Source organism: Magallana gigas, chromosome 1, assembly GCF_963853765.1.
Source record: "Magallana gigas chromosome 1, xbMagGiga1.1, whole genome shotgun sequence".
Taxonomy (NCBI): Eukaryota; Metazoa; Mollusca; class Bivalvia; order Ostreida; family Ostreidae; genus Magallana; species Magallana gigas.
In genome coordinates this window covers 17292286-17404916 of record NC_088853.1, presented here as the reverse complement: position 1 = coordinate 17404916, position 112631 = coordinate 17292286, and the positions used below count along the sequence as shown (strand labels likewise).

At 32.7% G+C, this 112631-nt stretch overlaps 4 protein-coding genes and 6 long non-coding RNA genes across 12 annotated transcripts; 2 read left to right on the top strand and 8 right to left on the bottom strand.

The window, feature by feature from the left end:
• Positions 1–3611: 3611 nt before the first annotated feature.
• LOC105334449 (uncharacterized) lies at positions 3612–4660 on the bottom strand. The gene is made up of 3 exons (XR_010712220.1): positions 4597–4660; positions 4281–4422; positions 3612–3689 (listed from the first exon to the last, which is right to left on the bottom strand). It is a non-coding gene; the product is annotated as an uncharacterized lncRNA (long non-coding RNA).
• A 9982-nt stretch (positions 4661–14642) lies between these two features.
• On the bottom strand, positions 14643–15433 carry LOC105334450 (uncharacterized). The gene is made up of 3 exons (XR_010711416.1): positions 15309–15433; positions 14894–14962; positions 14643–14733 (listed from the first exon to the last, which is right to left on the bottom strand). It is a non-coding gene; the product is annotated as an uncharacterized lncRNA (long non-coding RNA).
• A 6906-nt stretch (positions 15434–22339) lies between these two features.
• On the bottom strand, positions 22340–26844 carry LOC105329676 (carboxypeptidase inhibitor SmCI). The gene is made up of 6 exons (XM_034464654.2): positions 26749–26844; positions 26201–26345; positions 23741–23818; positions 23430–23546; positions 22851–23027; positions 22340–22463 (listed from the first exon to the last, which is right to left on the bottom strand). The coding sequence occupies exons 1-6, from the start codon at positions 26773–26775 to the stop codon at positions 22459–22461; spliced, it is 549 nt and encodes a 182-aa protein (XP_034320545.2). The 5' UTR covers positions 26776–26844; the 3' UTR covers positions 22340–22458.
• A 2471-nt stretch (positions 26845–29315) lies between these two features.
• On the bottom strand, positions 29316–34866 carry LOC117687686 (uncharacterized). Its single transcript, XM_066077493.1, has 6 exons — positions 34753–34866; positions 33540–33684; positions 31731–31808; positions 30825–30950; positions 29833–30009; positions 29316–29406 (listed from the first exon to the last, which is right to left on the bottom strand). Exons 1-6 carry the CDS (start codon positions 34777–34779, stop codon positions 29402–29404), a joined length of 558 nt encoding a protein of 185 aa, XP_065933565.1. The 5' UTR covers positions 34780–34866; the 3' UTR covers positions 29316–29401.
• Positions 34867–48516: 13650 nt separating this feature from the next.
• Positions 48517–53812, bottom strand: LOC117684309 (uncharacterized). Its single transcript, XR_010713983.1, has 2 exons — positions 52646–53812; positions 48517–48772 (listed from the first exon to the last, which is right to left on the bottom strand). It is a non-coding gene; the product is annotated as an uncharacterized lncRNA (long non-coding RNA).
• Positions 53813–63836: 10024 nt separating this feature from the next.
• On the bottom strand, positions 63837–66848 carry LOC136275424 (uncharacterized). The gene is made up of 2 exons (XR_010713981.1): positions 66390–66848; positions 63837–64133 (listed from the first exon to the last, which is right to left on the bottom strand). It is a non-coding gene; the product is annotated as an uncharacterized lncRNA (long non-coding RNA).
• A 2023-nt stretch (positions 66849–68871) lies between these two features.
• On the top strand, positions 68872–69629 carry LOC136275425 (uncharacterized). Its single transcript, XR_010713982.1, has 3 exons — positions 68872–68955; positions 69288–69379; positions 69552–69629. It is a non-coding gene; the product is annotated as an uncharacterized lncRNA (long non-coding RNA).
• Positions 69630–70631: 1002 nt separating this feature from the next.
• LOC136275423 (uncharacterized) lies at positions 70632–72596 on the bottom strand. The gene is made up of 2 exons (XR_010713980.1): positions 72138–72596; positions 70632–70928 (listed from the first exon to the last, which is right to left on the bottom strand). It is a non-coding gene; the product is annotated as an uncharacterized lncRNA (long non-coding RNA).
• A 2029-nt stretch (positions 72597–74625) lies between these two features.
• Positions 74626–93580, top strand: LOC105321325 (neurogenic locus notch homolog protein 1). Its single transcript, XM_066084540.1, has 29 exons — positions 74626–74703; positions 75036–75127; positions 75294–75371; positions 76549–76632; positions 77099–77204; positions 77856–77976; positions 78307–78379; positions 80986–81180; positions 82904–83024; positions 83253–83378; positions 83998–84092; positions 84427–84548; positions 85017–85162; positions 85740–85856; positions 86000–86094; positions 86447–86579; positions 86863–87047; positions 87434–87506; positions 88151–88267; positions 88765–88872; positions 89041–89148; positions 89536–89643; positions 89876–89983; positions 90290–90397; positions 90642–90742; positions 90933–91059; positions 91667–91839; positions 92226–92316; positions 93391–93580. Exons 5-29 carry the CDS (start codon positions 77117–77119, stop codon positions 93498–93500), a joined length of 2949 nt encoding a protein of 982 aa, XP_065940612.1. The 5' UTR covers positions 74626–74703; positions 75036–75127; positions 75294–75371; positions 76549–76632; positions 77099–77116; the 3' UTR covers positions 93501–93580.
• Positions 93581–95000: 1420 nt separating this feature from the next.
• Positions 95001–111702, bottom strand: LOC105343447 (VWFA and cache domain-containing protein 1). 3 transcript variants are annotated; one of them, XM_066084519.1, is made up of 24 exons: positions 111504–111702; positions 110549–110682; positions 110187–110249; positions 109815–109976; positions 109172–109383; positions 108334–108478; positions 107106–107316; positions 106875–107000; positions 106443–106525; positions 105837–105972; positions 105321–105597; positions 104462–104573; positions 100013–100178; positions 99429–99565; positions 98874–99046; positions 98411–98521; positions 98018–98137; positions 97784–97886; positions 97284–97379; positions 97014–97157; positions 96712–96818; positions 96289–96414; positions 95857–95975; positions 95002–95428 (listed from the first exon to the last, which is right to left on the bottom strand). In XM_066084519.1, the coding sequence occupies exons 1-24, from the start codon at positions 111556–111558 to the stop codon at positions 95064–95066; spliced, it is 3483 nt and encodes a 1160-aa protein (XP_065940591.1). In that variant the 5' UTR covers positions 111559–111702; the 3' UTR covers positions 95002–95063. The 3 variants fall into 3 exon arrangements, with proteins under 3 accessions (XP_065940596.1, XP_065940591.1, XP_065940594.1); XM_066084522.1 differs by lacking the exon at positions 111504–111702 and adding an exon at positions 111280–111487; XM_066084524.1 differs by lacking the exon at positions 98018–98137 and having other exon boundaries at positions 95001–95428.
• Between the last annotated feature and the right edge of the window lie 929 nt (positions 111703–112631).

The following is a 112631-nucleotide window of genomic DNA, read 5'->3' as shown; positions in this document are numbered from 1 at the left end:
ATGAAGGAGCCAAACAGATAGTAATATATGCTAGAAATAAAGTTGATCGTGCAATACACAAAAACCTGCTTGTAACAGTTTCACAAAGTATGCACACGATATCAGAATATAATGATAGGAGGCACAACAAACTTTTGAAATGTTCAACGTAAACTTACGTTCAGCGGATTTCGATAAGCTCATTGAAATCAGATAAAAAGCCAGAGAGATTCCGAGTAAAGACGACTTCCACATACTGACAATGCCAGACTTCACTAAGAAAACTGAGTTTGATGAGTCATTAATATGTACTGCTTTTATGACTTGTAATTTCATGTACGTAAACATTTGGGTTTTTTTAATACATTCAATATAAAACAACGTCAGCCATGTTATGATAATACCTTATACGTGGTACGTAAAAGTTAAGCCATAACTGCAATGTTTTGCATGAATTTATTCCTAATGATGTGATGGTTAATAAAATTTCTTGTCAAGTCGTGCACGACGTCTTGCGTCAGAAATTAGCCGAATATTTTTTTTTTCAAAAATGTTAAACAGATGTATGATAAGACAAAACGTTAATGTAAACATTGATACTCTCCAAAAGCACCCATCAATTGTTACGTAATGTTTTAACTATATTGAATTTAAAATTGATGGTTTGCCTTTGATTTTTATTACCTTGTTTGCAACAACGAGCAATGACTGATATTACCTAGCACACACTATGTAGCACTTTTTGAAATTATCGATATGTAGAAACGAATACATGATGTCATCATATTCAAACACAGTTTATCTTTCTGTCTAGACACTAAGTTGTTTATGTTTTTTTTCATTATGAAAAGGAGTGCATTAAAGTACAGGACAGTAAAGTCACGGATGATTTTTTTTACCATATCAAGATATAACATAAAACGAATAGGTCGTTTTAGCATGCAGCTTTTTTCTTTCTTGATCTTATAACCCCTCCAACATTTTCCAAACCAAAAGATCAATTGTTTAATTAAATCTAAATGCAACTAAATTTGCTATATAAAACAATTTGCTGGTTTTCTTTATCATTAAATCATTTATTTACGTAAAGTAGTTCCCACACCGAATGTGATATGACATATACCATACCCCATACAGATTGCTGCATGAAGAGCATTGCTCATATAAATGCATTTCCTATGCACAAATAAGTGTGAAAGAATGCAAAACCAAAATAAAAAGTGCATATATCGCCTCCCTTGTTTTTGTTTAGACCTGTGCGTTGATGTTTATTTTTCTCCCTTAGAATGTCATCTACGTTATTTAAGCGGTGCACTTCAAGATCCCCCATTCTGTCTGTACTTTTATGTAATAAAAGAATAAACATATGAATTGATCCTCAGATATTGTTTTCATGTGTTTTTGACTGTGATAACAGCACACATGAAGTTCGTACTGTAACTACTCTAATGTACGATATAAAAGTCAAAATATATGAATAGATCCCCAGATGTTGTTTTGATATTTATATTTTTGTGTGTTTTGTCTGTGACAACAGCCCAAATATAATTCGTATTGTATTCTGCATTTTCGTATTCAAGTTATCGTTCGTAACACTACTTAATTGTCTCTATTTGATTATGTATAGCACTTATCTTAGGGGTTAGCAAATGTTTTCAGAGACGGTGTTGTCTAAAAATACGTTGTTAATGTAAATAGCAAATAGAATATGAAAGGATGCTGTGTTACTACAAAAACATTTAATTTAGTGGAATTTGACCATAACGTTTAACACTACTATCTACCTATAATAAATGCAGTTGCTGAAGGTGAAGTGCATGGTTTCAGGAGAGCTTTGATAATAGTTTTCGAGGTGCGTGTTCAAGAAATGGTTTTAATACAGTGTAATAGGATTATTCCAAATGCTGCACAGCAGTGTCATGCGAATATGAAATATTTTAAAAAGGATAAAAAAATCAAATTGAGCTGAATTATAATTGCAAAAGAAAGTTTGTAAAAAACAGTTTAGTTTATGCAAAGTCCGGATTTATTTAGCATTTGCTAATAAATTATTGGATATTCATAAATATCTTAGAATTCAAACATTGTTCATTCAATTCAATGTCAAAATCTTAATATGTCTTCCTTGAAACACCCAATCTAGCTTGTTTTATTTCAAAACACAGCTTATATCATAACATGGCATAGATGAATTTTATATCGCAAATAGCATTTAATTGTGTAAATGATAGCGTTAAAATTTGTTAAAAGTTGTTCTGAGGGACATTCATATTGTAACATTAGTCAACATTTCGCATAATTAACCTCTGACTGCGAAAAGGGTCGCACAATGTGGCAGTCACCTGCCTTAGAACTATTTAGCCAGTGTTAAAAGTGTTGTACCAAACACAGCTTGCGTAGAATGACCTCCAGTAATATGATAATTTAACTCTGCCCATGATTCGACAATCAAGTGTTATAGCTTAATTTATGTATTAATTCAACTTATAACAAGTATGTGTCAAGAAGTTTAGTGTAATTGCTGAATCAATGCTTCTGCTAGTGTTTAGAAGATAAATATAAAGTAAATACATTATAAAGGGAACGAAATTGATGGGCAACTTTTAATCATATTCCATTATCCAGAAAACAAGACATCTGCTAACATGACGCGCAAAAGTCATATAAGTGTAAATTGGATTTTTTTTTTCATTTCGAATCAGATTAAGTGGTATAAGTTTAAACGTTACTTAAAACAAATTATAATTACAATGTTTATTGTTTTATGTAATTTTGACGTCTTCTTAACAGCATGATAATCTGCAAGAACAAAAATGAAGAAATTACTTTAATAAAAAGTTAAAGCAATATGAGTATCAAATTCCAACTTTGATGCATGCACATGTATCATCAGAGTTTTAAACGTATTCTTCAATCATTTTGAACTTATATTATTTAGTTACATGCTACATATATGTTTCGTTAATGTTATGTGAACTGGTCTGGTATTTTTATTTTTTATTCGATTCTTTTAGTACATGTGTATTTTACGAATGAGACCTTAGCTTTTTTTTGTCAAAAGAATATGCCGACCCTTGCTTCCGTTATCTCCTGCATCTCTGTAGGCAAGCAAGTTCCGTTTCGAAGTTGTTCCCATTGCCTAGACAGCCTCCATATAAAAACTGTTGGCATTGGTATGTTTCCCTGTTGTACCACCATCTTACAGTGTAGTCTGAACAAGGACCCACGTCCTGGGGCTCTCTGCAAACGGCTGCTGTGAAACAAAAACATACTCAAAGAAATAAATGATTACAAACAAACAAATGACTGTGACTAAATACACATGAATTTTATGGATAAACATTAGCAATGTTCAGTACTTATCTGGATTTCTTAAACTTATCACATATGTTTGCTAGATGTACATAAAATGTTAACTTACAGCAATCGATGAATGTGCTTCCGACATTATTATTTCCCAGGCATATGCAGGTATTGCAACCGTCAATGCATGGAAATGTCTCTCCTTGGAGGTACCAAGTTCCATAGTAGATACAAACTGTAACCCAAAAGGGAAAATAATGAACTGATCAGCAATACGTTTAGAATATACTAATAACATCATTAATATTATTGATAGTCTTGATTATTACCTGGAAAAGCGCGTGTTTGTAAATTTGGTGTCCGACATACACGACGACATCCACATCTATCAGAACAACACTTCAGACCTGAGAAAAAACAACCAAAATAAAAGATTATGAAATGTAACTATTGAATATAAAAACAGACACTATTACAACGAACTTACAATATGAGAATCATTTTGAAAATGTGTATTAGATAAAATGCATTGATATTAATTTCAAACAACATTACTGTTTATATGGTATATTTTATATGTGTGCTTCATATACGATAATATAGCAAATTCTTTTGTCTAATTTCTATATCAAATCCTTATAACTTAATGATATCTATTAACTGTATTTTCCGAAAGTACTATACAAATACGTATTTACAAATTAACAATAGTTTTCCGCTTCTCACCTTTGGTTCTTAACAAAAAATGATAATAAATTACGTAAAACTAATCAGGATTAAAAATGGAGACGATACATATATGCTTTTAAAGGAAGTAGCTACCCCCCCCCCTCCCCCGGATAAATGCAATGTAACACGTAAATGATATAGAAATAGTTTAACTGATTTTGTACTTCACTATATACGATCTTGGATATGTGTACACAATTACATTCCAATGAAACTGTTTAACATATTATTTTTTTCATGATTGAAAACAAAAATAAAGTTAATCTCACTATATGGACATTCGTTGTCATTTTTGCATCCCTTTAGACCTGGACGACAATAACAGGTGTTGATGACGTCATTTGGGCATGTGCCAGGTTTCTCTCCAAAAGGTTGAATGTACTGTCTTCCAGCTAATGCTATTGTCGAAGCCTTAACATGCATAACATATCAATTATGTATTTTCTACTTTATATAAAACTGACAAATATTGCTGCTGAAAAAAAGGATTATTTTACACTGTAAACATGCGTTTAGGATGATAATAATAATAATAACAATAATAATATATTAATACTGTCAATTAATACAAAACAATAAACTTACAGTCAGAATCAAAAGTAATCCAATAAGTGCCATAGCGATCAATACAATGATAAGTTTACGTTTTTTGACGACTATATACTCTGTATTCAATATGTAAATGATATTTTTATAGCATCAAATGAAACACTATCTGATCAATCATTATTCATTATCGTAAAAAGTTACACATATTCAAATTAAAATGCCATAAACTAAGCTAATGATTGCAATTCTTTCCAAAAATAAATGAAGATTGATAAAAAAAAATTCTACAATCAGAATATGGCATTCAGCGTTTTTGTTTCTTTATTACTTCCTTTAAGAAATAGATTTGACAAAGGTTTGATAAAAGAGATAAAAAATAAAATGGAAGCTTAACAACAAAGCAGTAAAACAAAATGAATAATTATAAAAAAAAAAAAAACAACAACAATTAACGAGGCCGAGTACAGAACGAGTACGCACGCTTTCGCGCAGCGTTTCATTTGTATTGTGACGTCATCTTTTTGCTTAGTTGACGCCATGGCGTGATAGTTTCAACTGTAGATATTCAGCGAAAATTGTTGAAAATATCTCGTTTGATGCGTAAAAATAATGTTATATTGTGGAATAAACATAAATGTCTCGAAGTATAAGCTATTGGTCGAAAATGTGAAGAGGGTTCAGCAAGCCTAGCCCTTTGTCACGCTTTCTTAACCCGCCTAAATATAGCTTAATTCATACATTTCAAGACAGTAATCATGTATTTTATATTAATGACCCTTAATATGTGAAGTTATATATTTTTTTATTACTTAAATATGTCTGAATGTTTTAATAATACTATATAGACCACCTTTTTCGCCTTTGTCATATAAAATATAGCCATTATAGCCCTATGGGATTTTGCTTGAAATGTATCAATTTCGCAAATTTTTTACATTTTTTCAAAACTTCTGCCCTAGGGATTTCTTTTTCTATTCTACATATTAAAGTTATTGCTAAAGGGCATCAAATGGTCAAATAAAAAAAACCTTTTACCTCCTGGTTTGTTCCAGGGGTCTTATCAAAGTTGATTTTTGTATGCCCAATTTCCCAGATTCGTCAGATAATGGCTATTTTTTATATGACAAAGGCGAAAAAGGTGGTCTATATAGTATTATTAAAACATTCAGACATATTTAAGTAATAAAAAAATATATAACTTCACATATTAAGGGTCATTAATATAAAATACATGGTTACTGTCTTGAAATGTATGAATTAAGCTATATTTAGGCGGGTTAAGAAAGCGTGACAAAGGGCTAGGCTTGCTGAACCCTCTTCACATTTTCGACCAGTAGCTTATACTTCGAGACATTTATGTTTATTTCACAATATAACATTATTTTTACGCATCAAACGAGATATTTTCAACAATTTTCGCTGAATATCTACAGTTGAAACTATCACGCCATGGCGTCAACTAAGCAAAAAGATGACGTCACAATACAAATGAAACGCTGCGCGAAAGCGTGCGTACTCGTTCTGTACTCGGCCTCGTTAAAGATGATGGAATTTCATCAGAAAGAAAACTTACAGTATATTTAAAATGTTGGCTTTGACAATTTAAAAATCAAGAATCTATAATACTCTCCCCCTTTGCTTATCCGACCAATTTATTATTCGTTGATGAAAAATACAATTCTCTATCAAAATGTACAACCCAGCTTTTTGATAACGGTTTTATTTTTATCTATATTTTAGATATACCACGTCTAATGATCTATTATCTTTTGATAATTTCCATTGCTAATGTACCTAACTTCCTCAATTATCGTTTGTTTTATTGATACAAATCACTCAAGAGAGAAGAAAGATCTTTTTGTGTGTTAAGATAGATTAATAGGGAAATCATTGACGTTTAGCAGAAATAAGTCAAATATTTCAAAAACAATTACGGTATTGTTAGAATATAAGAAAATAATAACTAAATGTCCTTTACAAAATGAAAATATTTACGGGCATAGTCATTAGGCGTTTTATCTCAGATTAGATGATCTTGATTGTAAAATTATAAATTTTCTGAAAAAAAAATATCAAAATACAAACCTGTTATCAATGACCAAGTAACAAAAGACGAGTGGCATTAAAAAAAAAAACAATATGCTGACAAGAAAAGTAGAATAAATGTTTTATAATAAAACTGACATCAGTATAACTCTATTAAACGAAATAAAAATACATCCTGGTGAAAAAAAAACATGTATGCATAATCTGTTAAGTAGTTGTCAAACCACTAGGTACAAAAGCATTAAACTCGTTATATGGGACATAAATACTATTCACTCTTTTTCAAGTATTATAATGTAATTTAATGTTATTAAATGTTGTTTATATAAAATCATGTAGAGCAGATCGTATTTCATCTGTGTTGGATCGCGTGTTACGCTTAGCCAATCATATTATCGCAGCAGCCTGTTTGTAGCTTGCAGTTGAACAGTAAAAACTCAAAGTATTTCTTGATACTATGTTGCAAGCGGCTTGTTCCACAGCATTCTTTGCCTATCTTCAATGTGGGGAATTTACCATAAACAACGCAAAACAAGACAATATACTGCGTACGGAAGACATGGTTATGGATACTGAAGAAACGGCTTTTACTCTCATTCTGAGAAGATCCAAAACCAACCCTTTTCGAAAAGGAATACAAATCCGTTTATTTCAATCCGGTCAAACCGTGTGTCCAGTGCAGTGTATGAAGAGGTACTTGATGTTCCGACGAAGCTGGTTCAACCGTAATGTGTCCTCGGCATTATTCGTAGATGAGAGTGGAAATCCTTTATCAAGACATTTATTCATATCAAAACTAAAACAGATTCTAAAATCGCTTGGTTTTGATGATGAGAAATTCCAGGGACATTCATTTAGGATTGGAGCAGCTACATCCGCGGCTGCTGGACAGGTAGAGGATCACCTGATCAAAACCTTGGGAAGATGGAGTTCCGATTGCTATACCAGATACATTCGTTCCGATGACCAAACTTTATCGCGTGCTCAACAAGCTATGTGTTGTCTTTAAATTCTAAAACTATGCGAATCTGGTGTATCGATTTTCAATTGATTACTTACTTTGCATATGTATTGGCAATATCTCACGATTGTTGAAATGGACTGATGTTTGTTGTTGTTATGTGTAGCTTAGATAATGACTTTGCATAGGCGTTATCCTTTAACTCCAGTTACTATGTACTTATTTGTTGCAGAATACAATGTTTAATTATTTTGCTAAATTTGTAATGTTTGTCAATTGTAGGAATGTTTCTTATATTAGTTGATGAAGGTGTATTAGTCATGAAGGTGTATTATCAGATCAAGAGTGGTGGTGATCAACCCAATTCCTTTTGGGGCTCTCAGCTATTACAATTAACATTTATAATAACTTCGTTTGGGCATTTCACACATGGTCAATTGGCCATGTGTTATGATACCCCTAAAGAATTGTACAATGTTCACTCATTTTGTCATCAGTACAAACACACGCACACAGGCCATCGGCCTTCCACATCAGCCATCGGCTACTACATATCAGGCCATCGGCCTTCTACATCACATCTCAAGCCATCGGCTACTACATATCCTTTCTAGATATTGCAGGCCTTATTGCCTCATTCAGTTTGTAATATTTTGTTTGCGTGTGTATTTTTTTATATTACTGTTTGTTCTGTTGCATAATAGCTGAGTAGTTCCCAGAAGGCAATTTGAATAAATTTGTAACATCTTTATTTTAGTTGGATTTATTTAAAATGTATTTTAATGTTATTAAATGTTGTTTATATAAAATCATGTAGAGCAGATCGTATTTCATCTGTGTTGGATCACGTGTTACGCTTAGCCAATCATATTATCGCAGCAGCCTGTTTGTAGCTTGCAGTTGAACAGTAAACACTCAAAGTATTTCTTGATACTATGTTGCAAGCGGCTTGTTCCACAGCATTCTTTGCCTATCTTCGATGTGGGGAATTTACCATAAACAACGCAAAACAAGACAATATACTGCGTACGGAAGACATGGTTATGGATACTGAAGAAACGGCTTTTACTCTCATTCTGAGAAGATCCAAAACCAACCCTTTTCGAAAAGGAATACAAATCCGTTTATTTCAATCCGGTCAAACCGTGTGTCCAGTGCAGTGTATGAAAAGGTACTTGATGTTCCGACGAAGCTGGTTCAACCGTAATGTGTCCTCGGCATTATTCGTAGATGAGAGTGGAAATCCTTTATCAAGACATTTATTCATATCAAAACTAAAACAGATTCTAAAATCGCTTGGTTTTGATGATGAGAAATTCCAGGGACATTCATTTAGGATTGGAGCAGCTACATCCGCGGCCGCTGGACAGGTAGAGGATCACCTGATCAAAACCTTGGGAAGATGGAGTTCCGATTGCTATACCAGATACATTCGTTCCGATGACCAAACTTTATCGCGTGCTCAACAAGCTATGTGTTGTCTTTAAATTCTAAAACTATGCGAATCTGGTGTATCGATTTTCAATTGATTACTTACTTTGCATATGTATTGGCAATATCTCACGATTGTTGAAATGGACTGATGTTTGTTGTTGTTATGTGTAGCTTAGATAATGACTTTGCATAGGCGTTATCCTTTAACTCCAGTTACTATGTACTTATTTGTTGCAGAATACAATGTTTAATTATTTTGCTAAATTTGTAATGTTCGTCAATTGTAGGAATGTTTCTTATATTAGTTGATGAAGGTGTATTAGTCATGAAGGTGTATTATCAGATCAAGAGTGGTGGTGATCAACCCAATTCCTTTTGGGGCTCTCAGCTATTACAATTAACATTTATAATAACTTCGTTTGGGCATTTCACACATGGTCAATTGGCCATGTGTTATGATACCCCAAAAGAATTGTACAATGTTCACTCATTTTGTCATCAGTACAAACACACGCACACAGGCCATCGGCCTTCCACATCAGCCATCGGCTACTACATATCAGGCCATCGGCCTTCTACATCACATCTCAAGCCATTGGCTACTACATATCCTTTCTAGATATTGCAGGCCTTATTGCCTCATTCAGTTTGTAATATTTTGTTTGCGTGTGTATTTTTTTTATATTACTGTTTGTTCTGTTACATAATAGCTGAGTAGTTTCCAGAAGGCAATTTGAATAAATTTGTAACATCTTTATTTTAGTTGGTTTTATATAAAATTACTAAATTGCGCTATGATCAAAAATTGTTCACAAATACAAATGTTAAAATATCAAAGTCTTAAGGGTTTTCTTAATTACTACATGTAATTATATAAATTGCTTATAGCTTTTGCACGACGCGGTACAACATAAAACATAATGGCATGTAAACAGAAAAAAAAATCATTTTTCCCCCTTTTTTAATTTTTTTTCAAGGAAAAAGAAGATAATGGTGTGAAGGTTTGACCCATGCCATGAAATCGTACTAAAAAAATCCAATGATACTTTGAATAATACAAAATAGTGTATTTATAAAATAGTGTTTTGTTGTGTATGCATCATGCGTAAAACGAAGTCAGAACTCGTGCACTATTTATCAATCCCTGAGTACTTTTTTGACATAATATGCGTAAAACAACACGTTATATAAATATGCTGACTGTTGTATAATAATGTAATTTATCCCAAAGAAAAAATTCATTTATAAAAAGAACAGGAGACTTGATAATTCTAAACGCAATTGATTCAATTCGTTTTATTCGGCTTTGAATACTTTCACTCGGGTTAGTTAAACTGAAATATAATCATGTTCAGCATTCTTTGCTTTACAATTGGCAAAACAAGCATCAATTGTAAAATCTTGAAGAGGAATTCCACTCAATCCTCAATGATCTAAAGCCATCGAGGAATTCTATTTAGGCTCAGCTGAAGTTCAACTACAGTACGTATTGTTTCAAACATTATTTTTGCGATTTAAGCCACATTTCAGCAAATTCTCCGACAAGTTTAAGCAACAATGCGCATATTCCCACGCGGGTCTTGCATATGCACCATACTGCTCAAGTTTGATCAGAGATTATAAATATAAAACAATGATATTATAGCCTGTCCCGGGTCGTTGCTTCCATTTAAGTCAGCTTTGTATGTCATACAAATTTGTAGTACCATTATAAGATAAAGACCTATAACACTCCTTCCAGGTATCGATCTACCAGGAAACGGACACCTTTACGGAGAACCTCCAATGACCCCATGATCGCAACTTAGACAAATTTGGTCAATCCTACTACTTATAGTAGCCACAGGGCCCACGTCATCTTCAGTGTCACAAGCCAAACCCATTCTGTATTTCCAGTTCCAATTTCTATTTTTCCATTTATAACCCAAGATCATGAGCCACAGCAACGCCATGTGTCTGGTACATCTACATCTCACTTTTTACGTAGCCAATAACCAGTGTTGGTGCATCTCTTGATACGTATGTATATCAGTTAGTTAACGATAAAAGTATCACGAATAATATGTAGATTTGTCAACATTGTTGGGTCAAGCACAAAGAGGCCGGGTTACACAAATGTTCAATTAATGACGGTCAATTGTTCATTGTCCAGAACACACCTAAAACAAAAATCAAACAAAATCACTTCCATGGAGAAATGGTGTTGGGACAGAAGTGCTATGATTCAGTAGACCCGATATGACGTGAGGGGAACAGAATAGTTAAAACACAGTGTACCTCCAAATATGCTAGTTATTCATTGCGGTGGTATCACTTAAGCATTACTCACCTTGTATGAAGTCTGCATTCAAATGTTCCTGAATGGGCGACATAGTTACCCAACACATTGTTAATCTGGTCTGAAATGTTATCACTTACAAACTGGCGCTACATGTTCAGCAATATTGCAGTAAAGGATTCTAGACCCCGCTTAAATAATACCTTTGCAACTTATATATTAAATTGGGAGGGCTTATATTAAGCACAAAGAACTGAATATGCATAAAAAACATATTCTGTTCAGATGGAATTCACTCGTCTGAACTTGGTACCTCAGTTGTTTTCTTGACACATTACTGAGTGGGTTTTTTTTCCCCACTTATTTTCCAAAACTCTTTCATCAGTTTACCCATATCAAATGTATTAAGTCACAAATCAAATATTGGATAAATTCTCTCCTAGCCTTCATCCTCCGCCCCTCCCTACTAGCCATTGTTTATTTTTAAATTTAATCCCTGTTTGTCCCTTTTCGGGGTTTGTAGGTGCAACTCGTCTTGCAAATAAATGCCTATGATATAACTGTTTTGATGGGGAGTTTGCCCATGGCAGGCTTTCTCACATCCTGATGTAAGCAAATGTTCCAAAGGCCTGTTCAAAGCTTGGGATGAGGTGGTCAACTGTTCCTATGATCCGCTTAACATACCCATGAATCATGTACACATAGCATAAATTATTGTTTAAGCATTCGATTACACCGACTTCTTTCAATAAATATGACATTCGATTGCATTCGTTATTGTGAATAATATTTTGCTTGAACATTTGATTGCATTGAGTATCGAGATTGGTTGACATTGGTTGAACATTTGATTTGTTTATTGTACAGTCAGTCATATACCTGCTCACCAAGTGGGTGGCAGATCGGTTGTTTAAAAATTGGTAAATAAAAAATAAGCCATGACCAACATATTATATTAATGTTTTGCTGTTTTATAATGGAATTTATCCCTTAGAAACAGCAGACTTGATTAACTCAAATTATTTACTCGAATTTATTTCGATTTGATCACTTTAAGTTGGAACATCAAATATAATCGGACTCAGCATCCGTGCTATTGTAATTGGCGAAATAACAAGGCACAACCGTAAACTTTTGCCCAAACCTACCCAACCCTCAGACAGTGTATGTAGATGCATTATTTTGATTTCATTATTATTTATCTTCAAATTTCTATCATGTACATATATATGTTTTTGGAACTTTTTTTTTTTTGCTATTTTAAATTCATTAATATTTGTATATTTGTTACAATGGTATTCTAAAATCAAAAGAATTTTATAACAACTGTCTAACGATCATTTGTTTGTGGTTAGAAATTGCAATAATTGAAATGTTAACTTGTAATTTTTGCTAACATTAGGTTTGTTCGTTGTGTAACAAATACTGCTGTTGATAACCATTATATCTTCAGTTTACTTTTAGGTTTTAAAAAATCAACTACGAATGGCACTACAAAGGTTTAATAACTCTTATCCTTTACGTGGGTCGGAGTAGTTCTAGAGATTTCCATCCAAGATTGTTGATGACAAACAATACAAATAAAATCTAATACAGAATATCAATTATCACCCTTGATTTTGAGATTAGGACAATTGCTCACTGGGTTAAGTGCATGGGAAATAACAGTATTTTGAGGTCTTCCTTTTTTCAATTTTATGTATAAGGGTAACAAATCTCTTTAACGATAGCAAAGAGTAAGAGCTCCAAATACAACTCATTTTAAGGTTAGACGACACGTTCCTCAATTTTATATAACTTTTTCCAGGAATTTGTTAATGGTTTACTATTACTTTGACAAGCTTTCTTGCAAAAAATTGGGGTACCTTACCAGGCATTTCTGCAAAATACTAGAGTATGCAATTTCCTTTATAATCTTCTTGAAAATATACTTGAATTGCTGATATAAAAATACATAAATATACAGCACAGTAAAATTCACTATACTGAAACTCTATCTCGGCCGGGGCGGGCTTTGAACTTACGACCTCTAGAACCTATACGCTTATGGCAGTGAGCGTCCACGGTTCTAACCACTCGGCCATCTAGACACATAACCGTTTCCAAGTAAATTTTAATCATTAAAAAAAAAATATATAAAATTAATATTTTTCATTGGAACTCTTTATTACGAGGGGATACAAAAAAGATTCTGGGGGAATGTGTCGTCTGACCTTAAAGAACAGCATTTTTAGTATTTTGTATCAGCTATGTCATGTACTGGAATAAATTTGTAACTTATATGGGAAATTTCGAATTGAACGTTACCCAAATAAGGTAACGCATTCTATGTATCAGCTGGTAAAATACTGAGGATTTCCCAAAGAAGATAAAATCCGCCAGTATGCATTTACACAGTACATTATTTATGAACGTTACAACTTTAAAAGGTATTTTTCATTATCGTCACATATGATTCACTTTAAAAATCAATTATTTGAAGTCTATAGAAACTGTACAACACGATTGTTATATATTTTTGGATACCGGCACCAACATTGAAAAACGAGAAGGTATATTTTCAGAGCAGATGACTTCTCTTCTCAATGGTTTGCATCGGTTTTATCTCATCGACTACAACTGTATATTGAAATTGTTTATGTGATCTCGGCCCAAATTACAATAATATAATCATGTTGTTAAATTATTTGTTAAGATGCTTGAATCTAAATATTATTTCAGAACCAAATAAAGCATTCTCACTATTTGACGAAAATTGAGAAATAAACAGTTTAAAAGTGCATACATGTATTACCGAAACAAATTAAATAATGAAAGTTGATGAATAACATATATTTACTTTCTTTGTCGAAAAATGTATTCATTTTTTTTAAAATATTGGAGTCTTGCACTCTTAATAATCCTCGTAACAACCTCTGAAAATACAGATTTTAGAAGTTTAAGTTAAATGACTGAATTAAAATATGGTGGGTGTTTTTGGAGGAAGGGGGCTGTTTTTTGTTGTTGTTTTTGTTGGGGGGGGGGGGTGGGTTTTTTTTGTTGTTGTTTTTGTTTGGTATTGTGGTTTGGTTTTTTTTGTAACTAATTACACAAAAGTTACTTTAACAGTTGAAAGATGTGAAACTCTTTTCGTCGAAAGACGTGTACATATTCCAAATATGCAAGTATTTGTAGCCGGAGCCCAATTAGTTTTCCAATTGTTCGTCTAATTGCATTGCATTATTCATGCGTAAAGTTCAAACTGTTCACTGTATTGGCATAGTTTCTAGATGTACATTCGTTTGTTGACTAGAAGATGTACATGTAATATTTTTACTGTTTGAAAAATACTTGATCCAATATTTTTTTGCAAAAAAAAAATGATAAAATTTAAATGTGTTTAATCAGTGAAAATAATTTATGACAGAACTTTAAACACTATCTGTGTTTTCTGATCCCAATGTACGTCTTCATCCTATAAAAGACATAAAGTATCTTTAGCATACAATGGCGCATTTCAAAGCATGGGGAATTTTTAAAACATTGTCTTTGGCTCTACCATCGTCATAACAACTTACCTTACAGAGTATCCGTAAAAAACCAGAATGATAATTAAAAAAATTACAGGTACTAACCGATATATCCAAAGACCGGAAATTGACACGAACTTCTGCATCCACACCCAATTGAACAGCATTTCAGGACTTAAAAAGACACAATAAATATCATTTTTTTATAAGCACAATTATATTAGAAAAAGAATAACTCATGCCTAGTTTGGTCGACTGTTGGATTAATTAGTATTATACTACATGCTACTTAATTATTTTTTTTTCATCGTTTAGTGATACACCAAAATAAAACAAAATAGTATGTGTGCCACGTTTATAAATAATATGTTATGAGTTATAGACATTTTGTTTTTCACGTCACAAACGAAGCATGCTATTTACACATAAAAAACAATAAATAAGCGGTATAGCTAATGTAAAATTTAAAATATAACGCATGCACAACACCACTATATAAGGAAATTCGGAGTATATTTACAAAAGGGACAGTGAAAGTCCGTGTAACAAGCCATCTGATTGGTTGGACAGTCACACGTTGTAACAATATCGCTGACTGGGCATTGTCCGGGCTTTTGCCCACCAACAAACTGACCAACAACAGCCTGCAAATCGATTGTAATTAACATTAAAATTATATTTTAACACTATTTTTTGCCAAACTTTTCTCTTTTGTGAATAATCGGTATTTTTCATTGTTTTATTTTAACCTGTACATTAGAAACTAAACAGAACAAGACGCCTATGGGGCCACGTCGCTCACCTGAGCAATAATGGCTTTATATGGGTGTTCAAAGGATAGTGTGCCATATGGCCCCTCGGTAGAAAAACTAAAAAAGAATACCATAAAGTATCCAAATTTTTCACTTATTTTCCCACACTTAATTTTTGACATTGTACCTTTATGAAATACCATTTTTACGAAAAACAATATCTTATGCAAGATATAAAACTAAATTTTTGGTAGTGGTACATTGTTGACTTTCAATTACCTTTATTTTAGTTCTGTCCTCTCACTTTATAAAGCGATCAAATTATATACGAAAGCATGCATATGGGTACATTTTCGTCTTCAACTACTAGCTAGTTATTGTATTTTATTTAAAAGATTCCTATATGTGAATGAAGAACATTGTACCTCAATGTGCTCAAATTAAAAACATTCAAAATTTTAATTGGTCTTCAGCATTATAAACGAATGTTGTTTACAAGACGTGAACTCATGTGACGTTTTATAACCTTACTCACTTGATCGATGAAAACACTCGAATGAAAAATGTTGTCATGTTATACGTTAAAGAGCTGTTATAATCCATGCAAAGGCGTCGGAACCAGGGTGTGCCCCCCCCCTCTTTTTTTTGCAAAGTTAGATATAGCCGTATTCAAAATCCTTTTTTTTTTTTTGCTCCTCAAGATTTTTGATAAGGTATAGCCCCCATCTCAATTATCTTACGACTGGAATGTATTGACAGACACACCACTCTATTTTACTTAATCCCCCTTTTATTTTTATTTTATCTTTATTCCAAATCAACGTTAACAAATGTCTACAAATCAAGATGATTTTCCGCTGTAATATGTTCTTAAGAAAAGCGATAATACATTTATCCCCGTAACAGTAATGTTTTAAACTGGTTTAAAGGTGTAAATTTCATATAATACAATGTATAAGGAGGGGGCCCCAGAAAGTAGTTACAGCATATCGTCCTTTTAATATTCCTGTACAGGTATTTAACGTTTAGCGAGACATTTCTAGTGACCAAGCAAACTTTCAGCGTCAATCGTAGAATTATAAGCAAGATACAGAGCTCACAATTCTGCTAGGCTTGAGTCATTTATTTTGTTCACAAGAGTTTTATTACATTCAACTCAAGATTTTTAAACTTGGTATTTCCTATTCAGCATTTAGAATGTAAATAAACAAAAGCATGGCCTCAGTTCTGTGAGCAAAGCTTTGTATCTTGCTTATTATTTGAAACTTGACACTCAAATATGGTTACTAAAACAATTAAAACAGAAGAAACGTGCACTAAAACAAAGAAAGAGCACAATTTATTTTTCTTAATATATATACCTATATATTTCTATCAGCGAAAACAATTTCCGTTTATACTGAAAATGCCGAACATCTTAACAAAACACGTTGTATTCATCATCCATTACGTAGAGATCGTACCGAATTACCAATAGAATGTTTAGTATTTATAATGATTATGTTGTAAGTACATCAGATTTTGCCCATTTTGCGCAGGTAAACAATCAGCTGTCTGATTTATCGAAGTCTATATTTGATTCGATACGTTAAAACTCCAAAATGCAGGCAATAGTTCCCCTCAAGTTAAAAAGCATAGCTAAAATGAAACAAAAATCAAAACAACCTAAAACCACTGTCACAAGTGAGAATGTCAACGCATTGAAAGATTTAACCTCAATTTACTTCACGAAATCGGCACATATATATTTTGCATGTTTCAAGTATTCCTTCGCACGTAAACTGTTGCACAACAAGCAAATTCATCTTTGTCAGTTTGACCCGTTTGTCATGCGTCAACATTCAAACATGGCTGCTTCAAACAAAGAACTTTCATTCTCGATATGGAATACCGAACCCGAAGTTATACACTGATTGACCGCGATTATTTATTTATTTTCATTTTCGTAAATTACTTAAATTTGAAAAAGAATTCGCCGATAATTTTTTCAATTTACATTTTCCTTTCCATATGGATTATTTATGCCAAATTACGTTAAATTCGACCCAGTAGTTCTTGAGAAGAAATTTCTTTTAAATGTACCCCCCCCCCCCTTTTTCTACAGTTTCGAGGTTTTCTCCATTTTAGATGAAGATCGGTCTTTTATTTCTGCAATTTATAATCATCTTTCCATAGGGATGCTTTGTGCCAAATTGGGTTGAAATTGGCCAAGTGGTTTTAGAGAAGAAGTTTAAAATGTGAGAAGTTTACAGACGGACGGACGGACAGACAGATGGACGGACAGACCGACGACAGACAAACTGTGATCAGAAAAGCTCACTTGAGCTTTCAGCTCAGGTGGGCTAAAAAGTATAGGAATCAACATCGTTTATGTTATGATTATAATTCGATATTCATCACTCGTTGTTTATTGGCCAAAACGGATATCACTGTGATATCAATTCTGCTGTATTCGTGCAATTTTAAATTGTTATGCAATATCACATCGATGATCAATACTTTATACAGTTTTCTAAAAATAAAAAAAAATAACGTAGAAACAAACAAAAATAACACTTCCAGTAGCTAAAGCCTGGCAGTTCATTTTTTTTTAAATTTTAAAACCATGGAATTAACATGACTTACACTAGTTAAATTCTTAATATTAGACGCATTATTGGGCTTTAATGAAATTTGTAAGTATATGAATTATTTATAAAACAATTTGTCATATATTGTCTACAATATTGTCTTTTAAACAATGCATTTTGTTTTCAACAATGTCCGTTTGAATTGAATTCGATAAAGTTTGTTTTAAAAATAAAAAATATATATATATACTTTTCGATATACATTTTTTGATTGATTTAATTTGATTTAGAGTGGTTAATTTCGCTCAATCATTAGGATTCCCCAATCAAGTATATTCTCTTCGTAATTAATGAATACATTAAAAGTAACCATAATATCTTGTAGTTTTTACTAATTATATTTTTGATTTAATCAGTTTATAAAAGATGCACATTCATAGGTTTTTTTTCCTTGATATTTTGAAACAATAGAAAAATGGCTGACAAAAAATACTACATTTCTACTTTACCGTTATATGCTTCAGAAAATTATATCCTTTCATTTAAGAGTACTTACATTTATCGACAGAAATCCAACAATTATCCAAATCATTTTGTTACATGTAGGTTTGGCCCCCGACGTTTTTAACAATACTATGCATATTAAAAACAAAACCACTGTTTTATAGAAGTTGATTCATTTTTGGACAAAAGCCAAACATTACTTGTCCTTCAACTTGTAATCATTTCGCATTGCTTTTTGTCAAAACTGATCATTAGTGTAATTGACCAAGAGTTTTTTTAATAGCAGTTTAAAGGAATAGTGTTTTCTGTTGTGATATTTCTTGCAAACTTAAGCTTGTCGTGAAACAAACAACATGTTGACTGGTTAGAATAAAGTCTATTTTGACTTGTAAATAAATTTTTGTCAAGCATACGATTGTCTAGAAATGTCACTGCAGCTATAAAAAACAAAACTGAAATCAAATGAAATCAATTTTCATATTCTGGAGCGTAAATATTATTAATAGAGATTATAAAAACAAAAGTTAATTTAGTTCTATTGTTTATTCTATTTTTTTACTCTATATACATGGTAATAAGTTAGTCAATTGAACGTTAACTGAAATGTCTGAAACGTTTGTTTAAAGGAAAGGTCATGCCATTAGGTCATATTGTAGTTACCTTACTGTCACCTCTCTGGGAAATATTTATTTTGCAATCAGAAAATGTCATTGTAGTATTAAGGGCACAACCAAAGAAAAGATCTGATAGATGTAAGAAAATACAAGAGGACTGGGAGTTGCCATGCATTGTAATAAAACAAGGAAATTGAGATGACACGAAATACGTCTTATAACTGTTAATCGCCTTGTAAATTGAACCGATACTACAAGACACCGATGTTATCAAAGCAGGTTACTATTTAAGCATTTTAATAGAAGGACACATGAACGAACTTGAACAACTTTACAAAACATTATTCAGATAGACATCAATTCTTTGATCAATTAGGGTTTGATTGTGTTCTGCTGTCATCAAATTTTATGTCAAAACTCTGATTCATATTTCAACCTTCATTCGCTTTGACCGAAAAAGTCCACATTTTGTGTCCTTGGAAATAACAGCGAATTACCATTTAAAACAAAGTAATGAACATCTAAACATTTTAGAAAATGACGCTAAACACTTTTTTGAGACATTCATTCACTCAATTTATACTAGCATACCATGGCAATTTAAATTATAAGAAAAAAGGACCTTAAACATTAGAAACTGCTTTATAAAATAAAAAAGTTCCTTGAATATCCCTTGAATATTGTAGTTTGATTTTATTTCTCCTTTTCACTTAATAAGTTGTACACAAGGTATACTTCTTTTTAAATTAAATTTTGTCTTGCTTGCAATTTATGCTTTCAATGTATGAATTTATCTAAAGTACATTGGCAAAGATACGAGAGAAGTAATTTCATTAACAATGCAAGTTTCACATCAATGTGTTGTATTTATTACGTGATCGAACAATTTTAGTTATATTAGTGTATTCATAGGAAAAAAAGATGCACCATTTACTTTGTTTTATACGTAAGAAAAAATTACAGTTTATAAAAAAAGTCAAGTATTAAAAAAATATATATTTCTGCTGTGATAGGTAAAACAAACAGAATTTCACGCTAATATTTTAATGATAAAATAAAATTACAAGCTAATTAAATATAAAGAAATAAAATTACACTCCAATTATTTATGGTTAGATAAAATAACTAGCTGATTACAAGCTAATTATGCTGAAATAAAACTACAAGCTATTAATTATGGTGAAATAGAATTACAAGCTAATTAACTATGGTAAGATTGATTAACAAGCTAATCTATTATAATGAGATAGAATTGCACGCTTATTTATTATGGTGAGAGAAAGTTATAAGCTGATTAACTATCATAAAATAGAATTTCAAGATGATTAATAACGAAGAGATAGAATTAATTATGTTTAGAACACATCATTTTCAAACAATTTTCAATTTATGTTTACAAAAGTGATCAATTGAATAAAGTATTATGATTTTGCGAGTCTAATATTTATTTAAGTGTTACTATCTATGAAGATTAACATGCTACATGTACAACATTCGCAACTTTGTTAGTTTCTTCGATAATACATGTATTTGTATTTAACTTAAATTTGAGTTAAAATAAATCAAAATGCCTTTTTATCAAATCTCCATGTTTCTATTGAGTATGTGACATCGCAAGAAGAATTTAATTTAGCCAAAAAAATTTCATATTGCAACCTTGAAATATTAAAAAAAAAACAAGATTTTACAATTAGGTTCAAAATAATATTCAGATTCATTATAAGATATTAAGAAGTTGGAAAAGGAAACTAGTTTCTCTAGTAGAGGTATTAAAGTTCATTTAATCCTAGAGACTTTTGTTGTCCTTTTTGGGACTGTTCTTAAAACAGACCGACATCAAAATGTACACATTACAAAATACCAACATAAACAAAAATCATTTACCTCAACTAGGTTATACATATTGATTTTGAGGATTTATTTATAACGCATGTTACGGAAAGGTAGGCGCTTAAGATTTACTTTCATGTCATAATGTGTATTTAACGATGTCGAATGTCGTAATTAATATGAAATGACATACACCACTTGCACTTATAGATAACAAATATAAGGTTGAACTCCCCACATTAGTTAAGGAATTTAAATAAGAAATTTGATTCAGTTGATGCATTCTGCATTCCAGAACATAAATCACAACTTGTCAAAACCTTTTTGTGGCAGTTTTTCCCTTCATTCTCAGATTAGATTTAACATCTGTGTTATGACTTCCAATAATAATCGTTATGAATTTTATATAACAATATAAATTTTATTCGTTATGCAAAAGTAGGCCAAAAATGTGTGTTTTGCATGACACTGTGCATTCACATTAGAAATAGTTCTTGACCAAGCATTTATTCAAAACCTGTTTACCTCCCGGAATGATTTTTTGTACATCTCTGGGCCGAACGTTTAATCAAATCCAGTTATTCTGATTATACGCTTTACTGCACATTAGAAAGAAGCAATACATGATTTAGAAAACCCGGATAAAATCCTAAACCATTTTTCTTTTTTTACAGAATTCATTTTGAAACGGAATCAGGGGTTTTTGTTTCTTTTTCCTTTCGGTAAGCCAAATGTATACAAAGAATTTAACTTTAGAGGGCATATAGTGTGTCTGATGGCTTATCAAACGATAAAATGTCTCAATGGCGCCTTTGTTAGTGTCAAAAAAGGGATAGTTATTGAAACCTGCTCTCTGTATGAGGAGTCAAATTTAAAAGCTGCACGGAATATATTAAGTAAGAAATTATGAAATAAACAATCACCTTGTAAACAATCACCTTGTGTAAACAATACCTTGTAAACAATCACCTTGTAAACAATCACCTTGTAAACAATCACCTTGTAAACAAATGTTCTTTCGGCATATTCTTCCTCAAGTGAATTCTCGTCCAACAGAGGCTGACATTGATGTACAGTTTATATACACATTTTGAGCAATTGCATGATGCTGATGTGTTTAAAGACGTTTGCTTGAAGAGAGAGAGAGAGAGAGAGAGAGAGAGAGAGAGAGAGAGAGAGAGAGAGAGAGAGAACGTGTACCACGTGATGTTTAATTGAATGTCGTTTAATCGTTCTCCCGTGTAGCAGTGCTCTACTGTGTGTAAAATATGAAACATGACGTTCAGAGAACAATTTTATTACACTTTCCAAAACAAATTTCCTAAACAGCAGTAACAGATAAACAACAAATCTGTATAACATTTTGTATAAATGTATTTTCAGAGCAGCATCGTATGTGCTTAATCTGTTTAAAAAAAAAGAAAGAACACAATTATGATTAGATTAAAGATTATCAGAGCAATTCAAACATTCAATAAACGAGGTCTATTTTATAACTTAATGCTATCAATTTATTGTGTTTTCAATTATAAAATATTATTTAACTTTAACTCATTTTCCTTCTCATCCAGAAGGAAGAGGACAACAAGAGCGTTAAGAAAATCAATGATGTTATTTCAAACATGGAGAGAGAGCATGCGACATGCCTCAAACTAGTAGGTAGGTGACCGCAAAATTACTACCAACCAATCGAGAAACCCTTCCTATATTAATAAAGTTATTTATAAATGAATAGAAACATTGGTAGTAGTGAAAACCCGCAGGTGAACACCAAAAGAAAATAAAAACTTACACTTCTTTCTACTGCATCGCTGAAGGCAGGCTTGCCTTGTTTCGAAGTTGTTCTCATTTCCATCACAACCTCCGTATATGAAGGGGATGCATTCATTGGTAGCTCTGTTATACCACCATCTTTGAAAGTAAGCTATGCAATTGCCACCAGGCTTAAGGGGCTGACTACAGACGTCCACTGTTGAACAAAACTCAGATCAAATGTAAGTTGAAGTGTAGGTTGCATCGTTTAAATGCAGAATGGTCTATCAAATTTTTGTATTCATAAGTTTCTATTTCGGTATTTTTAATAATTGAAATCACTCATTTCAGATCAAAATGAAATGACGTAAAATTGTAAAATTATTTTTAAATCAAAATTTGTATCTGAAAAAGAACATTATCAAAGTTTTTCAAATAAAAATCACTAATTTTAGCTGCATGAATAACGTGGTTTCAAAATTACAGATGAGGAAAGAGCACTATCATTAGAGAGATAGGCATGAATGTAAAGAATAATGTCGAGTTCTTTCTATTTTTATATGCTTTGGTTGTGTAACGAAAACACGTATATTTTCAATATCATACAAGAGCCACTTACAGCATCCTATCAATGTACAACCGACTTGTCCATTTCCTGAGCAGAAACAAGTATTACATCCGTCTATGGCAGGGAAACTCTGTCCTTCGGAGTAGTAACGACCATTGTAAAAACAACCTAATAAAACATATAAATTAATCGATTATATATAATTAGTCGAGTGTTTTTTAATATAAGGTACTTTATTTGTCTAATTTTCAAGGACAAAAAAACAGCAGAGTATTGTGTGCGTATTGTTAATAATCATATTGGCATGCACTTGTATATACACCAAATGGTGAATATAGTATATGAATTCTTATTAAGTTTACCATTCTGGGGACCGGTTGAAAAATCTGGGGCCCGGCACTCACGACGACATCCACATCCGTAGGAACAGCATTTAAGATCTAGTATAGAAAAGATATACATGTAATAGATGTCAATGCATTTAAACATTTAATCATTCATGATATAGGAAGAAACGAAGAATAACAGAAAAATCGAATCCACTTCCGTTAGAGCTGATTTTTTTTATCTAAAAAAAAGCCCGTGAAAATATTTTAGTCACGCATGTATTCCATGTTCATTTTTCAAAAACTTCATACCCCTTGCTTTTCAATCGATAAATAAGTTGGATAAAAATTCAAAAAGGTTCAATGCAATTGGTGTTTTACAACATATCGATGATTTTTTTTATTTGAACAAAGAGTTGCATACATTTGTAACCATTTAAAATCGTAATGCGTATTGCAATCAAATAAAACACGCATAGTATGACTGTTGTTGAGTGCCACATCGGCAAAACCAATAATAGACAAAAAAAAAGATTAACAGTGTTTAGTGTCTCACCTACACTATGCTATAAACAATGTATTACTGTAAACAAAATACAAATGTAAACGATGTACAAATGCAAACAGTGTACAACAGTAAACAGTGTACGACTGGGAACATTGTACATGTGTGGACATTTCAAAACTGAAACGTTGTACGACTGTGAATAATGTACAAATGCAAATAATGAAAACCTACAAATAATGTAAAAATATAAACAACGTACACTTATAATGGTTTGTACTATTGTACACAATGTACATTTGTAAAAATGCACACCAATGATGTATTTACCCTAAATAAGTCTTTTAAAAATTAAGATAAACATACTTATGGCTGGCTGCAGAAGAAGTGCATCAATACTACACTGTAATCTATTAGTATTAGTCTAGGAGTACTTAACAAGACAATTTCTAAACTACATTGTTTTTATAAGTCGTAAGGTTAATGAGATACCATGCAAAAACAATGATTTAATTTCCATAATAAGAGTTATTTGATAAGTGTGTTCCTTTTTGAATCAACTTAAGTTTGTTTTATTGAAATGATTCATTGTAGGATCAACTAGCATTTCCGTGTCCCTAAAGTTTATTTAAACATTTTTCATTGCAATTTAATTAACTCAAAAAATCTTTCCCTTTTTATAGCAAGCGCTTATATAAATAATTATATCATTTGATTAATATAAATTTGTCAATGGTTTATATATCACTCTGAACCTAACGTGCATTTACATTAAGTCCATCTTGAAAATCATGAAATGAATTTGGTTATTATACTGATTGTCGTTTGACGTAATTTGTCGCGAGTTCTTGGTTATATGTTTAACTGCTTTTAAATCAGTAGTGTTCATGTTGGCTTGACAGTAGAAAACTGCAGGATCGTATCCGTTACTTGCAAATTATGTTTTCAATCCAATTTCCATGATCAACCTTGTATTATTGATAGCAGAAAAATACTATCTAAATCCAAAAAATACAACTAAAAAAAATGCCGATCAAAACAAAAAAAACCCAAAAATTAGAATACCATTCTCGAAAACATGATTTTGAATATGTCATTTTTTTGGTCTGATCCGTTGCGAATAATAAATTCGACGCCAACTAATATTTTGTAAAATATATCACCCTTCTTATTTAAAAAGAAAGGCTAAAAAGCATTACTTGGCATAATTCATTACATGATAATTTCATGAATTCCATGAAATATGAATTTTAAGCTGCACTATGTGTAACTTATAACCGAAACAAATGCCTCACTTTCTCATTAAACATGGGAAAATTTGTATCAAATTATAATATAATTATGAAGGGCATATGTTTTTCTTTGATCAACAAAATTATTTCTTTAAGGATGCTTTAGCTATTAACAAATTAAAGCTTGGTGTAAAAATACAACTTACTCATTTTAATATCATTTTAAGAACTTAACAGAAACATATATCAATTAAACTGCCTTCGCGATGTGCATTGGTTTATTTGATTGATTGCAATTGCACATTTACAGCATTTTATTGTTTTTCTTCAATTTAGTTAATACAAATTTTTGTCTGTACATCACATTATTTCCTGCTACAGAAACGTGTCAACACGTATAATTTATGATGACATGGTGATTGCTCGAACTGTTTAATTGAACCGATTTCTATCTCTATTTAATTATTTATTTTCGTTTGATATTAAGTGAAGTTGTCCTCATTTTGGGATTTTTCTCGTTGATACAGATTGCAGAAACACTGATTTTTATTCATGATTTTCTTTGATACATGTTAATGAAACATTATAAATTGGAACCAATTTTTGTGAATTCATATATCAAAATCAATAAATGATCATCTGTTTTATTTGTTTTTTTTAAAGTTCCAATTATACATCGTTGTATTGCTTTGGTTATTTTATCATGTACCAACGTTATACTAAAATGGGTGATTAAAAAAACTACCTAAAAAACCTTACTATATGGACAGTCGAAGTCACTATTGCACCCCTGGGGACCAGGAGGACAAAGACAATCCGTGATGACGTCAGACCTAGAGCACCTGCCGGGCTTCTCCCCTGGAATTCCTGTGTGGTACTTTCCCGCCAGAGCTGTCGCCAAAACCTTACGTGGATAAATTAAAAAAAAAACAACAGAATTAATGAAAAATGACAATAATAAACCGTAACCATCTCAAAAATGAAATAATTTGGGTATAAAGCTCACTTTGAATGTCATTTTAAATGAACACTGATTGATAAATGAAATTAGAAATGTAATTGTTTTGACCAATTATTATTATTGAAAATTTAAGCCGATAGTAGATGTGAAGTGTGCATATGTAATAAATTCACCTATTTCTTAAAAAAAGACTTATACGGAAACATAAAAGAAATAAAGACATATTGAACATGAATAAAACCAAATATTTTGCGAAAAAACATCAAATGACTTAAATGTAAATATTATTATAAAACGATGGTAACAGAATTGATAAAGATATTTTTTCACATTAAAATCAACTTACAGTCAGAAACAAAAGTAGCCCAATCATAATGAATGCTGTTCTTATTGTTAATGCACAGTTTAAAATTTTACAACTGATTATATAAGGTAATTTAATACGCTAATGAATTGTGGGGTTTTTTTTAAACCCCAGACAAGCTACACTCATGATTATACCTAACTTTGATAATGATTTTTTTTATAAAAATTACCTTGAAATATGTATAATTATTTCCTTGTGATAATAAAAAAAACCCGCCTAACCTGCAATTTTTCAATTTAATGTAGATTTTGTTTTAATAAGTGCATTTTAAGTGAAATGTGAAATTTCTAAAAATTAAAAAAAAAACACATTAATTGCATCTCTTAACCTTTTTATTTTTTTTAATATTTTAAAATTTCGTTCTCTTATCTATTCATTTTTGTACTACTATTTTCATTAATATATTTCATGGCTGTACAAAAAAAGGATATAATAGTTACTAAATGGGAGAAGAACATGTTGTGAATTTTGAACAGGTCCGTTGAATAAAATTTAATAAAAAGTGTCGTCTTATTATTAAGGATGAATATATAAAAGTATAAAAATGTTTTTAGCTCCTTTTTTTCTAAAGATGTTTATTTATAATGTTAAGATTATTGTAAAGTACTGTGAAAGTTAATGTTGAGCTAATCTCCGCCGTTATTGAAAATTGGACTAATATTATATTGGCTTTTTTTCTGCCTGATTTGAGGGATTTGTAGCATCAAAGAAAAAAAGCCAATGAAAAAAACGAATAAGAAGATAACTGCATGTAAACATATAGAAACAAAATTAAACTTCAAGGTTTGTAATCCTAGCACATGTATGTACAATTTTATGTTCAAAACCTATTTTGGGTAAAAACGGCGCTAACAAATAACTGAAATGACATAATCGGCTGATTTTATTGTCGATATTTTTAATTAGTATGAGCGACCATACATTATATGAATAATTTGCACTTGTAATTAAATTTAGGCTGACATTTTGTCATTTGATAAAATATTCGATTCGGTTCATGGTTCACCTTCAATAAGAATAAATGTCCTGCATGGCTCCAAATCGGAAAGAGTATTTTGACAGTTAACAACTAACATCAAAGATTTTTTGAGCGAGGCAGGCAGAGAGAGAGAGAGAGAGAGAGAGAGAGAGAGAGAGGGAGGGAGAGAGAGAGAGAAAAAGAGAGAGAGAGAGACAGAGAGAGAGAGAGACTTGTATAGTATTTCTAAGTTTAACAATTTTTACAAAATACGTACACTTGCTTCCCTCGAAAAAACCTTGTTTACTTTTTAAATAAAGAGAATTGATAAGTCTGAGAAATGTTATTTGTATTTATTTTGATCAAATGTGTGAACGATAAATACCGCATTATTTTTCTTTTGTACCTTTTTGTTATCTGATTTTTTTTCCTGGTTCTTATATTTTTAATTTGCTGTTTGTTTTGGGGGTTTTTTGGGGGCATTCTAATTACATACATTGTATCCGTGCCCCCCCCCCCCCAGTCCCAGTTTGTAGGTGTGGATTTCCCATATTCCAATTCCATGGTTTGACATTCACAATATCCAATATCTATATAGATTTTTTTAAACTGTTTATTTTTTCTCTGCGTTCTTTTTTATTTTTATAAAATGATCTTTTTTCCTTTGCTTCCTACTTAAACTTATTGTGCTTGCACGCAAAATTAGCTTAACGTTGGAAGGTATTGCAGTTGATATTGAAATTACTAGTACTCGCATTTCAGATGTTTGATCCACTTCTGAACTTATTGCGGGATATCACTCTGACGTCATATGTTAAAATCTATAATCATTTCTTTACGTATCTCAACTCAATACGAAAGAATAGAAGTATGTAAAAATCCTTTGTGTCTCACCAAATCTTGTGCGGTACTCAAAACGAGTCTTCAGACATCAAAGCACCGTGAATAACGACTTAAATGTCAGCCATTTTTGGCATTGCACTAAGGAACAGAACCTTAAAAAGCATTATGGGATGCTGCAAACAAACTTTTTTGATGACTCTGTAGGTAAAGTCCGTTCTTTTTCCCCGCGTGCATAGGTTCTTAGAGCCCGCTTCGCTCAAATAACTGATTCTTTGGCGTATGACCAAATAATTAACTGAGTATATAAAACGGATATTCATTGGAATACCTTCACTTTCTGAAAACAAATGGACACACTTGAACTCTTGTCTTGTCAATAAATTTTTTTTAATGCAATTCGACAATTTGTTCACCTATCAAAAGAAGTAGCGCTTCTAGACTGATACTTGTAAGAATACGTATTTCCTTTTTCAACAAATATTGTAAAGGTGCATAAACCTGTAACATGGCATGTATATTTATTATATAAACTTGTCAATAATTGAAAAAAAAAATTCTCTTTTCCACACACGACGGACAATCTAATTTTGCTTTGGTTTAAAGGACCTGCACAGCACTGCACACTCTATTTGTAACTAGTTCCTTTGATTATTAACTATCTCCTCAAATGCCTTGAAAATTCAAATGTATGAGATGCAGATTTATATTATACCCCTTTCGGTGTAAAAGAAAATAAAAACGAGAAGACAGAGACAATTTGTTGCTGTTTATTGTGATTTTTTTCTTAAATTTATGTTGTTGTAAAACGCCACCTTTGCTCGCCACCTTTGCTTAATCTGAAAAAAAAAATATATTTTCAAGATGTAAATATGAAAGTTCTTTAACAATGGCCTAACGAATGACACGAGTAAGGGACAGTGAGATGAGGAACAGATATATCATATAAAAAACCAACAAAACGTCTGTTAGATCGCAATATTGTTCGAGTTACTTTTTTCTCTCTTTTGTCTACTAAAATAGTGCATTTGACTAAAACGTGAATAATTACTTTAATAGAGGGATTTCTGTTACAGTAAAAACCTTAATTAGAACATATATGAAACCACCAAAAACTTTAATTCATGAAAGTAAATAAGTAGATAATTTCCAAAATTAATCCAAAAAGACATTGGTAGTTACTTGGAACCTTATCACTAGCTAGTTGAAAGAGATTTATATTAACCAAGTTTAGAACATTTATATTCAATATAAAAGAAACCAACATTTCTTCCTACTGCATCGCTGCAAACAGGCTTGTCTTGTTTCAAAGTTGTTCTCGTTGCCTTGGCAACCGCCATATATAAAAAGTTCACAGTCATTGGTTGCTCTGTTATACCACCATCTTGGGAAATATGCATAACAAGGACCAGTGACTTGTGGTTGACTGCAGACGTCTACAGCTAAAACAAAAAAACGTAACACTGTCAGAGTTATGTATTGTATTCTATTATTAAAATTGAAATTAATGCATTCTCATTAAAACAACTGGAATATCGAGTTCGCATTTATATACATTGTGAGATTTTGGAAATGTTCAACTTAGAAAGCGAAGTTCCAATACACATGCATAATATTCAATGGAATTCTGTGTGCGAAATTTACATCTTACTTTTGTTAATTGGGACTATTCATCTTGTAATTCAATTTTTTCTTCTCCGCAAAACCAAATTGTACATCGTTTTAATAGATTTGTTATATTCAAGTTTTTGTTTTTACTATGACTTGTTTCTTCCTTGACTTATGGTGTATCAAGTTATATTGCTTTTAAAAAATCATGAAATTTATGGGTTTTTTGTGTAAGATGCGATTTATCTAAACCATAGTATCCATTAAACAATGACCGATTTTTGTTCAGTTTAACATATACAATATTATTGGAAAATATCCTAATTTGACATGCATCCTTGTTGGCTTTCATTCTCATATTCTCTAGATCATTATCCTTGTAAATATTGCAACTTTAAATATGAGAGAGAGAGAGAGAGAGGGAGAGAGAGAGAGAGAGAGAGAGAGAGAGAGAGAGAGAAGCACAGACGGAGAGAAAGAAAGAGATATAGATTGGAAGAGATAAAGATATAGAGATAGAAAGAGAGCAGTTTTTAGTAGTAACATTATATATGTGTGGCATTCTTATTTTACAGACACTTCTAACAAGCCTTCAATTTTATATATACATATCACATATTTGTGGCATACTCATTTCACGAAAACTTACAACAAGCAATCAATGTACACGCCACATTGTTGTTCCCTTGACAAGAACACCTATTGCATCCATCGCCGGCGGGAAATGACTGTCCTTGGAAATAGTAACGCCCGTTGTAAAAGCAACCAGATAACCCTATAAATGAAATGTAAATGTATAAGTATGATCACACTCAGAACAATGTTGTATATTAATCAGAACCTATACCAAAAAAATCATCAACCATATATCTGAAAAGAAAAATTATTTGTAATTAAAATTAGCGCACGTTTTATTTTGTATTGAAAGCCTTACATTCAAAGTTGCAATGCATGTAACCATTGTATGGGGTTTGTCAAAAACATTTTTGACAATGAACATACTAAGGCTGGTCTTTGACATGTTTCAAATTAAAGCACTGATTTTAAATTGTCAACACTAACACCGCTGCTAAGTCACAGTAAAAAAGCATTCTTTTCAATACAACTTTAATTTATCTTCCGTTACCATAAACATATCTGATATATCACATAATACAAGGATTTTGATATTCCTGGAGAGTGAAAATAACAAATGACTTATTTGATAGGCTGTTATGATTCAATGTATCATAGAAATCACGTTGTGAATGAAAATATGATTGATATTTTACACTCGATATCTATATGGAAGTCCATTTAAGGATTTTTTTTTTTGTTTTACTTAAAACTAATTTACGTAAGCACATGGTTGCATATGGTTCCATTCTTTTACAAGGAAAAGAAACTTGAGCTGAAATTCATATTTCCCTGGTGTAATTTTATCATACTTATTGGTTATTGTAGTTACCAATATCTTTTGTAAAACCGTCAACGACTTACACTTAATTTAGCAGCAAAAAAGCTTATGTATACTTTATGTATATTTTTTTAAGACATGATCATTTTAAAAGTTTACCTGGTTGGGGACCAGTTGAAAAATCTGGTGCCCGGCACTCACGTCGACACCCACATCCGTACGAACAGCACTTCAGATCTGCAAACAAAGATGGACGAAAAAAGATAAAGTTTTTTTTTTTTTATTTACACATTATTATTCAGATCTTAAACAAAACAACACCTTAGTGACACCATATTGAGTGTCATAATCTTGTGACATGCGCTACACTGTTAAAAAAATGTATGCTGATTAAAATACAACTACGCTTCAGTCGACATCATTCTTTTAACATCATTACTGATAAATTCCATAGTAATTGGTTTTGATAGATTGCAGCTTAATCAAAAGATTCATTATAATTATTAATAATATATTCTAAGATACTACTTTGAATACGCTTGCTTTTGTGTCAATAAAGGAAGTTTAAATTCAATAATTATTGCAAATACATGTATAAAAGATGATTAATAAAACAAGTATGCATGCATCTGATATATCGTGATAGTGTAACATGTATGTATATTAGATTTTATATTGATATAATGTAGAAGATCATGAAAAATATCCATTAATTTGTTCATTCCTAAATAACTTGAGGTATCATAACACTTGATTGGCTTAAACAGATGGAGAATCATATATCTGTTTTTATAGCATAACTTTGTAAAAGAACGCACCCCATTTGCAATCTGCAACCGGAATTTTTTTGTAAAACTCACACGTTTACATACATGTACATAGATCTACCGACGTGCAATAGAAAATATATGCACGAGTTCAAGTTTTAGTTTAAAAAAAAATTTTTGCGAAAAAAAAATTGCAAAATATGTTTTGATACCCCCAAAAAACTGATGCAAGTGATCATTTTCTAAGATATCGTTTATTTTTTTAACCAGCAAAAATTTAATCATTAGTTACATGTATGTATTATTAATTCATTATAAGGCATGCGTTTAAATTTCATGCTTAATTAAAAAATTTAAGGGATGGTTTAAGTTTACAAAACGCGATTCGATCATGCAAGTATCGCATTCGAAAACTATGTTCACTCATTAACTGTTTTTTTATTCTGTCTTCTGGGGAAAGAAAAACACATACACAAACTAATAAGTGATAATCGTGATTTGTTAGGTCTTTTAATGAAGTTATTTCTATTATCCAAATATATACTTAAAAAACCCACTGCATTCCCTGTTTTGCATATTTATTTATAATCTTAAAAATAATAAGACATGTTAACGCTATTATTCTGCTTAAAAATCATTGTTTGACATTTTCAATAATTTTTAACTTCAAATATGCAAGGGTCATTTGAATCATGATTTTAACTACAATGCCTAATTGACCTACCTGTGCATATCAAAAATAAGCATGATTCACCTAGGTTGCCCGAAAAAAAAATGTCAAGCACGTTTCTAACACATCTCATCTGACATCTGTATTTGCATCACGCAATTCCTTTTCCTTCAGATAAATGTTATTTGTGTTTATGAACAATGTTACATTTGTTGAAAATTTGTGTTGACTCAAGCTAAAAACAATTATTTACTTCACTTCACATATATAATTTAAAAGCGTTTGTATTTATGAAAATCTGCTTTTTTTCACTCGATTCAAAACATCTTTGAGACAACAATCTATAATCACTCACTTTAAAGCTATACAATGTAGATTTGAATATATTTTGCTTTGTTTACAGAAGGTAGTCTATTTCATGTACTTTTTATAATTGTATACACTTCTTTTTTTTTTAAACTTTCAACACTTATTTGTACATTTTGTTACATAAATGTTACGTATAAACAGAAAAATACACTATATCCTTACTATATGGACAATCGTAGTCACTATTGCACCCCTGGGGACCAGGAGGACAAGAACAATCCGTGAAGACGTCAGACCTCGAGCACCTGCCGGGCTTTTCCCCAGGGAGTCCTGTGTGATATTGACCAGCAAATGCTGTCGTCGACACCTACGATAGCAAAAATGAATTGTTTTAAACAATAGAATGCTTTCTTCGGGATATGAAGGTAGCGACATTATAGAAAAAATACCGTTAGCGGGTTATGTAATTTTTGTTTCTGCAATGATCGCTACCTTCATAACCCGCATAATTCATTAAAGAAAGCATTTTATTGTTAATATTAACATCTTTCTATTATCTAATTAATAAATTGAGCGTAAAAAGTAAGTACAATTCACTAAATTATTGTTAATTGTTAATGTACATAAGTACATTAGCTAAAAAAACCCAGCCAAATCGTCCCCTGTGAGACTGTGTGTTATCATTATGGACATTTCGTGCAATCTGTGATTTTCCTTAGGTAGTTGTACATTTGTAGGTCTCGACCAATCGATAAACTTGGCGTGTCATTTTAAGTCCTGTCACTCTCTTATCAGTTTCAGCTGCTGTAGATTTCGACCAATCGATACACGGGGCGTGTAGATATCAGTCTGGCTGTTTCTATAAGGCTATGAATTAACTATAAATTTCCGTAAGAAATATGTAGAAGGAATAATACTTGGTAGGTGTAAATAAACTGTTTAATTGAATTCCTTTCAGAATCGTTTGAAATTAAAAAAAAAAACTACATTTATTAACTGAATCAGTTATGCTTTGTGTGAAAACCATTGATGAAAATTTAATTGTAAAAAAAACCGTTCATATAATTAGATATTTGAACATATGAGTAGTTTCTAAAACGAGGCAAGCTAATGACAAACACGTTCATAGAATAGTCATATCAATGGTCTTGTTGAAGTAGTCTTTTTTAAGGTTCTATGTAAGATACAACAACCTTGTCAGCAAACACAATCTTACACTGGGTCGCATGCCAACTGACGTTGTTCATACTTATTTTATACATTAATTATTCCCCTACTTGTTAATGGATTTTCTCGATTTTCCCAATTATGACAAAGAGCATACGGCAAAGGTGTATAGTTTTTTGTTAAAACAATTTATATCAGATAGGATAATTCCAAAATGATAATAAGATAAAATCATAAGATATTATTAGATATCTTTAAATTTACTTACCATAAATATTATAAGTAGTCCGATCATGGCAGAGGGAGTTTTTTTAAGTCTTAAATTCTCTTCGTTCACAATGCTTATATATTAAGGACCGAGCTTTTAATATTTTAATGATTTTGATTTTATAACCTCAGGCAAGGTTTCTTAATAAAAAAAAATCGATCATTAAAAATCATTTTTACTTAAAAGTAAAAAAAAAAGAAACACGAAAGCAAAAGAATTGCTTCCTTGTAATTATTTAAATTAGACAATCTAGTCGTTTTTACTAAATTATTCTTTTTGGAAGATTGATATGCATACATAAGGTTAACGTGAGTTGAAATTTAATCATAAAATTAAATGTTTTGCAGAAAATGACGAATTAGTAACTAAAAATACAGGAGAAAAACAATTATTTTATTCAGTCACTAAACTGACGATCCTGGCCAGAAGTTAAAATACCTGAATACGAGACGTATTTAAAATCAAAGTACTGAAGTACGGACAGGAGTTGATTTTATCGATTATTATTTATCTTAAAATCAACGATATGTTATTTTGCTTGGCAAGTAATTTATAATCTCTATTTGATTTACGCACATTTTTATAATATGGATTCTCGAACTTTTCCGACAAGAATTTCGAGAAAACCTCTTATGAATCATGTTGTGTTATAATAAACAATAGAATTGATTTCATCAAACAATGTATCGGTATTAGAAAAATTTCAAAAAGTGTATGGATCCAACCAAAAATGAACTCTAGTCTCGTTCAACCAGATAATAAGAATATTCTCATCAGAGCAGGGAAGGGGGGGGGGTCAACAAACAATTGACTCACAGATATTTTGTTTTTCCCTACAGGACTTATAGCTGGTAAAATCTACAGCGAGAAAGGAAGTGGTGTAAACACACTGTGCTTACCACATGACCCGGACCCCGCACGGTCAGACTTCCCCATATCTACCCACGGTGGTTACTTTTCAAATATATGGGGCGCAGAATACGAATTTAACTACCGCCATATAGCAGAAGACGACGATCCGCCATGCGCTGTGTGTCAAGTTCAAAGGTCAACAACGTTGATGATTCCCGCAAAACGAAACTGTCCTATTGGATGGGTCAAAGAATACACTGGAATGTTGTTAGGGGCTTGGGAAGGGGAGTACGCCTCTGATTATATATGCCTTGATGAAAATCCAGAATTCTTCGAAGGGACAAGAAGCCATGATGATAATGGAAGAACACTGTATCCAGTTCGCGCCAGGTGTGGAAGTCTACCGTGTCCATCTTACGTTAACAACCATTACATTTCATGTGTTGTTTGTCTCAATAAAATATCTAGTATGTTTGGCTAATTAATGGATTGAAGGCAATATAATAACAAGAGGCCCAGGGGCCACATCGCTCACCTGAGCAACAATTGCCTTAATTCTGATCAAATTAGCATTACAGTATCAAAATATATTGACAACTGAGTACAGTAGATCTTGCTAAAAAAAATTGAAAATCTGCCAATTTTTATCAACCTCTTATTTTTTGGTAAATACCAAGCCCCTTTTGTTGTTGTACCTGTAAGAAGATTTTTCTCTATTCCTATATACCCCCCCCCCCCCCCCATTTCATGGCCCCATTTTCTCTAGGGAATCATGGTTTCATCAGACTTAAATCTGCATAACCTTTGCTTTCACACTAAGTACTGAGTTTTGAACTGAACACTTTCCCAGAATAGTTTTAAAGATTTTCTCTTTATATTCCTATGTAAAAATTCAAACCGCCATTACGGTCCCGCCCTACCACTAATGACTGTGATTTTGCAAACTTGAATTTACACTACCCAAGGATGCCTCTACACATGTTTAAACCCTTTCTGGCCAAAAATTCTTTAAAAAGAAGATTTTAAAGATTTTCTCTATATATTCCTAAGTAAAAATTCATCCCCCATTGTGGCCTCACCCTACCCCTGGACTATTATTTAAACAAACTTGAATCTATATGATCTGGGGATGCTTCCACTCAAATATGGCCTTTCCAGGCCTAATAGTTTTAAGGAGAAGACTTTTAAAGATTTTCTCTATCTATAAAAATTCATCCCCCATTGTGACCCGCCCTACCCCCAGGGACCATGATTTGAACAAACTTGAATCTACACTTCCTAAGGATGGTTACATGCCAATTTGAGATTTCTTGGCCAAATATTTTTGAGAAGAAGATTTTTAAAAGATTTCCTCTATATATTCCTATATAAAACTTGATCCCCCAATTGTGGCCCCACCCTATCCCCGGGGACCATGATTTGAACAACCTTGAATCTATACTTTCTGAGGATGCTTCCACTCAAATTTGAGCTTTTCTGGCCTAATAGTTTTTGAGAAGAAGATTTTTAAAGATTTTCTCAATATATTCCTATGTAAAACTTGATCCCCCAATTGTGGCCCCACCCTACCCATGGGAACTATGATTTGACAAACTTGAATCTACACTACCTGAGGATGCTTCCATTTTAATTTGAGCTTTCCTGGCCTAATAGTTTTTGAGAAGAAGATTTTAAAAGATGTTCTCTATATATTCTTATGTAAAACATGATCCCCCTTTTGTGGCCCCACCCTACCCCAGGTGACCATGATTTGAACAAACTTGAATCTACACTTTCTGAGGATGCTTCCACTCAAATTTGAGCTTTCCTGGCCTAATAGTTTTTGAGAAGAAGACTGGCTCAGGTGAGCTAAAAAGGTTAAGTTTACAATACAATAAGTTTCTGGAAGAAGAGACTTTGAAAATTTTCTTAATAAATATTGACAATTTTTTTTACTTTTTTAATCTTTAGTTTTTAAGATCTGTGTACAAACATAGAATTGTGAGCAAATCTCTGTATCTTGCTTATAATTCGAAGCTTAACACTCAAATATGGTTAGTAAATAGAAATTGTACACAATTCATGCGCGGATCCAGAAAATTTTTCCAGGGGGGGTCCGAAGGATAATTGTGTTTGCCAGGGGGGGTCCGAGGCATATTTTCGCGATAATTTTACTATGTAAATTTAATAAATTTTCATTTTTCCAGGGGGGGTCGGGACCCCCCCGACCCCCCCTCTAGATCCGCGCATGCAATTAAAACACAAGAAACATGCACTATAACAAATAAAGAACACAATTTATTTTTTCGAAATGAATCATATATATACATGTACATGTATATACCTACATATTTCCGACAGCGATATCAAACTCTATTTAAACTGAATAAACTCGAGAAAAAGCCGAGCATCTCAACAAAACCTATTGCATTAATCTACCATTACGCAAAATATAATGCCGAATTACCGATAGAATGAATTGTATTTCAGTACTTTTTTAATACATCAGATTTTGCTTAATTTGCGCAGGTAAACAGTTAACTGTTTGATTTACCGAAGTCTCTGTTTGATTTGATACGTAAAAATCACGAAATACAGACGATAGTTCCCAGGTTACAAAGCATAAATAATGAAAACGAAACGAAAATCAGAACAAGCTAACACCAACGTCATGTGTGAAAACTTTCAACGCGTTGAAATATTTAGCCTCAATTTACTACACAAAATCGGCACCAATATATTTTGCATGTTTCAAAAATTTCCCATCATTCGCGAACTGTTGCACAACAAGCAAATTCATCATAGTCAGATCGACCCTTTTTCGTATAATGTCATGGCTGCTTTAAACAAAGAACCTCGTTTTAGATGTATGGAATACGAGACTTGGTAAAATGGGTACGCAAACCCGGGCCGTGGCAAAATAAAAGCCGGGGCAGATCGACAATCGTCAATTCCAAATACGCATTATTTTGCAGCAATATTTACAGCAAATACAAATATACTGGTCCATCATATATCCTGAAATTTTAATGAGATTGGCAGATTAATAACTGCCAATCTTTTGTTTTGCCCAGGCCAAGTCTTGTCTACCCATTTTACCGGATGCCGAATCCGAAGCTATTAAACTGATTGAAACACGCCTTTCCTTTATTATTATTTTCGTAATAACTCAGATTTGAAACAGAATTAGACCTTAATTTTTGCAATTTATATTTTCCTTCCCATAAGGATAATTTATGCTAAACTACGTTGAATTGGAATCAGTAGTTCTTGAGAAGAAGATTTTTTAAAATGCACCCCCCTTTTTCTACAGTTTCAAGGTTTTCTCAGCTTTGAATACAGATCGGACTTTTATTTCTGCAATTTATATTCGCCCTCCCATAAGGATGCTTTGTGCCAAATTTGGTTGAAATTGGATAAGCGGTTTTAGAGAAGAAGTTCAAAATGTAAAAAGTTTACAGACGGACAGACAGACGGACAGACGGACGGACGGACAGACGGACGGACGGACGGACGACGGACAAAAAGTGATCAGAATAGCTCACTTGAGCTTTCAGCTCAGGTGAGCTAAAAAGGAGTTACATAAGTTGAGCTGATGTAAAAGCAGTTCCCCTAAAATAGCTTGATTGTGCATGATACATTTGAATTCTGTCTTTTATGTCAAACTCTCGATTGCTGCACTTTATATATTAAAACCAAGCTGGGAACACTTGATCTTGATGAATTCAAATATCATATTTTGAGAAATAAACAATATAAAAAATAAGCGAACTGACCAATCATTTGCCGGGGATGAACTAATATTATGGGTTTGGTATGACACGGTGTGGACATGGCTCGGTGGTTATGGGCGTTAGGCCAGTTACCTAAAGGTCTATGGTTCACACCCCGCCGTGGTTACTTGATGTTGTGTGTTGTGCACTTAGACAATGCACTTTATCTGCATTTTCTCAGTCCACCCAGCTGAAATTAGGTACCGGCTTCTGCTGGGGGTTAACCTGCGATGGACTTGTGTCCCATACAGAGGTAGTCAAAGACTAGCATCTGCTTAGCACCACGGAAACCGGAGATAAGCAACGGTCCTATGCGCCTTCATGGCGCAGATAAGGATTAACAGTGGCCCACTACACCGTAAAATATTTTCTCAAATTAGCAGAAAATTACTTGATTTTGATAGGTATCATAATTGATAAGAAGTATTTAAGTCTAATAGGCAAAAAAGTGTGCAATTTCGGATGAAAGAGTACATTTTAAAAAATTTAATTCAGTTTAAGGGACAGTCACATTTTTGGTAAAAAAAATATTTTTTTTCGATTTTAACGTTTACAATACTTCAGTAAGGCATTTTTAACAGGCAACCAAAATTTGAGCGTCATTTGTTGAGTTATAAGCGAGTTACTGAGCTTGAAACTCTTAGCTATGTAAACAATGCGTTTGTTTACATTTTGAATGTTGAAGTGAAAATTCCAGTTTTACACTTCAAATGCATGCGTTAATCGTTAGGAACTGTTTATTTATGCTTAAAATGAGTAAGAAGATAGACAAATCAGCTTGAAAAAGATTTTTACTGGTATAGTGAACCTATGTAACTAAAAAAGGGCACGAACCTTGTTTACATGACGAAGAATTGTGAGCCCTGTATCTTGCTTAAAACTCATCGACTGGCACCCAAATTTCATTTGATCATTAAAAATACATTCCTAAAGCATTGTAAATAATAAAAACAGAAAAATAAAACTTGACCAAAATTGTGACCATGCCCCTTTACGTGAACAAAAGCCCAGGCGGATTCGAACTCATGATTTGCGGTTCAGAAGCCCAATACTTTAATTACTGAGCTACGACGATATACAACCAAAACGAACGATATAAACAATTTAACTAGAGCAGAGCTCGTGGCAAAACCACGAGTAGGTCTTCCGTTGTTGCTGCGAGTTGAAAATGTATGTGATATGGTGTCAATAAATTATAATGACTAAACTTTCAGTTCTGCTTTTGTTATAAAAATGTGTTGTGATTGAAAGCCTGTATATAAAACGTGTTTTGAAAAAGAAAGAAAGAAAATGTTTAAGGAAAACTATCTGTCGAACACAGTTTATGTAATCGTTTCAAACATTTTTTTAAAAATGAGATGTTTAATGGGGAGTTAAATTTTCAGAGGGTAGCAAGCATTGTTACATGTACTCATGATTCATGTCAGGAATTGTGTTTTTGGGGAGTTGATTTTAATCATCTCTCCTGTGCAGTTACTCTAGCAAACCGAAACTGAAACTGTGTTTGCACCTAAGCACAAATCATCGCCGCTGACAAGACTTCGTTCTTGAAAATAATCGATAAATTCGATGTTATATACGCTGAAGCATTTTTTAAAGGAAACTTATTTATAAATACCTTGGAAATAGTCAGATTTTTAATGGTACGAACAATTAGAAGTTTTTTGTAGTCGTGTGTATTCCTACGCCAGAGTTCAATATATAGTTTCGTTCAACCATCGGCTGTCTCCTTACATCTCCGGCAAGTAGAGAGTCAGTCTATATTTAGAGGTCGCATCATCAAGCTATCACGTGACCTGGTATCTCTTACTTGTCGGAGATTAACGGAGACAGCCGAAGATCTGGTTGAACGAGACTAGAGTTCATTATTGGTTGGATCCATACAATTTTTGAAATATTTGGAATACCAAAACACAGTTTGATGAAATCAATTCTATTTCAAAATATAACACAACATGATTCATTAGAGGTTTTCTCGAAATTCTTGTCGGAAAAGTCAGAGAAATCATATTATAAAAATGTGCATAATTTAAATGCAGATTACAAACTACTTGCCAAGCAAACTAGCATATCGTTGATTTTAAAATAAATAATATTCGATAAAATCAACTCCCGTCAGTACATCAGTACTTTGATTTAAAAACCGAACCCGCCTACAAAACACGTAACCTTTTCTGTAAGATAACTTCTTTATTTAAAAATATTTCTAAATTTTTTAAAACTATGTGCAAGTTTAGAATTGTTGCGTGATGACAAAATTTACAGACCCTGAAACGTACTACTACACCAAAAACGTGCGACTTACGTGCGAGAAACGTTTCGTGTAGACCGTTTAGCGTTTCGTGTGATTGTGAAGCGTTTCGTGTAAACCGTTTACTGTTTCGGGCAAAGCGTGTAAATCGTTTCGGGCAAAGCGTGCTAGAACCGCGTGAAACATTCATCAGATTTCATTTGGAACTCTCTGACAATTTAATTGTTTCAAAATGGCGCCCGTGTTTTACATTACTTTAAACTGTTTGTGATTGGCAAAACTCTTTTGTACATGTAGATATTTTAATGAAAAAAATTCTACAAGAAATGATGAAGCTTTTAATAGGCATTTCCTCCAGAAATGTTGTTACGTAGTGTTTTGACTGACTTTTGTCCATTCAGATTGTAGAAGGCGGAGTTGAGACAATACTGGTCGTGACTTAATTTGAGAGAGAGAGAGAGAGAGAGAGAGAGAGAGAGAGAGAGAGAGAGAGAGAGAGAGTTAACTGGTTAATGGAGTAAATTATAGATGACGCAGATGAGTGAACTATCTATCAACAATAGTTATCGTATAAAGTGACAAATCACGGTCTATAGTATGTCCCAAGTTATTGTTTCCATCAATTTTTGATGATTTGTAATAAAAATACACATACCTGTGAAAGAAACACAACTGAAATTGATGAAAGGGAACATATCAAGATATCTTTATTGAACAATTTTCACTCATAAAATTTCACAGGAACGAAAACAATTTTCTTACGGATATTTATAATGGGAAATGTTTACATCTTTTCTTCATTCGGAAGTAATCGGGATACCTCGCGCAATTTTTTAACGTTATCATCCGGGCTTATCAATGGCTGATGCAATGCAAAATCCCCTTAGACTTTCAATATTGGGATGTGTATTGAAACCTGAAGCGGTAGAGGGGGCGTTTCAACACATAATCTGGACATTTTTCATATACATGTAAGTGGATGAACGTAGTTTGAGCAATAAGGTATTTACTATTATTGAATCATATATTGAATATATCAAGCAAAAAGTGGTGGAAGAAAAAACTCGGGACATAGTATAGTATATCTTATAAATTTATGAAACTTTGAAGTGTTTTGAAATTCTTTAACCAGGGAACAACGATATCTAGATATAGATCAGTAATAGGATAAGGTAATGTCAAACATCGAAGACTGTACGAATATTTAAGAAACTGTTTTTATTACAAGTGTTACCGTTAATAATCAAATCAAAGTTTGACGAATCTTTCTGGAATTAAACATAGGTTGTAAATTTACTTTGTATAAAAACTTTCTTCATGGTTACTCAGTGTGAAACATTCTTTACCTTAGACGTTTTACTTTTCCACTAAGCATCCGCCTTCGTTGCCTTTCCTTTACACTACATCTAAATTCATCATGTTCATAAGTGATCATTCGTTCGCATTTCAAAATATTTAATGTCCGTATTCTCGGACTCCATGCTCGGAAATCTAGTTGGATATAAGCTACGTCATTCTTATCCATGTGCATGTTGTCGACGGCGTGCGGCCGAAGAAATTTTCACAATCGTTTTTAAAACGCTTTAAAGTTATACAATATAGGATATACATGTAATTTTTATATACAGACTTTAATTAATTTGTTTGCAAGTTTATAACTAATGATTATTCCTTTATCGGCACCACTTATAATCTCTCTCTCTCTCTCTTTTCTTTCTCTCATTCAAGTCACGAGCGGCAATGTCTTAACTCCGCCCAGCTACGATCTGATTGGACAAAGGTCAGTCAAAACATTAGGTATAAACTTTTCTGGAGTAAACCCCTAAAAACGCTTCAATGTACTTCGCTGTAACTTAAACGATCATGTTTTTATAAGCATATATATTTTTTTTATTTATTTACATCGATAACTCTTACTGAGACCATTTGACTGTGTACAAGCAGGACACATAACCTCGGACATCGGGTGTCTTCTGCACCTGGCTGAACCTGTCAATCAAACTATGTGTATTTGTTTTCATTGGATTGTCAAGCGTCTCTTTTTTTTTTTGTCAATAGCCAATGGAAAATTAATGACTTCTAGGTAATCGGAATCAGTATTTGATGAAGCATACAATTTAAATTACAAAAAATTTATTAATTATCTGAAAATTATTTAAACCACTGTTAACGGAAAACAAAGAGTCTTAGAAGTAATTAACACACAGGGATTTGCCTACAATGTACACAGTCATGCAATTACTAGTAATTATTATGGGAATCTTTACGCATGGTATTTAATTCGAACAGATTATAATAATCTATACACTGTACGCCGTTACACATGTACGAAGCGCCGGTAATATATACGAATATTGAGTCAAAAAATTAAATCATTTTTATTTCTTGTTCTTTTCAATACAATGTGAAATTACTTTCAGAAAAAAATTCCGAAATACTAATTACAACTTTGTTTTTTGTGTAATCATTTGATTTTTTTCTGAGGTACATGTATATATATGTCAAAACATACTTATTTACGAATGATACGACATAGGAAAAAAAATAATCGGTTGTTCGTAGAACATTTTTATCTTACGAATGTGACTAATTTAATTTTAAATATTTTTCAACATTATCAATGTAAATAATATCAGGTGTATTTACTGTTTGTGTTTTTACATCGTAATCTCTGAAACCAATAAAAATACTAATGTTAGCAGAAAAATCAAATCCCGCCGAATACTGAAAAACCGATTTCAGTTTGCAATCATACGGATTTTATTTTTGGTATTGACTATTGAGTTACGGTAACTTTTTTTCTGGATGATTTTATTATTTATTATTTTATGTAAAAGCACAATGTCAACTGTTACTCAATTATATAACAATTGATGACCTGGGGCTATATATGTTCAGAGCTGTGTGCGCTGAAGCGACACAAGATTCTCGGTCGCACGTGGCGATTGAATTTACACAGACTGACCGAATAAACAAACGGGTAGGAAAGTGAAACAAAATGTTACACATGAAAAGAAGCCACCAAAAATGATTTTCGATAGATCTTGACAATTAAAAAAATCCAGCGCGAACTCCTGTCAGCGGGACGGGAGGGGGGGGGGGGGGGGGGCAGCAATGAGTTCGCTTCTACAAAGAAACGAACGACCATGTAGAAAAACTACAGAAGTGATTAATATGTGACCGATAGAATCTAATCTAAAGTTGTTTAAAATTCATGTGAAAATTTTTAAAAAAAAAATCATCGAATGCCTTAATTCAGGACATTTTTTTTTATCGTGCTAGCACCTACCGCAAACATGTTACATGGAACTTTGATTATAATTTGATTTTTAAACTACCTTGTACGCTATCTATAAATCAATGCTTAATCAACTGTACAAGTTTAATGAATTTATCTTTTCATCTTTCTTTTCATCCTAAACGAATATACTAGTTGAAAACATAATAAAATGTAGTTGTGTCCGTGCAAAATATGAAACATGAACGCGTGATAAGGTACATGTAGAAGAACACGAACCGACCGCGGATTACTTGTCCACTCGCGCCGGTTCTCCTCAGCCATGTGCGAGGGACGATCACCATTTAAAGCTTTACTATTTGTGTGTGTGTGTGGGGGGGGGGGGGGGTGATTTAAAACATTATTTGTACACTGTTTAAAATATTTTACATTAAAAAATTTAACTAACCATTAATTTATGTCTTACGATGTGTACGATTTGGAGTAATATCGCTCATTAATATTCATTTACACTCAAATGTTCAATTGAATAAATACAAGATGGAGTTCCCGTTTTTACGGCTATATTAACTCAAACACGTTCATATGCATGTAAGTGTGCGTCGCGGTGTGAGAATCTTGTCTATTAAATAACCGCGTAATTACCGCTAGGTAGTGCAGCCGTGGCTGATCTCATCGGCGGTGGGCGAAGGATATATTACGTAAAGGTACATGTACAACGCACAGACAGGCACAGCTCAGAACCCAGGAAGATTTGAAAAGTTTGCAGTATAATGAACATACTCTATCAAATAGAAGTTATTTATTTTAAACTTAAAACCCACAATTGATCTGTGTCTATTATTGCTTTAGATTGAGAATGACATTGCCTTTATTAATTAACTGAACGATTTCTTAATTGACACCCAATCGTTTAATCCATAAAAAATTATGTGTAATCAAGACGAAACCAATTCTTGAGTTCGCGGCTAAATAAACTCATACATGTATATGAGAGACACAGCTCTCGTGTATTAGATAACTGCTGACCGCTAGGTAGTCCAGCCGCGAGCATGGTGACCGATATTCTCGGCCGCGGGCGAGGGAGAACTTACGTAATGGTACACATACACACAGCTCTGATTCAAGGTAGATTTTAAATGCATGGAGTTCATAAATAAAATGTAATGCATAGAGTTTTTTAATTCCATATTTTGTGGTTTACTAGAAAAGAAAAAGAATGTTTTGTTTTCCAATTGCCGTTTTTAATGATTGTGCACTATAAGAACTTAGCAACAATGACTTAAACTCCTAAAAAAAAGGCATGTACTCCAACAACAACAAAATATTCTAATAAATTATTGCCTCCTGTATAAACCAGCATACTTTCTGCGGCAACTTTATGCCAGTTGTACGCACAAAGACTTTCGTTAACTTGTCAAATGAAAACAGGTACATGTCAACATGTAAAGCTTTTTACACTCATACTACACAAATCATTTACAAAATAATATTGTTACGACCTTTATGAGATCCCAACAAACAACTTCTCTAGCGACAACCATATCAAAATCCTAACCGTTTTTGAGTTATAAAGCAAACACTTTTAGGGGCTATTGGCCCTTAATTTAAGGGTCCAGCCCTTTTTTATTGGTGTCAAATAAAAGCCCTTGGTATTCTGCACAACTTTTATTCTACATGTTTTAACAAATTATTTTTCGTTTAAAAGATATAAAGGAAAATATGTCTAAATTTTTGCAATTTTTTGAATCCTGTTTTTTTGACCCCCTACCTTTTTCTAAATAAGGAAAGTAATCGAAAAACAAAAACCGATGTGCACCACTACAATGTCTCTGCTATTCAAATTCGTTGGATTCCCATTCCCTGCTATCATAGTCTCGGAGCCTTTGTCTGGAAACAAAAGGCCCTAACAAATTTTAAAAGGGGAATAACTCTTTAACGAATAGGGAATTCTAAATTTTATGAATTGCTTAAGATAGTGTTTTGTAAAGTACATTAGCCCTGCAAATTTGAGCAAAAACCGTTCAGAAATGAGCAAGATATGAAGCCTCAAAGTTCGCGTCTAGGAAACAAAAAAAACAAAAAAAACTAGAGCAAAGCTCGTTGCAAAGCAACGAGTGGGTCTTCCGTTAATGTCAAGAGTAAAGCTTGATGTTCCTGCAAGAAGCAGAGTGTTTAAATCAATAACGAGGAACTTAAAGTAAAAGATAAAAATAAATACGAATGATACTATGTACGAATTAACAAAATCCTTAACGATTCTAAGAACGACTTAACAAAAAAATAATTCCGAAGGTGTCAAAGTTCTTAACAAACTTCGAATAATTTTTGGTACGAGTTTGAACTTCACGCTATTTTTGAAACCAACAACGCAGAATCAAAATTTCTGAAAAATCAATTTTTAAACCCCGATATCTGTTATGCATCGTCCGATTTAAAAACGGATTTAAGTTTTGTACTCATCATGAAAATTACCGTAGGTTACATATGTTTAATTTTTAATATTGAAAAACAATGAAAAACTAAAACAAGAGGCAAATTGGCCACATCGCTCACCTGAGGAACAATAGGTATGATAAAATCAGCTTAATGGAGTCACAATGCAAACTACCTGGACAATGTACATTAATACATGTAGATCCTGTATAAATAAAACCCATTTCCCCCCCTAAATATTCTTGTTTATAATCATTAGTTCCTTTTCTAAAAGGATGATTTTATATTGATTTTATAGTTATATCGCATGTTGAGTATTGCAGTTCTCAAAAAAAGATCCTTAACAATAGTTTATACATGGGATATAAACCTACATCAAACTCTGAACCTTCTTGTGAGGCCAAAGAACTGTCCTGGGGCCAAAGTCTTAACAATTATAAATAATCATCTGGCTGATTAGTTTCTGAGAAGAAGATTTTTAAATTGTTAAAGATTGTTAAACTTTGACCACCCCCCCCCCCCCCCCCCCCACCCATTGTGGCCCAAACCTATCCCCGGGGTCATGATTTTCACAACTTTGTATCTACAGTACCTGAGGATGCTTCCACATAAGTTTCAGCTTTCCTGGCTTATTAGTTTCTGAGAAAAAGATTTTTAAAGATTTTCTCTATATATTCCTATGTAAAAATCAATTCCCCCATTGTGACCCAAATACCACCTAGGACTATGATTTTAACAAACTTGAATCTACACTACCTGAGGATGCTTCCACTTTAATTTGTGCTTTTCTGGCCTAATAGTTTTTGAGAAGAAGATTTTTAAAGATTTTCTCTATATATTCCTATGTAAAACTTGATCCCCCTCTTATGGCCCCTCCCTACCCCCGGGAACATGATTTGAACAAACTTGAATCTACACTACCTGAGGATGCCTCCACACAAGTTAAAGCTTTTCAGGCCGAATAGTTTTTGAGAAGAAGATTTTTGAAAAATACCATCAAATTTTCAATAATTCTCAATTATCTCCCCTTTAAAGAGGGCGTGGCCCTTCATTTGAACAAACTTGAATCCCCTTCACCTAGTGGTGGTGCTTAGTGCCAAATTTGGTTGAAATCTGCCCAGTGGTTCTTGAAAAGAAGATGAAAATATGAAAAGTTTACAACAACGACAAATTGTGATCAGAAAAGCTCACTTGAGCCTTTGGCTCAGGTGAGCTAAAAACAAAATAAAAGAAACATAATTGCATACTTTTATTGAAAAACAAATTTTCACAGCTAACAATTGTAAATTACTTTAAACAGCCATAATTTTGTTTGTTATAATTTCTTATCAAACACAAACCACAACAAGGCATGATGCTTTCTTAAAGTTCCATTACAGTAACTGTTCATGAATTATCCGATTTAATTTTTACTGGTAAATGACAGAGATGACAGGTTAACCTCAAGAGCTGAAAAGAATCAACAGGTAAAAACCATGTGGCCACCAATAGCTGAAATTAAAAAAATCAATAAGCTGTGTTAATACATGTACCGGTACTAATAATAGCTGTGTTTACATTAACATATGCATAGTATTTCTGAAAAAAAATACACTGACCATGAAATGTAATTAGTATGACATATCCCGATACGTGACATTAGATGGCACAGGACAGTTTTTGTGATACGTTTCATTGTAGCCTGGGGACGTGTGTCTTCGGAACCCTGTAACTAGAATTTCCTCAGTTCCCATTCAGCACAAATACCTTTAATTCACTTTTTATAAGGCCAAACACCAATTTCTGAAGAAAATTACTAGTCAAAACCTGTAAAATTTTCTACATACTGGTTTTTATGAGATTTTGACCCTTCCATATTTTGCTAATTTTTCATGATTTTTCAGCTTTTTAGACCTCCCCCAGCCAATTCCCTGCAAAGGGTTGACCTTCCGTACCATGTGCATGTTGCACCATCACATGTCAGAAACTTACCGGTGTATAGTTTATAATGCCCCATCCACCTACTTTTCGTGTTATTTACCCTCCCGTCTGTAACTTGCATGTTCACTGTCTAAAGTCAACACAACAGTCATATTAGCCGCAGGTTTCACATTTTATTTCTGAATCTCATGTACCTAACATATGGGGCCTACATATTGAATATCAATTTCAACAAGAGACATCCCTCTAAGTAATGATAATCATTAAAAACCATTTCATGAATTTTAGCTACACTCATAAGCCTTTAAGTACAGCAACTCTCAATTTTACAAAAATATTGACGGGTACTTTATCCGAAACTGTCCCTTGCTACCTTTAACTTACACTAACATTCTCTGAAAAGTCATCTTGTCTTAAACTTACAAAGCTTATGCTATTCTGAGAAAAAGTATACCTCATTTTGCCAATTCCAATAAGGATTAAGAAAAATATGGCAATTTAAGTGAACCCAGCATTTCCACTTTCCTCTATTTAACACAGATTCATAGGGCTCTCCATAAATAAAGCATCTTTACATCATCTTATAGAGGTCAACTATTTTTAACCTCCCTAAATAAGAAACCTTATTCAAAACTACATACATATACATGATATTATCATGACAAAAGCATCACATCACTTAGAAATACCCTTACATGTATACCCTGCCCCTATTTTTTGATTTTCCTAAGAAGCATTAGTTTGAACACTTTAACCTTAATATTATGAAATTTGTGGCAATTCCCTTAAGTCATTTCTCACACATATTTAAAAACAACCATCACTGATATTGAAAATTGATATTTTCTTGGTAAATGGATGTAATGTAACATTTTTTTTCACAAAAAGACATGCCGCCATACATGTGATTTCTTGTTTTCATGAAACAGTAAGCTTATAATCATATTTAGTGAATATTTTATTTATTCTTGTTTCTAGTCTCCTTTTAACCTTGCTAAAATAGTAAGACCTACCAGTGTGATGTCTGCTCTTAATTAAAATGAAATTCAAACACAACCGGGTACCTGGGAACGGATGAGAATTCCATGATAAATGTTCAAATTTTACATGTTTTCCTACATTTTTGATGCATATATACAATAAAAGGGTAAACATTTGTTGCTTCTTGATCATTTCGAGAGTAATTATCATAGCAGATGTTATTTCAAGGTCAAATGTACATTTACATATCCAACATGTAATGGTAATGGAGACAATTGGAAAGAGGGGGGCCATGGCTTTTTGAATTTTGTAAATATATCTAAAATATCACTTTTGGATAGGAAGGAGGAAAAACTTGAGTTTTTTGACATATTGTATACTTTGATAACTGCATTTGTCTACATGTGAATTTTATTTGAAAGAAAAATATGCTGTTTTAAAAAAATTAAATTATATAAGTCAGGTTGCTTAATGTTATTTCATGAAATCAGACAGCAAAATTGCTGCAAATTTATAATTTAAATAATTCAATTGATCAAAACTCTTTTACTGTGCAGTATTAATTCTTATCTCATTAATTAACTTAAGCCTTTTAATTGTCATAAGGATAGGAAATACCTACTTTCTAAGCCAATTTACTCTAGTGGTGGTCATTCTACACATTTAAAAGGCATTTACTTCCCTTGTATATTATAGCTAATAAATCATGTAATGACATATACATGTACAATGTATAACCAACAAAATCATCCATTTTCCCAAAATAGACTACTTTTGGTAAAAATCCACTCAAAATTACAGTTAAATGAGAAATCTGAAAATACCATGTAGTCTTGAAACTTACACTAACATTCTCTGAAAAGTCATCTTGTCTTAAACTTACAAAGCTAATTATGCTATTCTGAGAAAAAGTATACCTCATTTTGCCAAATCCATTAAGGATTAAGAAAAATATGGCAATTTAAGTGAACCCAGCATTTCCACTTTCTTCTATTTAACACAGATTTATAGGGCTCTCCATAAATAAAGCATCTTTACCTAATCTTTTAGAGGTCAACTGTTGTTCAACCTCCCTAAATAAGAAACCTTATTCAAAACTACATACATATACATGATATTATCATGACAAAAGCATCACATCACTTAGAAATACCCTTACATGTATACCATCCCCCTATTTTTTGATTTTCCTAAGAAGCATAAGTTTGAACACTTTAACCAAATATTATGACATTTAAATGCTTCTATTCTGATCAATTGAATTTTTAAGCAGCGTGAAATTAAAACCATCGCAATTGATACTTTAGTAAAAATCATGAAAATTTAACACGGTGGAATTAAAACGACTTACAGTATTTCATCCAAACAGCCTCAAAGTATAATTTTCTGCTATACCATTTTTTTTAAATGAATTCTACTGGGGGTTTTTTTGCAAATAAATTTAGCGTTTTTATTTTTACTAAATTTTAGTTGCACAATGAAAAAATGAGGGATTGCACGATAATACATGCTCATTTTGAAATTTAAAGCATTGTTGATTTCTTTTCCTAGATAGAGATATGCACAAAATGATGTTGCTCTGTGATGCTTTGCCAAGATTAAAAGCATGAGAGAGAGAGAGAGAGAGAGAGAGAGAGAGAGAGAGAGAGAGAGAGATCTGAGGCACATGTAGTAAAAATTATTACATACATTTGTCTTACTGTAAAAACTGTTTACCATGTAGATGTGTTCTGCATGTAAAGTTTACCTAAAATGAATCAATAAAATTCAATATATATAAAAGATAAACTAATCTCAAAGAATTTACAATGTTCTGTGAAATAATCAAATCTTGAGAAGAATGTTTTATAGATATCAGGGAACATTAACCTAAAATCTGAACTTAAAGTTCTTTTCATCTTGCACTCTGATTTACATGCTCTTTCACAGGCGATAATCATATATAACGACGAGCCAGACAAAAGTTCTAATTTTAATTAGACTGAATATTTACCATGTCAAATATATTTATTTAATTAAGCACAAGCCTGTCTGAGTTCTTTAATTCATTAATTAAGTGGAGGTGATATGGTAAAGATCTGCTATTTTCAAATATTTAGGGTAAAGTTATCATCATGCAAACATGCACTCTAATTACAACATTCTACTCTTGTGTGCCTTTGGACCCCCACCCCTTTTAATTGCACTGTTTTACAGTGCGTGGTGTGTTGTTCAATACAAAATAAGACATACATATACATAATAATAAATAGAAATTCAAACGAATAGTGTGCAAAACATAAACGTGAAAATACATTGGACAGATAATATCCCGAGATTTCTCTGACTCAAATGCCCGCTTTTATATTGTTACGCACGTCAAAAGCGAAGGTTAGAGTCAGAGGAATGTCGGATTAGATTGAAAAGTGCACAAACACTTTGAAAAGAAAAAGTCAATACGACATATCCTGTATTGAAACATACCTTTATAATCTGTCATACGTTAGTTGAGCTGAAATTTCCACTATCGCCGTCTTGCAGGCCATTCTTCTGACACACCGCTATCAGCTGTTGTTCGCAGTCAAAACATGGCGAGTTGACATGGTGAATCGTACGATAATTATTTCGATTAAAACTAATCAGACTAATAAAAACTAACAACGTAATTATCGACCGAATTAACGAAATTGTTTCAATAAACACTCTGATTAACTATATAAAAAAGGAGTTCGGTTTTATGACCTGTACGAAATCTTTTCAGCAGGAGTTACTTTTAGTGTGAATTTTGCACTATTTTTTAAACCAATAACGAGGAATCAACATTTCCGGAAAAATCAATATTTAAACCCCGATAACTCCGCAATGCAGTATCCGATTTTAAAACGAATTGAAGTTTTGTATTTATCTTTACAAACTATACAATATGCATATAATTTTATGTTTTTTATAAAGTTTTATGATCAGTACGAATTGTTACAGTAGAAGTTACTTTCAGTGTGAATTTTGCACTATTTTTGAAACCAAGAACGCGGCATCAAAATTTCCGAGAAAATCAGTTTTTAAACCCCGATATCTCTGTTATGCATCCTCCGAATTTTAAACGGTTTTCAGCATTAGACTCAGCTTAAAAAGCTCTACAAAATACGTTTACGCTTTTTGTTTGATCAAAAAATTCATTTTTTCAAAAAATTTGATTCGCTTCCAGTTTCGACCGCAAGTGACAGATTTTTATTATATAGCTTCATTACAGAGGTAAATTGACCAAATCATAACAATTGAAAATTTCAAGCCTATATCTTAAAGCGTTTTTGAGAAAAGTCCCGGACAAAATGACTTTTTTTAAATTTTAAAAATGACGTCACGCCAAAACGGAAGTGATGTTGTCTTTAAAACTTTAATATCTTTGAGGGACGATAACTTGCTAAAATCTCTGGAAGTTTCATTGAAATCGGTTGAAAACTTTTTGAGTTATGAAGCAAAAAAGGAGTCAGAAAAAAAAGAAAAAGTATAATAACTAGAGCAAAGCTCGTTGCAAAGCAACGAGTGGGTCTTCCGTTAATGTCAAGAGTAAAGCTTGATGTTCCTGCAAGAAGCAGAGTGTTTAAATCAATAACAAGAGCAACTTAAAGTAAAACATAAAAAAAAATACGAATGATACTATGTACGAATTAACAAAAACCTTTACGATTCTAAGAACGACTTAACAAACAAATAATTCCGAAGGTGTCAAAGTACTTAAATAAAATCGAATTATTTTTGGTACGTGTTTGAACTTTACGCTATTTTTGAAACAAAAATGCAGAATCAAAATTTCCGAAAAATCAATTTTTAAACCCCGATATCTGTTATGCATCGTCCGTTTAAAAACGGATTTTAGTTTTGTACTCATCATGAAATATACCGTAGGTTACATATGTTTAATTTTTAATATTGAAAAACAATGAAAAACTAAAACAAGAGGCAAATGGGCCACGTCGCTCACATGAGGAACAATAGGTATGATAAAATCAGCTTAATGGAGTCACAATGCAAACTATCTGGACAATGTACAATAATACATGTAGATCCGGTATAAATAAAATCCATCCCCCCCCCCTAAATATTCTTATGTTTATAATCATTAGTTCCTTTTCTAACCTACATCAAACTCTGAACCTTCGTGTGAGGCCAAAGAACTGTCCTGGGGCCAAAGTCTTAACAATTATAAAGAATCATCTGCCTGATTAGTTTCTTAGAAGAAGATTTTAAAATATTTACTCTATATATTCCTATGTTAAACCCCCCACCCATTGTGGCCCAAACCTATCCCTGGGGTCATGATTTTCACAACTTTGTATCTACACTACCTGAGGATGCTTCCACATAAGTTTCAGCTTTTCTGGCTGATTAGTTTCTGAGAAAAAGATTTTTAAAGATTTTCTCTATATATTTCTATGTAAAAATCCATTCCCCCATTGTGGCCCCACCATACCACCTGGGACTATGATTTGAACAAACTTGAATCTACACTACCTGAGGATGCTTCCACTTTAATATGAGCTTTTCTGGTCTAATAGTTTTTGAAAAGAAGATTTTCAAAGATTTTCTCTATATATTCCTATGTAAAACTTGATCCCCCTCTTGTGGCCCCTCCCTACCCCCGGGGACCATGATTTGAACAAACTTGAATCTACACCACATGAGGATGCCTCCACACAAGTTTAATCTTTTCAGGCCGAATAGTTTTTGAGAAAAAAGATTTTTGAAAAATACCAACAAATTTTCAATAATCCTTTAAAGAGGGCGTGGCCCTTCATTTGAACAAACTTGAATCCCCTTCACCTAGTGGTGCTTAGTGCCAAATGTGGTTGAAATCTGCCCTGTGGCTCTTGAGAAGAAGATGAAAATATGAAAAGTTTACAACAACGACAACGACAAATTGTGATCAGAAAAGCTCACTTGAGCCTTGGCTCAGGTGAGCTAAAAACAAAATAAAGGAAACAGAATTGCATACTTTTATTGAAAAACAAATTTTCACAGCTAACAATTGTAAATTACTTTAAACAGCCATAATTTTGTTTGTTATAATTTCTTATCAAACACAAACCACAACAAGGCATGATGCTTTCTTAAAGTTCCATTACAGTAACTGTTCATGAATTATCCGATTTAATTTGAATTACTGGTAAATAGTCTGTAGAACACATTAAGGAATATGCATGTGGGTAGAGGTGACAGGTTAACCTCAAGAGCTGAAAAGAATCAACAGGTAAAAACCATGTGGCCACCAATATCTGAAATTAAAAAAATAAATAAGCTGTGTTAATACATGTACCAGTACTAATAATAGCTGTGTTTACATTAACATATGCATAGTATTTCTGAAAAAAAATACACTGACCATGCAGTGTAATTAGTATGACATATCCCGATACGTGACATTAGATGGCACAGGACAGTTTTTTTGATACATTTCATTGTAGCGTGGGGACGTGTGTCTTCGGAACCCTGTAACTAGAATTTCCTCAGTTCCCATTCAGCACAAATACCTTTAATTCACTCTTTATAAGGCCAATGACCAATTTCTGAAGAAAATTAATAGTCAAAACCTGTAAAATTTTCTACATACTGGTTTTTATGAGATTTTGACCCTATCATATTTTGCTAATTTTTCAGCTTTTAAGACCTCCCCCAGCCAATTCCCTGCAAAGGGTTGACCTTCTGTACGATGTGCATGTTGCACCATCACATGTCAGAAACTTACCGGTGTATAGTTTATAATGTCCCATCCACCTACTTTTCATGTTATTTACCCTTCCGTCTGTAACTTTCATTTTCAATGTCTAAAGTCAACACAACAGTCATAGCCGCAGGTTTCGCATTTTACCTCTGAATCTCATGTACCTAACATATGGGGCCTACATATTGCATATCAATTTCAACAATACACATCCCTCTAACTAATTCTAAATCATTAAAATTCATTTCATGAATTTTAGCAACATGCACTCATAAGCCTTCAAGTACAGCAACTCTCAATTTTAAAAAAATATTGACGGGAACTTTATCCGAAACTGTCCCTTGCTACCTTTAACTTACACTAACATTCTCTGAAAAGTCATCTTGTCTTAAACTTACAAAGCTTATGCTATTCTGAGAAAAAGTATACCTCAGTTTGCCAATTCCATTAAGGATTAAGAAAAATATGGCCATTTAAGTGAACCCAGCATTTCCACTTTCCTCTATTTAACACAGATTCATAGGGCTCTCCATAAATAAAGCATCTTTAGAGGTCAACTGTTGTTCAACCTCCCTAAATAAGAAACCTTATTCAAAACTACATACATATACATGATATTATCATGACAAAAGCATCACATCACTTAGAAATACCCTTACATGTATACCCTCCCCCTATTTTTTGATTTTCCTAAGAAGCATTAGTTTGAACACCTTAACCTAATATTATGAAACTTGTGGCAATTCTCTTGAGTCATTTCTCACACATATTTGAAAACAACCATCACTGATATTGAAAATTGATCTTTTCTTGATAAATGGATGAAATGTAACATTTTTTTGCACAAAAAGACATGCCGCCATACATGTGATTTCTTGTTTTCATGAAACAGTAAGCTTATAGTCATATTTAGTGAATATCTTATTTATTCTGGTTTCTAGTCTCCTTTTAACTTTGCTAAAATAGTGAGACCTACAAGTGTGATGTCTGCTCTTAATTAAAATGAAACTCAAACACAACCGGGTACCTGGGGAAGGATAAGAATTCCATGATAAATGTTCAAATTTTACATGTTTTCCTATATTTTTGATGCATATATACAATAAAAGGGTGAAAATATTTTGTTTCTTGATCATTTCGAGAGTAATTATTATAGCAGATGTTATTTCAAGGTCAAATGTACATTTACATATCCAACATGTAATGGTTATGGAGACAATTGGAAAGAGGGGGTGGCTTTTTGAATTCTGTAATTATATCTAAAATATCACTTTTGGATAGGAAGGAGCAGAAACTTGAGTTTTTTTACTCAAGTTGATAACTGCATTTGTCTACATGTGAATTCTATTTGAAAGAAAAATATGCTGTTTTAAAAAAATTGAGTTATATAAGTCAGGTTGCTTAATGTTATTTCATGAAATCAGACAGCAAAATTGCTGCAAATTTATGATTAAATAATTCAATTGATCAAAACTCTTTTACAGTATTAATTCTTATCTCGGTAATTAACTTAAGCCTATTAATTGTCATCATGATAGGAAATACCTATACTTTCTAAGCCAATTTACTCTAGTGGTGGTCATTCTACACATTGATTTACCGGTACTTCCCTTGTATATTATAGCTAATAAATCATGTAATGACATATATAACTAACAAAATCATCCATTTTCCCAAAATAGACAACTTTTGGTACAAAATCCACTCAAAATTACAGTTAAATGAGAAATCTGAAATACCATGTAGTCTTGAAACTTACACTAACATTCTCTGAAAAGTCATCTTGTCTTAAACTTACAAAGCTTATGCTATTCTGAGAAAAAGTATACCTCATTTTGCCAATTCCATTAAGGATTAAGAAAAATATGGCCATTTAAGTGAACCCAGCATTTCCACTTTCCTCTATTTAACACAGATTCATACGGCTCTCCATAAATAAAGCATCGTTACCTAATCTTTTAGAGGTCAACTGTTGTTCAACCTCCCTAAATAAGAAACCTTATTCAAAACTACATACATATACATGATATTATCATGACAAAAGCATCACATCACTTAGAAATACCCTTACATGTATACCCTCCGCCTATTTTTTGATTTTCCTAAGAAGCATTTAAGTTTGAACACTTTAACCAAATATTATGAAATTTAAATGCTTCTATTCTGATCAATTGAATTTTTAAGCAGCGTGAAATTAAAACCATAGCAACTGATACTTTAGTAAAAATCATGAAATTTTAACACGGTGGAATTAAAACGACCTACAGTATTTCATCCGAACAGCCTCAACATATAATTTTCTGCTATACCATTTTTTATTAAATGAATTCTACTAAGTTTTTTTTGGCAAATAAATTTAGCGAGGATTTTTTTCTCTTTCCTTATTAATGACAGGTTTTAAAAACAATATTATGTTTAGTATGTATAAAATTCTATAAACAATTTAACAAAGCTTTGGATTTTAGTTGCACAATGAAAAAATGAGGGATTGCACGATAATACATGCTCATTTTGAAATTTAAAGCATTGTTGATTTCTTTTACTATAGAGATATGCACAAAATGATGTTGCTCTGTGATGCTTTGCCAAGATTAAAAGCATGAGAGAGAGAGAGGGAGAGAGAGAGAGATCTGAGGCACATGTAGTAAAAATTATTACATACATTTGTCTTACTGTAAAAATTGTTTACAATGTAGATGTGTTCTGCATGTAAAGTTTACCTAATATGAATCAATAAAATTCAATATATATAAAAGATAAACTAATCTCAAAGAATTTACAATGGTTCTGTGAAATAATCAAATCTTGAGAAGAATGTTTTATAGATATCAGGGAACATTAACCTAAAATCTGAACTTAAAGCTCTTTTCATCTTGCACTCTGTTTTACATGCTCTTACGCAGGCGATAATCATATATAACGGCGAGCCAGACAAAAGTTCTAATTTTAATTAGACTGAATATTTACCATGTCAAATATATTTATTTAATTACGCACAAGCCTGTCCGAGTTCTTTAATTCATTGATTAAGTGGAGGTGATATGGTAAAGATCTGCTATATTCAAATATTTAGGGTAAAGTTATCATCATGCAAACATGCACTCTAATTACAACATTCTACTCTTGTGTGCCTTTGGACCCCCACCCCTTTTAATTGCACTGTTTTACAGTGTGTGGTGTGTTGTTCAATACAAAATAAGACATACATATACATAATTATAAATAGAAATTCAAAAGAGTAGTGTGCAAAACAAACACGTGAAAATACATTGGACAGATAATATCCCGAGATTTCTGTGACTCAAATGCCCGCTTTTATATTGTTACGCACGTCAAAAGCGGAGGTTAGAGTCAGAGGAATGTCGGATTAGATTGAAAAGTGCACAAACACTTTGAAAAGAAAAAGTCAATACGACATATCCTGTATTGAAACATACCTTTATAATCTGTCATACGTTAGTTGAGCTGAAATTTCCACTATCGCCGTCTTGCAGGCCATTCTTCTGACACACCGCTATCAGCTGCTGTTCGCAGTCAAAACATGGCGAGTTGACATGGTGAATCGTACGATAATTATTTCGATTAAAACTAATAAGACTAATAAAAACTAACAACGTAATTATCGACGGAATTAACGAAATTGTTTCAATAAACACTCTGATTAACTATATAAAAAAGGAGTTCGGTTTAATGACCTGTACGAAATCTTTTCAGCAGGAGTTACTTTAAGTGTGAATTTTGCACTATTTTTTAAACCAATAACGAGGAATCAACATTTCCGGAAAAATCAATATTTAGACCCCGATATCTCTGCTATGCAGTATCCGATTTTAAAACGAATTTAAGTTTTGTATTTAGCTTTGCAAACTATAAAATATGCGTATAATTTTATGATTTTTATAAAGTTTTATGATCAGTACGAATTGTTACAGTAGAAATTACTTTCAGTGTGAATTTTGCACTATTTTTGAAACCAAGAACGCGGCATCAAAATTTCCGGAAAAATCAATTTTTAAACCCCGATATCTCTGTAATGCATCCGACGAATTTTAAACGGTTTTCAGCATTAGATTCAGCCTAAAAAGCTCTACAAAATACGTATACGTTTTTTGTTTGAGCAAAAAATTCAATTTTTTGAAAAATTTGATTTGCTTCCGGTTTCGACCGGAAGTGACGGATTTTTATTATATAGCCTCATTACAGAGGTAAATCGACCAAATCATAACCATTGAAAATTGCAAGCCTCTATCTTAAAGCGTTTTTGAGAAAAATCCCGGACAAAATGACTTTTTTAAAATTTTAAAAATGACGTAACGTCAAAACGGAAGTGACGTTGTCTTTAAAACTTTAACATTTTTGAGGGACGATAACTTGCTAAAATCTCTGGAAGTTTCATTGTAATCGGTTGAAAACTTTTTGAGTTATGAAGCAAAAAAGGAGTCAGAAAAAAAAGAAAAAGTATAATAACTAGAGCAAAGCTCGTTGCAAAGCAACGAGTGGGTTTTCCGCTAATGTCGAAAGCAACGCTAGAAGTACGTCTAATAAGCAGAGTTCTTAATCTAGTAACAAAGAAACCTAAGTACAAAAAGATAAAAAAAAAATCGAATGATTCTTGGTACAACTTAACATGATCCGAATGTTTTTAAGTACGATTTAACCAAAAACCCTTAACCATTTCAAGAACGACTTAACAAAATACAATGTGTTTAAGTACGACTTAACAAATTTGACTTCATTTTAGGTACATGTTTACTTTACCTTAAACTAACATCTTTTTCTTAACCCAGAATGCAAAATTAAAATTTATGTAAAAAATCAATTTTGTTTCAAACATAATTCTGAGCAACTTTTCCTCTTCACTGCTTTTCAAAAGGTTGACCTTTCGTACTGTGTGCTCGTTGCGTCATTAACTGTCAGAAAGTTATCGATGTAAAGTTTACTTTACTGTACTTCTGTGAATATTTTCTATGTAAAATTACTATGAACCAGACAACATTGAAATGGTGAACATTTCAAAGGGCCCCGCTTATGTTATTTCAGAGAATTCTGCTTTGACCTTGACCTATAACTTGAAATTTTTCCAGCTGGCATAGAACTTTTAATTCAATTTCATTCCCCCTAACATACATGCATTTTTGTTCAATCTGACCAAGATTAAGCATATTTGGAAAATAATCTACTGTCTAAAACTAATTTTTAAAAGATCTGCTATGACCTTCACATTGACACACTTGGTTCAAGGTCACTGCACGCCATTAACCAATAAACTCTGTAAAGGTAAAATATTAGCCAAATACGGGCTAAAAGGAGAGTATATCTATGCTCTTAAAATATGGATTTTTGTGTGATCTGATATGACCTTGACTCTTCATCTACAAATATCATTCGAGGTCATTGCATATATTTTGAACAAAGGCATCATGTGGGTGAAGTATGAGGCTGAATGGAGCAAAGGGAGAGAAGATATACTCCGGACAAGGATTTTTAAAAATATAGTTTCTTTTCACTGAAAATAGGTTCAAGGTCACTACACACCCTTTCACCCTTTACTCAAAAGCTCTGCTTATGTGAAGTCTGAGCCAAATAGGGGTTAGTAGAAATTATATATGCTCTCAAAAAAGAATTTTTGCATGATCCGATATGATCTTCACCCGTTACCTAGAAATTTCATGCAAGGTCACTGCACATCGTTTAACCATAGAGACACTCTGTGAGTATTAGCCAGATTGGACCAAAGGGAAAAAAGATATGCCCCAGACAAGGATTTTATATATATAATTCTGCTATGACCTTAACCTTATACCTAAAAACATGGTTCAAGGTCACTGCACATCCTTCAACCAAAGGAACCCTGTGGATGAGGTATGAGCCAGATTGGGCCAAGGGGAGAGAAGCTATGCTCCTGTCAAGCCATCTCGGATGGACAGACGGACAAATTAATCACTAGAAGGCGCCCGCATAAACATGCCTTTTTATCTAATTTAAAATAGTATCCATGCTATCTGCCCATGGTGAATAGTCATCAAAACCATTCATCAGCAGAATTTGATTTCCCTCCTTTTTAAGGTGGTATGGGACATCTGTCGATATTAATGTGGATTAAAGTACTATATAATTGAAAACTTTTCACCGGTTTAGAATTTTCAAATTTTACAATATTTAACCAAAAAATAGCTTTTAAAAATATTTGAAAAGGTAAAAATTGTAAAAACCCCAGCGGGATTCGAACTCATGACTTACAGGTTCCTAGTAAACCCTCTAACCTACTGTGCTAAGGAGTTAGGTGACCATTTTTGAAAAGAAACTACATGTACTTATATAATTACACTTTATTTTATTGTTTATTTCGATAAACAATACGTCACAACATGGAAGTGTCCCATATCACCTTAAACTCGGAACACCTCTGACCTAATAAGATCGCCGCATTAAATACAAAGTTTGATTTAACTCTAATTTGTTTATCATCAAGAAATTCTGCATCGCTGACAAATAAAGTTTTCTTCTGCATAATGAAATACCAATTAACTGACTATTCGGACAATAGCAAGTTTATTGTCCCATTCCACAGCAACTATTTCCCTTGGCTTTGCCTCATTAAATAGTTGCTGTCTTGGGGGACAATAAACTTGCTATTGTCCTCATACCCAGTAAATACTAAATACTTAATAGGCATATAATATCCCATCCACCTACATTTCATGTTATATAACCTCCCGTTTGTAACCTTCAATTTCACTGTAAAGTCAACATATCTGTCATAGCCGCAAGTTTCACAATTTATTTCTGCTTCTCATGTACTTAAAATTAGGGGCCTTAATATTGCTTACCAATTCCAACAAGAGACATCCCTCTAACTATTGATAATCATTAAAATTCATTTCATGAATCTACGCAACAATGATAAACCTTCAAGTACAGTCACTCTCAATTTTACAAAAATATTGACGGTACTTTATCCGAAACTGTTCCTTGTATCTTTAACTTAGTACACTAACATTTTTATGAAAAGACGGTTTGTCTTAGAATAAGACAGCTAATGCAATTCTGAGAAAAAGAATACCACATATTGCCAATTCCATTGAGGTTTAATAAAAATATGGCCATTTAAGTGAACCCACCATTTCCAATTTCCTTTAGTAAACACAGATTTACAGGGTTCTCCATAGTAAAACATCTTTACCTGACCTTTTAGAGGTCAACTTTTGTTCAACCACCTTTAAAAAGAAACCTTATTCAATACAACATATGCCTACATGATATAATCATGATAAAAGCTTCACATCACTTAGAAATACCCTTACATGTATACCCCCCCCCCCCCCCCCAATCTTTTGATTTTCATAAAAAGTCATGGTTTGAAATGTTTTACCTAATTTTATGAAACGTGTGGCAATTTCCTTGAGTCATTTCTCACACATATTTGAAAACAATAATCAATGATTCTAAAATTTGATCTTTATTTGTTTATTGTATGATTTGTACCATTTTAATTAACAAATAGACAGCTGTCCTGCTTGTGATTTCTTGTTTCCATGAAAAAAGTAAGCTAACAATCATATTTAGTGAATATCTAATCTATTCTGATTTCTAGTCTTCCTCTAACCATGCTAAAACAGTAAGTTACAACCTACAAGTTAGACATCTGCCTTAAATTAGAATTAAATTCAAACACACCCAGGTAGCTGGAGACAGAGTTGATTTCAATGAAAAATGTTCAAATTTGACATGTTTTTCTACTTTTTTATGCATATATACCTTAGAAAGGTAGAAATAGGTTGTTTCTTGTTCATTTCAAAAGTAATTATCATAGCAGATGTTATTTCAAAGTCAAATGTACATTTACATATCCTACATGTAATCTTAATGCAGACAATTAAATAGGGGGGGGGGGGGGGGGTTTCAATTATGTAAACACATCTAAATATCTTTATGAAATAAAAAATAAAGGAAACATAATTGTATACTTTTATTGAAAAACAAATTTTCACAGCAATTATGAATTTCTTTAAACAGCCTTAATTTTGTTTTCATAATTTCTTATCAAACACAAACCACAACATGGCATGATGCTTTCTTCAAGTTCCATTATTGTTCATGCATTATCAGATTTAATTTGAATTACCGGTAAATAGTCTGTAGAACACAAGGAATATGCATGCGGATAGAGGTGACAGGTTAATCTCAGGAGCTGACCCACAAGAATCAACAGGTACCGGTAAAAGCCATGTGGTAACAAGAGTCTGTTTTGAGCTGAAATAAATAAAAAAAATAATTAGCTGTGTTTACATACATGTACTAGTAATAGCTGTGTTTACATTAACATATGCATAGTATTTCTGTAAAAAATACACTGACCATGCAGTGTAATAAGTATGACATATCCCAATACATGACATAACATTTAGGCAGTACAAGATCAAAAATTTGCATATCAAGTCATAATATAATATTAAAAAATTTTCATAGGTATAAACACTTATCAAATTGAGAAAGAGAGAGAGTTTGAGAGAGAGAGAGAGTTTATTACCGTACTTGTAGTGCAACAGTCAATATTTCAATTCGTAAATTACAAACGAATATTACCCACCGAACAGCGTCAAAGTACATGTACTGGTATTAGCTTCTGGTATACCATTTTTTATCAATTCTACTGTGTTTTTTTTTTTTGCAAATAAATTTAGCGAGGGTTTTTGTTTATTTTCTTATAAATTACATGTTTTAAAAACAATACTACGTGTAATAAGCATAAAACATGTATGAGTAAACTTAATGAAGAATTTGTAATAGATTATTTTTCACAGAATGTGGTACATTACGTGTATGTCAATCTTTATAAAACTAGCGTATATTTCGTGCGCCATAAATTGCAAGTTTTTTGTAAATATCATTTACTTGCATGATAGGTATATATGGTCTAACCAAAATTTTCTTCATAAAGCTACAGCTGTATGTACCACATATATGTTTTGTCACAAGTATACATTTAAAAAAAAATTACCCAAATTCCAACAGTTTAAATAAACTCAACTCATTCTCTGATAAGTTCATTGTGTTTTGTGCGTGCATATCTTATTTGTCTGCTGCAACAGCAGCCAATCAGCGGGTAGCTGAATCCACAGAAAGAAAGTTTGTGTTTTAGGAGCGGGTAAATTGTTTATGCGACACTGTCAAGAAAACCACACCAAATAATAACAAGAAACATAAATATTCACTTAAATGTATTCTGTTGTAAAGTAAAGGTTTTTAACACTTATTGCATCTTGCAAAACATGTGAAACCTTAATCATCTGTCATATATCTGATATACATGTACATGTAAAAGATGGGAGAAATAACGACGGAACAAAGTGGGATTCAAACCTGGCCCTCAGAATCTCTAGTCAAGTGCTCTACCAACTGAGCTACATGTATCTGGCACCGGTATTCAAACCAGTCTGACCGTCACATTCCTCCCCCTTAAATGATCTTCACCCACGAAGATCATCCCTGGCAGGATCGAGTTTAAACCTGTTAGTTCCAGGGGTTGGTCACAACACCAATATTGTAACAGGATGGGAGAAATAATGAAGGGATTTGAACCTGGGCCCCCTGAATCTCTAGTCAGGTGCTCTACCAACTGAGCTATCTGGCACTGGTATTCAAACCGGTCTGATCGTCACATATATAAAGAATTATTTTAAACAATGTTGTTCAATTAAAAATAACACTCGCAACCTTCAGTTTTTGTTTGTAATTAATCAATATTGGCGTGCGATCAGTTCTCGCCGAGTACCATTTCTCACCAGTGCATTGTTACGTCATTTTATCAACACATAAAATTATATACGAAAATATGATGTAACAGTGCACCAGCGAGAAATGGTCCTCGGCGAGAACTGCTCGCACGCCAGTACTGCCAGTAGTCAGATTAAAAAAAGAGAATAAAAAATTACATTTAAAACATTAACAAGGACAATTTAAGTACACATCATAACTGCTAAACAAGAAAAATTATGTGAACTGGTAGAATGGTAGGCATAGTTCTAACTTGTAACCTACATGTACAAGTACATGTACAGGGTACCCGTTGGTCTGCTATACCTCTTTAATGATACAATGATCGGCATCATAAAGATATTAAAGTCATGTTTTAACTCTGAAGTCTGAAGTATACAATTTTATTTACTTGAAGTTATGTCTACAGGGTATTCATGACTTATACATTTGGAGTCCTCTGCACAAGAATATATGATATGTTTCTAATTAGACCCTGCTTTGAATTTTGAGTTGAAAATTCACAATCTGTTATTTTTTTAAATAGATAAATTCAGTTACCCTTTCCAGTCCCCCATGAACCTCGAACGAGTCTAAACATCCATGAAACATGTAAAAATTACACGTTAGTAAACAAACACCCACACCATAACAAAAACATCTAACAGTGTGCACGTACTTACATGTACATCTATACTATATACTAAATTTTAACCAGTTAACAAGAAACTTTAAAAGGAGTAAAAGCCTCACCTTCTTCAGTAACATCCACATAAATCACACACTTTAATGTCCATCTTTTCTCCTTTATTACTCGTAGCTTATCAACGGCTGATCGTCGACAGAAGTGTGGCTGTCAGAATTTCCTCGTAAACGATTCACACGAGAACAATATCCTCCTTAAACAAATATGTAGTATTGCTCCCTGTGCATGTTCATATGTTTCACAGTAAATTGAAAATGCATGTATACACCGAAAGAATACACAACTTCTCTTCTGCATTACGGCTCTCTCTTTTCTACAATGCCGTTCGTTACTGTTTACATTTGGCGCGCGCGCGGGGGTTACAAACAGGGGCGCCCCGACAAATAGTTGCACATAGAACGTTTAAATAATGTGTGTTCATTGAATTCATAAATGATATAAATGAAAAAAATGAAATTGTATCACAACAATTTATCTAAGACGCAACACAACGTAATGCAGTAAATGCCTGGGCCTTAATTTGGCATTTGTTCGCTTGTGTGTCTATGTAGACATATTAACTCGTTCATGTACGATTCTCACATATTTGTTTTATGAAATTTGAAAAAAAATATAGCACAGAACTTGTTTAATTTGATACCAAATGACATTATTTAATATATTAAAAATAACTGAATTAATTTTTTTTCATAAAATGATAACGATTTTTGCTATCAGAAAAATACGTGTATGAGCTGCTGACCCCTAATTATAGGGGCCAGCCCTTTTTTCTTAATCTTAAATGAAAGCTCTCGTTATTCTAAACAACTTTTGTTCTATATGTATTATCAAAATATTTTTAGTTTAAAGGTTATAATACAAAAAGCAACAAAATTTCAACCCCGAAAAAATCTTAAACTTTGGCGACAAATAGCTCAAAAACTAACAAAGAAATTACCAAAATTTTCATGCCAGCAAAACTATAAAATGTTACCGACAATTTCGCCAAATTTCATGCATCTATCATCTGTAGTTCCCGAGATCAACTCTGGACAAAAGACCCCCCAATTTTCAATTAAAGGGCAATAACTCATAACCGGAAGTGAATTTTAAAAATTTGAAAAAAACGTCTAGAGATATTAATATCATCTACGTACCCTGAAAGTTTCATAGCAATCAGACAAAAAATGTTCGAGAAATCTCGTGCACAAAATTTGCGGGAAAAAAAAAAAAATAATAATAAGAAACAGTAGAATAACAGAAGGGTTTTCCGTTGAAAAACGGAAAACCCTAATAATAAAAAGAAACCGAAGAAAAACAAAAGGGTCTTCCGTTCCGGAAACGGAAGACCCTAATAATAAAAAGAAACCGAAGAAAAACAAAAGGGTCTTCCGTTGGAAAACGGAAGACCCTAAAAAGAAGAAAAATCTTAACCCGCACAATAATAGAAAGGTCTTCCGTTTCCAACGGAAGACCTTAATAACACATTTAAATTGCAATCTTGTGTCGTAGTGCCTTAAAAGGTATAAGTGTATGTGTATGAGGTACCTTAAAAAATCTTATCATGACGCGGTGTGTATAAGATAATACGTGCTTGCTTTTGTTTTGTTAATAGTGTCCATAGTGACACTAATATTATGACTAAAACCCATGCCACTGCTTGAATAAAGCCGTTCTTTTTTATTGAACTGCCAGCTGGTTAAAAAATGAATATTCGAATGATTATTACATGTACTTGATATAATGAGGATACCGTAGTCGAGAATTGAGGATGAGGGCATTGCACAAAAACGTTGCACATTGTAAACATTACAGATGTTATTTCAAAAAAATCTTTCAAATAATTGAGCACTTCACTACATGTATATATGTGTCTATTTTTAAGTAATGATAATAAATTCGTAAAACTGATATACATGTAACTTGAAAAGTCGCCGTTAACGTACATTAATGTGACGAATCCCACAATTTGAAATTAAATGAAATTATTTTTTAAGAGGGGTTGGTGGTCGTGGCTATTTTTAGATTATACAAACCTTTATATGAAGAAGAGCTTTAGTGAAAATATAGGAAAATATTCACGTTCAACTTTAAGATTTATTGAGTTTTTCTCTACTTGAAAATACCGTATATCCGGTAATTTTCACGATTATTTAATTGTTCCTTTTCTCCTAATCCCATTTTTATTTCAAAACATTCAATACCCAGAAATTATATCCGGTATTGTTTGCTAAAAGAACGTTTGTAATTCGGAAAAAATTTCTGACGCAAATATAAAAGTTACACATTTTCTTCATTTTCGTAAATTATGTGACACGCGAAAAAACTCTGATATACGGTAGTTCGTGGCTAAACAATCCGTCAAGAAAAAAAAAATAAAGTAGATCTAATTGGTAAATTTATTTTCCTCAAATAATACTCCTTTAGCATCATTTACCAGGTTCAGATGAATATACATTTACAAGGGAGGCCATTCAAGAAGAGCATGACGTCAAAGAATGCGTATATAAACCTCGGTGATCAACTGTTGATCTTGATAATCCTTTTGTGGCAAAATGCAACCGTTTGGTTTACTTGTTGTGCTATGTTTTTCCTTTTATATCGTACCACTGTGCTTATCGAAATCCGTTAACGGTAAGTGCTTTTTGGAGTTTTCCCCTTAGAGTAATGCAACTGGAAATGTTTTATTATTTTTTTTAATGCTTATTGAATGAGATTTTTTTAAAAATTCTTTTGGACATTTTATGTTTTTTTTCTTAGTTGAAAGACCAATAAACAATCCGACTACTTTATTAATAATTGAAGCAAGTCAAATTATAGATTTTAAAAGGCTTTACAAATTCATTTCAAATGGATTTCCAAATTTTTCAACAACAGATGACAGCAAAAATTAGTCGTCATTGTTGTGATAATGTACAGTTTCATAACGTATGCAATAAAACCATAATTTTGATAACGTGTTACAGGGCAAGACGTTTTGCACAACAGTCCCCGTTACAAAAGAGCGCCAAAGGGTAAAAAGGGAAAGGGGAAGTTCGATCCGCAGGAACTTGATAAGGTAAAAAAATTCATAATTTCATGGGACCCTCTCTCTCTCTCTCTCTCTCTCTCTCTCTCTCTCTCTCTCTCTCTCTCTCTCTCTCTCTCTCTCTCATGAAGCAAATGTCCTTAAACACCTCAGGATAATGCGATTGCTCAAAATGTGTACATAAACTTAACATCTATGTCAGACTCTTTTGGACGAGAATTCACTTGAAGAAGAATACGCCGAAAGAACATTTGTGTTCAAGGCCGGGAAAAAGACCAAGGTGATTGTTTATTTCATAAATTTCTTATTCGATATATTCCGTGCACCTTTTAAATTTAACAAATTTGACTCTACCCTATTTTAAATATCATATAAACCATTGTATCAATGTATTTAATGTATCTTTCATAAATTGAGGTTTAATAAAAATATGGCCATTTAAGTGAACCCACCATTTCCAATTTCCTTTAGTAAACACAGATTTACAGGGTTCTCCATAGTAAAACATCTTTACCTGACCTTTTAGAGGTCAACTTTTGTTCAACCACCTTTAAAAAGAAACCTTATTCAATACAACATATGCCTACATGATATAATCATGATAAAAGCTTCACATCACTTAGAAATACCCTTACATGTATACCCCCCCCCCCCCCCAATCTTTTGATTTTCATAAAAAGTCATGGTTTGAAATGTTTTACCTAATTTTATGAAACGTGTGGCAATTTCCTTGAGTCATTTCTCACACATATTTGAAAACAATAATCAATGATTCTAAAATTTGATCTTTATTTGTTTATTGTATGATTTGTACCATTTTAATTAACAAATAGACAGCTGTCCTGCTTGTGATTTCTTGTTTCCATGAAAAAAGTAAGCTAACAATCATATTTAGTGAATATCTAATCTATTCTGATTTCTAGTCTTCCTCTAACCATGCTAAAACAGTAAGTTACAACCTACAAGTTAGACATCTGCCTTAAATTAGAATTAAATTCAAACACACCCAGGTAGCTGGAGACAGAGTTGATTTCAATGAAAAATGTTCAAATTTGACATGTTTTTCTACTTTTTTATGCATATATACCTTAGAAAGGTAGAAATAGGTTGTTTCTTGTTCATTTCAAAAGTAATTATCATAGCAGATGTTATTTCAAAGTCAAATGTACATTTACATATCCTACATGTAATCTTAATGCAGACAATTAAATAGGGGGGGGGGGGGGTTTCAATTATGTAAACACATCTAAATATCTTTATGAAATAAAAAATAAAGGAAACATAATTGTATACTTTTATTGAAAAACAAATTTTCACAGCAATTATGAATTTCTTTAAACAGCCTTAATTTTGTTTTCATAATTTCTTATCAAACACAAACCACAACATGGCATGATGCTTTCTTCAAGTTCCATTATTGTTCATGCATTATCAGATTTAATTTGAATTACCGGTAAATAGTCTGTAGAACACAAGGAATATGCATGCGGATAGAGGTGACAGGTTAATCTCAGGAGCTGACCCACAAGAATCAACAGGTACCGGTAAAAGCCATGTGGTAACAAGAGTCTGTTTTGAGCTGAAATAAATAAAAAAAATAATTAGCTGTGTTTACATACATGTACTAGTAATAGCTGTGTTTACATTAACATATGCATAGTATTTCTGTAAAAAATACACTGACCATGCAGTGTAATAAGTATGACATATCCCAATACATGACATAACATTTAGGCAGTACAAGATCAAAAATTTGCATATCAAGTCATAATATAATATTAAAAAATTTTCATAGGTATAAACACTTATCAAATTGAGAAAGAGAGAGAGTTTGAGAGAGAGAGAGAGTTTATTACCGTACTTGTAGTGCAACAGTCAATATTTCAATTCGTAAATTACAAACGAATATTACCCACCGAACAGCGTCAAAGTACATGTACTGGTATTAGCTTCTGGTATACCATTTTTTATCAATTCTACTGTGTTTTTTTTTTTTGCAAATAAATTTAGCGAGGGTTTTTGTTTATTTTCTTATAAATTACATGTTTTAAAAACAATACTACGTGTAATAAGCATAAAACATGTATGAGTAAACTTAATGAAGAATTTGTAATAGATTATTTTTCACAGAATGTGGTACATTACGTGTATGTCAATCTTTATAAAACTAGCGTATATTTCGTGCGCCATAAATTGCAAGTTTTTTGTAAATATCATTTACTTGCATGATAGGTATATATGGTCTAACCAAAATTTTCTTCATAAAGCTACAGCTGGTGAACTGGTAGAATGGTAGGCATAGTTCTAACTTGTAACCTACATGTACAAGTACATGTACAGGGTACCCGTTGGTCTGCTATACCTCTTTAATGATACAATGATCGGCATCATAAAGATATTAAAGTCATGTTTTAACTCTGAAGTCTGAAGTATACAATTTTATTTACTTGAAGTTATGTCTACAGGGTATTCATGACTTATACATTTGGAGTCCTCTGCACAAGAATATATGATATGTTTCTAATTAGACCCTGCTTTGAATTTTGAGTTGAAAATTCACAATCTGTTATTTTTTTAAATAGATAAATTCAGTTACCCTTTCCAGTCCCCCATGAACCTCGAACGAGTCTAAACATCCATGAAACATGTAAAAATTACACGTTAGTAAACAAACACCCACACCATAACAAAAACATCTAACAGTGTGCACGTACTTACATGTACATCTATACTATATACTAAATTTTAACCAGTTAACAAGAAACTTTAAAAGGAGTAAAAGCCTCACCTTCTTCAGTAACATCCACATAAATCACACACTTTAATGTCCATCTTTTCTCCTTTATTACTCGTAGCTTATCAACGGCTGATCGTCGACAGAAGTGTGGCTGTCAGAATTTCCTCGTAAACGATTCACACGAGAACAATATCCTCCTTAAACAAATATGTAGTATTGCTCCCTGTGCATGTTCATATGTTTCACAGTAAATTGAAAATGCATGTATACACCGAAAGAATACACAACTTCTCTTCTGCATTACGGCTCTCTCTTTTCTACAATGCCGTTCGTTACTGTTTACATTTGGCGCGCGCGCGGGGGTTACAAACAGGGGCGCCCCGACAAATAGTTGCACATAGAACGTTTAAATAATGTGTGTTCATTGAATTCATAAATGATATAAATGAAAAAAATGAAATTGTATCACAACAATTTATCTAAGACGCAACACAACGTAATGCAGTAAATGCCTGGGCCTTAATTTGGCATTTGTTCGCTTGTGTGTCTATGTAGACATATTAACTCGTTCATGTACGATTCTCACATATTTGTTTTATGAAATTTGAAAAAAAATATAGCACAGAACTTGTTTAATTTGATACCAAATGACATTATTTAATATATTAAAAATAACTGAATTAATTTTTTTTCATAAAATGATAACGATTTTTGCTATCAGAAAAATACGTGTATGAGCTGCTGACCCCTAATTATAGGGGCCAGCCCTTTTTTCTTAATCTTAAATGAAAGCTCTCGTTATTCTAAACAACTTTTGTTCTATATGTATTATCAAAATATTTTTAGTTTAAAGGTTATAATACAAAAAGCAACAAAATTTCAACCCCGAAAAAATCTTAAACTTTGGCGACAAATAGCTCAAAAACTAACAAAGAAATTACCAAAATTTTCATGCCAGCAAAACTATAAAATGTTACCGACAATTTCGCCAAATTTCATGCATCTATCATCTGTAGTTCCCGAGATCAACTCTGGACAAAAGACCCCCCAATTTTCAATTAAAGGGCAATAACTCATAACCGGAAGTGAATTTTAAAAATTTGAAAAAAACGTCTAGAGATATTAATATCATCTACGTACCCTGAAAGTTTCATAGCAATCAGACAAAAAATGTTCGAGAAATCTCGTGCACAAAATTTGCGGGAAAAAAAAAAAAATAATAATAAGAAACAGTAGAATAACAGAAGGGTTTTCCGTTGAAAAACGGAAAACCCTAATAATAAAAAGAAACCGAAGAAAAACAAAAGGGTCTTCCGTTCCGGAAACGGAAGACCCTAATAATAAAAAGAAACCGAAGAAAAACAAAAGGGTCTTCCGTTGGAAAACGGAAGACCCTAAAAAGAAGAAAAATCTTAACCCGCACAATAATAGAAAGGTCTTCCGTTTCCAACGGAAGACCTTAATAACACATTTAAATTGCAATCTTGTGTCGTAGTGCCTTAAAAGGTATAAGTGTATGTGTATGAGGTACCTTAAAAAATCTTATCATGACGCGGTGTGTATAAGATAATACGTGCTTGCTTTTGTTTTGTTAATAGTGTCCATAGTGACACTAATATTATGACTAAAACCCATGCCACTGCTTGAATAAAGCCGTTCTTTTTTATTGAACTGCCAGCTGGTTAAAAAATGAATATTCGAATGATTATTACATGTACTTGATATAATGAGGATACCGTAGTCGAGAATTGAGGATGAGGGCATTGCACAAAAACGTTGCACATTGTAAACATTACAGATGTTATTTCAAAAAAATCTTTCAAATAATTGAGCACTTCACTACATGTATATATGTGTCTATTTTTAAGTAATGATAATAAATTCGTAAAACTGATATACATGTAACTTGAAAAGTCGCCGTTAACGTACATTAATGTGACGAATCCCACAATTTGAAATTAAATGAAATTATTTTTTAAGAGGGGTTGGTGGTCGTGGCTATTTTTAGATTATACAAACCTTTATATGAAGAAGAGCTTTAGTGAAAATATAGGAAAATATTCACGTTCAACTTTAAGATTTATTGAGTTTTTCTCTACTTGAAAATACCGTATATCCGGTAATTTTCACGATTATTTAATTGTTCCTTTTCTCCTAATCCCATTTTTATTTCAAAACATTCAATACCCAGAAATTATATCCGGTATTGTTTGCTAAAAGAACGTTTGTAATTCGGAAAAAATTTCTGACGCAAATATAAAAGTTACACATTTTCTTCATTTTCGTAAATTATGTGACACGCGAAAAAACTCTGATATACGGTAGTTCGTGGCTAAACAATCCGTCAAGAAAAAAAAAATAAAGTAGATCTAATTGGTAAATTTATTTTCCTCAAATAATACTCCTTTAGCATCATTTACCAGGTTCAGATGAATATACATTTACAAGGGAGGCCATTCAAGAAGAGCATGACGTCAAAGAATGCGTATATAAACCTCGGTGATCAACTGTTGATCTTGATAATCCTTTTGTGGCAAAATGCAACCGTTTGGTTTACTTGTTGTGCTATGTTTTTCCTTTTATATCGTACCACTGTGCTTATCGAAATCCGTTAACGGTAAGTGCTTTTTGGAGTTTTCCCCTTAGAGTAATGCAACTGGAAATGTTTTATTATTTTTTTTAATGCTTATTGAATGAGATTTTTTTAAAAATTCTTTTGGACATTTTATGTTTTTTTTCTTAGTTGAAAGACCAATAAACAATCCGACTACTTTATTAATAATTGAAGCAAGTCAAATTATAGATTTTAAAAGGCTTTACAAATTCATTTCAAATGGATTTCCAAATTTTTCAACAACAGATGACAGCAAAAATTAGTCGTCATTGTTGTGATAATGTACAGTTTCATAACGTATGCAATAAAACCATAATTTTGATAACGTGTTACAGGGCAAGACGTTTTGCACAACAGTCCCCGTTACAAAAGAGCGCCAAAGGGTAAAAAGGGAAAGGGGAAGTTCGATCCGCAGGAACTTGATAAGGTAAAAAAATTCATAATTTCATGGGACCCTCTCTCTCTCTCTCTCTCTCTCTCTCTCTCTCTCTCTCTCTCTCTCTCTCTCTCTCTCTCATGAAGCAAATGTCCTTAAACACCTCAGGATAATGCGATTGCTCAAAATGTGTACATAAACTTAACATCTATGTCAGACTCTTTTGGACGAGAATTCACTTGAAGAAGAATACGCCGAAAGAACATTTGTGTTCAAGGCCGGGAAAAAGACCAAGGTGATTGTTTATTTCATAAATTTCTTATTCGATATATTCCGTGCACCTTTTAAATTTAACAAATTTGACTCTACCCTATTTTAAATATCATATAAACCATTGTATCAATGTATTTAATGTATCTTTCATAAAATGTTAAGTGTTTTTATTTTTGCAATTCTAATCAGGAAAAGAATGAAAATTATATATTTTTTTTCGATGCATTGACATTCTGGACTGCATTTTAAAAAAATATCATCGCCAATTTCATTTATTATTATCATTTATACATGCAAGATTGAAATCCGTCTATGGTTAAAATAATCACTTTTAACGAGGCATAAATCTGTTAAACTGCATGTCTTTCAATATAACGTTAAATCGAAACTCTCCGTTAAACGTGCAGTGCAACAGATGTAGTGCTTGCCGATATATAGCGGAAACTGTGCATTCTGAAAACAAAAAGAGCAATGTTTTATGAGTTTTCGTTAAACAGACTTCCGACTGAACTATTCTTTGACCAATCGACCCTGCATCAGTTGTTTCTTTCACTACGAAACCAGTTTCCGGCCCATAGCCTTAACAAAATCCTGTATACGAAAAACACAAAATGATGCTAGGAAGAAAGTAGTAATTGTATCCTCCCGACCGCTTTTTCTTTTTGAGGAAATAGGTGATATTGAAGTTTTGTAAAGAAAAAAAATGAATCCTTCTTTTTATTTTATCTATCAATTCTTCACCAACTAGTTCTTTTCAAAGGTGAACATTGCATTTGTCGCATATTAGTACAATATAAATAATTCGGTTAATTAACTACCAATTATTACATAAATATAACACTATTTACATATTACCACCCCTCTCCCCCCCCCCCCCCCCAAAAAAAAAAAAAAGAAAAAAGATATTTATAACATGCGAAAAAAGGATATCAAAAAGAACATAATCTGAAGTTTTATTTGTTTGTTTATACTTTCTTATTCATATTTTTTCGGAGTACACGTAATAAATTCAATAACGTAATGATTCGAATTTTCGGTTATGAAATGCATTTATCTATACTGAAAAGGTAAAAAAAAACCATGATTGTACAGTTAGGTGCATCCGAATGATGTAATCCACGAATATTCGCCCCCACGGATTTTATTTATTCCACAGTATATTGCGTATATATAGATTTTTTTATAATTACATTTTACAGCCAAAGAATATCAACAAGAAACCCAAAAAATCTAAGGAGGCAAATAAACTGGATAGACATCCGCCAAGACCACAGCACGATGCGGTAAGATTTATATATAACATAGGGGCACGCGCATCCATTAAAAGCAAAAATAAGAAACCGTATGCATATTTGCAAGCATGCAATCTATAATATCAAATTATCGAAGTCATTTCGCAATATTGTTGAATTTATATCATATGTGTTACATGTTAATGTACTATAAGAAATTGATTGAAACACCAACACTTTAATTCATACACGATCAATGACAAACCGAACAGGAAATGAAATTTCAATTTTTTGAACTTATCATGAATTAGTTGGCTAATGCACGTACATGTAAAACTTTGAAACGTGTTAATAGGGTCTACAAATAACTTGGTCACATTTTAATCATATTAAAATCATAGTATTGCCCAATTTCATTTGTATTAATTTTACTATACTATTTAGATTTTAATTGTTGTAATGTGAATAGGGAATAAGCCATTTTACTTTCACAAATGACACATTTTCTTATCAACAGAAAGCACCTCCAAACCGAATGAAGAGAGTCTTCGTTTCCGAGGAGGGCGTCAAATGGCCGAATAGGACGATCCCTTACGAAATCGATACAACGACTTATACAAATGGTAAGTTTCATATCGTCAAAAAAATCTTTGTTTTATGTTAAGGTAATCGTTAATCTAATAGACCGATTGCTTTTTGACTTATGTGTTAGTAACGATCTTTCATAAAAAGAGAAATATTCATAAATTGAAAGGACTTGTTTTAAATCCTTTTGATTAATTGATTATCAATGACAAATGTTGAAAATACATGTATATCTCATCAATTTGTCAGATATTCAAAGCCAGTAGCAGTAAATGTCGAAACGAAATACATGCGTTATACCCAACGTTGTTCTCAACGTTTACTCCGAAATGTATTTTACATAAATTAGCACCCTCTTGCCACTAAGCTTAATACATGTAACCATCAATTTCATTATTCACATGGCATGATACAAACGCACGTTTCAAACTCCAGGCTCCTTTTATTGAGCGATTGATCGCCGGTTATATCTGGGTTTGCGGGGAGTTTTTATTTTGGCGATCAAGCTTTATTCACAACCATGTTGTCATCACATTTCTACGACAAAACTTGTTCACACCAAACAATATTCGAGACAACAAATCTCTGCTCTCGATAAGTGAAAAAAGTTTTATTTATTCGTAGGAATTCTTATATTCATTCTAACAATAAATTCAGTTTTCGGTGAATAGTATGCTTCTTCTCTCTAGCTACTAATATCAAGTCAATATTTTCAACGGCGGTCGATCGATTTAACGAGGCGGGTTGTCTCCAGTGGATTCCCAGAACTACAGAGACTGAATACATCAGAGTAGTCGGAAACGAGGCTAGGTAAGATAAAAAAAAAAAGAAAAAATTATAAAAAAAAATTGAAACAACTGTTTCAATGCATTTATGCATTATATTTTGTGAATGCTGATTTCAGTCACGATGGTAAAAATCTTTAAAAAAATATCCTGAAATCTAAACAGAAAGGAACAACTTGAAAAAAAATGTAACATTGCGCAGAAATGAAAATAAAATTTACAAACAGAAACTATTTGCAAAAAACAATCAGAGGCTGTAAAATTATTCATTTTTCATGTAAAGTTAAGAATGTTTCAGACACATATGATTTATAGTCTATCTTGAAACATTATTGTACACAATTATGTAACTTAGATGTGCATCGTACGTTGGACATCTTGGTTGGAGTCAACAGACGCTTTGGATGTACGAGAGTGGTTGTATCTATGTGAGTGTTTATTACTACAGTATGAATGATTACACGTTACGGATATCGATAACTCGTACAAATTTGAAAAAAAATATAGCAAAACGCGAAAATAACTGTTATACGCTAGCTACCTCTAGCTACCTCTAGCTTTTCTTAAATCAGCTCATGGGCGACTTCGCTCACTTTAGGAATCATGATAAATTTCACCTAGTATCTCTGACGATGAAAGCTTTTTTATAGCATGAGAAAAATTAGCTGGATACAAAAACGATAAATGTATTGTCGCGTCGTGTTTAAGATGTTATTGATGTTATGACTTTGCGACACTATAAGTACGGGGAATAGCAACTCGCTTGGCAGTGGAGGACCCTTAGTCACTAAATCCGGTCCAAAAGGTTTGGGACTAGCGACTCTGAAATCAGATACAGGGAAGCCTTGATTAATTAACTGAACAACTTTATTGATGCAGGTCTCCGATTAGAAATGGCCGAGGTAGGGCACGCTATCTCAATCGGAGACCTGGGCTTCCCTGATCTATTTCGACCAATCAAAAATTAGATTCTTTGTTCAGAACAATTTTGGTAATTAAAAAATTAACCCACGTGACCTTATCGACGGACACTGGCCATAAAGAAATAATTGAGTTAACATAGATAATCCCTTGACAAAGAAAAATCTGTTGACACCTGAGCACATCTTGTTTTTGACACCAGGTAAAAAGATAAAAAGACACCGTAATAACAATTACAAACATTGAAGCACCCATATGTAAATTTCTTAGGTCTTCGGATTAATCAATTACATAATTATACATTTTTGTGACATTGCTGATAATGGTAAACCTGAGTAAAATATGAGATCAATAAAAAATATTCTACACTACATATCAAACACACTAATTGGCTAAATAATGTCTCTAATGAAATTCTACACAAAAAAATAAAAAAAAAACATTTATCTTTAATTAAGACACACATATATTGTTATTAATCATATCTGTCCTTTCCGATATATTTTATTTTATCAAATAAAACATACAACATGACTACTTTCCCCCTTGCTCCAATTACTTTCGACCTCGAAAGCTCAAATTTCTACCCCTAATATGTAACTTTAAGCCCGTTTTAACATAAATTTCAATGTAACCATAAATAAAGAAAGGGGTCGAACTATGACCCAGATAAAAAAAAAAATACCAGCTCGCTTCAAAAGCCTAATAAATCAATTAATATTTAAAACAATCGCAATATGCATGTATTTTTCACAAAAGTAATGTCTGAGATATACTCATGCCGAATTCCAAGTTGATGGATCTTAAAATAGCGGAGATATACGTCATTATTCTCTCGAAGTCGCCAGTTTATTTTTACTCGGACATTTACCGGTCCAGGGCTCATGATGGGATTTTGCTTATGACAGCAGCAGTATTGCAACAAGTCGAGAGACATTCGCACTTATCTTTTAAAATCTTACATCAAACACACGCTACTTACATGTACATACAAAGACTCCGATAAAATCCCTTAAATACTCTCCATACTGAACTTTTATTCTGCAACCACATTGACTTCTGACAGGGCCAGGCATTTTCACGTCTTCGAGAAAGACTGATTCTGATTGGACCATCAGGAATATTAACCAATGAAACTGAGTTTAACATTAGCGATCACAATGGCCGGTCTGGTCAGAAGTTGATGTGGCTGCAAAATAAAAGTTCAGTTTGGAGAGTCTTTAAGAAATTTTATTGGAATTTAAGGATGTAAGTAGCGTGCGTTTGATTTGAGATTTTAAAAGATTCGTGCGAATGTTTCTCGACTTGTCCCACCGTGAGCCCTGGACCGGTAAATGTCCGAGTAAAAATAAACTGGCGACTTCGAGAGAATAATGACGTATATCCCCGCTATTTTAAGATCCATCAACTTGAAGTTCGGCATGAATGTATCTCAGACATCACTTTTCTGAAAAATACATGCATATTGGGATTGTTTCAAATATTAATTGATTTATTAGGCTTTTGAAGCGAGCTGGTAGTTTTTTTTTTATCTGGGTCAGAGTTGGACCCCTTTCTTTATTTATGGTTACATTGAAATTTATGTTAAAACGGGCTTGGCCCCTCTGAATGTATGTATCAATAAATACTACTTTCATGTTTACAAGAAAATAATCAAATTTGAATAAGTTTTATGTTCAGTAAACTAATTCAGTTTATTTTCCCTTTATTTCACATCCCCTTATGTCTAGAAAATGCATATTACATAGAAATGTGAATGATTTTTCACACAATCATGCACATCTTGAAACTATTATTGAGTTTATTCATATGGCAATGTTTGAAATAGCATAAAATACATGGCTTCATCACAATAATTTAGTTTTATTCAATTCAAAGCAGTTCCATGACACATCTTTTCATTAAAGGTCGATTTAACGGGTTGCAGTTTTCCTGCAATTTTTTTTATTTAACCATCTAATACAACGCTTATGTAAATTGAACAATTATAGCAGTCTTACATATTGATCTGTAAATCTTGAAATGAATTTCAGTAAACATGTACATTTATTTACAATGTCATTATCTATTTTGAATAATTTGTAACCAACACAAATATTCATATGCCTGACAGATCGACATATCTCTACACGAGATGCTACACGCCGCAGGGACTATGCACGAACAATCTAGAGCACAAGATCGGAATCAACTTCTCTCGTTTAACTGGGCGGCAGTGTCTAGTGGGAACGAGCTGAACTACCAAGGATATTCCCTATACAACGCCAGGGAGTACGACCTTAGCTCTGTTCTACAGTATGGGTTAACGGTAAATACAGGATAGAACATAGGATTGTCATTTAGTCAACTGAAAAAATTCGGAAGTGTGTCTTACAGATTTATAAATAAGCTAGCTCTGTTAACATGACAACTTTCTAGACGTGTAGTTTTTGACAACCATCTAGGGTTGCATAGCTGTATCAACAGGACAGATTTCTAGACGTGTACTAACTCTGTTTACAAGTTAAATTTCTAGACTTGTATAGCGCTGTTAACTTTTTTGACATGTATAGCTACGTTAACAAGTCAAATTTATCGACATGTTTGGCTCAATATTAAGACACCTCTCTAGCCATGTATAGCTCCTGGCAACTTATTACTGTAGATTCCTTATTTTACGCGAGTACTTAATTCCGCGATTTAACCGTTTTTCATCAAAACGCGAGAACATCAAATCGCGAATGCCAATTTTTTATCATAGTTTCATGTAGTTTACTTATGTCCGAAAAATAAAAGCGAGATTTTAAAATTCGCAAGATGTGTTTCTCGCGTTTTTACGCGGATATTAATTCCTCGCGTTTAATTAGGAATCTACAGTATACCCCCGCTCCTTCGGAGCGGGGGTATACTGTTTTACCCTTGTCTGTTTGTCTGTCTGTCTGTCCGTCCGTAACAAAAATTTCTGTCGCATTTATCTCAGCAACTATTTATCGCAGATGCTTGAAATTTTTAAACAGTGTTTGTTAAGGCATGCCATATCGTGGGATATATTTTTGTACCAATCGGACGTCAACTTCCTGTTAAATGACGACTTTGCTTATTTTTTAACCAAAAGTTTCAAACAAATTTTCCTCAAAGATTTCTCGGCAACTATTTATCGCAGATGCTTGACATTTTTACACAATATTTGTATAGGCATGCTATAACGTTGGATTTGTTTCTGTACCAATCAGACGTCAACTTCCTGTTAAATGACGACTTTGTTTATTTTTTAGCTAAAATTTTCAAAAAAATCCGTCTAAGAATTCTCAGCAATTGTTTATCGCAGATGCTTGAAATTTTTAAACAGTGTTTGTTAAGGCATGCCATATCGTGGGATATAATTTTGTACCAATCGGACGTCAACTTCCTGTTAAATGAGTACTTTGTTTATTTTAGCCAAAATTTTCAAACAAATTTTCCTCAAAGATTTCTCAGCAGCTATTTATCGCAGATGCTTGAAATTTTAACACACTATTTGTTTAGGCATGCTATATTGTGGGATATATTTCTGTACCAATCGGATGCCAGCTTTCTGTTAAATGTCGACTTTGCTTATTTTGCATATTCACATCAGAGCGGGGGTATCACTAGTGAGCATTGGCTCACAGATATCTTGTTATACATAGCTCAGTTCACAAGACAACTCTCTATAGATGTATACCTATGTTTACCAGTCATCTAAAAAGTTTATAGACCTGTTTTTTTTTAATCCGGCTGACCTTTTGGTACAAGTAAACAATGACTCATTTGAAATAAAATATATAAAATCAAAATTTAAAATATCCATAAAGAGATCATGGTTGACGTTGTTCTCAATTGATATGCACTTCATACATAGCAGGAAGAATTGTTTTCTCCATTAATGATATAATGAAGGTTTGGATGTTAAGAATTTTATACGATTTGGGCGAAAAAAAAAATACTTAATGAAAATAGATACATTCTAGACGTTATCAACGACGTCGGATATAAAAAAATATTTTAAATAGATATTGATTATTCTCTTGCAGTATGGATCCACAACATACATGTATGTCAATGACCCAGATTTGGAATATCTGACCCAGATACAACAGACGGATCTCTCCTTCTATGATAAAGCGGAATTAAACGCGTTCTACCAGTGTGCCGGTGTGTACTGGTCATAATCTAATACTCTTGAGTTTTGGAATAATTGTTTTAATCGTATAAAACAAAATAACAACAAAACACGTCTGTCACATATGTATAATCATAGATATGTATCATAATTACGTTAACTTTTCTAAATTTGATAATTTCATTGACAAGATTTGAACAACAGAAAAAAACGGACCGAATTAAAATATTTTTCTATTAGTATTTGGGTTTTTTTTCAAGATGACTGTAAAGATCCCCCAGTTTGTCAAAACGGAGGCTTTGTGAAACAGATCAATGGCGTGTGTAGCTGTGAGTGTGTGGAGGGACTGACAGGACCGGACTGTACAGAGCTGGACACTAATCCTGGTATGTGTGATCTTTAGCTAACCTGCCTATATTACAATCCCAGTTTACTCATGACTAATTACAGTAAAACAGGTTTTGGCGAACACGCTTATAATGAATTGACGCTTAGAACGAAATTATTTTCATTCCTCGTGACTTTATTTTATGTTGTTAACTTGCATTTGATGGCTATTACGAATTACGCTTACAATGAAGTTAAATCCTATGTCCCTTGCACTTCGTTAGAAATGTGTTTTACTGTACTTGTATTAATAATTCATCATAATACATTCAATATAAATTAGTTACTCGTTATTAATTATAACTTATATATAAAAGTGAAGTGATCTATTTGTTCTTAAATGCATATCATAGAAAAATGAATGCCTATCAGTCACCTTTAAATTACTGTGCAAGTGGCTATTTAAGCGTGAGAGAAATATACATGAGTTAAGCGGTACATGTGAACTTGGAATTGCGTGAAAAACATACACGTGTAAGGTACAATGTAACACAACTTTGGAGTGGTAAACAACACAAACGCGTATTTTCATTTTATACATACGCGTACTGTTAGAACATAGCAGCGTATTTAACCTCTTTTACAGTAGTTATTAACTTGCCTTGAATGTAATTGTAGAATGCGGAGGCTTAGTAAATTTGACTGTTGGATCATCAGACAAAATCGAAATGTTTGGGTATCAAACCAACCTGACATGCACATGGTTGATTAAGGTAAGTGTTATACAGCTGTAGCTATTCATATTGGTCTGTGTTTGACTATTAGATATTAAAAACATGAATTTGAAAATTGAAGATAACTAAGACACTTGCTTCCAAATTGCTCCAGGGTTTGTTCTCCCTTTTTTGAAAGAATGAATATCCACGTTCAAATCAACATAGGCCTATGCCATATAAATTGTCAACATTTTGAAAGATAGGACACAAACTTAAATATACATCTTATCCAACATGGAATTGCGTTAATTGAAATGACTACTATATTAGCCATCTTCTATCATCTTCTGTGACGTCCTCTTCCGAAATTCAGTGTATTATATTTGGACAGGGACCTGAAAAAACGAAGATCAAGGTCGAAGTCGATAGCCTCGATCTGCCAACCAGTGACCAGGACAACTGTTACCACTACATAGAAATCAGGGACTATCTCTCCGGGACTGACGGGAAATTGTAAGAATTCATTGTACATTCATAATGAGATGTGAGAAAAAAACGGAAAGGGAAAGGAAACCATGCATGCATAATCACTCCAATCGATAACATTAATTTTACTTTTATTGATTGTTCAATGTATTTTCTTTTAAAAATGGGAAAAGACATCAGTCACGAAATGTCGATTTCTTAATTTGAATTTCCCGCTGCCACTGAACTTTAATCTATGACGTCACACCATGTTTTCTGAACATTAAAGCAGCATTGGCTGATTATTCTAATAGTCACCTTAAAATGAAATGTCCTGACAAACATGTAACAATATCATATTGTGACTTGTTTATGCCTTTTACTTTTTGTTTAAGCTTAAACTAATGACAAAGCATGCCCGTTGACTTGACGAATTATATATGCACACACATGTGTCAGAATCTAAGATGTCTTTGTAGTTGTTGGGATATCAGATGATTTTTCTCCATGTATCAGAATATGTGGTGACTCTGGTGGTGCGATCTTCACAAAGAAGAACCTGGGTCCCACCAATATGATGGTGGTCCGCTTTGACAGTGAGCAGTACAGTGCAGTGACTCCTGGGAAGGGATTCTCCATGACAGTCACAGCAGAGCCATCCGGTAAAATCACAGTTATACTGATCATTGTGTAAATGGGTGTCTTCTCTGAGATATACTTATTTACAACCGTTTTAGCGTTTGGGATTACCGGTTATGAAAACTCGTCCAAAATCTAATGCAGTGTTCTTTGCTTTAAACGAGTTTTAAGACGTGCATGTTATAGATTTGGAATAAACCAGGATTTATGTTAAGCACTAAACGTACCTACTTTTTGAAATTCTTGATATTTAGTTAATAACTGTCGTAATATACAGAAGAATGATGAACAATAAATCGGAAAGAAAAATCATTAATAAGAACGTCTCATTAGGACGCTAAAACTCTATGTTGAAATATGATCGATAGTTGCTCATTAACTTACCACGTGTTTTCGTCGTTTTTTTTTTCTCCGAATCTATAACAGTTTGGTTATAAGTATAATCTTTTATGATGTGATTGAATTCAAATTATGTTTACTTTATACCTCTGTCTTTTTGTAATACAACTGTTTTTAAGTCTATTTGTTTATCTCTAATTTATGTTTTGTACATTTGTTTATCAATATTTGTTTTTTTAGATGTGCTTATCGTTTTTGTAGCATGCAGTATCCTCCCTTGTAAATACCCCGCTACGTGTGTAGATGGCGCCACTACTGACGAGTACACCTGTGTCTGTACTGAAGGGTATTCTGGTACTAACTGTGATACAGTCGCGGGTATGTAATAGGTCAATGATAGTGCTATAAATTCTAATGATATTTGTATTATTAGTTTTTGTAGATTAAGAGAGTTGTCAGTTCGCATGTGTCCTAATGTAACATTGTACTTGCTGACAAGGTCATTGTATTGTTTGATACAGCTACTGCCACGGTGACAGACAGCTTTGAAGACGATTTTACCACGCTGATGACACATAGCTCAACAGGGGTCGATTTCCAATGGTCTACAAACAAGGTTTGTTTTTATTGCAAGGACTAGGATAGTGACATATGGTGTATTCGTTTGCTACCTCCAGAACTGGTCCAGAATATCTCCAGCGTCTACCTGCTATTTTTAAAGTAGACAATGGAATTCTACCGGAGATTTCGATGACTGCAAACAAGTAAACTAGGATTACTCTTGCACCTCTCTAATCAACAAAAAAAAAATACCCCGTAGTGTTTGAAAAAAAAAATGAAGTAGATGTAATAACCGTAGGTAGCCTGATGTCAGGTGTTCTAAAATTTCTGCTTTCATAATTATGGTAAACTGGGATAATTTAAAAAAGGACTGTCTGTGTAATGGGTATTTTTTTTTCTTTTTGTAGTACTCAAACTTGAATGGCTTCACAAAAACTGCATCCGATGGTGACCTGATGGCTACACTACGCAATAACCTCTTTGCAACGGCATTTTACTATACTTACAGAGCAAAGCTGGAGACGTCAGCAGTATTTGAAAGTAAATATAAGATTACATATTTGTTTTAACGTTATCATTTATTTCAATAGGTATGTGATTGCTTTAGGCATACTGCTGAAAAATGTTGTATGACTAGTTTGGTTAGAGATTCACTTTCGTATTTGTAATGTAATTGACTATCTATTTTTTAAATTTGGATTATTACTATGTTCCATAATTTGTTTTGGGGTGTCAAATTAACTTTGATAACTTAAGGTATTGTACTAATGGAAACATTTCCTTAAGGAGGTTTTCTTTTCTTTTCATTTATTTTGTTACTTAGGGGCCAGCCGATGTCTCCGGTTTGATTACGCAATAGCTGACAACAATGTAGGGGATGCATACCCGACCACTTTGACGGTTCGAGTTTTCAGTGACTCTGGAACATCGAGTGTTGTGTTCGATGAAAATACTGGCAACGACTGGGCCACTGGGGAAGTTGACCTTCCCGCCGTCGATAATATGAAAGTATGCATACGTATAACTTGATATAAGTGAAAGAAATTGGTTGTGTTGTACAACATATAATAAGCATAAAATTCAACTTCAGCACATAAAAGCGCCAGTATCTTTGGAGTTCAAACACAGATAAAGTTATATTTTTAATTGGTTAAAAATACTAATAAATCAAAGACGAGATACAGATTAAATCATAAGAGATGATATGACATTATATTTGCGCATTGAATCGAGTGTATACCAACTATATACTATTGATAACGTTTGTTTTAGCAGCGTATTGAGAAATGGTGTTCTATATTGTAAAATCAGTTACAATAGTTTGATTTTATATATAAAAAGATAGGAGGTGTAATATAAATATTCATTTTGTTTAATATATTACTATTTTGCAGATTGAGTTTGAGGGAGTGTACGGCTTTCAACACCTGATATTTGATAACATACGGATTACTCCAAATCTGTGTAGTAAGTTTCATGTAGCATTGGTTTTAAAGCAACATGAGCTGCAATTTTCATGCTGAAATTTTTTTTTACGAAAATTTTATTTTTTACTAAAATGACAAAAATATCATGGTTTTTAAAATTCTTTTAGCCATATTTTTATTGGAAAAGTCGTAAAGAAGCCTTTATTGAAGCAAAAGTGAATTATTGTCGCCCTGTACAAAAATTGTTCTGTGATATATTCCTTAGAAGAAAAATCATTCTTCTGACGAAAATTAGTGATTCTTTAAAATCTTATTTATCATATGAATTTAATTTACAAGCAGACTTATCATACTAGCAGGTTTTAGCAGCAAAATAATATTCTAAAAAATGCAGCTCATATTGCTTTAAATAACTGTGAACTTTTTCTTGTGTCAGAATCCGGCAACAAATGCTGATGTAACTTCGATTGCCATTTTGTAATAAATAATTATAGCTTAATAACACCATGTGCTTTTATCCAGTTTGATATGTATTGTTTTTTGCAGTTTTTGCTTAATTAATTTAGAATATGAACCAAATATAATTTACTATAATATAGCATGTATACAGAATTTCATGGCAATGTGTAAATGTTTGCCTAGCTTTTTCTAAGTCACTTAAATATGTGTTGTGTTTTTTTATAGACAAAGTTGATCCCTGTGGTAATGTTTGTCAAAATGGCGGAATCTGTGAACTCATTGTCGACTCTGCTTCTCGATGCAAGTGTCCCTTAGGATTCACTGGGGAGTTTTGTCAAAACGGTATGTTGCATTTATTTTTACTGAAACAGATTAATTATTATAATAATAAATAAAATTTTTAATTTGCAGCGCGTTTATTTTGTAATTAACTTCCAATAAACTGGTTCGCGACGATTAATGTTCGCTACCCAGCCTAATACGAGTTCATGCAGTAATTAACAAACGTACGGCTAGGATTAATTTGCTGTGAAAACTATTTTCGACAAGGAGGTTTTTGCTAACCTCGCAATTTTTTTTCTCGCGCGAATAAAAGATAGTTAACAGTATTACAGGAAAAAGCACTAAAGGTGGCATTAGCCAAAATGTCTTTATGGAAAGTTTATATGATATTATCTCCTAAAGAGTTTTTTATTCATTAAAATTTACCCATATTTAATATGCACCCTGTAACTTTTATAAACAGAAATATATTATTCAACATTTAGCAGAAGACAAGCAACGCAGATTTTCACTCCAACTGAGACTTACAAAAATATGTTTTCTTTTATATTTTGTAGATCTTTGTGCAAGTGTAGATTGTAACCAGGGGATCTGTGAAGTTGTATCAGAATCTCAGACACAATGTAATTGCAGCACGGGGTGGTTCGGAGAGTTTTGTGATGTCGGTAAGTTCCGAGAAAAAAAATGATTCAATATTTTTTTGATAAAGACGATTTTTGCTTCTCTGCATTACAAATCTCTGTCTTTCCTTAAAAAAGTACTTGTCAAAATACCAAAAAAATGTTATGGTTGTCTGGTGTCTTTCAGTAAATAATGCATTTTCTTCGATGTAGATCCATGCGAAAATACGACTTGTAAACATGGAAGTTGTGAAGGTTTGTCAGAAAATCAGACCAAGTGCAACTGTGAAGAAGGGTGGTTTGGGGAACTGTGTACCTTTCGTAAGTATGAATCAAACACAGATGACATTTTGAATTTAAGATGGCTCGATGGTCGTGGCCATTTTGTAGACTCTATTGATCTCCTTTTGAAGAAGAACTAAATATATGAATAAACAAAAATGCGAAAAATTGAAAAGGTTGAATTAAGGGAGTTTGTTTTACTAAATAAATATATAGTGCTCTTTAAATCATATCTTAAAATTTACGATATGATGGCTGAAGGCTAATTTGTTGCCCATCAAGCCTTCTTAAAAACCTGTTCTTGATTTTTTTATATTACTATTATAGTTCATGAATATATGCAACTGCAGATAATACAAAACTTAATCGCGTATATTGAAGAGATTTTTTATGTGAATTTTTAATTGTAATGTGATTCTTTTTTAGATGCCTGTGAAGTTGTTAACTGTAACCAGGGGAGCTGTGAAGTTGTATCAGACACAGAGACACGGTGTAACTGTACCCCTGGCTGGTTTGGAGAGTTCTGTGACGTCGGTATGTATTGATCAATTCTTGAGTTAGTCGATCGCTAGTCAATAGTCAATGAAATCCACATCCGTTTTCTCTCCACTTAATGTTTAAAATATTATCTTATGCATTTCAATATGTTGAGCGCACGATTAAAAAAAATAGAAAAAATGGCATGGTTTTAAGTGAGTACTAAATAAGTGTAAATAAAGACGCATCTTATTTTATTTTAATTTACGGACTATAATCCTGTTTGTAGATCCGTGCGCAAATGTGATTTGTAACCAAGGAAGCTGTGAAATTTTGTCGGAAAATCACACCCATTGTATTTGTGATGACGGATGGTTTGGTACATCCTGCAACATTGGTACGTTTTTATTACACAACAAAAGAAACTTTTGAAACAATTTATTAATTAAAGAATCCATGCTACCTAAAATAACTAATACAGCAAAAACAAGTTGGTCAAGGTATTTTATTACTGAATTCGCTACACTGCGTATTAACGTGTAAATGTCTGTCCATGCATAATTTATCTAAATTTATCAAACATGTATATAAATCATTGTGTGAAAACCTAACCTGTTTGTAGAAAAATAATCTTTCTACAGACAAAACTGTAGACACTACTATTCAAGAGTTGATTCTAATGTCTGTTCGATGTTTCTATTAGATCCATGTTCTAATACAAACTGTAACAATGGACAATGCGAGGCCTTGCTAGAGACGCAGACACAATGTAATTGTGACGAAGGATGGGAAGGGGAGCTGTGTGATTCACGTATGTTGTCAATGTTAATGCTACGTTTGATTACAATGTATGATTTGTACTCTGTCTTGTTTACAATTTACGTATTATCATTTTCAACGAATGTATTTTACCTGTAATTTTTTTTTTAACATTAACACTATTTATCAACTTGTATAATTCCTACGTGGGGTGGCATTTAAAGATATACATATAGAAACTAGAGATAAATTCCTAACTTCCTAATACATTTTCTTGGAGAATATTATTATTGCAGAAACGTTTGTCACATACAAATGCGACTTTGAGATGGAAATTGAAGAGAACTGTTTCCTTGTTGAAAGTACTGATGACGATTTCGACTTTACTCGAGAAATGGTATAAAACTGCACAGTGTACAATTCCAAATAATATGTTGGTTGTTTTACTCATCAAATGATAACAATGTAATATTGCAATCAGTGCAATACAAATTTCTCTAAAATTACAGCAGGATTAAAGACCCATCCTGCAAAAAAATATATATTAATAAAATTAATTTGATGTTAAGTAATAATTTGATTTCCAGGGAAGTACATTAACAGAAAGAACAGGACCTGACTCTGCGTACAACGGAAGCTACTTCAAATACGCAGAGGCGTCCAATCATTTCCCTGGGGACGTCGCCAGTTTGGAGAGTAATGTTGATTTTAATGGTAAATAAGAACATATGTCATAATCATCATAATTTATTCTACATTTATTCAGTATAGAAAACTTTTCAGTCAAGATCTTCATCATGAATTAAATAAAGTCATTAGCAATTTGGCAGTTGTAAACGATCTGAAAATTTCAACGGTGTTGACGTTAAAAAGATATGGGAAAATGTCCCAAGTACTTTTGAAAGAATAAAACATTTACACACTCCCCATTACAAATTTACGAAACATTTGTTTTTGTTCCGGTGAATTTCTCGGGGTAAATAAAGATTTTGCATTAATAAAGAAATCTTAAGTTTTTCACGTTCATCAATTACAATTGTATTTAATTGACAGACATGTTATTTTTTTTTTAATCACAAAAAGTGATATTTTTTCTCAAACCAAGAAAAGGTTGCACTTTCTGACACTTAAAACTAGAAGAAAACATTTTGGTCCCTAATATATTGAATACATTTTTTTTATTTGTACTATTTTGCGCGAATTTATATTCTTTGACTGTGCGAAAGTCTACCGAACGCGTCATGTAAAAATATCTTAAACATGATTCAAACAGTTGTGCTCTAAATGTAAATGTTCTGAAATTCATATGATTTTGTTTGAGCTGGAACCTATTGTCTCAGTCTAGCCATTAACATGAAAGGATCCCATGTTGGTTCGCTGAGTATTTTAACAAAAGACGGTTACGAGACAATAATCCAACAAAAGTTTAAAGGGAAACAATCCAAACACTGGTTTTTGTACGCTAAGGAATTGAGTCTTTCGACCTCAACAAAGGTACTGTTATGTTCATCCAATCATACATGTAATTAGTACCCCCCCCCCAACACCCCCCAACACCCCCCCCCCCCCTAACAAAAATTCCTATTTGTTTCTTATCGTGAAATTAAAATTATTTTTATTCGTTTTTTTTATTTCTTTGATAATCAAATCTAATTATCCGATACACCATAAGTAAAAAGAAATGTCTTTCTTTCCTACGCATGGTCTTCAAAGTCGAGTTTTACAGTTTTATTATCATTGTTCAATATTAACGTCTCAAAAAAGTAACTTATCAATTGAAGTATTACAACAAACAACATTTATAAATAATGCCCAAAAATTGCATCCTGTGATTTCTTCAAACTAATGATTGATTAATTCTGCCTATTTGTAATTCCTAGATTATCATAGAAACGGTAAGGGGAGGTAGCAACATCAGAAACCAGAGAGGAGACATTGCTGTCGACGACATTCAACTGACGTCATCACCTTGTAAGACTGTATATTTCACTGGTTTCTTATCCTGTTTAAAGGTTTTGATTTCACCCAGTGTAATTTTTTATTCCTCTGCACTTGCGAACAGTTTTGCCTCGCCTTTAATTATTCGCCCAAACAAGACGTACTTTAATAGAATGTAAAAACAAAAACAAATTGGCCAAATAATTTCCTATATGTAGTCCTTAAATGACATGTTTTGTTTTCGCTGCTGCAATTACAAGTTCAAAATACGTGAATCCGTGTTGAATAAAAACAATTTCTCATTAAATATTTTAGGTCAGTTAACATTTATTTAAATTAAATGAATGAACACAAAATTCACGAAAACTCATTTTAAAAAATAAACGTTATTATTTTCTAAACAAAAACAATTTGTTGAGTTGCTTTCTTTAAAATATGCCACATACAGTTATCGTAGTTGGTTTTCAAAATCTACCATATGTACACAATCAAATCTGAGCAACAATTTGTCAATTACTTAATTGTATCAACTGAGAAAATTATAATGTTCTAACAAACAAATATTGATATTAAGACTTTATCACAGATGCATGTAAATGGATTTTGGGATATAATAGGAACTGTTCCATATATGTGCATTACGGTTTTAAAAATTAAATTTAACCCTGAGGCCCATTACCTACATACCTTTTGATGCCCTTTAAGGATCAAGAATATATATGGTTAAGGGGTGGGGATCTCAACCGTTTTCGAGATATTCGTGCACTTCCTGTTCGAAGGGGGTCATGACCCACCCCGGGGCCAATGACCTACATACCGTTTGATGCCCCTTGACACAAGGAACAAGAATATATATGGTTTTACACGCTATGCTCCTTATGTTTTCTTTAAAAAAATATTGTTTAGACGAATGTTATTCTTGATGGTTTTTTCAATTATTTTACCCGTTATGTTCAGCTTTTACATACAACACAAACGTGTATATAGCGTAATTGTAATTTATTACCCTATTAAGTATCTTCTATCTTTTCCTGAGCGTTGGTATACTCTGATTTAAACGTGCTTAATGAATGAGAGTATTCTAACAAAACATCCTTGTTTTCAAAGGTCCAACAACGTCTGACAACAATGATGACAAATCAGCTAATGGCAAAGGCAAAGGCCCTGGGAACATAATAAAACCTGTGGTTGACCCTTTCCGCCAAAACATGACGTAATATGTTGTCATAAAGCGATGTATTTAATCTTTATTTAACGTGTATTCTAATTTGATTTAGTGGACTCATAATTTCAATAGAAAAAAAACCCAAATAAAATCAGATATAACACAAACTGTATATTGCTTGATTTATGTTTTTTGATACATTTCACAAAAGGAACTGTATGGCTTATGTTCAGTCCAGGACAATTTATCCACCATGTAATTATCATATAGAACATGTTTACAAAAAACATCTGTTTCCTTTATTATAACTTTGAAAAACTCGGTTCCTGTGTAATAATTTTATGGAAGTTGGGTTGACATCAAATTAACCACTAGATTTGCCTTGAAAATGCCATATACTTTTTGTTTTTGCCATAAACTAACAGTTCTCTACTGCAAGGGGCGACAAGACGTTGATCACGTGACTTTTGTTGATTACATGTACATAGTTTGTTGATTACATGTACATAGAAAGTATAGTAATAAATAATAAACACTAAGGACTATGGGTAATTCATAGAATCTGATATGTACATGTGTAAATAAGATATCTTAATTTTGATTTGTACATCAAAAATACAGTGTAAGAAATTTATTCGATGCAATTCATAAAACTAAACACACAAGACATACAGGTTATTGTTTTTAGATTTCTACTTTTTAAACAATGTCTTTGTTATTTGGAAAATGAACGTTGCTATATGTATTATTATGCTTTTATTAAGATTTGAAGGAGTACATGAGAGTAAAATCAAACGTTCTGAAAAAGATAGTACCATGTAAGGGGCTAATACAGAAAATCATCAAAATTCGTGGAATTAAAGACGTTTAAAGTACCTGTTTTGATCAGGATTGAGGGTCTTTAATCATTCGTGTTTTTGAATCATTAATAAATGCCAATGAAAAATTCAAATATTGACAGTGCATTTAAAGTTTAAAATTATCCGCATAAAAAAATGCATATGGTTTTATTATCCATAACCGTTTCATTGCGCAACAAAGTCATTCAGAGTCGCTGAGATTTTTGTTTAGGTTAAATACTACAAATCAAATTCGATTACTTTATTCTTAGCTATATAAAGTGCTATATTAATAACTATTTAATTCAAGACCTCTTATACTATTTATTAGGCAAACACTGCAAACTTTTTATCAAGAAGCTGTATTTTCTATAACATAATTAGCTAGACTCTCACCATATGTTTTAAACAATTCTGGATTACGTCGGTTTACAAAAATGTCGCCTTGCTTGCTACTTAACACATACATATTACATTGGATACAATGCAAATGCTATTAGATTTAGGTTCTTGCAATCAATGTGACAATGTCGAATTTCTAACGCGTACCAAATGCCACAATACATAATAAATGAGGTATAAACTATCAAATCACTATGCTTTTTACCATAACACACGTTTCTATCAATTCCGACACAGTTTACACCATAACATTATTTTTGACATTCTTTAACTAATCAATATTAAGAAATAAGAAAAAAATCAATATTATATAAACATTTTATTCACAAAATAATTTTATTTAAAAAAGAATTAACAAACTGTCTGTCTCACATTCATGATATGCCCGTGTCTGGGACAACCGAGTTAGAAACTGTGTAAATGACCCCATCTGTTTCGTTTTCAACCGGCGGGTGCCCGGGCAAACGCCTCCCAACCTGTGCCTTCTGCTCTTGGTGACCATCGTCTATATGTGCTCTATTTCCGTTGTACCTTACTACTTCCTGATAATTATCCATGGCAGGATCAAGGTAAGCTTCATTGTGCTTTTTATTTAGTTTTTGTTTATACCGTCTCAAGCAGATTAGAAACAGTATTAAACTCGATAAGAGAATCAGTAGAATACACACGACAATTATGACAGCAGTGCTGGATTTTGATTTTCCAAGGTCATCAAATGCATCACACTTTTGTTCACAGTCTGTTAAAAAATGATATTAAGTTCTTTGAATTATGACTTTTTTTATATAATTTACTATCAACTTTATTATTGATTGAGTAATGGTTTAAGGAAGAGGAAATCATTCTTTCAGAACCATATATAAATTCAATAAAGTACATAGGGATTAGTAGTAATATATTTATAATAGATTCGATCTCGTACTAACAATACAAATTACCTCATAATTTTCATACAATGATTCCTTATTACTCATATTTGTATAATTTTGAGCAATTGTACGCAGTTTAATTCCGCAGAGCCATGCAAACCTTGCTTGCACCTTACACTACGCCATTGTGATATGTATTAAACAAGACGTTAAAGATTTGATTCATAGTGTTTTCGTAGAACAAAAACTATAAAATGTATATATCTAAAATCACTAATTAAATGACAGTTATACTTACTTTTAGAATGACAAACTTGAACAGGACATGCTTCTTGTGAATCACAGAACGGGTTCTCAAGTAGGTCACCTGACATGCTCACTGAACACCAGGAACATCCGGATATATTATAGCAGTCTCTACATGTAAAAAAAAATAAACGTAAAATATCTCACTCAGATAGGTAAATGCAGCTCTGTTGCTCGAATTCTGAAAAAAATATCCGATTGACGACCTACCTAGGAGCCTCAGTCTTCCCATAGAAAAAAAAGCTGTAATTTACGACGCACGAAAAATTTCTAACGTTAACATACTTATTATCTAATACTTGAGACGTCTATGTACGAATCGTAACAATACCGAAAACCTAACATTTTTTTTTTTAATCAGAAATCGAATTATTGATCATTATCATTTCAAAAGAGTCATTTACTCCATAACCTGTTAACTTACAGTTCATTGTCTTTGCAACTGCAATCACTATCAAAGCATGATGGTAAGTTTGTTATCAGATAGTCTTCTTTGATTGGATTCGTCGTCAAAACAGGGAGAGCAGCACTACATGGTATATGCTTTTCTCTGCGAATAAAAGAATTTCTAAAAACTAAAAAAATACAATCCTACTGATTTCATGTAATAACAGCTTTTCTCTCATAAGATTATTATGATGATTAATTAAGAACGGATGCTAAAAAACAAATTAACAATTTGATATGGAAATTTTAAAAATCCCTTTATTTTTGCAAAAAAACATTCGAATTCTTCAAGCAGAGCTCTTCATTCTTAAGAAGGTACACACACTCTACAAATGACTACGAACATTCAGTTCTATTAAAGACGTTACTATAAATCAAGTCATCCTTTTGATGCACTTACGTTGCATTATATTTATTTTCACATTCGTTGTAATTTACTTGTCTGTAACATAGACAATCGCATGGAGCTGATGTGCATCTGACCACATTTGGTGATTTTTCAGAGTTCTAAAAATATATTCCAAAATATGAAAAAGCAGTTTAAAAATATTACTACACATTTACATTGTATATACAAGAATCAAATATTTTTTCCTATCTTTCTAATGCAATCAACTTGATATCGATAGTCAATAACTTGTACATTATGACTATAAATATTACATCTTAACCTTTAACATTGAATACCGATTAAATACATACTTTAGCGGAGCAACATTGGTCATCTTTGATATTCTTTTTTATCTTGAGAATAAAGAAAAGATTTGTGTTCCGGATTGGCCGAAGTTCATATCCCTCACTATTCATCTTATCAAGTCCGTTCAGGTTGAAAAAAGTTAAAACTACCTGTTTAAAAAGAATATTACAAAATCTAATTATATATTATCAACAGTTTATCATCACATACAGTTAATGCAATTGTTTGGCATAGGAATACGCGGGGCGCACACAATTCTATAATTATATACTTACTCGGTATGTCATTTGCTCTTTTTGACTCTCAACAGACAGACAGGGTTGTTTAAACATTATGTTTTCCTTAATTAGTGATCTTGCGATGGTTCCTTCCTACAAGAAACCAGTAGCGTTTACATACTAGAAACTTAGTAAACTTGACTATTCGTGAAACGAAAAAGGAAAATTATGAATACACGGTTACATATACATGACTTTGTAATAATAAAGTAAAGATCGTTTCTTTGTGGAAAACCTTTAAAACAACGCAATTTGGGAAAATTATTTTCAAAAAGAAATAAATCAGAAGGAAATGACAATCAAAATTATGCTTAATGAATATTTTGAAATTTAGTAAGCGGGTAAAGCAAATTAGTACGTATGCATCGACGCCAATAAACACAAAGTTGCTGTTGTGCAACTGTTGAATTTCATTATTCCCACCCTCCTAAAAAACAGGCTTTTTTTAATGAAGATGCATATTTGATCAACGAAAGCATAAAGTTTAACATACTTACAAGATGCGTAATGTGAAATGACCGATCTTCAAAATAAAGCCCTTTGGATTCTACGAAACTTGGGTGCATAACTAGAAAACCGCTGTTATCGATGACCATACATCTGTAAGAAAATATTTGGCGTCAAAATACTAAGATATTTGCAGCAAATTAATTCATCAAAATTGCAATTTCAATCTTTCACATTGAACTTAATCATTAGGTGGAGTTATTAACAACATAATAGAAACCCACACATATCTTCTGTCATTACAAACGCTGAACATCTTCAAGATTAACTGGTGAAAATAAAATACTGAGATATCTCCAGCAATGACCGCCTCCACATTTTCGCCGTGAGAGTGGTCCCCTTTCCTTTATTTCAATACAACAAAACTATATCATTAAATTTAAAATCAATCATTAATAAAACATTGTTGAAGATACACGCGTTTAAGAATCTTAATGATTATTTATATTAGTGAATGCACGTTTAATTTAATTTTGTTTTATTTAATGAAAAAAGAGAAACCTACCGAATATTGAAGAAAGATTGTTCTATTGATTCACAGTTTAAAATGAATATGTGAAACAACTTAAGCATTTAAAAGAGTATGTATAAGTTTATTGATAATTACGATACAATACCGTTTAATATGTATTGTTCTGCTTATTGAAATCACTTTCCCAGCTCCCCAGTGGTCGTTGTAAGGAGCTGATATTACATTGATGTTACAATTTGCTATTGTTCTCCGATACCTATATTGAAAAAAAAATAGGGATACGAAATATACATACAAATTAAATTAACATTTTTGGTCGTTACTGAATATAAGGAACTGTTCGTTCTTGTCTTATTTTTGCTGCTCTCGCCCTCGTTTTCAGAGGGCAAATTTAAGACTGAGCGAATTTCATATAAATCAAAGCAGGTTACCCTTATTTTACCAAAACAATGCCTTCATGACGGGGTATAAAACTGTCTATGTGTGTTGAAGGACGAAAAGTACACAAGGCAAAATTAATATTGTTTACAGTGCTAATACTTATTTCATGTATTAATTCAATTTCGTTTTAAATCATAAAAAAATATAGTATTTGTCGCAAATCTTACCATTCTCGTAGTTTATGATCGTATGACTGTTGCAGTTTTACCCCAGGGTAAATTCTCACAACGCCCGCCTCTGTGGCTAGAAATCGCCATAGTATAAAATGGGTTTTACGCTGATTGTTTTTCCATATGCTATCAATTTTCTCTGTCGCCAGAATTGAATTTAAAGCAGCTATCTATTTAAGATAGTTTCATGGTAATATTAATTAAATGTGCATAGAAAAACAATAAACACCCCCCCCCCCCAAAAAAAAAATATATAGAATAAATAGAATAACAAAACTAAACAATAAAAACACAATGAAGAAGAAAAAGTATGTAAAGAAAAAATGTATTTTTAAACAAATATAGCTTAAATTCACAGCCTTGTTTTTTATCAAACAAAACCTTGTTTTTACATCGGTCTTTTTAAGATAACATATGCTGTTAAGAATCTAGAAATAGTTCAATAGATTTGTAAAACAAAACTTTTCTCTATTGTTCGTAACAAAAAATGAAGCTTAAAATCGGTCAATATAAATTTATCTATAGGGAAACAAACCGTTAAAACCCAATCACCTTTAATTCCGGATTTGTAGATCTATCGCCAGATATAAAATCTATCATCATTTTAACACTGCTCTTAGTTTCTGCAGTATCCAAATAGACAGTTGGATCTACAAATGCTTCAGGAGTAAGTTTGACCACAGATGACTCTACAAAAGCATACTTAAATATGTAAATGTTATATATATAACCAAATGTCATTATGATACTTTTCGATTTGTTACAAACATTTTTAAAATGATGAACACGTGCCTCTTTCCCCTATCTTGAATTCTGAAGCATAACTATTATGCATAAAGTAATCAATATATTTGAATTTTAAAACTGCCTGTTGCTGATAATGTAAATCAAATTTTACTTATGTGGTCGTTAACATCTTTACTATATGTTTTTTTTCTAAAAATTTATAACTAAAAGAATGGTTTACCTGTAATTGAATATCTTGCAAATTGTTTAGATTTTTGATAATGTAGATTAAATCTTAATAAAGTTATTCATAAAAGTGTACTATGTCCCTTAATATCATGACTATTTGTTTTTCTTGAGCAAATACAACTAAAAACACTATGTACTTAATGTACCCATGACTGGCATACCTGTGGTTGCATATCTTGCAAATTGTTTACATTTTTCTCCTGGCCAACTAGCGATATCCCAGCGATGATATAAAAAAGCAGTATGACTCGGAGGAAGATCTTGCAAAATCCTGTTTACGGAATATTTTGGAAAAACAATGCACAGTGAAAAATTAGTCTCTTTGATCTGTGTAAAAGAATAAAAAAAAGACAAGAATAATTATCTTATAACTACATTATCCAAATTGTATACTTAAGATATTTGTGTTTTTTTTTCTTTACCGACTTCATGATAGTTCAACGCCAAAAATATCACATTAATAGCTTAAGCCCCTTTCACAATTGGCGCAAGAGCAGAAGCGACTAAATATTCGTGCGACCGATAAAATTAGATATGAATCGTAAACTGTTGTCGAAATAATCGCATTTGATAAAAAGTATTCGTACGAAATTCGCACGATCTAAACGAGCGTTGTGCGATGTAAACGCATTAAATCTTACGATATATCTTGCGTCTATATGCGACTGTTGTTCAATAAAAGCGATTGTTGAAAGAAAATGCGATATGGTCGCGCGAGAGACCAGTGAACGGACGATTGAACGTGCGCCAATGCGACTTGACGGGCAATCATGCGTTCCATGGTACGAATGCTCGTGCGAGTCAGAGGGGGTATATATACCGTTCATTTTCAACGCTCTTCAGTAGACATAGCTGAAAGCAAGAGAACATGCCGCCAAAGAAAAAACAGAGATGCAACAGCATTTATGATTATACCTCAATATGATTATTCTATGATATTTGATTGGTCTAGAAAGTCACGTGACAGGGCGCTTTCATAGGAATAAAAAGCCAATATGAGCATATGATGTAGACAAGTATGATTAAATAAAAAATATTTAATCAGTATGATTCTCTATCACAAAACCTACCTATGATTCGAAATTATGAAAGACAAGAGGCCCATGGGCCACATCGCTCACCTGAGGAACAATAGGTATGATAAAATCAGCTCAGTGGAGTCATAATACAAACTATCTGGACAATGTACAATAATACATGACATGTAGATCCTGTATAAATAAAATCCATTTCCCCCTGGATATTCTTATGTTTATAATCATTAGTCTCTTTTCTTACAGGATGATTTTATAGTCATTTCATATGTTGAGTATTGCAGTTCTCAAAAAGATCCCTAACAATAGTTTATATATGGGATATAAACGTACATCAAACTCTGAACCTTCTCGTGAGGCCAAAGAATTGTCCTGGGGCCAAAGTCTTAACAATTATAAAGAATCATCTGGCTGATTAGTTTCTGAGAAGAAGATTTTTAAAGATTTACCCTATATATTCCTTTGTTAAACTTTGACCCCCCCCCCCCAATTGTGGCCCCACCCCACCCCTGGGGATCATTATTTTCACAACTCTGAACTTACACCACCTGAGGATGCTTCCACACAAGAGTCAGTTTTCCTGGCTGGTTTCTGAGAAGAAGATTTTTAAAGATTTACTCTATATAATCATATGTTAAATTTCAAGTTCCAGCTTTGCCGGCGGATTTGTTTCTGAGAAGAAGATTTTTAAATATTTATTGTATATATTCCTATGTTAAACTTCGATCCCCCATTGTGGCCCCACCCTACCCCCGGGGGTCATGATTTTCACAACTTTGAATTAACACTACCTGAGGATGCATCCACACAAGTGTCAGCTTTCCTGGCTGATTAGTTTCTGAAAAGAAGATTTTTAAAGATTTACTGTATATATTCCTATGTAAAACTTTGATCCCCCATTGTGGCCCCATCCTACCCGCGGGGGTCATGATTTTCACAACTTTGAATCTACACTACCTAAGGATTCTTCCACACACGTCTCAGCTTTCCTGGCTGATTAGTTTCTGAGAAGAAGATTTTTAAATATTTACTTTTTATATTCATATGTTAAACTTCGACCCCCCCCCATTGTGGCCCAACCCTACCCTCGGGGGTCATGTTTTTTACAATTTTGAATCTACACTACCTGAGGATGCTTCCACACAAGTTTCAGCTTTCCTGGCCGATTAGTTTCTGAGAAGAAGATTTTTAAAGATTTACTCTATATATTCATTTGTTAAACTTCGACCCCTCATTGTGGCCCCACCCTCAGGTGAGCTAAAAAGGTTAAGTTTACAATTCAATAAGTTGGTTTCTAGAAGAACAGACTTTGAAAATTTTCGTAATAAATATTGACAATTTTTTTTACTTTTTTAATCTTTAGCTTTTAAGATCTGTGTACAAACATAGAATTGGGAGCAAATCTCTGTATCTTGCTTATAATTCGAAGCTTAACACTCAAATATGGTTAGTAAATAGAAATTGTAAACAATTAAACACAAGAAACATGCACTATAACAAATAAAGAACACAATTTATTTTTTCGAAATGAATCATATATATACATGTATATACCTACATATTTCCGTCAGCGATATCAAACTCTATTTAAACTGAATAAACTCGAGAAAATGCCGAGCAACTCAACAAAACCTATTGCATTAATCTACCATTACGCAAAAGATAATGCTGAATTACCGATAGAATGAATTGTATTTCAGTATCCCTACATCAGATTTTGCTTAATTTGCGAAGGTAAACAGTTAATTGTTTGATTTACCGAAGTCTCTAATTGATTTGATACGTAAAAATCCCGAAATACAGACGATAGTTCCCAGGTTACAAAGCATAAATAATGAAAACGAAACGAAAATCAGAACAAGCTAACACCAACGTCATGTGTGAAAACTGTCAACGCATTGAAATATTTAGCCTTAATTTACTTCACAAAATCGGCACCAATGTATTTTGCATGTTTAAAAAATTTCCCTTCATACGTGAACGGTTGCATAGCAAGCAAATTCATCATAGTCAGATCGACCCGTTTTCGTATAATGTCATGGCTGCTTTAAACAAACAACCTCGTTTTAGAAGTATGAAATACGAGTCTTGGTAAAATGCAAACCCGGGTCGTGGCAAAATAAAAGCCGGGGCAGATCGGCAATCGTCAATTCCAAATACGCATTATTTTGCAGCAATATTTACAGCGAATACAAATATACTGGTCCATCAAATATCCCGAAATTTTAATGAGATCGGCAGATTAATACCTGGCAACCTTTTGTTTTGCTCAGGCCAAGTCTTGCCTACCCATTTTACCGTATGCTGAGCCCGAAGCTATTAAACTGATTGAAACACGCCTTTCCTTTATTATTATTTTCGTAATAACTCAGATTTGAAACAGAATTAGCACTTAATTTTTTGCAATTTATATTTTCCTTCCCATAAGGATAATTTATGCTAAACTACGTTGAATTGAACTCGGTAGTTCTTGAGAAGAAGATTATTAAAAATGTACCCCCCTTTTTCTACAGTTTCAAGGTTTTCTCCGCTTTGAATACAGATCGGACTTTTATTTCTGCAATTTATATTCGCCCTCCCATAAGGATGCTTTGTGCCAAATTTGGTTGAAATTGGATAAGCGGTTTTAGAGAAGAAGTTCAAAATGTAAAAAGTTTACAGACGGACAGACGGACGGACAGACGGACGACGGACAAGATGTGAATAGCTCACTTGAGCTTTCAGCTCAGGTGAGCTAAAAAGTGAGAGTAAGAGAGGAAATCAAACAATCAAACAATTTTTAGAAATCAGCGTATTTTGTATAGTCATATCTTGTTCGATTATATTGCATTAATGTTCAGGGAATATGAAGATTTCTTTCCCCAGGAAAACTAATTTCCTGCGGGCGATGCCCTGGTGAAATATGATTTTTCTTGGCGAAATAAATCTTCATATTTCCCTCACTATCATGCAATACATATATATTGTTGATACATGTATGTGGTCTGAAACAGAGATGCTTATACAGGGTATATATATACGTATACTAGTGGCAAAGCATGGCATACATGTATTACAGATAGGTCGTGCAATGATAGTGAAATGATGCAAGATAGCACGATACATGTTGAGCAACAGTCTCATGGTCGCACAATACGCGCATTAACAACTGCGATTCATCTTACGACCTTTAAAAATCGTGCATCACTCTTGCGAGTACACACAACTTTGTTAAACGTTCGTACTAATGTTCGTGCGTTGCACTGCGATGATTTGGATCGCATTCGGTCGCGTCTGAATAGTGTGCATGTCCACTATTTTGAGGTGACTTGATGAGAGCACTTAAACGCATGCAACGAATGCGAGAGCTCGTGCAACGTATTCGAGAGCTCGTGTAACGTATGCGAGAGCTCGTTCAACGTATGAGAGAGCTCGTGCGAATCTAAAAAATTCCGGTCGCAAAGTGGTGTAAAGTGCTCGTGCGCCAATTGTGAAAGGGGCTTTAAGTTGTAGCCGGTGAGTGAATGTATTTTGTTGACTATCATGAGTTCTTAAAGTGGGTTCTGTAATTAACAAAAAACCGTTTCGGTGTCTTACCTGTTGCCATTGGTAAATAACCCTCATACGTGTTCGCTTATCACCCTCCATCAGAAGGTTACCTCGAACTTGTGCCACAGTTGTATTAATCTCTTTACTCCCTGCATGTCCTCTAAAAGAACAATATGGAGAAACACTATAATGATACACTCTTAAATCATAATTTAATCAGACCCAACCTAACTGAAAGTAAATCCCAAATAAACCCTTGATTTACTTTCTGGGTTTACTCTAGGTTTACTACGGGTAACTAGAGTGGACCCAGAGTAACCCCAGAGTAACCCCAGAGTAAACCAAGAGTAAACTCAAAGTAAACCCATAGTGGACACAGAGTAAACCCGGTCAGAAGTATACCTCTGAAGGCAGACGCTAACTGTGTTTTTGGAGTATACTAGAGGCAAGAATTACAAGCAGTGGTATGGCAAGATAAAAGACGAGTCTGCTTCACACACTTCAGCTGACCTCAAAAGTAAACCCAAAACGTAAACCTAGGGTTTAGTTGGGGCTTACTCTGGTGTTAAGTTGGGTCTGATTGGTACTGTAACTTTAAACTATATCACAAACTGCTTATTATGGAGAAATAACTAACCAAACCGTCAACCTTATCTTAATGATTAAAACAGTCAATTAAACTGTGCAAATGTGTGAAATACAATAGTATGTTTTTTATGCATTTGGGTATCTGTTACCAATTGACATACAAACTTCAGGGTACCAGATTTCTACTGACAGCTACCATTTCATGTACAAGTACTATTGCAATGTTTTTTTTTAATATTAGATATTTCATTTAGTTTTGTATCTTAATTGGGTAATCTAATAATAACTCTCGAAATTCGAAGGTGCATGTTTTACACACAATTTCATAGATTCAATCACTTCTTTGACATTTCCTCCGGTTTCAAAATTATCAATATCGTCAACATCGTATTCGTTTGCGTTGCTATCCCTTGGGTCTGGAAGTAATGGATGGATTAAAGTTCGCCCAGTCCCGTCTATGACGAAGGAGTACGTGTCCTCCCCTTGTTGTAAGTACGTAGTGTCCTCGACCAGATCCTTTAGTTTAATGTCAGTACAAACAACCCCTATGAAATTACTATTGGATGTACAGGGAAGGCACATAGACACAATGAGTCCTAGGAAATGAGGAACACATATATACTAGTATCAATAACATATGACCGAATAAAAAAATAAGCAAAAAATAAATAAGAAGTACATGTACATAGAAAAAACAAATATAAAATGCAAACAAAAAAGACCTAATCCTCCAATGAAAAGACAAATAGAATCATGAAATATTTCTTAAGGTATAACAAATTAAAACCCCTCACTTTTTAAATTATTAATAGAGTACGAATTCAAGTATGCTTACCAATGTTGGAGAAGAAATCAACGTAAGGTTTTGTGAAAATTGGTTTCGGAGAAATGGCGTTGTTTGAGTATGAATAGAACGATCCTACAGCTTCTGGAAGATGATTCAAGTTTGTTACTCTCTGATATCGTCCAGTCTAAAATACATATATTCACAGTAAGAGATCAAATGGTCTACATTAATTTTCTGAAGGATTTGAACGTTAAATACATATTTCTGATGTAATTTTTTTTTAACGTCAATATGAAAGTTGAAAATTTTCATAATACACTATATTTTTTTTTCGATTCTTTTTCTTGTGTACCAAACTTAAATAACATACAAAAAACTGGTCAATAGTGTTTTCAAATTCTTTTGAAAGCAATGACATATTTCTAATCATTGGTTCAAATCAAATTAAATTTACGGGACTTCAATGATATTTTTTTTTCCTAACTATTTTGGTACCTCGTTTTTGATACTACATGTAGTAGTTTTTATTAACATTTCAGAATATATGGGTTTGAAAAATTTTTACAATTGAATGATGGTTATGATTTATACTCTGTTTATTTTTGCAAACTGAGGTAACCAATTATAGAATATTTTAACGAGGAAAAAAAATACCTGAGTTGCTCCATGGTCATCGTTATTTTTCGTCTGTTTTGAAATATTTCTGAGCAAAGATTCTGCTGAATCGGATAAAGACCCTGAAATAATTTTTTAGAACATAACAAAATAAAGTTTCGATTTTTTTTTAATATCAGTATCTGGATAAACTTAATTTTTTACTTCCTACAATAGATAAAGGTTATGCTTGATTTTTTTTAAGGAAATCGATTGATTTTATCATTTACAAATCATATTGTCATTATTTGTGTATTTGATAAACATTTATTCAGCTTAAGGAACGTTTAAATTTTAGAATTACCTTTTTAGTCACTCAAACAAGATATTAATTTTTTCGCTATCCACAATGTTACATATATATCTGACATATAAAATATATATTTTACAACAGTTTTTAAAATCTATGGCATTTGCAATCTGAGTGTTTACCAATTGCGAATGTATGGATGACAACCGAGTTCCCGAGCTGTTCGTTGCGATCGCGAATGACCGTCAAGGCGTTGTCACCATCTAAGTTGTCGCCATCAGACACAAACAGGATCACTTTGTCTGAGGCTAGGCCCATCAATTAAACCATAAAGAGCAAAACAAAAAATAGGAATAAAAAGTTAGAAAATCAACCTATTCATCAAACTGAACAATGTACATATATACAAATACCTGTTATTGTGTTGCCTGAGCTCATGAAATAATTGAATGCTGCCTCAAAAGCCAGACTGTAGTTTGTGTTTCCTTTGGTAGTTTGTGAGTTTACGAACGATCGTAAAACCGCTTTGGTTTTTTGTGTGACTACAGCTAGGTTTCTTCCGTAACATGGCTGAACATCCTTTTCTGGTCTATATGCTTTTTCATTAAACATTACAATACCGATCTGGAATTTAAGTACATTGTTATATGTAATATAATTTTTGAAATATTAATATGATTTACAATATACTATAAACAAGATATACCTATATGACTCCACTCGGCGGTATTCATGTATTATAAATATGATTTTCTGATGACGTTCGTCGCAAACTGTATGCAAGTAAATATTCGCCCCGTTTTATTTTTGCCCATTTCGTTCTCGTGGTCGTTGGGCGACCTTAAGACTTCGCGATTTCTTACATATTAAACTATATTTTTTTTAAACTATAATATCTAGGCGAATTCAAGACTTGGCGAAGCCGTTTGCATATACACAGGGGCGAAAATAACACGGGGCTAAAATACATCATTACAGAAAAGGGTTGCTTTCTTTTATCCTGCCAATAACCGTAGTAGAATGTAATCTGGAACATTTAAAGAGGGATGTTTGGTGGTTTTTTGGTTAATTCTAACAATTTCCTTTTAAAGAAAAAACTTAATTATTTGCTCTTTTGCTGCACACAAAGGACACAACAAGTTTTTGAGTTATAAGTTACGTTCATCGAATAGGTACAATATTCAAATGTTTTTACTTGTTGATAAATTAGGTACCATATGAATGGAATATAACTGATTCTAGTTTTATTTCTATCTATAATCTAAGCTCCTGTAAAGTTTAAGAAGCGATGCATGCATTGTCATATTGCTTTTAATTAAGAAATAAACTCAATGATTGTCTATAGCCTTGGTTGAAGAGGTTTACGCTTTATAATCCGCGAAGTGGTCCTTGTTTTTCTTTTTCTGTAATTTACTGCACAAATTGAGTGCGTTTACTTTTTAAAAAAGATATAAATATGTTCAAAACTCAAACGTTACGTCAAACGGATTAGTAGTTATTTGACGTTGGTGCATTGTGACGTGTCTTGTGACGTGTAAACCAGGTTATACAAAAAATATTTTTTTAAATTTAATCCAGCCCGCGTTACAACCAGAATAAAACTATGAAAAATTTAAAGTATTGTTATAACGAATGCATTACCCTATCAGTGCTACCCAATGACTCGAGCACCCTGTGGACAGCATCCTTAGCCTTTTGAAAACGAACTCCAGTCATAGATTTAGATGCATCCACTGCAATAACGACTTCTTTCGGCATAGGAGATAAGCCTTCCTTATAAAACGGCCTGTAAATAAAATTCACATCTGGTTACTTTCTTTGCTGTTGTTACACCTGTACCTAAGCAAACGGTAAACATTAAAGATATTGTATATAATATAAGACACACCCTGTAAATAACATATGCATGTGATATAGAACACAGCTACTGGCTTGGTCTGATAGCAACATATAATGTTCAAGTACATTAAAAAACGTATTGAGACACAATATGCATATGATTACCATACAGGTACTGACATTGCATGATGCCAATATATGATGTTCTGGGTCTAAAGACACAATTGTTTCAATAGACAGAAAGCTGAGAACGATATTGCTGTCTGAATGAACAAGAGATCATGTGTTGCCCTCTGGACAACTGTTTTGTTATATATAATTACCGCTGATTATAGTATAATTTCAAATGGCATTAAGTCTTTCAGGCTGCATAGCCTGTCCTTATGTTTGTTACGCAAATATCGAAAATAAAATAATAAGCTAGTAAATGGCGGTCCAACATTGTTGATTTTGGTCAAACAGAGCTGCCTATATCGCATTTTAGACCGTTTGAATTAACTTTGAATTCGCTTTTGTTGGACTTTTTGTTCATACAAACTATATAGAGAAATGTTTATTAACATATAACTCTACATCGTGTTTAATATCATTACAAATGGAAAACAGAACAGAAAACCATGGTATTAAGCTAGTTTCTTACCTGAATCTCGGGTCATACGAGCTACAGTGGGATAGTTTCGTAGCAGGGTAGTTGATCAGGATTCCGTTTTCAAATCCTACATATTGCCATAAAAGACTTGGATTCTTTTTATGATTAGATTTCATTGTGTTTAAGATACCATTTTTTGTCGGATATTTCTTTTGACGAGACGATATTCCAGAAGTTGTAACACACATTGAATCAAAATCCACCTTTTAAATAAAAATGCAGAAAATAATAAGTGGGATATGTTGTCTAATGTTAAAAAAACACACACAAGAGTACAGTATATTTGCTATCATAATGTGCTTATTCTGTTCACATGTTCTTACGTGAATAAAAAAGGTAATATTTTAAATAAGTTGAACCGTACTAATATTTTGTGCTTAATATATTATTTTTTATAAACTCGAATGAATTTAACAAGTAAATACATATGCGCTTGCTTCTTACATGTTGAATACATAATTTAGTAACCATAATTTTATAGTCCAAAGTGTTCAACAGATTTTTGTCTAAATGTGTGCACTTTGAAATGAATAGAGTAAGAGATTCTCGAGTTTTAGAAAAACAGCATTATGGGTGAATGAGAGGATGTAATACTATGTTTATTGTGAATAAAATGTATTCACAGGACAATTACCTTTGCACGAAAACGGTTTACGTATTTGTATTCAACGTTTTCACAACACTCGCGTGTTGTTCTTTTTGAAGAGAACGAAAGAAAGTCCTGTTCAATGTTTGTCCTTAAAAGATGCAGTGCTTCTTCCATCTCCCTGAACTTTGCAGTGATTGAATCGGCTACCTGAAATAGCCATTTGCTACACAGTATAACACAATAATGTTTTTGTTGGGGTTCTAGAAAAAAAAACCCACAGTATTTTTTTTTTTTTTGGTTCGTATTAAGATACATTTATTTTTCCAGAATTTTATCTCAAAAGCATTGTTTAAAACATGACCATACAACGGGCATGTATAACTTACAACTTCATTTGTGACGATAAGATGTACAAACCTTTTGTGTAACTGTCGAGTAGTCTATTGGAAATGTTGTGTACTCAAGGCGATTAAAATGGTCCTGCAGAAAGTTTATGCACACAATTATCAATTGGTAAAAAAATATCAATCATAAATTGTTTAGCTTAACCTGTTAACAAAAGGTATTCACATAAAATAAATTAATACTTATATCAAACCACATTTCTGTATAGTCGATTGAATGTTAAGATGGTGTTTTGCCTTTTTTATGAGGAGAATTAACATAAATGGCAACCCAGATTTTGATATTGTTCGAGCTTTCAACTAATATTTTTTTTTTACTTTCGAAATGAAGTATATGATAATTTTTGGGTTTTTTCACAACTACGTTTTATTTACCTGCAGTTCTTTGTAGCCGATATCCTCCATTACTCTGTTTAACTCACCAGCGAGAATGTCTGCATTTATTTTGGCCAAAGAGGGACTAACCAAACAAGCAAGAACTAGCACTTTAATAGTTGCCATGTCAAAATCTAAAAAAAAAAGAATAACAAGAGAATTGTTCATTTATTTTTTTAATTGTAACCTATTTAAAATAATGTCTATACTTTTTTTCTTGGATTTTTTTTTTTTTGCATAGTAAGTTATATCGAAAGAAGTAATCTTCGAAAGTTGGTGAAAAATAAAAAAAAATATTAATGTCCATGTTTTATATTAGTGTTCATTTTCTAGCATTTATAAATTAATTGCTATAACATCATTTGCTCACTGTAATGTTTAACACTATCATAAATATATATTGATTTTAAAGTATCGGTTCCTTTTAATCAAAAAACCCTTTGTAATTTATTTGTTGACCTACATTTTTTCGAGGATGTCCATATAACCTACTTTATGTTAATCCTGTTAAACTGGAAATACTTTGAATGACAAGTAAGTACACATATCTTTGTTACAGAACCGTTTTTTCTTGTACATTCATACAGATGAAAAACATTCGTATAATAAATCTAAAATTTTAAATCACCACCAGAAATTCATACTTTGTTATCTTGAAATAAATGTGTTGATATATTTTATGCTTTGCTTGTCTGATTATTTATGTAGTTTTGTTTGATTTAAATACATACCGTTGAAAACGAACACAGTTCATGCTCTAGTAGGCACCGGTCACTCAATTGCATGTGCTGTCTATATTCATTTTTTTAAAAAGACCTTACATAGACCAAACATATAAAAAGACAGAGGTAATTCTTGGATTAAAATTCTTTTTAACTGTGTTGATACAATATAGTTACAGTAATACATAATTTGTTAAATAAACATTTTGTTGTTAGGATAATCTTAATCTTACCTTTTCCCAAGATGTACGGAGGTATTTCATGCTGTATAAATTCTAAACTTCTCATGCAGAACAACGGAAAACCACAGCCGAATTGTGATAAGGCAACAACTGATTAATAACAGCAGTAAAAAAGTGCATACTATTACACGTCATTTAGATTTCAATCAATAAACAAAATCATGGCGTAAGAAAGGAATGACACGACTGCATTAAATAAAATTGCATCAAAACAACAATACGCATGTGCGTTAAATTACTAACAGGGAAAATACGTTTTTATGTTTACACGTGTGGCATGACAACTCGGAATAGCCTACAGTCAAAGACCGAGAGCTTCTGCGCTAGGAAAAAATAGACAATCAGAGATAATCTAATTAATGATTTTATTTCTATGATTATCAAGTAATTTAGCAAAATGTGATTCGAGAATATCTAGGGACAGAGTAAATAGAAGCATTGACTCTTTTCTCGGGCACCTAACAAAAACACTTCTTTTCAACCGAGCCCATTTTTTTTTCCTTTACGTCAGAGCCTTATGTCTTCCTTCCTTACGCATGATTCGGAAATTCTTTTCAACGTATGACCCTGGAGACTTTTATTAAAACAAGCATAATGTTTTGTATGTATGCAATCTTGAACCTGAACCCTAATACATGTATAACACAGTGAACGGTCGCTAGTTATCCACTAGTTTCTTTATGATCGTATATACATCATTCAAAATTAATGGTATTTCGGTCATTGGTAAAACTTATGTCGTCTGTAGTTTCACATTTTGTCAGTGAGTATGTGCGTGCATTGCTGCATGGAGATAACCCGCCAGGGGGAGGTAATGCGTCCATTCCTGTCTTAGTTCTTCATAATTTAAGTATACGTCGTCGCTGCTATAGTTGACATTCCGTAAATTTTAACGAGGGTATAGAAAAAAGTGAGGTATGGCCTACTTCTAAGTATGGTGGGATATGCAAGCGACTTAAATATATATGATTTTATTAACTGACTAACATAATATTAAATATAAATCTGATCGTGAATATTACATAATTGTGTCTCTATATTCCATAATCAAGAGTTTAATAAAAGTGATAACTTTCCAGAATTAATTTAATTTTTTTATTTTAATTCATAAATGTACAA

What these genes read in the sequence shown, in the direction of transcription:
- LOC105321325 (XM_066084540.1), top strand. Translation starts at nt 77,117, where the DNA reads ATGAAGAGAGTCTTCGTTTCCGAGGAGGGCGTCAAATGGCCGAATAGG. An exon ending in CCGCCGTCGATAATATGAAA is followed by an intron (nt 87,048 to 87,433) that starts GTATGCATACGT and finishes ACTATTTTGCAG; the next exon opens with ATTGAGTTTGAGGGAGTGTA. An exon ending in GAGTAATGTTGATTTTAATG is followed by an intron (nt 91,060 to 91,666) that starts GTAAATAAGAAC and finishes ATTTTGTTTGAG; the next exon opens with CTGGAACCTATTGTCTCAGT.
- LOC117687686 (XM_066077493.1), bottom strand. Translation starts at nt 34,779, where the DNA reads ATGATCGGACTACTTATAATATTTATG. An exon ending in TGACTACGATTGTCCATATA is followed by an intron (nt 31,809 to 33,539) that starts GTAAGGATATAG and finishes CTTTGTTTGCAG; the next exon opens with ATCTGAAGTGCTGTTCGTAC. An exon ending in GTGTACATTGATTGCTTGTT is followed by an intron (nt 30,010 to 30,824) that starts GTAAGTTTTCGT and finishes TTTTTGTTTTAG; the next exon opens with CTGTAGACGTCTGCAGTCAA.
- LOC105343447 (XM_066084519.1), bottom strand. Translation starts at nt 111,558, where the DNA reads ATGAGAAGTTTAGAATTTATACAGCATGAAATACCTCCGTACATCTTG. An exon ending in TCCGTACATCTTGGGAAAAG is followed by an intron (nt 110,683 to 111,503) that starts GTAAGATTAAGA and finishes TTTTTTTTTTAG; the next exon opens with ATTTTGACATGGCAACTATT. An exon ending in CATTGGGTAGCACTGATAGG is followed by an intron (nt 107,317 to 108,333) that starts GTAATGCATTCG and finishes CTTAAATTCCAG; the next exon opens with ATCGGTATTGTAATGTTTAA.
- LOC105329676 (XM_034464654.2), bottom strand. Translation starts at nt 26,775, where the DNA reads ATGATTGGGCTACTTTTGTTTCTGACT. An exon ending in GGCTACTTTTGTTTCTGACT is followed by an intron (nt 26,346 to 26,748) that starts GTAAGTTGATTT and finishes TATCCACGTAAG; the next exon opens with GTTTTGGCGACAGCTCTGGC. An exon ending in TGACTTCGACTGTCCATATA is followed by an intron (nt 23,819 to 26,200) that starts GTAAGGTTTTTT and finishes TTTCTATACTAG; the next exon opens with ATCTTAAATGCTGTTCCTAC.